Below are 131588 nucleotides of genomic sequence, written 5' to 3' on the forward strand. Positions count from 1 at the left end.
TATAATTATAATTTATATAATATTATATAAATATATAAAACATATATATGGGTCATGCCATAGATCGTGTTATGGCCCGTGGATCAAAATGGCCTGCTCAATTGTGCCCCGTACCGACCAACGGACCTAAAACCACAGACCCAACATGACCCACATGATTATACCAGACCTGGCACGACCTGTGAACTATTGTGTTGGGCCAGTCCAAATTCGTGCTAAGCCATGCCGGGCCGCGAAAGTCACGACCCGATTTACATCTATAATGGCGGTGGAGGAGAGATGGAAGTTGTAATGGCAAGTGGTGGAGAAAGAAGGATGGTGAAGCAGGAGTGGCAGTGGAAGACTTCGGTCGGTAAAAAAGAAAGAAAAATATGTATGATAGAAATATATTGAATAAAAATGGAATGTGATCGACCATGGACAGTTTGACATGAAAAATTGCCATCGGCGAAAATTTGGGGTGTGAATATAGTGTAGACCAGTCCCATTACAACCAATCGACCAACGTATTCACCCCGTCGCGTGGACCGAAACGGCATTAAGCGGAAAGATATATTTTTGAGGAAAACTAGCTTATGGTAGCAAAGCCACCGTCTAAGCAATACATTAATTTCAATCCAGAAAAGCTTCTTGTACCACTTATTGTTAAGTGATTTCACTTACAAATGACCATTACTGTCTTCTACAAACTACAGAACTAAATTAATTCATTTTCTCTTGATCTTATATCCTTTTTTTCTTTTTCTATTACTTCCATCCAAAGTTAAGAAGAAACGAAACCCCAAAATGAACAAGCACACATCATTGGAGACATCTGAGAATGCAAGAAGTCTAAATAACAGAGACTCTCTATGGTCCTTTTTCTTTCAGGGAAATTGAACTGATTCAACTGAACCTGCTAGGCAAAATCTCTTGAAAAGCAAAGTTCCTTCTCTGAAGTGAGATCCAGAAGCCCTTCTTTACTTGTGCCGTCTTTTGGCAATGGCGCATGCACTGATGACTTCTGAGCAACCATCAACATCGTCCTCTCAGTTGACGCCAGTTTCTAGAATAATCTGCCGCGTGTAAGTACTTCCGCCCTCAATTTCCTTTTCATTGCTTTTATGTATTGTCTTGTTCACCATTAAATGGGTTTGTGCTAATAGTTGAGATGAGTCACGGAGTGTTTTTTCTTTTTTTTTTTTTTGTAGCAGTTCTTTTGCAGTAACAGCGTTCGCCTTCTATGTATAGGTCTCCCCCCTTGCATCCACCAAATAGTGGTTATCCAGTATTGGTCCTATTTCGGTTTTCAGTAATTATGTTTGATGCCCTCCTGAATCCATCGAACAGAGAATACCCAGTATCGATGGTGGTATTTCTCTGTTTGATTTTCTTTCCCTTTGATAATTTTCTCTGTTTGGTTAATTTGTACTGGGTTATTCCCAGACCCCAGTATTTACTTCAAAGTGGATGGTTGTAACTATCTAACTATGATTTTGTGCCTCAAACTTTCTACTACATTTTCCTCTTTTATCTTTTCAAATATTTTTTTTATACTTTAGCTGTAACTTAACTTTAGCCAAGAGCACTCTATCCAGTCTCTGCAGCCACTATTCTTCTATGTTTTGGGTTCCATCTAAGGTTGCTAATAGTAAGGAACGAATCCAAAGAGTTTTTTTATGGAAGGGGGTGGAAGGATGATAATAAAATCCATCTAGTCGATTGGACAAGCATTTGATCTCCTAAGCAGAAGGGTGGTTTGGGATGATTTGAGTTCCATGCTAATTGAGTTCAAATTTCAGGGTAAGTTCGATTAGTTTTTCGAAATTGAATTCAACCAATAAAATGTTTTGCTTGAAAGCTTGTGAGACTAGCTTGATCTCAAATGTGAAAAAGCAGGGTTGATATGCCAAATTTAGGCTCAAATTCGAGTTTGTGGGTTTCAAACTTGCAAGCTTGAATAGTTTTTTGAATTTTTGAGCCGAACTTGAACTTATAGAATATTTTGTCAACCTGAGCTTGAATAGAAAACAGAGTTGAATCAAACTCAAACTTGAATTCAAATGTAGGAGTATTTTAGTCAAACTGAGCCAAAACATGCTGAAGTTTGGCTCAGCTCGGTTTGATTGCACCCCTAGCTTGGGAATCTATTGAGTTAGAGATATGAACACAGCTCTATTGTGCAATGGCATTGAAGATTAAATGCTGAAAAAATAGTTGGTGGAGTTGGCTGATAGCAAGCAAGTATGGCCTTAAAAATGGAGATTGGGACACAAATCAAGCTACCAGCACTACTAGCAGAGCAGTTTGGAAGAAATTTCCAAACACGCAAGCTCATTTCCTCGGAAGGCATTGCTAATAAATTAGGCAATGGAACCCACTAAGATTTTGGCTTGATTCTTGGTGCAGAGACAGGACTCTGGTCGATGTATACCTAAACCTATTCAATGCTGCCACTAATAAAGAGCCACAGTTGTAGAAGTGTTTTTTTTTTTTTTTTTTTATAGAGGGCCCTACTGGTTTTTGGACACTTCCCTTTAGATGGAAATCTTTTTGTCTGGGAAATTGATGATCTGGAAGGATTATTGCACCACCTGCAACAGTATCAGAGGAATGCCTCAGAAGAAAGCAGTAGAATTTGGAGATGGGACAGTAAAGGTCATTCTCGATCAAGTCTATGATGCAGCATCTCAGTCTGGCTGCTTCCCCTTTTCCTCATAAAGTAGTTTTGGCTCAAAAGGTACCCTTAAAGGTTGCTTTTTTGGTCTGGACAGCAGCCATGGAAAATGCCTAACAAAAGATAAACTAGGCAGAAGAGGCATACTTTTTTTTTTTTTTTAAGAAAGGGTGGTATATATTAATAATATAAAGAAAAAGATAAGCTGTTGAGGGAGAGATTTTCTCAAACAACAATACAGAGAATAGCCAAAAGGCTACTTCTAAAATACATAATTTTCAATTTATCCCATATTATCGAGTTCCATTGTTCTACAACGACCTTAAAGTTGCATCCCTTTAATAGGCTGTTGATGGAAACCCATTTCATCAAAGTTTTCTCCACCATTGCACATACTTTGTCAGGGGGATTGGCCCTATCTTCAAAAATGCGGTTGTTTCTTTCTTTCCATAGACACCAGCTAACCACCAATGGTAATGCTTTCCATAACACTTTTCCTTTTTTAGAAAAGCCCTGAGTTTGCCAATGAGTCATAATGAAAGCTAGATCCGGAGGTGTAACCCAATTCAGGCCAAACAACTTTAGAACATGGGTCCAAATTTTGTGAGAGAAGCTGCAAAGAATTAGCAAGTGGTTCACAGTTTCCTCATCCGCTTCCCACAAACAGCAGCGGTTCACCAAAACCATGCCCTTTGTACTCAGAACATCCAATTTGGGGATTTTTTCTTTTATAGCCACCCACATAAAAAACTGCACTTTTTTGTGGAGTTGAAGTTTTCCACATCCATATCGAAAAGATTTTAGGTTCTTCAGTTGACAGTGAAGTTTCCAGCATTGACTTCACAGCGAAGGTCCCTGAATTTTTTTTCTTCCTTATTTTGTCTGACTCCAATGGATTTGCCTTGGCTTTATCCAATATATTCAACAGGCCTAGTAGGGATTCCATCTCCCAATCATTCACTTCCCTCATAAGCCTTACTACCCAGATCGGATGGTTATTAGAATATTCAATATCGTCACACACCCTTGCTCCTTTGTTGACTACCAACTCAAAGATAAAGGGAAATTCCAAACTAAGGGGGTTACTGCTACACCAGCTGTTCTTCCAGAAACAAATTCTTTCACCTGACCCAGGTTCAAAGGATATGTGTTTGGGTGGAAAGAAACTGCAGAATTTTGAAAGCAAATCCACCCAAAGTGATGTCTTGATCCACAATGAGCTAAATCTAGGAATTTCCTATTTATTTATGTATTTATGGATAGTAGGGCTATTGTATTAAGTTTTCAATAGCTATTTTCTGATTGGTAGTCATTAACAGTTTTCTTAGTTGGTGAGGAAGGTAAATAGTTGTGAAGAGAATACCTGTTGGCAAATGGAGTTTGCACCAGCAAGGAGATGGAGGTGAGTTCTGAAGATTGAGGCAAAAGCGTTTGTTTTGGAAGAATTTTGGACATGGGAGCTAAAAGAACCTTACGAGCAAGAGAATGTGGGAGTGTATTCTCATGGAAGAAGGAAGAAGCTACTCTGCTGAAAGAAAAGAGAACAGAAAAGGAAGATATTGTTTGCATCTACAAACTTTATGGAGAGGGTCTGGTGCAGTTCACATGTTTCCCTGAAGGAAGAGCAGCTTCAGGTTGGGATAAAATAACACAAGCAATGCAAGATTTCCTGGTGTTAGTGAACGAAAGAAAGAGTTTTCTATTCAGAAAGGAAGAGAGTCAGAATATCTCTGAAGAGAAGATGGAAGAAACAGAATGGGAGGAAGCAGAAAAAAAAGGATGCCAATACAGATAGGGTTATTCAGATTGATGCAAGATTAGGGTCGATGAGGCTGTGGATCAATGAATCCAGAAAACAGAGAACAAATTAGTAATCTCAATGAATAAGGAAGTTACAGATTGGAAAACCCTGGGAGAAGAGATTCAACAAGTATTGAAGATCTCAGAACTACTGCAGATTATCCCTATCGATGGGCAGAACTGCAAAAGGCTGTGGTATCTATTCGAAACCCCTGGCTAGGCTTTGAAGCTGTGTCAGTAGTAACAAAGCAAGGACTGGCGGTGGTAGGAAGATGGTCCCCAAGCTGCAATGAGAAAATTGTAGAACCAATGAGTTGTATTGAGATGAGAATTCTGGGGTTGCCTTTTCATCTATGTTCGGATGAGATATCTAACAGAATTGCAAAGTTGTCTGGTTGGGAACTCTTGTTCGTGGATGCTTTAGACCTTTGAGCAACACCTATTGAGGTGAATGGAGCAAAGCCAGAACTAATCCCACAATCTGTAGAAGTTGTCTCAGATGGCCTGATGTTCAAAGCTTGGATTGCTACCTCTGTGGAAGCACGGTGGTGGAAGGAAGGAAGGGCTAGAGAAGATGAAGTTGAGTCAGTTGATGTGGCCAAGAGTTGGTCTCAAGGCATTCTTGGAGATAGAGGAGAACAGAGGAAGTTAGAAAGTTTCATGAATAAGGAAGCTGAAAAGGCTGAGAATCGGAAAGGTGTAATTCAAGTTACTTCTCAGTTTGGCAATTCGAAGCAACAAGTCAAAGGATCAATAGTTATATTTAAAACCTTTGCTTAGACATTAACGTGTTCAAAAGTTGAAGGCATGGCAGGTTTAAATTCACACAATTGTTTTGGGGTGGGGACAAATAGGAGCAAAGGAGAGGTAAAACTTGGTGGGCTTTTGAATGGCTTAGCCCAGTCATGCGGTATGAACACATGACTTCAGAAGAGAGTGGGGGTATTGTTGGGCCTGAAAGGCCTGGCCCATTAGGTTCACACCTGAAGACATCGGAACCTAAGGTGAAGCCATGCAATCACTTAAGTGCTTACGTGACTGTGGCAGGATCACGATGGGATCTAGTTTGGGGCTTGCTTGGGTGCTGAGACTGGTTTCCTACTCTATCAGTCTAGAGAAGCCAAACCCAAGGTACAATTGAAAGAAAAACAAGGACGAAACATTAGATTCAGGTTGGATAAGCTCGGAGGAGGAGATTATGAAAGGAGAGGAGAGCTTTGAAGGTTTTAGCTCTGGTAGTGTTCAAAGTAAGTGCCAATCATGGCTCGGGGAAGAAGCAAAAGATGGTTTGAGGTTAGTGTTCGATGACAAACTCTCTGCCACACATCCTAGGCTCTTGGTCTAGTCTAGGAAAGAAGACGGAAGATTAGGCTCCACTTCAGGGAAAGTGAAATCCAATGATTAAAGTATCGGTATTGGGTGTCGTATCGGACCACTTGGATACGGATACACTTTGGAAATGCATGGATACGGACGAAAAATATGGACACACCAAAAATGCATATAAATGCCATAAATACATTATTAACATTATATTTATGATCAAAATAGCCATAATTAATATATAAATACATAGAAAATGTATATTTTAAAGGTATATGTGGAGAAATATACCACAATTAATATAGCAGGATGCATAGAAATCATAAACTTTTATTGGTAATGTATCAATTAAGAATCCTGGAACCTATTATATATATTTACAAATTAATACATGCATAAAGCTATTATTATATTATTTTTGCTGAATTTCAAGGCACAAAACATATGCAACTTTTACATGTGTATTATTATACCGATTATTTTCTATTTTACTATTTTTAATTTTTAATATTAACCAAAAGGTCAACTAAAAATTAATTCTTAAATGTTTAGTTAACAATATTTTTGTTTTTTGTAAACAATAAACATGCTATTATGAAATGTAATTAAAATATCAATTAAAAATTTGTAAAAATATATATTATTAACTTAAAATATATCAAATACATTAAATTTCTAAGATATACATCATATGCAAATTCTTAATTTTTAACTACTAAAATAATTATTCCATTAATATTTTTATTTCCATAAATTTTCTGACATAAAAAATAAATTTTTGATATAAATGTAGATTAATGGATTTGAAAAATTGAATTTATATTATATTCTCAAGTATTTTGTAAACAATATTTTATTTTTTTTAAATAATAAATATGTTGTTATTTAATGCAAATTAAAATATTAATTAATAATTTATAAAAAATTTAATTCTATTATTAATATTTTTATTTGTATAAACAGCTTGAGATTAAAAACTACTTTTTGATATAGATGTGGATTTGAGAACTTATCTATTCCATTAGTTTACAAAACACTAATTTTGAATATTAATTTTTTAGTCTTTAATTGAAATTATTGAAGAAAAATATACACTATTTGTTTAGATTACATTTACTTTAAGTTAAAAGGTATTTCATTTCACTTATTATCATTAATTTGGTATTGGCTTATTGGTTTATTGTTGCACTTAAGGTTTAGACATTCAGTGATTTGGGTTCTAATCACACAAGCTTCATTTTTTAAGTATGGAGATGAAACTCGGAGTGCCGAGTGCAAAGTGCAAAACGTCTTTGTATTGGTCCGTATTGGTGTGCATCAATCGATACAACATGATATAGGCAAATACAAATGCATATTGCTTTGACACGCACGATTCAGTGGATACAAATTTAGTCGTAGTGTATCCTGTATTCCCTCTGTCTGATATCGATAAGAAACTCCTCATAACAGATGTATTGTGTTGATATTTAAATCCTTGGTGAAATCTAAGACAGAGAATAGAGGAGAACTGTGTTCAAAGCAAGGCCATGCACAAGGTGTTAGTAGGGCTTGTGAAGGCAACCTAGAATTTTTTGGTAGAACTACAAATTGCCTCTTTTCTACGGCTAACCATAGTGACACCTTCGGCTTAAGCCCAATGGTCGGGGATTAGGTATCACCAAATCCTCCGATAAATCCTTCCTTTATACAAAATTCTTCTTTGAACCGCGGTTTTTGTTACTACTTACTACTAGTGTTCCTTCCAGTCCTATGTGCTGTGCCTATAGGGGAGACTAGCCCAACCTCGCAATCTGCCGATCAGGGTGATCAAGTGCAGATGATTGGTGATCTATTGTTGCATAATATGGGAGCTTATTATGGAACTATTTAGAATTCGAGTGGAGGAAGAGATGTCTGAGCAGAATGAAAGGAATGAGAAAGGGTGACACTCCGAGTCCTTGGTTTGAGAAGGAAGTTAGGGGTGATGGAAGGACAAAAGCTGGTTCAAAGGTGAGTGGGAGTTGTCTTTTCAAGGTGTGCTTTTCTTTTGGTGTCATGAAGTTGATAATTTGGAATTAAGAGGGTTAGGAAGCTCAAGAAAAAGAGGAGTCGTTAGGGGTTTGTTTAGGAGAGAAAAACCAGGCATGGTTTTGATTGAGTTAGATAGGAAATGGGTGAGAAGTATTTGGTTAGCTAGAGACATAAGCTAGGCATATGCAAAATCTTGGGGAGCCTGAGGGGGAATTATAACTTTTTTGGAAAAATGCAGAGTTGGAGTGTGCTAAGGAGTTAATTGGGAAGTACTCGGTGTCCATAAAGCTGAGGAGGAAGGTGGATGGTTGGGAATGGTTTTAACTAATGTGTATGGACCCACCTCTTATAAGGAAAGGGAGGGACTTTGGGAGGGTTAGAAGCAGTGAAAGGTTTATGGTATGGTCCTGGTGTTTGGGGGAAGATTTTCGAGTGAATTAGACAACCCAAGCTACCGGATTACTTCAAGTACGACAAAGTTTAACCTCTTTGTAGAAACCTTTGAGTTATGAGATTTACCTATTCAAAAGGTAGATTATACCTGGTTAAATTTTCAAGAGGTCCCTACTTGCTGCAAGTTAGACAAATTCCTCTTTACAATTGACTGGGAAGTGGAATGGCGGGGATTAGTAGTCACAACATTGCCGAGACATGTTTTAGACCATTGCCCAATCAGTTTGGCGCAACAGAGGGTGGGGGGTAGCCCTTTGTCCTTTCAGATTTGAAAATATGTTGCTACTACACCCTGATTTCCTACCAAAGGTGGAGTGGTGGGAGGAGGATTAGGTGGAGTTTAGATAAAGGGTTACAGATTTTATAAGAAACTTCAGATGTTAAAAGCAAGAATCAAGGTTTGTAATAATAGCCTTGTTCTCGGGATCTGTGGGTAGGAGTGAGCATTATTTGGTTAAAACTGAAAAACTGATCCGAAAATTTTGGTTTCAATTTGGTTATTTTGGTTTTTGGTTAATTTGGTTTGGTTTTTTCGGTTTTTAAATATTTTGGTTTCAGTTTTGGTTTTTAGAATTAGAAATTTGGTTAACCAAAAAAGCCGGATTAACCAAACTTTGCTATATAGCATGTAATATATAATATAATAAAATTTGATTTCATAATATATATTTATATATTATATGTTATGATATAATATATAATATAGTATATATATTTTTGAAATTCGGTTTTAACCAAAATAACCAAAAATCAAACCGAAATTCCAGTTTTGGTTATTTTGGTTTTCCTCTAATTTGGTTTCAGTTCGGTTTTCATTTTTTTTGATAGGAAACAGTAACTTTCATTAGATAATTGAAAAGATTACAGGCTTACCATCCACAAAATGGATGGAAAAAGAAAATAAAAAACTTACAAACAGGCCCAAAACAAAGCCTCATTAGTAACTCCTTGCTTAGCTAAAGTATCAGCCATTCCATTTGCTGACCTTCTTACCCAATTATAGTGCACCCCAATCTGTGGGAGGTGGAAATTCCGTTTTTAAAATTAAAGTGCACCTGCACCCCAATCTTTCGGTTCGGTTTTCATTTTTCTAATTCGGATTTTAAAATTTTGGTTTATTCGGTTCAGTTTTTGACTGAATAAACCGGATGCTCACCCATCTGTGGGAAGTGGAAATTCTAACAGGGCTGAATTACCAGCAGCTTTACAAGGGGTTAAACTAGGAAGTTAACTTGGTGTGGAGAATTTAATAATTGAAGGTGACTCTAAGGTGGTTGTGGGGTGGTTTCTGTATCGGGATTCGGTTGTTTGGTGTTTTAGAGATCTTATAAAGGAAGTCTGATGGCTAACAAGGCACATGAATGTGAGTTGCCAATTTGTGTGAAGGTCGGCAAACAGTTTGGCTGATTCACTTGCCAAACAAGGGGTTAAGAGGGATAATTTGTTGTGGGCTGTTTTGTAATTGTCTGATTCTGTTTTCTTTTCTTTCTGGCTGTTTTATAGCCTTTGTTTAAAGTGAGGCTGCTTCTCACACCTTCCTTTTGGATGCTTGTGAGAGTCCTATCCTTTGATTAAAGAATTAACTTCAATTATCCGAAAAAGAAAAAAATTCTGGTTATATCCATCCAAGAGCTCATCTAACACTTTAATGGTCAAGTATGATAAGTATATGTCTGTTGGAATAATGTTAAAATAACTTAGTTGCAGTTGTTAGGGCCTGTTTGTCTAATTAAAGTGTTTTTTATTTCGTTTTTTTTTTATTTCTGTTATGTCTGTTGTTGTACTCGGGGGCACAAGGGTCTTTTCCCTTGTTATTTGTCGCCCTATATATAGTAAAATAAACACTGGCGCCGCCAGTACTGTTACATTGCAAACCTTCTCTCTTCTCTTCTCTTCTCTCCTCTTCCACCTATCTCTGGCCGGCTACACTGTCAAGATGGTATCAGAGCGGGAATGCTGATTAAAAGAGAGCAGATCGATCAACCCTACTCTGTCAAGAGAAGATCGATCGACCCAAAGAATAGATCGAACAGACTAGCAGAAAGGAAATCTGATTTTGGACTACAGAATAGCTACGACTGGTATAGTTCTCCCTATTTTTTCTCTTCTTCACTCTCCTTGGTCATAGGCCGAGTGAAAACCCTATGAATCTGGGGCGGCTGAATGCTGTCGAACCTGTGTAACCCTAGTTTTCTTGGATCGTGTGATCCTGTTCATGTGTTAAGACAACTGTAGGTCAATGCTGACCTGTCTTCTCAATGGTTTGAGTTGACTATAAGCAAGAAGGATCTCTCCTGCTGATTAGTGGCTGTTAGCCATTCTGGAATTCTGGTAGGTGGGGATTGATAAAACTATACAAGTCTGAAACTGCCGAATATTACCTCAATTTTGTCCAGAATTTGGTACTGTTTGTGCTCAATCTGGTTGGTAAACTCGAGTGTGTGGGTCTGAACTGAGTGCAACATTGCTTTGTGGAGTAAGGAGGGGTTCTAAGTCCGGTGTGTGGTACTGATTAACTGCTTGACCATGTTGACTGAGAATTCTGCTACTTCAGAAATCTCAGGGAGCCACAATGGAGTGAGTGGGGGAATGGATATGAGCTTTCCCATGGCTGTCATTCCCTTTGATGGTCTGAATTACCTTGAGTGGTCTAGGGGGATAAAACTCTACATCACTGCTAGGGGGCGAATAGGATACATCAATGGGAGAGTAAAGGAACCGAAGTATGGAAGTGCTGAGCATGATAGGTGGAACCAAGAGAACAGTATGGTGATGTCTTGGCTCTTGGTTTCAATGCTGCCACAAGTAAGGAAAACCTTTATGTGGGCTGAAACTGCTTGTGAGATATGGGAACAAGCGAAGTCCACTTATTCAGAACAGAGACATTATGCCAAGATATATCAACTACAAGCTGAATCTTCTACTTGCAAGCAAGGGGAGAGGAGTCTCTCGATGTACTATTCTGATTTGACATCAATATGGAAAGAACTTGATCACTATCAGAATTTGAATTGGAAGTGTGATAAAGATGCAAAGGCCTATAAGTCACTTGTACCACAGCAACGCGTGTTCGCCTTTCTCCTAGGGCTGAATCAGTCATATGAGTCCATCAGGGTACAGATCTTGGGTAGTAAAGACTTGCCATCAGTCCAGGAGGTGTATGCCTTGGTGCAGTCAGAAGAAAGCAGAAGAAGTGTGATGAATGGTGTAGAAGGGGAGTCAGTTGCCCTAGCGGTCCGGGGAAATTCAGATACAAATGTCGGAGGTGGCTTTAAAAGGGGCGACACTCAGAAAAAAACAGAAGATAAAAGCAAGCTTTGGTGCACTCACTGCCAGAAGACACGACACACTAAAGATACATGCTGGGATCTCCATGGAAAACCTAAATGGGCACAAGATTTGGGTAAGAAGTCAGCACCGGATCAGGGCAAGAAACCAGGCCAGCAGAATAAAAAAAGGTATAACTCAGCTAATCTGGCATCGACAGAGACTAGTCATTTCGTAACTCAGGAGAGACATCCCGGTTTTGACCCTAAGGAAGATATTATCAACTCCTTCCGTGAACATTTGGAATTGTATGGTAGGACTCTCCGCCAGGTGGATTCTGGGCCTACTCCTTCTACCTCATTTGCGTCTACATCAGGTAATGCCACAGCCTTCCATGTGTCATCTTATACTACTGATTCACCTTGGATTATTGACTCCGGAGCCTCAAATCACATGACCGGTAAGTCAAATTTGTTCCAGACATATAACCTTCTCTCTGGGAGAGATAAGGTAAGACTGGCTGATGGTTCTTTTTCTACCATAGCTGGCCGAGGCACCATATCTCTCCCACTTGGCCTTACTCTTCCTAATGTCCTGCATGTTCCGAAATTACCTATTCATTTGTTGTCCATTAGTAGTATTACTCACTCTTTGAACTGCTCAGTCACCTTTTTTCCGTCTTCATGTGTGTTTCAGGATTTGACATCGGGGAAGACGATTGGTAGAGGAAGCATGGTGGATGGTCTTTACGTGTTGGAGAATAATGCTGGTCTAGTGGCGAATGAGTCCACAAGTTTGTCGAGTGAGAGTCAGGCCTATTTATGGCATAGTCGTTTAGGTCATCTTTCTTTTGAGTCGTTAAAAGTTATGTTCCCAAAGTTGTTTGAGTCCTTGTCAGTGAGTCAGTTACAATGTCAAACTTGTCAGTTGAGTAAGCATTGTAGAAGTTCTTTACCTTTAAGAAATAAAAGATCTGAATTTCCATTTCATATTGTTTATTCTGATGTTTGGGGCCCTGTTACTCTACCTACTGCGGCTGGCTATAAGTATTTTGTTACTTTGATTGATGATTATTCTCGATACACTTGGGTTTACCCTATGCGATCTGGAGATGAAGTGCCACAAATTGTGAAAGATTTTTAACGCATGGTGTTCACTCAGTTCCAAACGGAAATTCATATTTTCCAGTCGGACAATGCAAAGGAATATTTCCATAGTGATCTCACGAAGTTCTTTGCTTCGAGTGGGTCACTTCAGTGAAGCTCTTGTGCCAAGACACCCCAACAAAATGGTGTGGCTGAACGAAAAAATCGTCACTTTCTCGAAGTTGCTCGTGGCTTGCTGATTCATATGAATGTACCAAAACAGTTTTGGATGGATGTAGTATTGTGTGCAACATATATCATCAATCGCATACCCTCTCGGCTACTAGAGTATAAGGCCCCACATCAGCTCTTGTTCCCTACAACCCCGCTGTCTACCATTTCGATGCGTGTTTTTGGGTGTCGTTGTTTTGTGCACAACCTATCACCTACTCGTGGTAAACTTGACCCTCGGGCTATTCCTTGTGTTTTTCTTGGTTACCCCTCATCTCAAAAGGGGTATCGTTGCTATGATCCCATTGCCCGCAAGTACTATGTTTCCATTGATGTCTTGTTCTTTGAGAGTCAAATGTTCTTTTCGGTTTCTCCTCAGGGGGAGAGTAGGGTTGAGGAGAAACAGGCGACTACTTAGATTCAACTACCTCCTTTACCCGATCCTCCTCCATTCCGGGTTTTCCATCGTCACCATAAGAGCCAGCAGAGTTCAAGAGCCGTGGAGTCGGACACTATGCAGCCAACATCATCGGATTCACCCGAGGAAGATTCGTCTCATCAGCCAGGTACACTTGCTCCCATTGCTCCTTTAAATGTTGATTCACATGTCCCCAATGATCTTAATATTCATATTGCTAAGAGAAAGGGTGTTAGATCTTGTACCACTAATCATCCTATCTCTAACTTTGTGTCCTATGAGCATGTTTCACCTTCGTACTGTGCCTTCCTCTCCTCTGTGGATAGTGTTCCCATCCCTAAGACCGTGGCAGAAGCTTTGTCAAAACCTGAATGGACAGATGCAATGCAGGAAGAAATTGATGCCTTACACAAAAATGATACATGGGAGTTGGTAAATCTTCCTGAGGGGAAGGAACCAGTGGGGTGCAAGTGGGTGTTCACAGTGAAACACAAAGCTGATGGAACTGTTGAAAGGTACAAGGCTAGACTGGTAGCAAGAGGCTTCACACAAGTATATGGAGTGGACTATGCAGAGACTTTTGCTCCTGTAGCGAAGATGAACTCCATCCGGATTCTCCTTTCCTTGGCAGCAAATCTTGATTGGGATCTTCACCAATTGGACATCAAGAATGCCTTCTTGAATGGTGACTTGGAAGAGGTGTACATGACCCAACCCCCAGGGTTCTGTGCCAAAGGCAGTAAACAAAAGGTGTGCAGGTTGAAAAAGTCCCTATATGGGTTGAGACAATCACCTCGGGCTTGGTTTAGTAAGTTCCATGTAGCAGTCTAACAAATGGGATTCAAACAATGCCAATCAAATCATACCTTGTTTGTAAAAAGAGGTGAAGGTAAAATTGCAGCTCTTATTGTGTATGTGGATGACATAGTGATCACAGGAGATTGGGAGGCTGAAATCCAGAGACTAAAAAAATTCTTAGCCACTAAATTTGAGGTGAAGGATCTAGGCCCCTTACGATACTTCCTTGGAATTGAAGTTGCCCGCTCTCACAAGGGCATTTTTATTTCCCAACGGAAGTATGTACTAGATCTACTAGAAGATACAGGCAAGTTGGGGGTAAAACCATCTGATTCACCTATTGAACCTAATCACCATCTGGGAGACAGTCAGGGAGAGTTTTTGAAAGATGTAAAGATGTTCTAGAGACTCGTGGGGAGACTTCTGTATTTGTCTATGACCAGGCCTGATATTGCCTATGCAGTGGGTGTCCTTAGTCAATTCATGCACAGCCCGATGACAACTCACTTTGAGGCTGCAGAGAGGATCTTGAGATATCACAAGAAGTTTCCTGGAGCTGGTTTGTTGTTCCAGAAACACAGTCACTTAAAAGTGGAAGTATATACTGATGTAGATTGGGCAAGAGCAGTCAATGACCGAAAGTCTACCGGTGGTTATTGTGCCTTTGTAGGAGGAAACCTTGTCACATGGAGAAGCAAAAAACAAAGTGTGGTGGCTAGATCCAGTGCTAAAGCAGAGTATAGAGCGATGGCTCATGGGGTTGCGGAAATCATGTGGATAAGAAATCTGTTAGGTGAACTGGGTTTCACAGTAAGCAATCCTATGTCACTCTACTGTGGCAATAAAGCAGCCATCAATATTGCTGCTAATCCAGTTCTGCATGATAGGACAAAACACATTGAAGCGACAAGCATTTTATCAGAGAGAAATTTGAAAGTGGAGAAGTGTGCACACCATATGTCAACTCGGAAGAGCAACTTGCAGATATCTTCACCAAAGGTCTTCATCATGTGCGGCACAAAGATTTGTGTGACAAGTTGGGCATGATTGACATCTATGCTCCAACTTGAGGGGGAGTGTTGGAATAATGTTAAAATAACTTAGTTGCAGTTGTTAGGGCCTGTTTGTCTAATTAAAGTGTTTTTTATTTCGTTTTTTTTAATTTCTGTTGTCTGTTATTGTACTCAGGGGCACAAGGGTCTTTTCCCTTGTTATTTCTATCGCCCTATATATAGTAAAATAAACACTGGCGCCGCCAGTACTGTTACATTGCAAACCTTCTCTCTTCTCTCCTCTCTTCTCTTCTCTTCTCTTCTCTTCTCTCCTCTTCCACCTATCTCTAGCCGACTACACTGTCAAGAATGTCCTAGAAACAGCTCAAGGTGCTTAAGCCAAAAGTTGTCCCTCCTTCCTCTAGTTGTCTATTGAGCTCCTATTTAGGCTGTTGTTTATTGGCATATGTATCTGCTTTCAATAAAATGTAGTCTGATTTTTGCCATTGAGGTTCTTAGATGTTTGGTTGGTTTGCATATTGTTATGTTTTTTATTCCCATGGGCCTTTGAGCTGATTCAGAATTTCTGAAGCTACAAAAGTTTATATTAGGCATTTCTCGAATATACATATACTACAAGAAAATATGTGCTTTGATTTTATTTCATCTTTTTTTTATTTTTTGTAGATGCCAAAAACAATTTTCACAGTATACTTGCCCTAGGTGCAATTCTCGGTATTGTTCACTTCCATGTTACAAGGTAGGTAGGAAATCTCCAATTATGTGGATTCTTGGGGTTTGCTTCTTCAGGATTTTATGCTGTTCATTCATTCCTACTATATTGGTCCATTCTCATCCAATTTGAAATGTCTATATATTTTACTTGTTGACTTCTTGGTAATTTGTAGAATTTGATAAGATTAATCTTCTTTTATCACATTTATCTAGCTATGATAGGTAAATAACCATTAGAATTTGAAGGCCTAGAAAGTATTGCTAAGATTTAACCCTTTTGGGGATTTATTTTCAGTTTGTACAGCTATATCAAATTACTACTTATCTGATGGAATGTTTTGCTGCTTTTTGTATATATTGTCGTTTTTACAATGTAATACCAATGCATGCTTGGCCTCATGTCTAGACAACCACTTCAAAATTTTAGTGTACTTATTTTTCTCTTGCTGTCCTCTCATCTCTCCTCATGGGCATTTGCATGTGCCTCACTGCTACTCAATTAGTTTAGTCGCAAATCAAACCAGCAATTAGTTTGATTCTTAATCAATGAAAGTGTGAAAGATGGAAGAAGAAGAATAAAACCAAAAGAGAGGAAAAGAGAATGGAAGAAGGGAAAGAGAAGAGAGCTGCATGGTCCTGTCAGTCCCCCAATTGTATTATATTAGAACTAATTGTAATTTCAGGTACAATTACAAGAGTGCCCTTAGTATTTGGTAGCTAACTATATAACATGAAGAATAGACACTAACAGGTCCATAGAAAGGAAGGCCACTAACCCAGCTTGCTTACATAGTGCTATAGCTTTGCCTTAGGAACTCCCTTGGTCAAAACATTTGCTAACTGTTCCTCTAAAGCAATGAATGATGGGAACACTTCTCTGAACAAGCATCACTATGAATCATTTAAAAGAACATCATAATGTGTAGTAGAAACTGGAAAAAGGCAAGATATGATGTTTACTTAAATGAAACACGTGACTGGGGTTTCGACTATGATAGACATCGGTTACGGTCTATCATCGTCCCCAACCGCGAGCCAAAAGGGGGAATGCGCGTAGCGCCGGAAACCATAAAAGAAGAGGGCGTTACAGTGGGTCTCCCGACGAAGTTTGAAGGAGCTTAGCCCCGTGCGAGGCTTCTCAGAGAGGCCGATGCCAAGTTTCACTAGGGGAAGAACTGAAGAGAAGAAAGAGAAGTTTGAAGGTTGGGTGCAGTGCGGTGAAGGCGATGATGAATCGGAAGACCTTTCTGTTGATGGCTCTAGCGTGGGTAGTGTAAATGATGAAGGCAGCTGTGCTGGAGGTGATTTGGAAGGGTGGAATGTTGCAAGATTATTCCAGGGTGAAGACTGCAATCGGCTTATCTCACTCCCAAGACCATAGAGTGCGCATGGTTTATCAGAAGGGGAAAATCGAGAGAACCGGAAGCAGAGCAGGAATACGCCATCTAGGGGTGACCCAGGGGTAGAGTGGAAAGATCACCAGGTTGACCAAAGGACAGAAGTACTTCCCAACCAACTCAGGAAGATAATTGTTTACCAACCTCCGAAACAAGAGAAGGAGGCCGAGAGCAGTCCTATTCTAGCTTGTCCATCAGTCCCAGGTAACCATGTGATTTCGGTTTGTGCTACTAATGTGTCTCTTGTGTCTTTGGTTCCAGATTCCGTTCCTGTACCATCTCCTGTAGCCCTTGAATATGTAGCCGAGCTAGTAGGCGGGCTCTCTGAGGAGGGGGAGAGGGGAAGGAAGGATTGTGGGAAGGTGCGGGAAGAAAGGTATAGGAGTGGAAAAGTGTGGGAAATCATTGAAAGAGTGTTTAATGATGTGGAAGGGAAGCTGATTTGGAGGAGGGAAGGGGAGGAAGGAAGAGAGGAGGGGTTAGTGGAGAGGAGGGAAAGGAATGAGGGTAGAGATGGAGAGGATTACGGGGAGAAAGCAGGGAAGTAGGGAAGTAACATTAAGGGGAGGAAGGTTGGGGAGGAAAGAATTGAGGTGGGACTAGAGGAGAGGAAGGAAAGGTAGGTGGACAGAGATGAAGGGGATTCTGTAGGAAGGGTAGAGGTGGTGGAATCGGGGAGAGAAGACACGATAGCAGAATTTGTAGGGAAGTTGGGCTGTAGGCTGGAAGATTTGAACGAGTTGAAATAAAGTTTACAGAAGAGGAAGATGCAGATCATAATAAAGAAGAGGAGGTTGAGTGAAGTAGAGAGATTAAAGAGAGATGTAGAAGGAGACAAGAACCTCGAGGTAAAAGGAGATAGAAGGAAAGGGGGAAAGTAGTGGGTAGGTCCTGAAGATGCTGTCTTCTCAAATTCAAGAGCAAACAACCATCTGAGTCTATGCCCCTTCCTCTTCACTATCCCAGTGCGTAGGTCCTGAATCAAACAACCATCACATGAGAACGATACAATATTTCCATCCTCAACAGGTTGTCCACATAGATTAAATTGGTACTAAGTTTAGGAACAAGAAGGGTTTTGGGGAGATGAAATTGGGAAGAGGTTGAAGCATGTAAGGACAGATCACTACAACCATGATTTCTAATTTTTCTCCATTTGCTGTAATAATATGTTTATTAAGAGATTGGGGTTTAGGATAATGACCAGAATGTGCCCCTATCATGTGATTAGAGGTACCAGAGTCTATTATCCAAAGGAGATTAGGTGAAGAAAAATAAAGAGAAGGCTCACCAGACAGCCCAATGGATGAAAACACAAAGAAATAGTTGTAGATACCAACTACCCCACCTCCTCAGTAATAACAATAGAAGACTCACCCTTGGTTGAAGACATAATGGTGGAATAGGGAACTACAACACCACCATCTGAATTTTCAACACTTGTTTGATAGGCTTTATGCTGACCTTTCTTGTAACCAGGTGTACCTCCCTTCGGTGGATGTGTAGGATATTCTGTTATGATGTGTCCCTGCTGTTTACAGTAGGTGCAAGCATTCTTCCTTTTTCAATGAGAAGCTACATGACTGATAAGTTTGGGGGTAGCCTTTACAAAATAATGGGAAAAGTCCTTTTAGGTAGATTGAAGAAGGTACTGCAAATAGTGATCTCACAATTTCAAGGTGCTTTTGTTGAGGGTAGATAATTTATTGACCAAATTTTAGTAGCAAATGAGTGTGTAGCAAAAAAGAGTAAAAGAGGGGAGAATGGATTCATTTGCAAGTTGGGCCTAGAGAAGGCTTATGACCCGGTGGGTTGATCTTTCTTGCTTGAGGGTGTTGAAGAAGGTTGGGTTGGGGGAAAAGTGGAGATCATGGATTAAGGGGTTCTTGAGCTCAGTGCAATACTCAATGTTGGTAAATGGATCTGCTGGGGACTTCTTCCCAGCTAAAAGAGGGTTGAGACAAGGAGACCCTCTTTCCCTTTGATCAATAATAGAATCAATTTCATTAAGATGAAGAATTTTAGTACAATAAGATAGGGGAGGGATAAACACTCTTAGCCCTCCCCACTAGAGAAATTACAAAACAGCCCAAAATAAATTATTTCTTTCTGGCCCTTGTTTAGCAAGTGTATCAGCAATGACATTTGCATCTCATCTGACCCAATTACAAGTCATCTCTACCCCCTGTAGCAATTTGATAGCTTTTTTCTTCTTGTATTTTTAGCACCACCATCCATCTTCCTCTTCTTTTTGGAGCCAACTGATTACAAGCTTCGAATCACCTTCAATTGACAACTTCTTGATATTCAGCTTTTTAGCCTTTTGAATCCCTTCCATAACAGCCATAATCTCAGATCTTAATGAGTCTCCAACCCCAGTTTGACCTGAGTAGAGTGCAATTATATTTCCTTCCTCATTCTTGAAGACTCCTATACCAAATGGACCTGAATTGACGTCACTGCTACCATCAAAATTGAGCTTAATAAATCCACCAGAGGGTGGGGACCAAAAGGCCTAACTTATTGGGAGCAAAATCAGCTACCTCTCTCCACTTTCTCATCACCTCAATGCTAGGAACATCTTTAATGATATCAAATGACTTCACCTAGTGAACCACCATGATGGTAATAGCTTCAATGATGGCTTCTTTTTCAAGGAATGTTCTTTGATTCCTCTCCTCCCAAATTGTCCAACACACCACTGCCCTTGTGCATCTCCATAGTAGTCTTCCCCTCTTCCTTGACCAGCTTCTTTTTCCTCCTTTCTTTCACATTGATAATTGAGGTACTGAGTAGAATGATTATCAAAGCTGATTTGGACAACTCAATCAGAGGTTGGAGGATGGGAAGGGATGAGTGGTGGTTACCCACTTGCAATTGGCAGGCGATATAATCCTTTTTCGTGAGGAGGACAACAATGACTCCCTCAAAAATTTAAAGGAGCTAATTAGCTCCTTTGAGAAGTCATCCAATCTAAGTGTTAACTTGGGGAAAAGTTGTGTTGTGGGCTTAAATATGCAAGAGGAGGAAATCCTTAGAATAACAGAGGCCTTGAGGTGTGAAGTAAAAAATTGGCCCTTAGAGCACTTAAGACTCTTGTTGGGTGAAAATCCAAGATTAGAAAGTTTTTTGAGACATGCAGTGGAAAGATTCACTAAAAAGCTGGCACTATGGGAAAGGAACTAAATTTCCTTGGGAGGGAGGATGATCGTGATTAAAGCAACCTTGGCTAATCTTCCTATTTATTTTCTCTTTACCTTCCATATCCCTGTTGAAATAGTTAGGCAGCTAGAAAAGGTTATGGGGGACTTCTTATGGGAACCATGGGATGAGAAGTGAGACCACTTGGTAAAATGGGAGCAGGTTAGTAGGTCTAAAGAGAAGGGTGGTCTTGGCTTAGGAAACTTAATCCAAAAGAATCTAGCCCTCCTAGGAAAATGGTTATGGAGATTTCCTCTAGAAAGAGAGGCTCTGGCATAGGGTAATTGAAAGCACACATGGATGGTCAAACAACAACTGGGATGCAAAGGTAGCCCCAAGTGCAACTTCCACCTCTCCTTGGAAAGCTATACATGAGGTATATCCCTTGTTTCTCAATTACACTCGCAAATGGATTAAGGGTTTTGTTTTGGGAGACCTATGTATAGGTGAATACTCACTGAAGGTCCAATTCCCTCTACTTTATGCACTTTCCAACTACATTGCCCTGTTCAGCAGGCCCAGAGTATAAGGCTGTAATGTTTCCTTCCTCATCCCTAATTACCCCCTATGCCTGAGGGCCTGGGCTACCCAAACAACTCCCATCAAAATTCAGTTTCTTCCGGATGCATAATGGGGGTGACCACATTTCAACAAGTTTCTGTCTTGTAGAAGAGGAAGCAGCATGAACACCCTAGGCCCTAAAGAAGTTTTCAACCTTAAAGTCTAAAAATAGTTTCAAACTTTTTTCCCATTGTGCCACTCTTAAAGGTTATGGTTTTTACCAAGGATTCCTTGCTCCTTTCTCTTTCTTCAAATGTTCTTGAATTTCTTTCCTCCCAAACTGTCCATAGTACCGATGCTCTCGTACATCTCCCGAAGATCCTGCCCCTCCTCTTGGTACAGCTAAAACAGAAAGGCTAAACAATCATTCCAATCTGTCAGGAGGAGACCAAATGCATCCAAAGAGGGAAGAAAACCAATTCCAAATAAAGCTAACAAGAGGACAATAGATTAAGAGATGAAACGCAGTTTCACCACTTAAGTTGCACAGATTGCACCTGCTGGAGGATAAACACCAAGTTGTTTCTTTGAAGCAAGTCAAGGTATTAATACAGTCATGAAACATTTCCCAACAGAAAGCACTGATTTTAGAGGACTGGGAAAGCACCAACTTCCTTAACTGGGAAAGAAGGAGAGGATGAAGTGGCTACCAAAGAATTGAAGAAAGATTTGTAAGAGAACAGACCATCAGAATTAAGGCCCCAAACCCTGGAATACAAACCCCCTTCACCCCAAACACACTGAATTTAGCAAGCCAAGTAAGGTAAGTTTCAGGTTTGCCGATCTGAAATAGGGATCAAAACCCTTCTAGAAACAATCCAGATTCCAAAGAAATTAGATGGGAAGATAAAATACCCTAGGGCGACACAGGATCTAGAGCCCCAAGCCATTTGGTTCAACCAATTGAGAGAAAAAGGTGAAAACCTAACCTGAATGGCATCTTGCTTGAGAAAACATATGAAACTTGTACTGATCAAAACAACCTTCAAAAGGGACCCAAACAGGTGTCCAACAGCAGATCTGAATGCTCTTGAAAAACCTTTTTGCTGGTTCTGAGGTTCAGTCAGATGGGAGGAATGCGAACCTGCTTTGATACCATGTTAGAGACATGTTTTGGAGAGAAAACAAAGGAATGGGTGTCTAAAGTCACCACACGCCCAAAGAGAGTTGTATATACTGTTAAAGTACAAAAGGTAGGAAAGGATAATTGTGTCCTCCACAAGTATAGGAAAGAATAAAAGAGAATAAAACAATTATAATGTACATAAGTACAATAAAATGGTGCTTCCAACAAGAGATGATCCCAAAGAGTCTCTACAATAACAAGTATAACCAAAGAGACATAACGGAATACAGAAAAGTTGAGTCGGGGAAAAGAACATTGAAAGGACTAAGGAGATTTAAAGCCCAAGACCCTAGAAAGCCTATGGTTAGTAAGTGGCTTTGATAACTGTGTTCCCCAAAATTTTACTTGGACATGAGAAGAAAAGAGCACACACTCTTGGCAACATTAACAATGTGGTGGTTCTTTCTTTCTGCCGCACTATTCTGCTGTGGAGTGCGAGTATAACAACTTTGATGAACAACCTCAAACCGCTCAAATATGAAGTGAAACTCTTCTCAAAACATTCCTTAGCATTATGTAAGTGGAATATTTTGATACGAATATCAAATTGGGTAAGAATAAATTCATAGAGTTGTTTAACAAGTTTTGGGACCTCATCACGGGAATGCATCAAGTAAATTCAGGTGTATAGGAAGATATCATCTATAAACAAAATGAAGTGCTTAATAGCCACCCATACAAAGTAAATAATAAGGAACCCCACATCAGAGTGCACAATATTAAAAGGAATTATGTTCTTTTATTACTCAAAATATAAGAATTTCTACAATGTTTAGAAAGATTGCAAGACTCATAATGAAGATTGTGCTGACTTATTCCTTTAAATTATTCTAGGAACTAAAGACTCAAGGAAGAAAACGATAAAGGACACAAATGATAGTGATGTAACATGACATGACTCATAGAATCTGACACAATGGATCCAGAAGTTGCTTTCTGAGGAGGTACCGAGCTTTGCTTAGGCATATCTAACAAGTATACTCGTTCACCTCACAACCACTCCCAATCGCCTTCTAAGACTTCATGCTCGAAAAAACACAATAAATGGGAAAGAAAGTTACACAACAATTTCATGATTTTGTCAAGCTACTCACATAAAGTAGATTATTATTTCCTTACTAGAGATGGGGGCAAGGGATCTATCAGCAAGGGATATTTTATCTTGGCCAGAAAGAAGGTTATTAGTGTAAAATAAATAAGAAATGCCAGTCATGTGATTAGAAGCATTAGAGTCTATGATCCAAGGAATCCTATGGTTACTTGAGACAATGGCATGATTTGTAGTGGCACGGATACCTGAGTGAGCAAATGCAAATGATGAGGTATTGCTTGAAGCAGGAGGTGCTACACGCAAATCCTTCCATACTTCTCAAACTTTGCCTTTGCAACTGCAAGCTGTTCTGTAGTAGACTTCTCATCATGAAACCCCTTCTCACACCTTTTGAAGTAGTAGCTACATTTGCATTGCCACATTTCACATTCCCATTCTTTTTGTTACTGTTATCTGTGTGGGTATCAGATGTGGGTGCAACTCCCAACATGTTTCTTTAGTGTGCTTGGGCTTTGCAATGCTCACAAACTATATCCTTCTTCTCATCACCAGCCAGCCTTAGGCTTAATCCCAGCATATGTAAAGTGATCAGCTGTAGTCTCTAGGATCTGAACCTGTCTTCTACTCTCTTCACTGTTGACCATAGCATAGGCTTGAAATAGATATACAACATCTTTTTCTAATGTATTTTGTCTAGTGATATACTCAGGGTTAAGCCCAATGACAAACTCAAACACCTTGTTCCTCTCCACCAACTTTTAGTAGGTCTCAGCATCCTTGGTAATCTTCTAGAGCCTATTAACTTCTTTTTTAGTTGGCTAGGGTTTTGGGCTGTATCTCAAAGAAGCTTCTAGGGCAACCAAAGTTTATTTGAACCTCTCCAAATAGGGGGAGAAACCTATATCGGCTTATTTCTCCACCCTGAAATTTTTATGGCATGAGATTGATCATTTGGAGACGATCAAGTGGGAGAGCCAGAAAGATGTTGCAACATACAAGAAGTTAGTTGAAACAAGCAGGGTGTTTGAATTCCTTGTTGGACTAAATCATGATTATGACATTTTTTTTATAAGAAAATAACAAGAACTTTATTAAAAGAAAAGAAGTTACAAAAAGAAGGTGATAAGACAACACCCAAGAACAAAGAAAACCAAACAAAACAAAAGAGCCATCTAACAAACTAGATAACAAGCTCTGCATTACATATTTGATATCCCAAGACCTCTCCTAACCCACTCCCTAAATCCTCCTTTTTTAATTGACCGAATTCAGGGAGAATCAACACCCATTCTACCACTGATTTTCCCATATGTCACGGGGCTAGCCGCTGAGGCCCGTTCGACACTCGAATGTGACGAGTAAACCTATGTAAGAAGCAACAACACAAGAAAAGGCAACAAGTTGGCACATGAATTAGTCAAAAAGGCTACTTGTATTGCATTAATGGATTACAAGCACAAGCACACAGTTCAATGTCGAGGGGATCTCGTGCTTAACCTTTACATGCTTATGACTCACTCGACTACCATGAACACACTTGGACACTGGAGTGGTGGCTGTAGGCACGACGGATGGCACTTGATGGCGCGGCGAAGAGAACACTTGTGACAGTCTCCCCCACTCAATTCAGTCTTCGTCCTCGAAGACTGGCTTCTGCTCGAGGCTCAGATATGCTGTTAATGAAGGAGAGTTCTTCAGCTGCTTTACGAACTTTGTTTCTTCCAAATGCCCTTGGCTCTAATCAAATTGATGTACATTATGACATTTATTGTAAATGAATAAAGTACATACTTGGTTCATGTTATAGTGGTGTGTTTCTATGTAATACCCTTAAACTGGACACTTATGAGACTTGTGTTAGTTTAGAATGTTCACAGCCGTTGGATAAGTCTGGGGCGATTTATCCTGCTAAGGCTGACACTGATGTGCCGCCAAGTGTTGGGGTGGCCTGTCTCAGCTGCCAGGGTGAGACCCGAGGTACATGTAGTGTAGGTTTACTTGAAACCCTGAACCAGACCAGACTTCCAGTATTGCCCTGGACCTTGGAGATTAGTGGGCAAAACTTGAAAGTTACACCTGACCCCTAGACTCGATTATGATACTACACTAGGTGTCGGGTTAGGCTGTCTTTGATATGCCAATCAGTGAGATCCTTAGCGGGGGTCAAAACCTGGGTATGTTGGGACAATCTGAGAATTCATCTAAGTGGGTGATCATAGTGACAGGATCAACCCCTTTGTCGGACAAAGGTAATGATCGGGGATGCACTCTCTTTGATGGAAACCAAGACTGCCAGCAATCATTTCAATCGTTGAAATTTGTTTTGCAAAATATATTTATATGCGGATATACATATATATATATATATATATATATATATTTTGGTTTCAAAATGTTTGCAAAAGGTTTTAATTCCCGGGATCCATGTGAGTAGAGAGTGCAACGCTGTTTCTTGCAGCCGAGGGAGATGTCCTCTCTTGTAGGGCAGTGTGTGATCATTATGGGCTGAGAGGTTAAGTGTAAGACCATTGAGGGTAATACTTGATGGGCTAATCTTGCATTTGCCCACAATCCCTGGGTTTTTATAAGGTGGATTGGCCCAGGGACCACTTAGTGTAAGTGTTGAGCCCATTAGGAGTCCATGTGATGGGCTTCAGGGGGTTCATTGTCTTTTCAGTGAATTCGGCTAGGCCTTGTAACAAAGGTTGGGCTGAACCCATGTGGCTGATGTGTAGATCAATGTTTGGGTCCCACGCCATACAAAGAAGCCCAACTGGGCAGTAGGTTGGAAGCAGTTTGAGTACTTGGACTTATTGGGCTTAAAGCCCATTTCGAACTGGCCTAGTTTGACTAGTTAAATAAAGGGGCGGATCTGGGATTAAATCAGCAGATAGGATAGGGTAGACCCTATCCACTCGGAGAGTCCAGATCTGAATTCAGATATGGAAACCTCCTAATGAGATTAGGAGAGAGCTGATCTAATCTGCAGATAAGAGAAGGGCTTATCCTTATCTCTTAAAGAAAACTCCTTATCCAAATACAAATTTGGATTAGGAAACTCCTAATGAGATTAGGAGCTCTCTTTAAGGCTATAAAAGGAGGAGGGGGTGAACCATTCAGTTCATCCTCAACATCCCAAGCTTCTCAGAGATCAGATCTCAGAGCACCCAGAGAGAAGACAACAATGTGACTGCGCCATCTTCTCCCTGCGTTTCCTCCAGTTGCCGCCATACTGCCAGTTCGACCTCCTTTCTTTGTAGGAGCGATCAAGAAGTGTCTTGATATCAGCCTTTGGAGAAAGGCTGATCAGAAGTCTTGCTCACTGCCTCCATCGAATTCTTGCTGAAGAATTCGGTTCATTGGACGGACCCTGCTGATTCTACTCCACCAGTCACTGTGTCATCTTCAGTGGGAGCAGTCTTTGGAGTCTTTCTTTGGGCATGAACACCTTCGTTGGGAGATATTGCATCTTCGTATCAGGTATATCCCTCTCCTACTATTTTGGTTCAGATTTGGTTCGGTTCTTGGTTCAAGATTGATCATTGAAAAATGCAGTTTTTCTAAAACAGGGAATGCGATTCCCACATGGGAGAGAGAGAAATTTTTGAAATTTCTCCCTACCTTCCTGCAGGGTTTGGCCATCCATATGCTGGATCTCTCATCCCTTCAGGGCATGTTGATGGGTGGAAGTCTTTAGGGTGTTCTTGATGGTGGGAAAACCTATGGCTAGTCTTTACGTTAAGTCCTTGCCTGGCTGCTGCAAGGTAGGATTTTGGATGTTCTACTTTGGTGTTAGGAAGCTTTGTGGCCAGGGCTAGGTCAAAATGAAGGTTTGGATTTTTCGGGTATTGTTCCCCTTGATGATTTTTTTTCCCAAGGGTTGCTCCTCACAAGGCTCCTATGAGGGTTGGTTTGATCATTGTGGTGGCGGACAGGGTACCTAAGTGGATTTGGTGGTACTCGCTCTCCCCGATGATGGTCATAGTGGAACTGGTTGTGGTTGGAGACGACCTTGGGTCTTCCAGGAGTCTTCTGTGTTGTCGGATCATGGCGCTAACGTTGGTGCCGTTGTTGATATTGATGTTGGTGCTGGTGCTGGTGCTGACATTGGTACTAGCACTGGTGCTGATGTCGATGCTGGCGCTGATGTTGGAACGGCTTTGGGGGAGACTTCCCAACCCGTCCCAGTGCTGATGTGAGATGATTGAGATGGGGTCTTCCTTGTAGGCACGTCGTTGGCTTCGTGGGTTTCTGCTTCCTGATAGTATTGCAGGGCCGAAAGTTGCTTCCCATGTACCTTCAAGTCTGTTGTCACTAGAACCATGCAAGGAGAACACTCGTCCAAGATGAGCAGACTGTCTATGTGTGGCGTGAGAGATGCTTCCGCCTGTGCGAGAAACTCCATTCCCAAGACAACCTGAAAATCATCCAAAGGTACTACAGATAGATTGATGGGTCCTTTCCATGACCCAACTTGGAGATCTACCCCACGAGCCATGCCTTCTACTACTTTGGCCCCTGAGTTGACAACCTTGATCCACCTTGCCTATTTGGTGGTGGTCAAGCCGAGTCGCTTTGCCTCCGCAAGCGAGATGAAGTTATGGGTGGCACCAGTGTCCACTAAGGCTTGGGTCGGCCTCCCGCCGAGGGTGATGTCTACATATTTCAGCCCCTTGTGGGCTTTGGTGGGCCGCTTGGATGTGGCCTCTTTCTTAACCATGGCGTTGATGAGTTGGAGGGCGCCTACTCTTGGCACCGTCGTGGGTTTCTTCTCATCGCTCTCTTCACTGTTGCTGACTTTGGCGATGAGGGCAGTGAGTTTCTTCCATGTTGGATAGTCACTCGTCCAATGATTCCCATTGCAAAGGTAACGAGGCGCAGGAGGAGTAGTTGGTCTCCTAGTGAGCCGGTGGCCCTGATAGCTTGTGGCTCCTTGTGGCTTCTTCCCTTGTTGGTAATTGTTGGGCTTGTTAGTGGGCACTGGTTTCTCCTGTGTAGAGGTTGATTTCCGATCTCCCCCACTCAAGCTATTGGTACATGGGCTATGTGGTTGGTGGTCTTCCTCTTCTGACTTCCTTAGATCAACTAGTTGCTCGGCCACTGCCATGGTTGTTGCTAAGTCCTTCACCCCACGCCGTTGTAGTTCGAGTTCCGCCCATGGTTTGAGACCATCCATGAAGTTGAACAAAAGGTCTTTGTTAGACATGTCGAAGATCTCAAGGGTCAGGGCTGAGAACTCTTCGACATAGTCATGCAATGAGTCTTGGTGCTTCAAATTCTTCAACTTTCTTTGTGCCAAGTACTCAACATTTTCGGGGAAGAACTGTCGCTTGATCTCTCTCTTGAAATCGGCCCAGGTGTTGAGGGTCGAGTGCCACATTCAATGTCCTTGCAACATCTACGCCACCATAACATTGCAATATCATTTAAATACATGGCGGTTGTACGTACTTGAGTTTGGTCATCATGGATGCCAGTTGTGGAGAAGTACTGATCAAGTTGCCACAAGAAGTTTTCAAGCTCCCGAGCATCACGAGCACCAGAGTATGGAGTTGGTTGGCGCACCTTGATGTGGGTGGATGGAGCAGATGAAGGGTCGGTGGAATTGGCCATAGCTCTTTTCATGATTGTCAGCTCGGCCCTCATCTCATCCAATTGTGCTTGGAAGCTGTCCATCATGCCTTGAAGGCTGCTTTGGGAAGTGCTGGCTTGTGACTGCTGCAAGGTGTTCTGGACGTCTCGGAGGGCTCCGTTAAAGCGGCTCTCCAGCTCCACCACAACATTCTCTACCGTCTCCATGTTGAGATGGAGTTCGTCGACCCAATCTCAAGTCTCACCTACTGTTGCCTCGCAGCGTAGGATGCGCATGTCCATGCTAGCTAGTTGGTCGACAGATTTGTCACACTTGCTAGCTTTAGTTGTGTGGCCCTTTGGGGCTTGTGTCTTGGCAGGATCGTCGAGTGGAGCCTCATTGGTTTCGTGGGTTTGGTGCAGCCCGTGTAGTGTGTCATCGGCATTGTCATGGTTGCTCTTCATTGTGCTGAAGTAAGGGCAAAGATAGGGTCCAATGTGTGTGTTGGAGCTCCTGCTCTGATACCGTCATGGGGCTAGTCGCCGGGGCCCCGTGCGACACTCGAATGTGACGAGTAAGCCTATGTAAGAAGCAACAATACAAGAAAAGGCAACAAGATGGCACACGAATTAGTCAAAAAGGCTACTTGTATTGCATTAATGGATGGCAAGCATAAGCACGCAGTTCAGTGTCGAGGGGATCTCGTGCTTAACCTTTACACGCTTATGACTCACTCAACTACCTACCTCCCCTCAAAGAGTACGTTAAGCTTTTGGGGGAGTGACATAAAGATACATCAAAAGGATGAAAAATCATACTAGGTAATTACAAGAATGCCATTGGCAATCCCCCATACAAAAATACTTACATAGCCCACCCATGACACACACTTGGACACTGGAGTGGCGGCTGTAGGCACGATGGATGGCACTTGATGGCGCGGTGAAGAGAGCACTTGTTACACTTAGCCGCAACCATCTTCTCCATGCTACAAACCTTGTCTTTGAAAATCCTCCTATTTCTTTCCTTCCATATATTACACAATACCACCATACCCCCTGGCAGACCCATTGCATCCACCTCAGCCCATTCTCCTCTATCTGACCCCCATATCTCAATTTTCAACCTTAAATCAAAAGATTCCATTTTTCAACCTCCTCTTCCCATCTCTTAGACCCCTTACATTCCAAGATAGAAGCTTCATTTCTGCAGCTCTCCTCTCCCCCTCTATCTGTCCTTCTATTCCTCTTCCGTCAGACCTGCGTGTCGCCCTTCCCCTTCTTCCCCTCCTTCAGTAGTTTCCCCGTTATATTTTCCTTCTTGAATCTCCCTTCCAGACCTCTTGTACTGATCAATAGCTTTTCTCACCATTTCTTCTTCCCCCTAGAAAAAAAACTGATCCAACGCTTTACCTACCTCTATCTGTCTTTTTGCTAGCTCTTCGATACCCACCTTCCTCACTACCACCTTCTCTCTTTCTTCCTGATTGTTTTTTACCTTGTCCCTCAGCTCCTCCATTCCAGCTCCCTCCTTCCCCTACTTCCTCTCCCCAAGCTTCTTTTTTTTTTCTTCCTATTATAGACTATATGTTTCCTTCACCCCCCTTTTTCTTTTTGTACCAAACTTCCTACCCCCACACAGATACAATCTTCCCTATCCCATCGAAAGCAACCCAGTATTACTCCAAAACAGAGGTGGGGCAAAGACGGAAGATGCTCCAGGGGGAGAAGAACGACGAGGGAAAGGGGCGGGGAATAGGCCTTCCTTGTTGAGCTCACTCACCTCCTGCTGACTAAAAACATCTTCAAATATGCCTAGAACTGCCTCGATCCCTACCAGAGGGGAGCTTTGTTGTTTGAAGTTGCGACCGCCTCCACTTCATCCTCTTTGCCTTCGTTTATTGTTTCCACTCTTACTTCTTCCTCCCTTACTCCAAAAAACAGTTGTAACCTTTGTTACGATTGTCTCTGGAGCATGATTGTCATTCACTAGAGACTTCTTTCTTTTTAGTGCTGTTGAGATCTCTCCCTCTTCACTCTCGTTTGTGTTTTGTTCGAAGGAGCTTTGGTTTCCCTCCATTCAAACCCCAATCTTCTCATCTCCTTTGTGTCTTGTAACGACCCAGATCCAACCTTCACTGTTGGACAGTTTCCACTTCCTGCTCCGAGAGTTTGTTGAAGCTTGTTCTCCCTTCCACAAAGACGAAAAGTTGGCTCCCATAAGACCCCTAAAATTATTGTCTTTTTTGCCCTTTCTTCTTTTACACTCCACCAACAACCTGCTAAAGCGGTTGTCCCTTCTCCTTCTTCCTTGGTTGACACAACTGGCTGTAACCGATTCCTCTTTCTCCTTCTTCCTTGGCCCCACTTGAGATTCCCATTCAATAGTCGGGTCCACCTTCATCTCGTCCACTTGTCCCCCTTCTTCGTCCTTTTTGGCTGCCCCTTCGCCCATGTGTATCTTCCTATTTGAGCTTGAATCTGACTCAGCATCAACCTTGAGCTTCCGAGCACCCTATCTCTCCCTCCAGCCTCCCCTTCTCTTCGTACTTTCAGTGTGTTCTCTCCTCTTTACGAAAAGACTCATCAACCCCTTCTACCAATAGTCTCAGTTCATACTCCTCTCTTGCAAACTCCAAAGTCAGCTTCCTAGGAACCTCTGTCGGATTCTCAACCTCGACCAGAATCCTAGCTAAGTCCATCTTTTCCCACGTTCTATTATGGCCATTGAACTTAAGGAATCTATTGCATGCTGCACCCACTTCTTCAAAGGTAACTATGCTCCATGCATGGAGGGGTATCCCTGCAATTGCAATCAAAGTCGCGTAGCACACTCTTCCTTTCTTTAGCTCTCCAACCGCCGGGAACCACCAACCTAACTGAGGTCTATGGCCCTCTCTTTTTCCTGCTCCCCTTTCAAAACCTCTTCTGCGGTTTCCTTGGACTGAAACATGAATAACCATAGTTCTACGCTCAATCTCCGCACGCCCAAGACCTTCTCTCTTCCCCACTCTAGCTTCGTCCAGGCATCAAACTCCCTTTCATCCATCTCCTTCCCTACCACTCTTCCTACCAGTCTCACGTGTAGAACCGACATCCGCTCCTCCATCTTCCCAATCCTCTCGACATTCACCGCAACTCTCCTCATCTTCCATAACTACCACTCTCCTCACTAGAGACATTGCGACAATCTTTCATCATCATATAAATCCTTTTTAGCCTCTATTGCTGCTATACCCATTCCATAGTTTTTCCCGTTAATGTTCCTACATTCCAAGTGGCTAACCAAAGCCGTATTTCTTGGACTAGCTTCTTTACCCGCCCCTATCCAAAGTGATGTGGGAACCCTTGCCTATTTGACACCACATATGGGCGTCATGGTCGCTTATAGGGACAATCATAATTAATCCTTGCCCATTTAACACTACCTTCGGGTTTGGGTGCAGCAAATCGTTTCTGGAGAACACCCTAGCATGAGCATGAAAAGACAAATTAGGGTCCATATTCATGAGGGTATGACATGAGTTTTAGTGCCGACTGCCAACTTGACGCAATCCTCCTTTATCCGGGCTTGGGACCTATAGCGTAAGATAAGCTTACACTAGAAGAGTTTCCCCCGGCAATGCATCCAATCTCCCTTAAAGCTTGTCTGTGAGTCTACACTTTTTGATTTCTTCTTTGCAATCAATAAATTACCAGTTTTGAGTCCCCTTCTCCTTCCACCTATCTAGCTGCATAATTAGCCTCATAGCCATAATTTATGTATTTATGGAATCTCCAGTCCCTATTAGTCCCAAGAACAAAGTCATAATTGAGCCACTACCATCCCTAATTAAACTTGTGATACCGGAATGGATTGGATTACCTTGAGAGCTTCTGTCTAAGGTCAATTACACCCTATTATAATTTGGGGCCTCTCTTTATGTACTTGATTGCACACTGATAAAGAAGCCTTTTTTTTTTTCTTTTATCTTTTCAATCCCTAATTGAACATGCTTATTTATTACTATAAAACAAGAGTAAACAGAGGAAGAAGAAGAATTTGTTATATGTATTCATCAATCTCGTATGTATATATACAAGTTACAAATTCTATGTCAGGAAAGAAGATTAATTAAATTCCTACAAATCAGTCCTACAATCAAGGTAAATCATATCTCCTACAAATCAGTCCTATAATCAAGGTAAATCATATCTCCTACAAATCAGTCCTACAATCAAGGTAAATCTTATCTCCCTAGTATTTACTTCCTATTCTGTAACACTCCCCCTCAAGCTGGAGCATAGATATTAATCATGCCCAGCTTGTTACAAAGATAATCAACCCGGACCCCATTAAGAGCCTTCGTGAAGATATCTCCTAGTTGTTCTCCTGTTTTCACATAACCTGTGGAATTCAAACCTTGCTGAATCTTTTCACGAACGAAATGGCAATCAATCTCAATATGCTTACTTCGTTCATGAAAAACAGGATTAGATGCAATGTGAAGAGCAGCTTGGTTATCACACCATAACTTGGCTGGTACTGAAGTTTTAAGACCTACTTCAGTCAGAAGCTGATATATCCACATTATTTCACACAAACTTGGCCATAGCTCTATATTCTGATTCTGCACTCGAACGTGAGACAACGTTTTGCTTCTTGCTTTTCCATGAAACTAAATTCCCTCCAACAAATACACAATAGCCTGAAGTAGACCTTTGATCTTCCTTGGATCCTGCCTAGTCAGCATTTGAAAAACATTCAATTCTAGTATGACCATGATTGCCATACAAAATTCCTCGCCCAGGTGCTCCTTTTAAGTAGCACAAAATTTGTTCTACAACTGTCCAATGAGATGACATGTACTAACTCACCACACTAACTGAATACGCAATATCTGAACGAGTTACAGTAAGATAATTCAACTTTCCAACCAATCTTCTATATCTCTCAGGATCTTCAAATAATTCACCATCTTTTGTGAGCTACAAGTTAGGAACCATTGGAGTGCTACATGGCTTAGCTCCCAACTTTCCCGTCTCAGACAACAAGTCAAGTACATATTTCCTTTGAGATAAGAATATTCCATTCTTGCTTCTTGTTACTTCAACACCCAAGAAGTATTTCAACATTCCCAAATCTTTGGTATGAAATTGAGTGTGGAGAAAGGATTTAAGGGACGAAATCCCTGTAGTATCACTCCCAGTAATGACAATATCATCCACATACACAACTAACAAAATGATGCTGGTAACAGAGTGCTTGAAGAAAACAGAATGATCAGACTTACTTTTCTTCATACCAAAATTCTCGACTGCCTGACTAAACTTTCCAAACCAGGCGCGAGGACTCTGCTCCAATTATAAGTAGCTGCCATAGAAATAAACAACCTGACAGAAGTAAGTTTAGCAACAGGAGAAAAGGTATCAGAATAATCCACTCCATAAGTCTGAGCATATCTTTTAGCAACAAGACGGGCTTTCAATCGGGCAATGGACCCATCAGGATTGACTTTAACTGTAAGCACCCATTTACACCCAATAGCCTTCTTATTTGCAGGTAAATTTACCAAGGTCCAAGTAACATTGTCCTCTAAAGCATTCATCTCCTCAATCATAGCATTACGACATCCAGGGTGAGAAAGGGCTTCTTTAACAGTCTTAGGAACAAAGATAGAATCAAGAGATGCAATAAAAGAACAAGAAGAGGACGACACATGATTATAAGACACAAATGAAGATACTGGATAAGTACACTTACGCTTACCTTTACGAAGAGAAATAGGAAGATCATCATTAGAGACTGGTTCTGATGACGAAGGAACATGATTAGTTGAGACTGGATCTGTCGACGGAGGAGCTGGTGCAGGACATGGATCCGGAGGGGTTGGTTGCCGAGAATAAACCTGTACTGTAGGTGGCTTAGGCCTGGCAGGAGTAGATTCAATAGGATGTGAAACAGATGATGTGACAGTATAGATAACAAATCATCATCCTCCCCCTGACTTGAATGAGGAGTAGATGGAAAGAAAGGTGTATCTTCTAGAAAATTAACATCAGCTGACACAAGATATCTGTGAAGAGTAGGACAATAACATCTATACCCTTTTTGAACACGAGAATACCCAAGAAAAACACACTTCAAAGATTTTGGATCTAGTTTGGTAACCTGAGGGCGAACATCCCGAACAAAGCATGTACATCCAAATACCCTAGGCTCAATAGGAAACAGTGTTTTATTTGGAAGCAGAACATGATAAAGAGTCTTACCCTGAAGGACAGACGAAGACATACGGTTAATCAAAAAACATGCTGTGGAAACTGCATCAGCCCAGAAAGGTTTAGGAACCTTCATTTGAAATAACAAAGCTCTTGCAGTTTCAAAAAGGTGTTTATTTTTTCCGTTCAACAACCCCATTTTGAGATGGTGTATCTACACAAGAAGTTTGATGAAGAATGCCATGTTGAAGCATGTAAGTTTGAAAGGATTCTGACAAGTACTCCTTAGCATTATCACTTCTCAATATTTGTACAAAAACATTAAATTGAGTTTTAACTTCAGCACAGAAAGCAGGAAAATGAGAAAACACCTCAGAATGATTTTTTATTAAATTTAACCATGTCATACGAGAGTAATCATCAACAAAAGTAGCAAAATACTTAAACCTAGTTTTGGACTCAACTGGACACGGACCCCAAACATCTGAATGGACTAACTCAAAAGGAGCACTAGCTCATTTATTGACTCTAGGACTCGAACTAAGACGATGGTGTTTAGCAAATTGATAAGACTCACAATTTAATTACGACAAACTCTGAAATTGAGGACAAATTTGCTTTAACACATGGAGAGAGGGGTGGCCCAACCGACAATGTGCTTCAAAAGGGGTTACAAATCCAGAATAGACTATGGATCTTGGAACTTGTGTATCAAGGATGTAGAGACCTCCAAACTTATGTCCCTTACCAATAATCTTCATCGTTGTAAGATCCTTAAATAAACAATAATCAGGAAAAAATGAGACACAACAATTAAGGGTACGAGTGAGTTTGCTAACATAAATTAAATTAAATGATAACTGAGGTAAACTAAGAACAGATGACAAAGGAAGTGATGGTGTTGGACTAATTGTGCCAGACCCAATAACACAAGATGTTGACCCATTTGCTAAAGTTACAGGAGAGGTAGATTTATGTGACTGAAAGGTAGAAAACAAACTTGAATTACCTGTCATATGATCTGTAGCTCCAGAATCAATGACCCATTTTGAAGAGGAGGAAACAAGACATGTATTGGGTTTACCTGACTCGACGATGGCAGTAACAGGAGTAGATTGAGGTTTCAATAATTCTTGGTACTGAGCAAATTTGGCATATTCATCTGCAGATATCATAACAGACTTCTCAGAAGTATCCATGGTGGATGCAATATGGGCAGATTGAGTTTTCTTATTCTGCAATTTCCTGCAATCCCGCTTCATATGTCCTGGCTTATGACAGTAATGACACACTATCTCTCCTGACTCCTGTCCACGAGTATTAGTATTCCTATCATAGTTACTTGATCTGTCATAATTGTTGGATCCTCTACCACTACCACTCCTATATTGTTGTCTCCCTGATTCAGATGTATTATTGTGCCTGACAAGGGCACTACTAGGCTGAACAGGTGGAGAACTTTCTGTACGAAGGACCCTACTTAAAGCATCTTGTAGAGAATAGATCTCTAAACTGGAAAGAATCTGAGATTTTGCAGTCTCAAATTCAAAAGGTATGCCAGCTAAAAAACTCATAACAACCATCTTTTCTCGCTGAGCTTGTTGAACAGTCACATCAGTACTAAACAGAAGCAACATATTAAGTTCTTCATATGTTTTCTTGAAATCCATGAAATAGCTTGTAAGAGATCTGTCACCTTTGTCCACCCTGTAAAAGGCTTTGCACACATCATAAATGCAGGAAATATTCCCCTTTCCGGAGTACAAGAACTCTAGATAGTTCATTAATTCCTTAACAAATCCACAGTGAGTGAGTAAACCAACCACCTCACTTTCAATGGAGTTGCGTATCTGCAAGAACAAACGAGCATCCTCCCTCAACCAAGACTTTCTCGAGTCATCATTAGGAGGGTCATCAGTCAAATGGTTATCCATAGCAGTACTCAACAAATAGAGTTGAATAGTTTTACTCCAATCCAGATAATTAGAGCCATTAAGCTTATGCTTAGTTATTTTTGACATCATTAGAACAACATCCGACATAACTATTGATTTCTTGTCTACCATAATCTCAAAATTCAAATAAACTGAATATTTTGAACACCGAAAATCAATGGAGCACACCTGTTGAAAACACTGGAATGGATATGCACGTAACAAAGCACAAATATGTGCTATACAGGACAAGGCGAGCCAAAAGACAATGACCGAAAAATTTTCTGGCGATAGACGCACCTCCACGCGCTGGCGCGTGTGACTGTGGCAGAATCTTCAGGCGGTGTGTGAAACACACGCGTAGGGCTGCTGACTGCCGGACTTTGCAGAACCTTCGATCGGCGGGTGACGCTTCTTCCTGGATGGGCGGTGAGAGTAAAAAAAAACTGCTCCAAGGAGGTGACCCGAAACACCCAAAAATTTTCCTCTACCTACTGTTTACTTAGGAAAAAAAAACGAAAGGGAAGGTAGAGACTAGATGATCTGATACCATGTAAAACAAGAGTAAACAGAGGAAGAAGAATTTGTTATATGTATTCAATCAATCTCGTATGTATATATACAAGTTACAAATTCTATGTTAGGAAAGAAGACTAATTAAATTCCTACAAATCAGTCCTGCAATCAAGGTATAAAGCATATCTCCTACAAATCAGTCCTATAATCAAGGTAAATCATATCTCCTACAAATCAGTCCTACAATCAAGGTAAATCATATCTCCCTAGTATTTACTTCCTATTCTGTAACAATTACCAAGCGCTTTTGGGTGCAGTTTACTTTTCCATGGATGAAACAACTTACCTCATTTTAGTTAAAATACAATTTGAGGCCCATTTCCTGTTAGGCATGGGCTGCTTTGATTGAACTACCCATCTATTTCCGTGGGTATGAATCTGCTGCTACCAAATGGACAATGCCAAATGATTAAGAATTACCCTTTAGGAATCTGGTTTTATACAACTGGTTAGAATTGGATTTATGGTTGAGGACATTTTCCAAAAGGATCCATTAACCTATTTTTTGGCCAAATAGAAGTTGGGTGTGGTAGTTGTTCCTTGTATCTGTTCTTGCATTCATTGTAGTCCTGTACTTGGATAATACTATGAGTTTATTGCATGGATAGGGATAGATGTGTTTGGATGTTGCCATACAGTTAGAATGACAAGAAAATATATCAATTGTCCATAAGCAATATACAAATATATCTAGTGAACAACTGAGTATTATTATCAACGGTGCAAGACATAATATTTGATTATTACTTTCGTTGATTATTTCCACCAGACACATAGTCTTCGTTGCACGGAGTCTTTCATGAGAGAAAATGTTATGGAGGAGCTTCGGCAAATGCAATCTGATGAGGCAACAAAACGGAAGATGATGGACATACTCAAACGTTTCCATTCAGAAGAGATGAAGAGAATGAACGAGGATGGTTCGTTACTTGAACTCCTATTTGCGTTATGTTGTGTTGTGTTATAGTTTCTACTTGTATATAAAGCTCAATACAATCTATATGGGTCTGAGTCATCCGCTACAGTGTCTTAACCTTATTGCCTGATCCCCTAAGGCTGTGTTTGTTTCGAAAGAAAAGGTAGGGAAACCTGGTAAAAGAAGATACTCAACCTGAATCGATCTACTTTATCCAGTCCTACTAGTTCTCGTTTTTTTTTTTGTTAGCCTATTAGGCATGGACGACTCTAATTTAATGCTAAAAGGAAGCTTATGGTGTCAAAACTTGAACTAGAACCATCTTGGACATAAAACAACTAGCTAATAACCACGTACTTTTTATCATTTTCAGTATTTTGAGAAAAAGTCAACTATGTATTATATCGTGTGACAAAACACTGCATACATCAGAGATGCATATGAGCTTTAACAAACAGCTAGACAATGCATAAAGACTACTCTAGCGGAAAAAAATATAATTTCAGTTCTCAATGGCCTTTAAGCTACCTAGGTTTACCCTTAGGAGCCAACCTGAAGGAGTCAAGCTTTTGGAATCCAGTTGTAGAAAAGGTGACAAAGAAACTGACATGTTGGGAAAAGGGCTACATTTCCCTAGGAGGTAGGATAACCCTAATAAAGTCGACCCTAGCAAACCTCCCTGTGTACTATATGTCAGTCTTCAAAATGCCGGTAGGAGTAAGCAAGGACATTGAGAAATTAATAAGGGACTTCTTATGGGAGCCAGGAGAAGAGAAAAGAGATCACAAGGTGTGCTGGGAGATAGTCAGTAGAGATAAAAAGTATGGGAGTCTTGGAATAGGAAATATGCAAAAAAGAAATTCATCTCTACTAGGGAAGTGGCTATGGAGTTTGCCAAGAGAAAGAAACTATGGGCAAGGGTGGTGGTGAGCATACACGGGCTATTGGACAATGGATGAGACGCTGGATCACTGCAACGGGCTACCAGAGCTTCACCTCGGAAGGCCATACAAGCAATTTGACCTTGGTTCTTGCCTCTTGTAAGGTATGGACTCAATTCTGGCAACTTAATCAAATTCTGGGATCAAATCTGGTATGGGAACTCCCCTTTGAAAGACTTATACCCCTCTTTGTATTCTTTATCATGTTTCAAGAGTGAGCCCATTTCAACTTTCTTAGTCCCTTCAAACTCAATCAATAGTTTTGATTGGAACTTTGGCTTTAGAAGGGGATTAAGGGATTCAGAAATTGATAGTGTACTCTCTTTAATCAAAACCTTGAAGGAACTTTCCTTGATCCTGATAAGTCTGATGAAAGAATTTGGACACCTTCCTCTTCGGGTCTGTTTTCCTGTAACTCCTTCAAAGTGTTAACCTAACCTCCCCTTAGTTCCCCCTCAATCTTTTCCTGTTAAGGAGGTATGGTGCAAGCCTATCCCACCTAGGATTGCGGCTTTTTGTTGGGAAGTTGTACACAAAAGAATAAACACTTTTGACCGGTTACAAAGGAAGAGGAAAAAGTAGTGCCTTTTCCCACACTGGTGTGTTCAGTGTAAGGCTAATAGTGAGACTTGCTTTCATTTGTTTATTACTTTGTTGCTGGTATTTGGGAATGGCTTTTTTCCTTATTTGAATGCAGGTGGACACCTCCGGCTGACATCAAAAGTCTCTTTGATCCAACTTCCTGTCCATGGCCGAAGAAGATCGGTAACATCATGTGGAAGAGTGCTAGGGTGGCAATAATCTGGGTAGTGTGGGAAGAAAGAAATGCAAGAATTTTTAGAGAAAAGGAGATAACAAAGAGGCCTTGATTGAATCAATACTGATTAGAGTGGCTCAATGGCTGAAATCCTTAGGAAACTTCTCATCTATATCCATTGATGGTATCATTAGAAACTGGAAGATAGTGGCAGACTCAAATGTCAATAAGCAGCCTGTTATTCCTATCTGGACCCCTCCTGAAAGAGGATTTATAAAGCTTAACTTTGACGGCAGTAGCATGGGAAACCCAGGAAGGTCAGGAATTGGAGGTGTATTCAGGGATGAGGAGGGTAAAGTGTGTGCATTATTCTCAGGCCCAGCAGGTGAAGGAGATTCACTAAGAGTGGAAGTAATGGCAATTATGGAAGGGGTGCAAAGGGCTAGAACCATAAATGCTAGAAAGCTAATCATTGAAGGGGATTCCAAACTAATAGTGGCTTGGCTACTGGATGAGGAAAGTAGGATGTGGAAATACAATAATGAGAAGAAAAAATTCAGATGGATCACAAAGGACATGGAACTGAGAATACAGTGGGTGAAAAGAACAGCTAATTCAATGGCCGATGCTTTAGCCAAGCAAGGGGTTGGGAGAATTCAAACATTTTGGGCTCAAATGTAGTTGTCATTATAACTAAAATTAAAGGGGAGAGATAAGAGAGCTTGTCTCTCTCTCACTTTCTCTTGTACACTTTCCTTTAAATTCAATGAAGTAATCAGTTATTCATCAAAAAAAATTTGGCTAGAGTATCTGCATTCAAGTTCATCACACTTTGGCACAATTTAATTACATTAGCTGAGCCACATTCTATTACAGGGGAGGGCATTTGTGCTTGCTTGCTAAAAGACCCAAGCACATACTGACACGGACATGGATTACTAGAAATAGAGATTTAACTCTCCATTTCCTAAAATTCTGGACATGGATATGGGGTATGGGTATCCCATATGTTTTTTTTTCTTCTTTTTTTTTTTCTCTGAGAAAGTATGGCATATTCATTGGAGGGGTGAGAAAAACTGAAACCCCTAACAAGCCATACACTGAGGGACTGCACAATAATAACAAGGTGTGTTCTCTGGAATGAAATACAAAAGGCAAGACTATATTTTTTTGATAAGCAACAATAACAATTTTATAATCAGAAATTAAATTTTACAAGCTGGAATTAGAGAGGTTGGGAAGAACAGCTCAACAAGACATCAAAATGTACTCCCTTCACCCCAAAAAAGATTCCTCCTTTCCACCCATTGTTTTGCTAACCCATCAGCCATACCATTAGCAGGTCTGTACACCTAATTCAGACTAATTACCCTGTCTCTTTTTAATTCTTTTATCTCCTTCAGTACATTCTTGTACACCCAAGGACATCTTTCCTCACTTTGTACCCATCCCTCCACCACCTTGGGATCTCCCTCAATGATTATGTTGGTATGGTTTCTGCATTTTGCCAGTCTATTCAAATTACATTGCCATAACCTGCTGGTCCTGAGTAGATAGTGAAAATGTCCCACATACAATTTCTGAATACTCCAAAGCCTGAAAAACCTGAATTATCCTTACTACAGCCGTCAAAATGAAGTTTGATATATTGAACTAGAGGAGGTTCCCATTGAGGATGTACCACAAGGTCCACAACCCTCATAATAGATGAGTTTACAATTATCTGCTGACATCTTAGAATGCCATCAGAAGAGAAAGGGTTGAACAAACACATTGCTTTCACCCAAGAATATTTCTTCACATTCTAGCTCACTGGGCCATTTAAAGACAAACACTCCTTAAGTCCTGAGATGGTTTGACTCCATCACACTTCTTAAGGCCTCATTAGCTTGAGATGGTTTGGTATAGAAAATTCTGCAGTTTCTCTCTCTCTCCACAAAGTCCAGATGACAACCCATGAAGTGGAGTGTATAAGGTCAAAGTGTTGCTTCCTTCAAACACATTATTGGATATGAAGGAGTGGGAGAAAATATGAACAAACAAGAAAAGTAGTAAAAAAAGGTTGGGCACAGTTATCATTCATCCAATGGATGCTTCTACATGCAGCTGGATACCCCACTGAAGGTGAAGGTGTGACCTAAAATACATGGCTTGAAGATGAAGGTGAAGAGTATCAAAGAATGAAGAGGTCGGTGTGGTCCAGGTTGATGTGAGACAAGAAGAAAACTTGAACGAGAAGCTGAAGGTTTTGGAGGCATGTCTTGTTGGTAGGTTTTTGGGCTTCGAGTTGGAGAAGAAAACAGTTGAAGCTTGGGCGAAGCTTGAATGGGGTAATGAAAGAGTTGTGGGTGTTAGAAATTTGGCTGGGGGCTTGCTTCTATTTATGTTTTAGAGGAGAGAGGTTGTGGCTTGGGTTCTAGAGTCAGAGAGGGAGAAGAGGAGGAATCGGACTTAAGGTTAGGTTGGTGATTTCCAACAGCAAGAGGGATTCTTAATGGAAGGATAAAAAGAACAGTGTGGATTGGAGTGGTGGGAATTCCCTTGTGTGCTTGGGGATCATTGGCTTTAAAAAAATTGGAGACATTTGTGGAAGGTTCTTAATCAGTGTTTTAAAAGTGCAAGGTGCAAGGTGAGGCGTGCGCCTTTTTGAAGCAAGGCGCAAAAATAAAAATAAGCTAAAAAATAAAAAATGTCAACAAATTAAAAAAAATGCTAAAATTTTAAAAAAGTGAAAAAAGGCAAAAAATATTAAACATAATATTAATAAAAAATATGAATGTAAGTTTTAAAATAAATGTTTTAAAAAACCTATTATCTAAAATTAAAATACATAAACATAACTTGTAAAGCATATTCAAATGAGAATTTAAAAATAAAATCAAACATATAAAACATTTTCAAGCATGTAAAACCCATAATCTCTTTTGTTTCTCAATCACATTACTTCAAGTAGCTAATGTGATGTAAAACATATTACATTCCTGATTCTACGAGCTGCTTTTGTGCCACGCCCCTCGAGGCAAGCCAAAACAAGTCTATGTTAGGGTCTTAAATTCTTAGTCTCACACAAAAATATTGATTTTATAAATTTAATTGTTTTTTAAGAAGATATTTTATTAGGATGGATGAATGGACAACGTTACCAAATAGGGGGTTTTTGGAGCTTTGGTGAGCGAGTGAAGTGAGTGAACATGGACTTGTTTGGGCTTTGCCTTGAGGGGCTTTGCATGGGGGTCTACCCCCGGACCTAGCTGCTAGGTTAAAAAAGAGCAAAAAAGCGTCAAGTTTTCAAAGGCCCATGCCTGGGTTGAGGCGCGAGGCACATCAGGTGCACGCCTAGGCACACCAAGCGTGTGCCTTTTGAAAAGGCTGCGCCTAGGACCTAGGTGAGGCACGTACCCTAAAATGTGCCTTGCCTGTGTGCCTAGGTGCGCCTCATGCGTGCCTTTTAAATCATTGGCTTTGATGATGGAAATTGGAGTTGGGAAAAGATGGATTTTGCGAGAATCCTTGTGGAAGTTGAAGACTTGGCTGAAATTTGTTGTGGAGTTACATTTTGCAATGCAGGGAAAATTTATAATTTGCGATTGTTTTGGAAGGGGAAAACTTAAGCAGATCTGGAATAATTATCAACTGAAGGAAGAAGAAAAGATCAAAGGTGGGAAGGTTGATATCGGATATAGAACAAAATTTGGAGTTCAACGGAAGAGGGGAGAGAAGGAAAGCCTCCAAGTAGGGCCTGATCTTAGAAGGGGATGCTGAATCTTTTATCTCCATGAAAATCATCAGTTTGAATGTAAAGGGGTTGGGGAGTGCTAGGAAAAGAAGGCTAATTAAAGACCTCCTTAGAAGGGAAAGGCCAGATATAGTGATGTTACAAGAGGCCAAATTAGCTGATATTGATAGAAGTTGGGCAAGAAGTATCTGGAAATCTAGAGGACTGTTAGAATGCTCGAGTCAGGGGTATTTTGGTAATTCTGGTGTATCTTCATGAAAGTGAAAGGTCTATTGTATCTGAGTTTAAGTTATGTGTCCCATCTTCTATAAGGGACAAAATTGTCTTTCTTGTAACTCTAACTTTTATGAATAAAATTCAAGTGGGTCGGCTAGGAGAGTGATTTTTTCACATTCTCTCTTCTAGTTTGGCAGAACACTCTTCTCTCCTTCTTCTTCCTCTTTCTCTTTTCTTTCTTCTTTCTTCTTCTCTACTTTGACCTAGAATCAACTAGGGTTTATTCACATGGTATCAGAGCAATAAGGTCTCGTGTTTTCTTGCTGTTGTCTTCTTCCTGGGTTCGCCGCCAGCTTCACAGTAGGTTTCATCATCCTACAGCTGACCTGATTGAAGACTCTATAAAGGGCTGAAAAGGAGTTGCCATTTTGAGGGCCTGGAGGTGAGAATGCCTCTGGCCGGTGCTGTGGTTGTTGTTGAAGTGGTATACTAGACCCTCTATTCAGTGTACGAAGAGGGCTGGACGTATACAGGTATGGACACTGTTGTCGTGTGTTTAGAAATGGACTGTGAATGCTAATTTTTGTGCTTCAAAAGTTAATTGTTGTGGTGCTGGGTGAAACTGATACACATATCAGTCATGTTCCTTTGTTTTCTTGCTTGCATGTGTGCTGAAAGAAGAGTAGTAGACTGCTGATGTCCACGACAGTAGTGGTGTGCTGATGGTTGTGTTGTGGTGGCTGACATATCTGTGATTCTAAATGCTTGAAAGTGAACCCCTAGACCTTGTGTGTAATCAGTTATGCAGTATGAAGAACAAGTGTTTGATGAAATGACTGAGTAATTTCGGCCGTGGTGTGTTGATGGTAAATGGTTATGCGGTGTGCAGTCCAAGTGTTTGATGTGTTGACTGAATGATTTCAGTTTTAGAGTGTAGTGTGTAATGTGCAGTTGAAGAAGGTGAAGTTGGTGGTATCATAAGTGAGACAAGTCTTGTGAAGAGTGTGAGATTGTGGTGTATATTCAAAGGTGAAATAATTGAGATGGCTTCATCTGTAGATGGGAATGACAACAAAACCGGCATCATGCTTTCTCCAGATTATCTAAGTGTTCAAATGACATCCATCAAGTTGAATGGTGAGAACTATGTACCATGGGCAAAATCTGTGGAGGTGTTCTTGAAGGCCAAGAGGACAGTAAAACATGTGAGGGAGGAGAAACTTCTCTCTGATTCCCCTGTGTTCAGTGATTGGGAACAAGATGATGCACAGATAATGACATGGCTTTGGAACAGCATGGAATCAAAGATTAGTGTGAACTTCATGTTCCTAGATGCAACCAAAGAGATCTGGGATCATGCTAAAAAGTTGTACTCTGGACAAGACAACACAACTAGGGTATATCAGTTATACCAAGAGTACTTCAATTTGAAGCAAGGAAGTCAAAGCTTAGAAGAGTATTATGCAAGTTTGAGGAACATCCGCAATGAGCTAAATGTGTATCACCCTCTAACATCAGATGTCCAGATCCAATAACAACAACGTGAATAGCTTGATATGACTAGGTTTCTTGTGGGCTTGAAGGCTGAGTATGAGCCAGTCAGAGCACAGATATTGGGGGGATCAACTCTCCCCTCACTTGAAGAAGTTTTTGCCCGTCTTAAGAGGACATCCATGGATCCGGTGGAACATTCTTCCTTCTCTAGTAGATCTGGTTTGGTAGTGACTAAAGGGAGTGGCCGTGGAAGTAGAATTGGTGGTGGCAACAGTGGCCCTCCAAGCAATTGTGGTGGACACATGTTTAACAGGGCTAGTGGCCGGACCAGAGGCCGAGAGTCAGGGGGAGGCCGTGGAAAAGGAATGAGTAATGCTCAGAGAAAATGTACACATTGTGGCTTAGTGGGGCACACAATTAATTTCTGCTATGATTTGCGTGGTCCACCCAACACTTGGGCTAACCATGCTACATCTAAGAGTAGTAGCACAATTACTGAAAGCTAGCAAACTGCCCCAACCCCCTCCACACCCACTTGTGCATCCGGGCAGGAAATGGTGAGTGTACCACGGGCAATATATGAGCAGTTCCTTCAAACATCTCATCAGAACACAATTACACTTGCCCATTCAGGTATGACTTGCTTAGCTTCCAAAGCCTCACCTTGGATCATTGATTCCGGAGCCTCGGACCATATGTCTGGGACTCTTGATGTATTTTCTTCCCTTTCTCGCTCCTCCACATCTCAAACAGTTACACTTGCTAATGGTTCTACATCTCCTATTTGTGGTGTTGGTGATGTTGATCTCTCCTCCTTGTCTTTAGCATCTGTTTTATATGTTCCCAAGTTCCCTTTTAACCTTATGTCTGTTAGCAGATTAACCAAGTCCCTTAATTGTTCTGTAACCTTCTATCCTTCTTCTTGTGTGTTTCAGGATCTCAAGACTGGGAAGAAGATTGGTGGAGGGCATGAAGCAGGTGGTTTGTATTACCTTGATGGTGGTAGCCTCCTAATGGCTTTTCAGTCGTCTCTTACTCCTTTCCAATGGCACTGCAGACTTGGCCATCCCTCTCTCAAGGCTTTGAAGCTGTTAGTTCCTTTCTTGAGTCATCTTTCATCATTAGATTGTGAGTCATGTCAATTGGGAAAACATCATCGAGTCTCATTTAGTCCAAGAATTGATAGTCGTGTCTCAAGTCCTTTTGCTTTAGTTCATTCTGATGTATGGGGTCCAGTTAAAGTGGTGTCATACAATGGGTTTAAGTATTTTGTAATCTTTGTTGATGACTTTTCAAGGATGACATGGATCTATCTTATGAAAGACCATAGTGAATTGTTCTCTATTTTTCAGAAATTTCATGCTGAAATACACACTCAATTTGGTGTTCATATGAAAATACTTCGCTCTGATAATGCCAAAGAATACATCTCCTCACCATTTCAGCAATACCTAGAACATAATGGTATAATTCATCAAACTTCTTGTGCCTACACCCCACAACAAAACGGTGTAGCTAAACGGAAAAATAGACATCTTCTTGAAACTGCTCCTTGATGATCAATATGCATGTCCCAAAGCATTTTTGGAGTGATGCTGTTCTTACATCCTGTTTTCTGATAAATCGGATGCCCATTGTCAATCCTTGGAAGTCAATCCCCTTTCTCCGTGTTGTTTCCCACTTTGTCTCCATTTCCTCTCACCCCAAGAGTCTTTGGCTGTGTTTGTTTTGTTCAACACTTGGGGCCTGGAGTAGACAAGCTAGATGCTCGAGCTACGAAGTGTATTTTTCTTGGCTACTCGAGGACTCAGAAAGCGTATAAGTGTTATAACCCAAAATTTCATAAATCATTTGTGTGCTCTGATGTCACCTTCTTTGAATCAGTTCCATTTTTCTCAGATGTCGGGGTCTCTTCTTCTCCCTCTGTGGTTCCTCTTCCTGTACCGGTTGTGGATCCTCTTCCCGTAGCTCCTATTGCTACTACAGATGCACATCATATGCCTGTTACTACAGAGAGGCCGCCAATTACTCAGGTCTATACCCGCAGAAGTGCTTCGGCCCCTCCACTTCAGCACCTGTCGACAGATCCTGCTACTGCTCCTTCTCCTTCTCCCTCAGATCTTGATCTCCCTATTGCTTTGCGGAAAGGTAAACGTACTTGTACTTCTCATCCCATTTCAGGCTATGTTTCCACTACTCACTTTTCTGCTTCTCATTGCAAATTTATATCATTACTCTCATCGGTTCCCATTCCCAAGACTGTACAGGAAGCCCTTACCTCCCCAGGGTGGCGGCAAACCATGGAAGAAGAACTCTCTGCTCTACAACATAATCACACGTGGGAACTCACCCCCTTCCTCCTGGTAAGCACACTTTTGGGTGTAAATGGGTCTATACAGTGAAGCATCTTCCTGATGACAGTGTGGAACGATTGAAGGCACGGTTAGTGGCCAAGGGCTATTCTCAGTTATATGGTGTGGACTATATGGAGACATTCTCTCCTATGGCTAAAATTGGTTCAGTTCGGGTGTTGATCTCATTAGCTGCTATGTATGATTGGCCTCTCGTACAACTTGACATCAAAAATGCCTTCCGACATGGTGATCTTGTTGAGGAGGTGTATATGGAGCAACCACCAGGGTTTGTTGCTCAGGGGGAGGCTGGTAAGGTGTGCAAGCTCAAAAAGGCAATCTATGGACTGAAACAATCTCCACGTGCATGGTTTGGCAGGTTTAGTGAAGTGGTGAAGGCCTTTGGGATGAAGTAGTGTCAGGTTGATCATTCTGTGTTCAGCTATAACTCAAAGGATGGGAAAATCTTGCTAGTCGTGTATGTGGATGATATTGTCATAACTGAAAGTGATAGCAATGGAATTGACAGGCTGAAAAGGTTCTTTCAGGACCACTTCAATACGAAAGATCTGGGGAAGCTAAAGTATTTCCTAGGAATAGAGGTTGCGTGGTCAAAACAGGGGATCAACCTATGTTAGAGAAAATATGTTCTTGATCTACTTGAAGAAACAGGGTTGTTAGGTGCTAAACCAGTAGAGACTCCTATGGAACTCAATGCCAAGTTAAGTGTGGATGCAAGTGAAGAGTTTGATGATCCTGGAAGATACAAAAGGTTGGTGGGAAAGTTGAACCATCTGACCATTACTTGACTAGATATATCATTTGTTGTGAGTGTGGTGAGTCAGTTTATGCAACATCCCCGGGTTCCTCATTGGGAAGCTGTTCTGAGAATTGTTAGGTACCTAAAGGGTGCTCCAGGTCGTGGTTTGTTATACCAAAAGGGAGGAACTCTTGAGATAGTAGGGTACACAGATGCTGACTGGGCTGGCTCTATATCAGACAGGAGGTCAACCACAGGGTATTGTACCTTCCTGGGTGGCAATCTTGGAACTTGGAAGAGCAAGAAGCAAACAATGGTGGCAAGAAGTAGTGCAAAAGCAGAGTACATGGCTATGGCCCATACTACATGTGAACTAGTATGGCTGAAGAACTTATTACAGGAGATGGGTTTCTCAATTGACAAACCCATGAAACTATATTGTGATAACCAAGCTATTGTTCACATCTCATCCAATCCCGTCTTCCATGAAAGAACTAAACATATTGAGGTGGATTGTCACTTTGTGAGAGAGAAAGTGATAAGTGGGGTAATAACTACATCTCATGTGAGCTCAAGAAATCAGTGGGCAGATCTCTTCACAAAAGGATTGTCTCGGGGAAGAATAGATTACATTTGTAACAAGCTGGGACTATATGATATATACTCTCCAGCTTGAGGGGGAGTGTTAGAATGCTCGAGTCAGGGGTATTTTGGTCTTTCTGGTGTATCTTCTTGAAAGTGAAAGGTCTATTGTATCTGAATTTAAGTTATGTGTCCCATCTTCTATGAGGAACAAAATTGTCTTTCTTGTAACTCTAAGTTTTATGAATAAAATTCAAGTGGGTCGGCTAGGAGAGTGATTTTTTCACATTCTCTCTTCTAGTCTGGCTGAACACTCTTCTCTCCTTCGTCTTCCTCTTTCTCTTTTCTTTCTTCTTTCTTCTTCTCTACTTTGACGAAGAATCAACTAGGGTTTATTCACAAGGAATAAACTAGGTTTCAGCACCTTCTTGGGGGGCTTCAAGGAGAATTGTTACTTTTTGGAGAGAGGATGTTGTGGAGGTGTTGGAGGAGCTTGTAGGAAATTTTTTAGTGTCGTTAAAATTCAGGATAGTAGATGATGGATTTACATGGGCACTAATTAATATGTATGGACCAAGCTATTACAGAGAAAGGAATGGATTTTGGGAAGAACTTTTTGGGATACAAGGGCTTTGGGATGGTCCGTGGTGCTTGGAGGGAGATTGCAATGTAATTTGATTTACAAATGACTCAAATAATCCCCAATAGGTCATTACAACCAACATGCAGAGATTCAATAATTTTATTAATAATTGTGTATTAAAGGAACTCCCACTGTTGCAAGCCCTCTATACTTGGTCCAACTTTCAGGAGACACCAACCTACTCCAAATTAGATAGATTCATTTTCTATGAAAACTGGGAAATTAAGTGGGCGGACTTGATAACTAGGGCTCTACCGAGAGTCACTCTGATCATTGCCCCATTGGCCTAGGGTAGGATCCTTTTAGGCAAGGACCCCGACCCTTTAGGTTTGAGAACATGTGGCTAACTCACCCGGATTTCGTGAAGAAGGTTGAGGAATGGTGGAGAGAAGACCTAAGGGAGGTGAAGTGGAAAGGGGTAAGATTTTACAAAAAGCTTAAAAGATTGCGAGCACATGGGAAGGATTGGAATAGGGAGCATTTTGGGAGAAAAGAAGAAACGAAATCATCTCTGTTGACCCAAATATAGGAATTGGATGCGAAGGAATCCCAAAGAACCATAAGCCCTCAAGAGAGAGATCGGAGATGGGAACTAAAAAGAGAATTAGATGAAGTTGTTTTGAGAGAAGAAATTTCTTGGAGGCAGAAGTCTAGATGTAAGTGGATTAAGGAAGGAGATGGGAACACTAAATTCTTTCATAACCTAGCCAATGGAAGGAGAAGGAAAAACCTAGTGTCCAAATTTGAAGTGGATGGAATAGTCTTTGATACTCAAGAGAGGATAGCCAATTGTTTTGTTGACCACTTCAAATCCATTTTGAGGAGACCCCTAAGACCTAGTGTGGTAGAGGCCTCCAGAAGAGAGCAGAAGTTGGTTGGAAAGGAATTTTGAGGAGGAAGAAATTAGAAAAGCTGTTTTTTCCATGGACAGGTCTAAAGCACCAGGACCAGATGGGTTTACAATGGCTTTCTTTCAAGATTGTTGGGACATAGTCAAAGAAGATTTAATCAAGGTCTTTAAGGAATTTGAGGATAATCCAGTGATGAGTCGTGGAATTAATGCTACTTTTTTAGCCTTAATTCCCAAGAAGAAAGAGGCCAAGCATCCAAAGGATTTTAGACCTATTAGTTTGGTGACTAGTGTATACAAGATTGTGGCTAAGGTCTTATCTTTGAGGATAAAAAATGTGCTTCCTTGTCTTATTAGCCAAGCGCAAGGAGCTTTTGTTCAAGGGAGACAAATTGTAGATCAGATTCTAATAGCAAATGAATGTGTGGAGGAGATGAGGAGATCAGGGCATCAAGGTTATGTTTGTAAACTTGATCTTGAAAAGGCCTATGACTTGGTGGATTGGGGATTCTTACTACTCGTGCTATGGAAGTGTGGGTTTGGGGATAAATGGTGCAAATGGATAATTGGTTGCCTTTCCAATTTCCATTATTCCATCCTAGTTAACGGGGTAGTTAATGATTTTTTCCCAGCTAGTAGGGGTCTGAGACAAGGTGATCCCATGTCACCTATCCTTTTCACTTTAGTTGCCGATGCTTTTAGTAGACTCCTCTCAGAAGTAGATAGAGCCATATCTCTAAGAGGGTGGAGAATAGGTAGAGACAGAGTTTCAGTAACCCATCTCCAATTCGCAGATGACATAATAATATTTTGTGAAGGTTGTGATTTGATGGAGGTAAGGAATATGAAAGATTTAATAATTCACTTTGAGAGGGCGGCCTCAAATTTGAAGGTAAATTTTGAGAAGAGTTGTGTTGTGGGAGTTCATTTGAATAGAGAGGAGATGGAGTCTATAGCAGCCTTGCTAGAATGCACCTGCTCTCAATGGCCTCTATCCTACCTAGGACTTCCATTAGGTGCAAATCCAAAGGAAAGTAGGTTCTGGAACCTAGTGGTGGAAAAATTCGGAAAAAGATTGGCAGCTTGGAAGAGAAACTATATTTCCAAGGGGGGTAGAGTGACTTTGATTAAAGCAACGCTAGCCAACTAGCCTTTATACTTCTTGTTAGTCTTTAGAATTCCTAAAAGGGAGGCAAAGAGGTTGGAAAAACTGATGAGGGATTTCTTATGGGAACCTGGTGAAGAGAAAAAAGATCACTTGATTAGGTGGGAGGTGGTGTGTTGGAGCAAAGAAGAAGGAGGCCTAGGATTAGGGAATGTGATGAGTAAGAAAGAGTCTTTTAGGTAAGTGTCTTTGGAGGTGGCCCCTAGAGAGGGAGAGGTTGTGGCATGAAGTAGTGAAAAGTATCCATGGCTGTTTTGAATCTGGTTGGGATGCGGGGGTATCCTGAAGGGCTTTGCTCACAACACCTTGGAAGGTTATCTCTGGCATTCTCCTTAAATTCCTCAGCTTTGTAAGGTACGATGCTTGCTCTGGAAACTCCATTTTTTTCTGGGAAGATACTTGGGTGAGCACTCAACCCCCAAAAGACCTTTTCTCTTCTCTCTATTCAATTTCCCTCTTTAAAAAGAAACCCATTTCATGGTTCCTTTCCCCCACGGTTTGCCCTTTGGCTTTAAATTGGGAATTTGGGTTTCGAAGAGGGTTAAGGGATGAAGAATTTCTTTGCGTTTCAGAGTGTTGTTGCTTCTAGATTCGGTGTGTTTGGACCCCCCTAACCCGGATAAAGGAGTCTGGTCCCTAACCCCGGTTGGCTCATTCACTTGTGCTTCATTCTTTAAAGCTCTTTGCTCCAACCCCTCCTCTCAGGTCTTCCCCGTTAAAGATGTTTCGTCAAGGCCAATTCCCCCCAAAATAGCAGTGTTCTGTTGGGAAGCCTATTATGGTAAGATCAATACTGTGGATAACTTGCAAAAGAAGAAACCTTTTATGTGTTTGTCCCCTAATTGGTGCTTTCTGTGTAAAGTGAAGGGGGAGAACTGTAACCATTTGTTGATATCATGCTCCTTTGCTGCCAATATTTGGAACTGGGTTGTTTCATTATTTGCATGCAGGTGGAATTTGCCCTCTGAAGTAAAGCTGCTGTTCACTCTGGCCGCTTTTGGGAGATTGACAAAAAGAGGGAAGCTAATGTGGAAATGTATCAGAGCTGCTACGTTGTGGATCGTATGGGAGGAGAGAAATGCTAGAATATTTCAAGAACAAGAAGGAAGTTTTGCTGAAATCAAGGAATGCATATTGACAAGGACTATCTCATGGCTAAAATCTTCACATTTGTTGGCAGATTACTCCTTTGATGATTTAAGGAGAAATTGGGCTGCAGTGGCTGCTATAGTCTCCACCAAGATCAATTCACATGTTGAATGGAATCCCCCACCAGATGGTGTGGTAAAATTGAATTTTGATGGGAGCTGCCAAGGTAACCCAGGGCCATCCGGAATTGGTGGGATTCTGAGAGACAAAGACAGCAATATGTTGTCTCTATTTTCAGGACCAGTGGGTGAAGGTGATTCAGTAAGGGCAGAGCTACTAGCAGCGGTAAAAGGTATACAGATGGCTAGTCAAATTGGAGTGAACAATCTCTTAGTAGAAGGGGATTCCAAGGTAGTAGTAGGCTGGATGATTAGCCCAGAAACAGCTTGTTGGGGCTACAGGGATCTGGTAGAGAAAGTTAAGTGGATGACAAGGAACACGACTGTCAGGTTTCAGTGGGTTATGGCTGATTCTCTGGCCAAGCAAGGGCTGTGAAGGGGAGATCTATTTTGGGCTACTTTGTAATTGTGTCTCAGGCTTGGGCAGGTTTAGTGTATATGGTTCAGTCCTTGGGGGGGGGGGTAACATCTTGTGCCTCCTCGTAGGCTGATTGTATTTTCATTATTTGAATTAATAAAGCTACTCTCATTTATCAAAAAAAAAAAAACTGGAGGGCAGTGAGGAGTTAGTCATTCAGTTTTGTGAATAGGAAGAAGGAAGAGGTTCTTCCTGTTAGTGCGGTTTCAGATGGGAAGATGAAGGGTCATCCAGGGGTTGAAGATGATGAGCATGAAAGGTTGGGGGTAAAATGGTAATTTTGGTAGGGGGGGTGAGGTTTTATTTAATGATGGACACATGGTTGAAGGCTTTGAGAATAGGGAAGAAGTTGAAGAGGCTAAAGGGGATCATTTGAGATAGGAAGGTGAAAAGTTTTTCCCGGTTTTCGAAGGAGTTAAAAGATTGAGTGGGGACCACCTTATTAAAGAGAAATCCTTAGTTTCCAGTTGTGATATTCGAGTGGCTGAGTTAAGGGTTTCTCAGAAAAATGATCTTGGTGTTAAGTTTTCTTTTCTGGTTTTAAGAAGAAAAAAGGAGGTTTAAGGGAAAAGATGCGCATCATGCTCAAAAGAGAAGGATTGAGAAATAGATTTGGGCGGTTTCAAAATACTTGAGCTCTAGTCAAAGGAATGGTGTTTCGAAGGCTGCCAATGATCCCGGTAAGGTTTTTTTCATGTTCGATCTCCTGATTTTGGGCAGTCAGTGGTGAGTTTCGTTGGGCTTCCTGCCTTGCTACTACTCCTGGTCTGTCAATTTAGTAGAATAGGGATGAAACTGTTGGTTGCCCTCAGGGGACGGAGAAGGGGGCTGTGGATAGTTCTATAAATGGGGTGGTCACGGTTGTGGAGGTGGATGAGAGGGATAAGAAGGGTAAGGCAGAGGAAGACAAGGTGGAAGGGGCTGATGAGAAGTAGATAGAAGTTAAGGGTTTTCCTTTGGATTCTGTTCATGTTGAGCTTTTCTCTGGATAAGGCTATGTTTATGAAAACTGCCACAAGTCTTTGGTAGCTGAAGTGGAAGTTGGAAAGTCGAGTGTAGATTTGGGACGTAGGAGAATGGAATTCAATAACCCCGAGTTTGTTGCTTAATTGGTCGATCTGAAGAAATCAAGAGCTTCAAATAAAACCCATATTGTGCATGTTACTAAAGTTTTTTTTTTTCATCTGAAAATGGGATCGTTGGGTCAGGTCTGACCAATAAATTCTAAAAATTGTACAAAAGAAAAGGGGTTAAATCTGGAGGTCCAATTTTTGATGTTCCGGTTCGGGAATGTTAGGATTTCTAGGTTCGAAAGAAGTTTGGATATTCTGTTGACTAATCCTGGGGGAAGTCAAAACAAAGTGGAGATTTGGAGGATAAGAGGAAAGAAGAAAGGATGATGGAGGGGGAGGTGGTGAGGCTTTTTCCAGAAGAGCTTTTGAGGAGTATGAGAAGAGGAGGGAGGAGATTCTTATGAAGCCCAGAGTTGGGGAAGGGGGAGAAATTTAGAATGAGAAAGGAGGAAAGGAAGATTATTTTGATGATGAGGTCTGAGCTTCTTTGCTTAGGAGATTTCTCTGGGGGCGATCTTAGGTCTGAGCTTCTTGTTTTTTGATAGGAGTCTGTTTGTGATGGGTGGTTGAGGCAATCTTAGCATCGGATGTGGTTGCATTCAGTTTCCTTTTTTTTAATAAAAATTTTCCTTTTACTATAAAAAAAACTCCAGATGATTGTTGTCAGATTTGCCCTCCAAATAATCTTGTCCTTCTTGTTCAGACAAGCTGGATGCTACCCCTCTGCAGTTTCCTTCACATATTTAAGGAAAACCCATTTCACTACCATGTCATTAAGGAAGAATACCCGGATTCTTGAGCCTTTCTTCTAGACATTGTGGATTGTATGGATATCCCATATGATATGCTTATATTATGCTTTTATATCTAGTTTTTAAAGTTCAAGTATCATTTCTCAAGAAATGTCTTGCTGTATTTAATTAATTTTCTATTATATAAATATTTTTGTCTTATATGTTAAAATTTATTAAAATTTTATATATTTTGAAAATGTTTATCCTATTAAGTATTTGTAGAAGTGTCAATGTAGCATCCAATGTTGTATTGTGCCTGTATCATGCCTGATACTGGTACAGTATCTAGGTATCATAACTTGATTTGCGATATGCCCCATGTGGAGTGCTCTCACCTCCATTTTGGATGCATCTTTGTTTCCAGTTCCAGTTGGTCCCAAGGCTGATCTAGAGCTCTTCTATAAAATCTGAGAAGTGTTTTCTCTGTGGATTTGAGAGGATGGGCTTTATGTCATGTAGGCCCCCCGGAAAAGATTGATGGATCTGTAGGAGATTTCACTTCATATCATTCATGGTATTTTTGAATTTGAACTCCTTAGTAGCAAGCATAAAGGGCTAAGGAGAAAAATAATTCGGTCTCTTAAGTCCTCAAAGAAACACCTTCTCATGTTTCTTCTTGGATTCCTCAGGTAACTAAGTGATGGATTTCTTGTATATTCTACCTCTTGCTCCAAGATTGCCCCTTCCCCTAGTGAATCATGTCTGCAAAATCTCCCTGAAATCACCCACTGCAGGCCTAGTACAAAAAAGCATTCCTATCTTGTCATTGTGCAATGGTTTAAGAGATGAGTGGAGGACTCCCCTCCTTGGAAACAGTCTAGGGACTCCCAAAAAGGCCCTTAGGCAGGGACAAGGTTGAGCAATGCATTACATTCTCCCTCACCTAAGGCCGCAATGCCCTTGTTGATGTCCCCTGCAAGTAGTGCTAGATCTTCTCCTTGAACTGCTAAAGGGTGTCGGCCCTACTGTCAGGCAAGTGTCTTTTAGCCTTTTTTATTCTTGCGCCTTGCCTAAAAAGGCGCGCGCCCCTGCACCTTTTTTGTGCCTTGCACTTTTAAAACACTGGTTCTTACAAAATTTTTCAGCTGCATTACATCTTGATTATCGGATTTAATGCTAAAATGGCTATTTGATTATCCTTCAAGTCATGGTTTTTTAGGTCCTCTTGCTGAACTTTGTTCTTTAAGGTCTCTTCATTCGTCCAATTATCTTTCCATAACATAATAATTTTCTTTTCATCTCCCACAGCCCATCTGAGACCTTTTTTTTATTAAATCTTGGGCTTCTCCATGCTAGCTTGGCCATGTAGCTAAGTTAATACCTATAGGTTTTCTAATACCAAGGTCACTAAGGTGAGGTGGCCTACAAATGCTGTTCCAATTTGTCCAGGCTGTGGCTCTTCAACTTTTCCTCCCATAGGAATTTTTTGAGCTTTATCTACGCTCTTTAGGGTACTTTCGGGAGGGGGAAACATGACATAATGATACGGGATTGTGCTTGTTATAGACTTAATAAGAGTTAGCCTTCCAGCCTTTGAAAGAGTGTTTAATCTCCATCAAGCTTTGTTTTGATCTTTTCTAGCATGTCCTTTATGTATTTTCTTTGACTAATCATTGCTATTGGGATGCCAAGCCTTTTGGATATTAGCTTTTGGTTTCTGGTTGGGACATTTTTTGACAAGAAAAATGGGTCCCGTATGAGAGATTTTGCGTAAATCATGCAATCATTTGTGAACTGGAGAATGAGAATCTTTGGAGCAGTACGAGAGATTTTGACCCCTAGAACACTATTTTGGTTTTCCATTTGAGCAGAAACTTTACTTGCTAGGGTTACGGGGATAGGGGGTCTCCTTGCTTGATTCCCCTAGAAGCTCAAACTTTGGGCCCAAAAGAAGCACATTAATGACTAGTCGGAACAAAGCCATAGTTATACATTGCATCAGCCATTGAATCCATTTTTCACTAAATCCCAGTTTCTTCTGACAGTCCTCTATAAAATTACAGTCTAACACATCGTATGCTTTTTCCAATTCATCCATCCCTTGACACCTTTTTTCTTTCTCATAGAATTAAATAACTCATGGGCTATCAGTATATTGTTCGAAATTTGCCTTTTTGGGAAAAAATGCTTTGGAAGGGAGAAATTAACTTGTTGAGGGCTGGCCACAGTTTGTTTACCATTATTCTCACAATGCTTTTGTATGTTCCATTGCCCAAACTTATTGGTTGGAAACGATCCGGTTTCTTCGGGTTGTTGACTTTTGGGATGAGGGTAATCAATATTTGGTTTAACTCTTTCATTAGTTTTCCACTGTGAAAGAAATATTTGACCATTCTGGTTACACTCTCTCCTACTTAACTCCAAATTTTCTCAAAAGAAAATTGCATGTAGGCCATCGGGGTCCATAGCTTTGAGGTCCAGAATGTGCAAAAGAGCTTCCCAAATCTTGGAATCAGTGATCTGCCCTGTGAGTGCTTCATTGTCCGAGTCACCAACAATTAGGTTTGTACTTTCAAGGAACTCAAGGTGATTTATTGTTTGACTAGCTTGAAGCTAGTTCCTAAAGCTGCCCGTTATGCCTTATACGAGGGTTTCTATATGGAAGTATTTGTTATTTCCGTCCCCTAGAGCTAACCAATTTTTCCTTGCCTTCTGGGCCCAGTGCATCTCTTCACGAGAGATGAGAAGGTTAAATCTTTTGAGAAGCATCTTTTCCTTATTTGCCCATTGGGGAGCTTCGGGATTGCTTACTAGCTTTTTCTGGGTATCCTCTAAGTATGCCAGTGCTAAATGATTCTTATTGCAATTTTCAACAACTTTGAATGCTTTACATTTGAGAGCCAATTGCTTTCCACTCGAGCATCTTGAGTGTGATTCCCAAGCATGGGCTACAATGTCCTATAAGGTTGGGTTGGTGAGCCTCGTGGCTTCAAAACAGAAGTCTCAACCCTTGGGGGGGGGCTTTACATGTGCTAAGATGGCTTAAAAACAGAATGGGGCAGTGGTCCAATTCTGCATTCAGGAAAAGGCACCTCTATTCCCCATTCACAATGGCCCTGGCCCCATATATAGTTGGCATTAAGGCTTGGATGATAATGATGGCGATCCTGAATAGATGATGAGTCCATTTTGGTCATGTTGGAGGCGACACTTAACAGATTCTTAAGGACACTTCTACATAGTTTATCCTTTTTATCTCCTAGTTTGTTTGACATGATGAACAGCTAATGTACAAGATAATGCCATTTCAAAATGTCAGTTGGTAACAAAGGCAACATTTTATATCTTTTTGTAGGCATCTAATATTAGAGTTCAAAAAATATGAACCGTCTTAAATGGTATCTACTTTTCCATAGATGTGTCCCAGAGTCCTTTTCTTATCTTGTCAAGTCAGGATTCTTGGATATGCATTAGATTCCGACTCCCATGTCTGTTAACATGCAACACTGATGAAGTTGCAGTATTGTTGCCAAAGTCAACTTTCTTCATGCATGTATAATCACATTGGAGAAGTGCAGAAATGCACTATTTTAGATATCTGAGTTGTTACTGTTGAAGTTTGGCCTGCCCTAGAAGTCTGTTTGTCTGTTAGCAGTCAAGTAAAGTAAGCAAGCAAGAAGAAGGAAGAAAGAGAAAGAAAGAGAGAAAAGGTCTGGTTCAAATTAGGGAAAAAATTCAACCCTACTTTCGGCCAGACCTGTTATTATATTATTAATGTGATAGGAAAAGACATCAGTGCCCTTATTTAAGTAAGAGGCACTTGAACTAACATAATAGAACAACTCAGCAATCTCAACAGGTACAAAGACCGAAATACCCCATCACTAACACTCCCCCTAAAGCTGATAAGTATACATCATATAATCCCAGCTTGTTACATATGTAGTCCACTCTCCCCCGACTCAAACCTTTTGTAAACAAGTCTGCCCACTGGTTTCCCGTATTAACATATGCAGTCTCTATCACTCCATTCAACAACTTCTCTCACAAAATGACAATCAACATCAATGTGCTTGGTTCTTTCATGAAACACCGGATTAGAAGAGATATTAACTGCAGCCCAATTGTCACAATAGAGCTTCATTGGAGTACTATTGTCATACCGTATTTCCTGTAGAAGGTTCCTTAGCCACACTAATTCACAAGCAGTATGTGCCATAGCCCTATATTCTGCTTCTGCACTGCTTCTTGCCACAACTGTTTCCTTCTTACTTTTCCACGTCACCAGGTTACCCCTCAGAAAAGTGCAATAGCCTGTGGTAGACCACCTATCAGACATAGAACCGGCCCAGTCAACATCGGTGTATCCCTCTATTTCCAGTTTTCCGCCACTTTTGTATCGCAAACCACGGCCAGGAGATCCTTTCAAATGCCTCACAATCCTTAGCACTGCATTCCAATGAGGGACCAAAGGTTTCTGCATGAACTGACTCACCACACTAACCGCAAAAGAAATATCTGGCCGAGTAATGGTTAGATAGTTTAGTTTGCCTACAAGTCGTTAGTATTTTCCAGGGTCTTCAAATACTTCACCCATATCATTGCTTAGCCTCGTATTTGTTTCCATAGGTGTCTCAGTTGGTTTCGTACCTAACAAACTTGTTTCTTCTAGCAAATCAAGCACATATTTCCTCTAACACAGATTAATACAGTAGAAGTTCAGGACTGTTATCAGTCTTGAACCCTAATGGATTTCAGGATCGAAAATAAGAAGGTAAGAGGAAAGAAGAGGAAGAGGGAGGAGAAGCAGTAGAACACAAGAGTTGAAAGGAGGAGCAGAAGCTTAATGTTCTACCGCCACCACTTTAATTAATATTTATAGGTTATGCTCATTACATGGAAAGGACAGATCTGCCCTTAGTCTTTACATAACAAATAGAGCAAAAAATAAGACTGAAAAAATAACAACTGAAACAACTAAATGACCAATAGCTAACCCTAAACAGACTAGAACATCTTCTACCCTACGAACACAGTGGGACCACAGCTGTGGGGCCCACATCAGTGTTCTCTACACTCCCCCTCAAGTTGGGAATAAATGTTTATCATTCCCAACTTGGATAGATCTTCCTCTAGCTTCTTCTGTGGTACAACTTTGGTGAGGATATCTGCCAGCTGCATGTTGGAGGTGATGTATGGGAGACACTTCTTGTGATGAGACCCTCTCTCGTACAAAGTGTCGATCAACTTCAATATGTTTAGTCCTGTCATGCTGCACTGGGTTGTGTGCTATATTAATAGCCGCTTGATTATCACAATACAGCATCGGGGGCTTCTCATACTCAATACCCAACTCCTCAAGTAGTGATCTCAGCCAAAGAATTTCAGCCGCTCCATTATCCATTGTCCTGTACTCAGCTTCAGCACTGGATCGGGAGACAACACTCTGTTTCTTACTCCTCCAAGAGACTAGGTTACCTCCCACAAGAGCACAATATCCAGAGGTAGACCTTCTGTCATCAACACTCCTCGCCCAATCGGCATCTGTATAGACTTCCACCTTCATGTGGTCATTGTTCTTGAACAATATACCTCTACCCGGACATCTCTTCAAGTATGCTAGTATTCTTTCTGCTGCTAGAAGGTGCGTGGTTCTAGGAGAATGCATGTACTGACTGACAACACTAACGGCATAATTGATATCTGGCCGGGTGAGGCATAGAAATAGGAGCTTTCCCACTAACCGCTGGAACATGACTTTGTCTTCAAGCAGCTCCCCACTCTCTGCACTAATCATGTGGTTCTGTTCAATGGGTGTATCTGCAGGTTTGACACCCAGCTTTCCAGTTTCAGCCAAGAGATCTAAAACATATTTCCTCTGAGAGACAAAGATCCCCTGTTTAGATCTAGCAACCTCAATACCCAAAAAATACCATAGTGTACCCAGATCTTTCACCTCAAACTCTTGATGAAGGAGCTGTTTGAGGGACTCAATCTCATGGTTGTCATTTCCTGTCACCACAATATCATCGACATATACTGCAAGTAGTGTCAGTGACGACTCCACCCTCTTGATGAACAGTGTATGATCTGACTGGGCCTGTACATAACCGAACTTCCCAAGGCCTAGTCTGAATCTGTCGAACCAAGCTCTAGGTGACTGCTTCAAACCATACAGTGCCTTATTGAGCCGGCAAACCTTCTTACCTGCCTCTGTATCATAGAATCCAGGAGGCAATTGCATGTAAATCTCTTTTTGCAAGTCCCCATTTAGGAAGGCATTCTTAACATCCATTTGGTACAAAGGCCAAGTGTAGCTTTCTGCAAGAGATAATAGAACCCGAATGATAGTCAAGCTTTGTACCTCTCAATGGAACCATCCGCATTGTGCTTCACAGTAAATACCCACCTGCATCCAACTGGTTTCTTTCCTTTGGGCAAGTCAACTAGCTCCCAGGTATTATTTTTCAACAGAGCATCCATTTCAACTTGCATTGCACCTCTCCACTCTGGGACTGATAGGGCTTCTTGCACTGTTCTCGGAATAGGGACATCAGCAACGGAGGTGAGATAGTGAAAGAATGGTAGGATCCATCTAATGGACGCCATGAAGGGTGCGGAATGGGTGGGCGAATTTCAAAAATTTTCCTACCTTCCAACTGGGAATCATATTCCCTAAATTTAAAATACAATATTCAAGGATTCTACTTGAACCATAATCAAACCAGATCTGAACCAAAAGGAAACAGGAAGGATTATACCTAATCCAGAGAAACAATATCTCCCAAAGTTGGTGTTCACGCCCAAAGAAGAAACCAAGATCCGCTCCTGCTGAAGATGACACAGCTGTGGATGGAACAGAACCAGCAGGGTGTGTCCTACACACTGGATCCTTCGCAAGAATCCTCTGAAAACTTTGAACACCGAATCTTTTTGGTCTTTCTTGCAAGATTGTTGTCAAGAACTGATTTCTTGACTTCCTATTGCTGCAAAGATCCAATCTTGCAATAGGGAATGGCGGCTGCTGGAGGAGAAATCCAGGGACGAAGAGGGCTGAACTGTGTCTCTTCTCTCTGGAGATCAAATCTCAATTCGCAGGAGGTATCTCTTGCATACCAACCCTAATTCGAAATCTGATCTTTCTATTAGGGTTTCTCCTCTTTCTTATTGATTAAGAAACCTCCTAATTTTTGGGAGTTATCCCAATCCAAATCAGTATTTGGATAGGGGATAATCTTAATTCTATCTGCAGATTAAGTTAGCTGACTCCTGATCTTATCAGGAGGTTACCATATTCAAATCTAATTTGAATTTGGTCTCTTAGAGTGGATAAGGTTAAAGATTCAATCCTTTTACTAACATTAATCTCAGATTCGCCCCATGAATAGGTGATCATATCAGCCCAGTTCGAGATGGGCCTTTGGCCCATTAAGTGTTCAGTGCTCAACTAGTTTCCAATCTGCTGCCCAGTTGGGCTTCTTTGTATGGCGTGGGACCCAAGCATTGATCTACACACCAGCCACATGGGTTCGGCCCAGCCGAATTCACTGAAAAAATCAGTGACCCCCTTGAGCCCATCATATGGACCCTATGGGCCCAACACTTACATTAAGTGGTCCCTGGGCCAAGCCATCTTATAAAAACCCAGGGACTGTGGGCAGGTGCAAGATTAGCCCATCAGGTATTATCCTAAATGGTCTTACACTTAACCTCTCAGCCCATAATGATCAAGCACTGCTCGACAAGAGAAGACGTCTCCCTCGGCTGCAAGGAACAGTGCCGCACTCTCTACTCACATGGATCCCGGGAATTAAAATCTTTTGCAAATCTTTTGAAACCGTACATATACATACATATATATATTAATTTTGCAAAACAAAATTCCAACGATTGAAATCAACTGCCGGAAGTTTGGTTTCCATCAGAGATAGTGCATTACCGATCATTACCATTGTCCGACAAAGGGGCTGATCTTGTCACTATGATCACTCACTCAGATGAATTCTCAGACTGCCCCAACATGTCCAGGTTTTGACCCCACTAAGGATCTCACTGATTGACACATCAAAGATAGCCCGATCCGACACCTAGTGATGTGTCATAATCGAGTCCAGGGGTCAGGTGTAACTTTCCAGTTTTGCCCATCTGTCTCCAAGGTCTAGGGCAATACTGGAAATCTGGTCCGGTTCAAGGGTTCAAGCAATCCCATACTGCATGTGCCTTGGGTCTTACCCTGATGGCCGAAACACGCCATCCCAACACTTGGTGGCACATCAATATCAGCCTTGGCAGGATAAATCTCCCCAGACTTATCCAATGGCTGTGAACATTTAAAACTAACACAAGTTTCTATAAGTGTCCAGTTTTAGGGTCTTACACAGAATTATACCAAACAACATGAATCAAACATGTACTTTATTTATTTACGCTAAATGTCAAAATTACATCAAAATGGATTGAAGCTAAGGGCATACAAAACTGTCTAAGGCAGGTGTAAGCGGCTGAGGTTGCATCATGACTTTCCTCCTGGTCTCTTCATTGTGCACTAAGGAGTACGCCTGAGAGAGGGTCACACTATCTCTGGTCAAAATCTGCTGCCTCACAATATCATATTCTGAATTCAGTCCTGCCAGGAACTCAAACACTCTGTTTGTCTCGATGTGCTTTCTATGTATCTGAGCATCTTTGGGACTCTCCCACTCAAGAGTCTCTAAGTGATCAATCTCATGCCATAGGGACTTCAAGGTAGAGAAGTAAACCGACACCGGTTTCTCTCCTTGTTTAAGGGAATTCACCTCACATTTCAATTCATATGCTCTGGCAACATTAAGGGGTTGGGAGTAAGTCTCTTTCATCACATTCCATATCTCCTTGGCTGTCTTTGCCCATAAGTAATTTCGGCTGATATGGGGCTGCATAGAATTACAGAGCCATGTCATAACCAAGTAGTTTTCTTGGACCCACTTGGTATACATAGGGTCTCCCTTGGAAGGTTCTGCCACATCTCCCAAGAGATACCCTACTTTGCCCCTTCCCCAATAGCCATCATGGCTGATTGGGCCCATTCCAAATAGTTTGATCCATCAAACTTTACGGTTGTAATCTGAAAACCTGTCTCAGAACCACCACCATAACTGCTGTTCCCAAAACTGCCTTTTGCCTGATTCTTAAACTCCATTTCGGTCAAGAACTAGAAGTCTCAAAATTAGGGTTACTACAGTCAAAACCAGCACTAGGACTACCAACCACAATCACAAAATCAATATAGAACCAATCTGTACTCACAGTAGATGTGCATGAAACATGTATAAAACTGATCTGAAATCAATAACCACACACAACAGCAACAGTCCGAACTGTTTTCACCCCTTTAGAAGTGTTCGAAATCCCAAAAGAAAATTGAAAAACAGTTTGAAGAACAATCTGATATGCTGAAGCCAATTTGAGGTTTTAATCAGTCCTAAAAGCCGTATACTCCTGACAGTACCATACGGATAAGGTTTGTATTAGGATTAATATGAAACCCTAAAACTGATCAATGTTGAGGAGAACTATTAGGGTTTGCCGCAGGAATAAGATCACAAGGTTCAGTCCAATACTAGGGTTTGCTACAGGGATAAGACAAAACCCTAGAGAATAGAAAGATAAAACCCTAGAGTGGTTCGGCCACCCTTGCTAGATAGGTCCAACCTATCTTCTCTGATATTACTTCTCTCAGAAAATAAAAGGCTTACAATAGGATGCAATTCGCTACCTACCAAGGTTACCCGAACCCTAGCCTTCTCTGATTCTTCCTGATCACCAACTCATTGCAATTGTGGCACTTCTTCAAACAGCTGCTAATCCTCTGGAGATCTCCAAGAACCAGTCAACGAACTCTACTTTCTCAGCTTCCAGCCTTAGATGGTTCTCATGTGGTTGGCTGGACTAGATTCACATGAGAAACCCTAGCTCTAATACAAAGTAGAAGTTTAGGACTGTTATCAGTCTTGAACCCTAATGGATTTTAGGATCGAAAATAAGAAGAAAGGTAAGAGGAAAGAAGAGGAAGAGGGAGGAGAAGCAGTAGAACACAAGACTTGAAAGGAGGAGCAGAAGCTTAATGTTCTGCCGCCGCCACTTTAATTAATATTTATAGGTTATGCTCATTACATGGAAAGGACAGATCTGCCCTTAGTCTTTACATAACAAATAGAGCAAAAAATAAGATTGAAATAAATAACAATTGAAACAACTAAATGACCAATAGCTAACCCTAGGCAGACTAGAACATCTTCTACCCTACAAACACAGTGGGACCATAGCTGTGGGGCCCACATCAGTGTTCTCTACAAATACCATGCTTAGATCTTGCTACCTTATGCCCAAGAAGTACTTCAAAGGTCCTTTGTTTGAAAGTGTTCCTGTAGAAAGGCCTTCAACCTGTCAATGCTCATTTTATCATTCCCAGTAACAATGATATCATCTACATACACCACCAGTAGTATTTTTCCTGCCGGAGTGTCAAGACTGAAGACAGAATGATCAACTTGGCACTGTTTCATACCAAACTTCTTGACCTCCTCACTGAACCTACCAAACCATGCTCGAGGGGACTGTTTAAGTCCATAATAACCTTCTTAAGTCTGCATACCTTACCATCCTCCCCCTGAGCAACAAACCCTGGTGGTTGCTCCATGTAGACCTCCTCGAGCAAATCACCATGCAAAAATGCATTTTTGATATCCAGTTGATATAGGGCCAATCATACATAGTTGCAAGAGAGATGATAACACGAACTGACCCTATCTTAGCAACCGGGGAGAAGGTCTCTGTGTAGTCAATACCATAGGTTTGGGAGTACCCTTTTGCTACCAATCGCGCCTTCAGGCGCTCAACACGACCATCAGGCAAGTACTTAACGGTATAAACCCACTTACAACCGACAGCCTGTTTCCTAGGAGGAAGAGCGGTGAGGTCCCAAGTGTGATTATGATGGAGAGTAGAGAGCTCTTCTTCCATAGCATGGCACCACTCTGGAGAAGTAAGGGCTTCCTGGACATCCTTAGGGACAACCACTGAGGATAACAAAGAGATGAACTGGCGATGGTAGGTAGAAAGGTGAGTAAGTGAAACATAATTAGAAATAGGATGAAGGGTACAAGTGCATTTACCTTTCCGTAAGGCAATAGGAAGATCAAGGTCGGAGGCTGGTGGCGGGTTTGGAGCTGGATCTGTCGACGGTGATGAAGCCAGAGGAGTCGCAGCCGGTACACGTGGGCGATGTGTATACACGTGACGGATAGGTGGATGGTCAACAGATGGTGGCACTGGAGGCAAGGACATAGGCGCATCTAGAACAAGAGGAAGAGGATCAGCCATAGGAAGGGGAAGAGGAGGAGGTGATGTGGAGGAAGAAGCATCACCGGACCCCACAAAGAACAGAGTAGACTCAAAGAAGGTAACATCAACACATACCAAGGAACGACGAGAACTGGGATGGTAATACTTGTACGCTTTCTGAGTCTGGGAATAGCCAAAGGATTATGCACTTAAGGGATCGAGCATCTAACTTGTCGTTCCCGGGACCCAGATTATGGACGAAGCAGACACACCCAAATACCCGAGGAGAAAGCGGAAACAGAGACATGGTGGGAAACAAGACATTAAATGGAGAACGACGATCAAGGATAGAAGTGGGCATCCGATTAATTAAGAAATAAGAGGTGAGCATCGCATCACTCCAAAAGGGTTTGGGAACATTCATGTGGTGCATGAGGGAGCGTGCCGTTTCTAAAAGATGTCGGTTCTTTCTCTCAGCCACCCCATTTTGTTGTAGGGTGTAAGTACATGAAGTTTGGTGTATAATGCCATGTTGGCCCAAGTATTTTTGAAAAGATGATGACAAATATTCACGGCCATTATCAGAATGGAAAATTTTAATGTGAACGCCAAATTGTTGCGAATCTCAGCATAAAATTTCTAGAAGATGGTAAATAATTCACTTCTTTCCTTCATTAAATAGAGCCACGCCATCCTTGAAAAGTCATCAACAAAAATAACAAAATATCTGTATCCATTATATGACATCACTTTATAAGGACCCCAAACATCTGAGTGAATTAAAGAAAAAGGACTCAATGCACGATTATCAACCCTAGAGCTAAAGGGAACACGGTGGTGTTTCCCAAATTGACACGACTCACAATCTAGAACAGAAAGTTGACTCAACGAAGGAACCAAAGACTTTAACACTTTCAGCGAAGGATGGCCAAATCTACAATGCCACTGGAGAGGAGAGATAGATGACTGAAGGGCTGTTGACATTCTTCCACCACCATCAAGATAATACAGTCCACCGGCTTCATGCCCTCCACCAATCTTCATCTCCGTCTTGAGATCCTGAAAAACACACAAAGAGGGGTAAAATGTAATGGAACAATTAAGTGACTTGGTCAGCTTACTAACATACATAAGATTAAATGGAAGCTTAGGTACTGTTAGAATGCTCGAGTCAAGGGTATTTTGGTCATTCTGGATTATCTGCTTGAGAGTGAAAGGTCTATTGTATCTGAGTTTAAGTTATGTGTCCCATCTTCTATGAGGGACAAAATGGTCTTTCCTGTAACTCTATGTTTTTTGAATAAATACAAGTGGGTCAGCTAGGGGAGAGGGATTTTGACTCTCTTCTAGTCTGGCCGAACCTTTCTTTCTTCTTCTTCTTCTTCTTCTTCTTCTTCTTCTTTCTCTTTTCTTTCTTCTTCTCTACTTCAACCTAGAATCTGGTAGAGTTTACTAACATGGTATCAGAGCTGTAAGGTCGTATCCTCATTTCTTTCTTGCTGCTGTTCTCCTTCTGGGTTCGCCGCCAACTTTCACAGTCATCTTCTTCCTTTTTCAACTGACCTGAGTGGAGGTTCGATAAGGGGCTGAAAAGGAGCTGTCGTTTTGTGGGCCTGGAGGTGAGGATGCCTCCTGTCGTTGCTGTGGTGGTCGTTGGAGTGGTATACTAAACCCTCTATTCAGTATCGAAGAGGGCTGAATGTGGACAGTGTGACTGATATGCATCTCAGTCGTGTTCCTCTGCATTTCCCTTCGTATGTATGTTGAAAGAAGAGTTGTCGACTGCTGAAGTTCACAACAGCAGTAGATTGGTGGTGGTTGTGTCGTGGTGATTGGTGTATCTATGTTTCAAAAATATTTAAAAGTGATCTCCTATACCTTGTGTGTAATCAGTTCTGCAGTGTGCAGCCCAAGTGTTTGATGTGAGGACTGAGTGATTTCAGTCTTAGTGTGTTGATGGTGAATGGTTCTGCAGTGTGCAGCCCAGGTGTTTGATGTGAAGACTGAGTGATTTCAGTCTTAGTGTGTTGATGGTGAATGGTTTGCAGTGTGCAGCCCAGGTGTTTGATGTGAAGACTGAGTGATTTCAGCCTTAGTGTGTGGTGTGTAATGTGTATTTAAAGAAGCTGGAATTGGTGGTGTTATAAGTGAGATAAGTCTTGTGAAAGAGTGGGAGGTTGTGTTGTATATTTGAAGGTAAAATAATTAAGATGGCTTCAATTGAAAATGGGAATGATAACAAAACAGGTGTAATGCTTTCTCCAGACTATCTAAGTGTTCAAATGACATCCATCAAGTTGAATGGTGAGAATTATGTACCATGGGCAAAATCTGTGGAGGTGTTCTTGAAGGCCAAGAGAAAGGTAAAACATGTAAGAGAGGAGAAGCCTCCCTCTAATTCCCCTGGGATCAGTGACTGGGAACAAGTAGATGCACAAATAATGACATGGCTCTGGAACAGCATGGAACCAAAGATTAGTGTGAACTTCATGTTCCTAGATACAGCTAGGGAAATCTGGGATCATGCTAAGAAGTTGTACTCTGGACAAGACAATACAACTAGGGTGTATCAGTTGTACCAAGAGTATTTCAATTTGAAGCAAGGGAGTCAAAGCTTAGAAGAGTACTATGCAAGTTTGAGGAACATACGTAATGAGCTTAATGTGTATCATCCTCTAACATCAGATGTTTAGATCCAACAACAGCAACGTGAGCAGCTTGATGTGACAAGGTTTCTTGTGGGGTTGAAGGCTGAGTATGAGCCAGTCAGAGCACAAATATTGGGAGGATCTGCTCTTCCCTCACTTGAAGAAGTTTTCGCTCGTCTTAAGAGAACATCCATTGAGTCGGTAGAACATTCTTCTCTCTCTAACAGATCTGGTTTGGTAGTGACTAAAGGGGGTGGTCGTGGAAATAGAAGTGGTGGTGTCAGGAGTGGACTCCCAAGCAACCGTGGTGGTCACATGTTTAGCAGGGCCAGTGGTCGGACTGGAGGTCGAGACTCAGGGGGAGGTCGGGGAAGAGGAAGGAGTTATACTCAGAGAAAGTGTACACATTGTGGTTTAGAGGGGCACACAGTTAATTTCTGCTATGATTTGCGTGGTACACCCAACACTTGGGCTAACCATGCTAGGACTAAGGGTAGTGACACAATTACTGAAAGTCAGCAAATTGACCCAATCCCCTCCACATCTACTTGTGCTTCTGAGAAGGAAATGGTGAGTGTACCACGTGCAGTATATGAGCAGTTCATTCAAACATCTCAGCAAACACCGCTACACTTGCCCATTCAGGTATGGCTTGCTTAGCTTCCAAAGACTCACACTGGATCATTGACTCCGGGGCCTCGGACCATATGTCTGGGACTCATGATGTATTTTCTTCCCTTTCCCACTCCTCCACACCTCAAACAGTTACACTTGCTAATGGTTCTACATCTCCTATCTGTGGTGTTGGTGATGTTAATCACCCCTCATTGCCTTTATCATCTGTTTTATATGTTCCTAAGTTTCCTTTTAACCTTATGTCTGTTAGCAGATTAACCAAGTCTCTTAATTGTTCTGTAACCTTCTACCCTTCTTCTTGTGTGTTTCAGGATCTCAAGACGGGGAGGAAGATTGGTGGAGGGCATGAAGCAGGTGGATTATATTACCTTGATGGTGGTGGTCCTCCAGTAGCTTTTCAGTCATCTCTTACTCCTCTTCAGTGGCACTGCAGACTTGGTCATCCTTCTCTCAAGGCCTTGAAGTTACTAGTTCCTTCCTTGAGTCATCTTTCATCATTAGATTGTGAGTCATGTCAATTGGGTAAACATCATAGAGTCTCATTTAGTCAAAGAGTTGATAGTCGTGTCTCAAGTCCTTTCTCTTTAGTTCATTCCGATGTATGGGGTCCAATTAAAGTGGTGTCATACAATGGGTATAAGTATTTTGTAATCTTTGTTGATGACTTTTCAAGGATGACATGGATTTATCTTATGAAAGATCGTAGTGAGTTGTTCCCTATTTTTCAAAAATTTTATGCTGAAATACGCACTCAATTTGGTGTTCATATTAAAATCCTTCGCTCCGATAATGCCAAAGAATACAACTCCTCACCATTTCAGCAATACCTAGAACATCATGGGATCATTCATCAAACTTCTTGTGCCTACACCCCACAACAGAACGTGTAGCTGAACGAAAAAATCGACATCTTCTTGAAACTGCTCGATCCTTGATGATTAATATGAATGTCCCAAAACATTTTTGGAGTGATGCTGTTCTTACATCCTGTTTTCTTATCAATCGGATGCCCATGTCAATCCTTGGAAGTCAATCACCTTTCTCTGTGTTGTTTCCCACTTTAACTCCATTTCCTCTTACCCCAAGAATCTTTGGCTGTGTTTGTTTTGTTCAACACTTGGGGCCTGGGTTAGACAAGCTAGATGCTCGAGCTACTAAGTTTATCTTTCTTGGCTACTCAAGGACTCAGAAAGGGTATAAGTGTTATAACCCAAAATCCCATAAATCGTTTGTGTGCTCTGATGTCACCTTCTTTGAGTCAGTTCCGTTCTTCTCAGATGCTGGGGTCTCTTCCTCTCCCTCTGTGGTTCCCCTTCCTATACCTGTTGTGGACATCCTTCCAGTAGCTCCTATTTCTACTGCAGATGCACATCCTATGCCTGTTACTACTGGGAAGCTGCCGATCACTCAAGTGTATACCCGTAGAAGTGCATCGGGCCCTCCTCCACTTCAGCCCCTGTCGACAGATCCTGCTACTGCTCCTCCTTCAGATCCTGATCTTCCTATTGCTCTGCGAAAAGGTAAACGTACTTGTACTTCTCACCCCATTTCACACTATGTTTCTACTGCTCACCTTTCTGCTTCTCATTGCAAATTTATATCATTACTCTCATCTGTTCCCATTCCCAAGACTGTCCAGGAAGCTCTTGCCTCTCCAGGGTGGCGGCAAGCCATGGAAGAAGAACTCTCTGCTCTACAACATAATCACACATGGGAACTCACCGCTCTTCCTTCCGGTAAGCACACAGTTGGATGTAAATGGGTCTACACAGTGAAGTATCTTCCTGATGGCAGTATGGAGCGATTGAAAGCGAGGTTGGTGGCCAAGGGTTATTCTCAGATGTATGGTGTGGACTATATGGAGACATTTTCTCCTGTGGCTAAGATTGGTTCAGTTCGGGTGCTGATTTCATTAGCTGCTATGTATGATTGGCCTCTTGTACAACTTGACATAAAAAATGCCTTCCTGCATGGTGATCTAGTTGAGGAGGTGTATATGGAGCAACCACCAGGGTTTGTTGCTCAGGGGGAGTCTGGCAAAGTGTGTAGGCTCAAAAAGGCAATTTATGGACTGAAACAATCTCCACGTGCTTGGTTTGGCAGGTTCAGTGAAGTGATGAAAGCCTTTGGGATGAAACAATGTTAGGTTGATCATTCTGTGTTCAGCTATAACTCAAAGGATGGGAAAATCTTGCTAGTCGTGTACGTGGATGATATTGTCATAACTGGGAGTGATAGCAATGGAATCAACAGGTTGAAGAAATTCTTACAGGATCACTTCAATACGAAAGATCTGGGGAAGCTGAAATATTTCCTGGGAATAGAGGTTGCGAGGTCAAAACATGGGATCAACCTATGTCAGAGAAAATATGTTCTTGATCTACTTGAAGAAACAGGGTTGTTAGGTGCTAAACCAACAGAAACTCCTATGGAACTCAATGCTAAGCTGAGTGTTGATGCGGGTAAAGAGTTTGATGATCCTGGAAGATACAGAAGGTTGGTGGGCAAATTGAACTACCTGACCATTACCCGACCAGATATATCATTTGCTGTGAGTGTGGTGAGCCAGTTTATGCAACATCCTCGGGTTCCTCACTGGGAAGCTGTTCTGAGAATTGTTAGGTACCTAAAAGGTGCTCCAGGTCGTGGTTTGTTATACCAAAGTGGAGGAACTCTTGAGATAGTAGGGTACACAGATGCTGACTGGGCTGGTTCTATATCAGACAGGAGATCAACTACAGGGTATTGTACCTTCCTTGGTGGCAATCTTGTAACTTGGAAGAGCAAGAAACAAACAGTGGTGGCAAGAAGTAGTGCAGAAGCAGAGTACAAGGCTATGGCCCATACCACATGTGAGTTAGTATGGCTAAAGAACTTGCTTCAAGAGATGGGATTCTCAATTGACAAACCCATGAAATTATACTGTGATAACCAAGCTGCTGTTCACATCTCTTCCAATCACGTCTTTCATGAGAGAACTAAGCATATCGAGGTTGATTGTCACTTTGTAAGAGATAAAGTAATAAGTGGGGTGATAACCACATCTCATGTGAGCTCAGGAAATCAGTGGGCAGATCTCCTCACAAAGGGATTGTCTCGGGGAAGAATAGATTACATTTGTAACAAGCTGGGACTATATGATATATACTCTCCAGCTTGAGGGGGAGTGTTAGAATGCTCGAGTCAAGGGTATTTTGGTCATTCTGGATTATCTGCTTGAGAGTGAAAGGTCTATTGTATCTGAGTTTAAGTTATGTGTCCCATCTTCTATGAGGGACAAAATGGTCTTTCCTGTAACTCTATGTTTTTTGAATAAATACAAGTGGGTCAGCTAGGGGAGAGGGATTTTGACTCTCTTCTAGTCTGGCCGAACCTTTCTTTCTTCTTCTTCTTCTTCTTCTTCTTCTTCTTCTTCTTCTTCTTTCTCTTTTCTTTCTTCTTCTCTACTTCAACCTAGAATCTGGTAGAGTTTACTAACATTACCAAACTGAGGATAGGGATACAGGGTCCAGGTCAACATTACCAACACCACAAATAGATGATGTGGAGCCATTAGCAAGTGTAACAGATTGTGATGTTGAGCAACGAGTGAGAGATGAAAACACACCTGGAGTTCCAGTCATGTGATCGGAGGCTCCAGAGTCAATAATCCAGGGGTTGGGTGTGGATGTCCAACAAGCCATACCTGAGTGTGCAAAAGTAAATGTGTTCTGTTGCGACGTGGATTGAACAAACCTTTCATACTCATCACGAGGAACACTCACCATCTCCTTGCATGGACCATCTGAAGAGGTAGGAGGCATCTGATAAGCTAAACGGTTCTCCTGTCTAAAACTGGAATTGGTGTCACTAGTCATGGCATGATTGGCCCAGGTCGAGGGTGGACCATGCAAGTCATAGCAATAATTAATAGTATGTCCATCCAAACCACAATGAATACACCTTCGTGGACCCGAGCCACATCCTCTACCACGAGCTCCCCCTGAATCTCTGCCTCCAGTACGACCACCACCACGAGTATGTGTAGATCCACCACTACCACTCCGGCCATATACTAGGCCACTACTGCCACCACGGCCAGACTGGGTTCCTCGAGCCCCACTTCTAACACCTCGACCTCTCGACACTGCAAATGCTGATCTATATGAGACATTAGGGTTTTCCATAGATCCAATGGAAGTCCTCCGAAGTCGAGCAAACACCTCCTCTAAAGATGGAAGGGCTGATCTTCCTAGTATCTGGGCTCGTACTGGTTCATACTCGGATTTCAGCCCCACCAGAAACCGAGTCACATCAAGCTGCTTCCTCTGTTGTTGTTGAATCTTGACATCAGGAGTGAGAGGGTGATAGACATTCAACTCATTACGGATGTTTCTCATACTGGCATAGTACTCCTTAAGACTCTGATTGCCCTGTTGCAGATTGAAGTATTCCTAATACAATTGATATACCCTGGTTGTATTGTCCTGACCAGAATACAATTTCTTAGCATGATCCCACACCTCTTTGGCCGTGTCAAGAAACATGAAGTTCACACTAATTCCGGGTTCCATACTGTTCCATAACCACGTGATGATCTGTGCATCTTCTTGTTCCCAGTCTTCGCACTCATGACAATCAGTGGGGGGTTTCTCCTCTCCTATGTGCTTCACCTTCTTCTTTGCCTTCAGAAAAACCTCTACAGACTTAGCCCAAGGGACATAATTCTCCCCATTCAGTTTAATGGAGGTCATTTGGACATTCAGGTAGTCACTAGATATCATCACATTAGGTTTACTATCACTGTTATCTCCCATTGCTGAATTCTTTTATTACCGAATTCTGCACACTACACTGCACACTGCACACAGACACTTCACCGAATTCTGCACACTGATTTCAACAATAATAAGTGCTGAAAGTTGCACTTGTAACACCACAGATCCTACTCTACAGCTACCTGAAGTTTCACCACTACGTGAACACCACTTCCCTTCGAGTCACACGCAAACCAGCATAAACCCTAGCACACTACAATCTGAAACCCCTCCATACGATCTGTACCATACCTCTTATGTGCTTCATAACGGAAATTATGCATAAAGGAAACTCCTTACCTCATTGCCTGAAAGACAACCACACGAAGAAAGAAAACAACCACTGCATCACACATACCAGCCCTACATTGATTAGGGGAGGGCTTAGAAAACACAGCAACCGACCACACACGACACAACCGGAGGCATAGACACCTCCAAGGGAAGAGGGCGATCACTCCTTTTCAGCCCTTTTCCCAATCTCCAATCGACGGCTGAGAAATCAAAGAAAAAAAACCTAGGTCGAATGCACAGAAGACAGAATTCTAGGCAAGTCCGATTTGTTTAATTTGGCTCTGATACCATGTTGAAGTTCGGCCTGCCCTAGAAGTCTGTCTGTCTGTTAGCAGTCAAGTAAAGCAAGCAAGCAAGAAGAAGGAAGAAAGAGAAAGAAAGAGAGAAAAGGTCTGATTCGAATTAGGGAAAAAATTCTACCCTACTTTCGGCCAGACCTGTTATTATATTATTAATGTGATAGGAAAAGACATCAGTGCCCTTATTTAAGTAAGAGGCACTCGAACTAACATAATAGAACAACTCAGCAATCTCAACAGGTACAAAGACCAAAATACCCCTTCACTAACAGTTACTAATGTTGAATTGATCTTTCTTGGTGCTAGTGGTATGAATTAGTTATTGAGTGTACATGGATGACTTAAAGCAATTTTATGCATTAATGGTTTCAGTTGTAGTGTACTCTTTTGGTTGGAGAGTTATTTCTAATTGCGTTCCTAGTATCTCTCTCTGCTCTTGAGAGCAATGTGAAGGGAAGAAAAAGTCTTTATAAGTTTGAAGCATATCTTTGCTCTCTTTGTAGGTCTTTAAATTACAATAAAGGCTCAGTTTTGGAAGAGTACAAATACAGATATGTACAGTGGAAAAGCTTTATATTTTGTATTCCTAAATCTTGTATTTGCACTGTACATATTTGTATTTGTACTCTTACGGTCTTACCAAACTGAGCCAAAGGTTCTGTTCATGAGGAGGAAAAAGAAAAAAAGAGTTAATAAAGAAATGCTTCATTTTTCAATGCACTTTTGCATGTTTGAATATTAAGAGAGATGCTACTGACTTCTTTCTCTTTTTGGGCAGATTCTTCACTGTCAGAAGAGACAATTCAGAAGATTTTATCTGGTGATCTCATCTCTTGTTGTCTGAGTCTAACGATATTCTTAAGCTAACCTGTATCATTTTGGTTTTACCCCTCAGGAAATCAAGTCAGGTTGGATGACCTCACACTGGAGGAAATGAAGCAATTCCAAAGAGCACTTGCATCTGGGGAACTAAGCAAGATGATTGAGCCATGGACTCCATGGTGGTTGAAGCACTCTGCTAGAACAATCTCTCTCAGTCATAAAGGAACTAAGCTTGTCCAGCCAGTTGAACTACAGTGCATATACACGGAAGGTGGTGAGGAAAAATTTCAAGTGAGTGAGATCCCGCCTGGGCCTGAAACTCCGCTACCTCCAGTTAGCAAGCTGAGTTCAGCAGAGCCATCCCCTCTTTTGGTAGTTCACCTGGTGGACATTATATATTGCTACTGCTTCACTCTTCGGCTTTACAATGGGGATTGGCAATCCGATGCCCTTGGTTCTGCCATGGTAGTGCTGAGTTTGTCCTCTGTCTTGGGGCAAGGGGGTCAACCAGAGACGGTGTCTGAAGCTGTATCTCATTGCGTGGAGCAAACATGCTCACCAGCTTATAAGCATGTGGGTGGCTTGAGGTTTGGGTTAGGTCTTCTTGATGATATACTTGTCCTCCTCTCTCTGGGGGGAGCTGCTCTAGTATGTTTACTTTGCGATTTGCAAAGGATAATTCAGACTGGAGAGAGGGAGCTGAAGTCGGAGAAACAAAGAAAATTGAAAAGAACGGAGATGAGGAATAACCTGAAGCATGCTGAAAGGAAGATTTATTTTTTGATGTGTTGGGTTCATGAGCAGCCAAGAGAAGTCTGGTCCTCATTGGAAGCCATTGTTAGGGTGGAAAAGGGTTCTATTGAAGCCATTGAAAATGGAGATAGTACCAAGTCTGTAGACATGGGAGTGAGGGGTGAATCCAAAGGGAGGGCTCTGATTGAGGAGATTCAGTGAATAATTTTCGAACTGTGTTACGGTTATATGTGTGTGTGTGTGTGTTTAAAATAACAATTCTATCTAGCCCTGAAATCCATTCTAGCTGCTGCAAGAGGGACAAATCAAGGTTAATTATCAATACGTGCGAAGAAGAACATAGATACTTTTTTTGAGGGTTAGCCGGTTAGGTTAGGATATGCGATATTTTGAACCTTGGTTGGAAGCATCTTTCACAGTTTCGATATTTTGGGGTTGGACTTGCATGAAGGGAGACTTTTGTAAAGGTATTACAGGGAGGTTTTTAGCATTTGGCAGAAAACATGGAAGGTTCAAGTAAGTTTCCCTGTTAATAACAATGGAACTGAAGCAACAAGCAAGTCTACCTATCAAACTTGTACTTCGCAGAGATGAATGACGAAAGAAATTGAAAACCGTGTCTAGAATTGGGACCAAGGTTTCCCATGTAGAAAATTTCAGATTTTCTGTTTAGTATATAAAACAAAATTTTCCAAATTTCAGAAATTGCAGCAAACTACTTCATGAAGTCTCGAACTTGTGGATGTTAACCTGACCTGCAGCTGTAGGATGTTGACATTTTAGGTTGCATAGCAGAATTTACTATTTAGAAGTACCTGGTAACATGAATTGTAATAAAGTGCTGATCGAGGCTTTGTTTTTGTAGAATGTGCTTATCAAGGTTTGAAGTATTTATATGAATTGATCGAGCTCCCGATTTTTTAATGCAATTTCTGATGCAGCGTAAACGCTTGACTCAATTGCTGCTATCACTTAAGCCAGTTCGGATTCAGTGCGTTTGGACTGGAAGGGATATTTTCTTCGAGTCCAATATTTTGACACGTCATTCAGTGTTTAATTGACCATCAATTACAACCGATTGAAAACTTATTACTAATAAAAATATTTTTAAATAAAAGTTGATAAGTTAAGGTAATGCTGAGAGAAAATTCCAATGCCCTTGTTTTCAGACGGAAACAGAGGTTAAGATGCCTATCATGGCGGAAAATAGAGTGACCGATGTAGGCGAAGTAATCAGGATTAACACTGCCGGCACATACGAGGTCATAGAGGATGATGTGGTAGTGCTGAGAAAAATAGGGTAGTATGCACTGCCAAGCTGATTGATCGGTGCCAAAGCCGTAGGCGAGGACGAAGATCTTGTCACTAGTACCGGCAACCCTGACATCGAGGGCTTCTAAGAGAGTGTTTTTGTTGAACAGGACCCTCTATGGCTACGATTCTACGAGAAGCACTCCAGAGTTGGCCTCTTCTTCTTCCCCTTCTCCCTCTCTACGGCGCTCTTCCTCTTCCAAGTTAGCCTTCTCCCCCTCTTCTCTTCCGAGTTAGGCTCCTCTCTCTCTCTCTCTCTCTCTCTCTCTCCCAGAGAAGACAATGAAGAGAAGTCTCTCTCTCTCTGGTGAATGATTTCTCCAGTTTATTGAATGGAAAAATATTAATTAATCGCACGATCTTCTGATTCTGCTTATCAGAAAGGAGAGAAACCTTTCTCCTTTCAACAAAGATTGCCCGCCGGAGTGAAAAAAGAAGAATTCTTGCTTCTTTCTTATTTAATCCCTCTTCGGTTTTTTTTTTTTGTTTAATGGCATAGAGTTATGGAAGAGGGAATTCACCGTGCCAACCGGTTCCCCTTCTCTTACTTTTGATGTGTCATGAAATGGTTGGAATCGAAGGGAAAATCCCTTCGAGCCCAAACGCACCGAATCTGAACTGCCCTTAAGCCAAGTCTTTAGGTGTTTTGGTAATGCAGCCTAGACTGGCCTCAGAAGCTCAGACTTGTGCTTGTAATTCTGTTTCTATTCCTGGTTTATAGATTTTATTTTATCTATCGAAAAAAGTTGTTAGTAGGGGTGGCAATTCGTGTTCTCATGTCATATTCGTGTCTGTGTTAATATAGGAATATTCGGATATATAGGTTGATGTGAATGCGAAAGGATTAATTAATCATGTCAAAATATCAAACATGAATATGACCTATTTATTATATATTTACACCAGAACCTGTGTTACACAAATTAATATGATTAACCTATTTGTATAACATGAACAAAGTTCAAAGTATCGACATGTATCGGTCGATACATATTGTATCAGGAGAATCCCGATACACCCCTATAGAGGGTGTATCGGGGTTTCTATCGATTCAGGGGGTGGACAGACCTTAAACCGGCCCCTCTGAACCAAATTTGAAAAAAAAAAACTAAAAAACAAAAAAAGCTATTGATATTGCCTGATACACCTCTATCGGTGTATCGGGGGTATCGGTATTTTGAGCCTTGAACCTGAATTAACACAAAATCAACACGGTTAATATATTTAAATTAAACAATAAATAGATAATAAATAGATAGAAATGATAAAATAAACATTTAATAATTCATTACTTAAAAAAAGTCATAAAAACCATTCATGGCCATACTTATCTACCATAATATTATTTCATCCAAATGTACATAGATGACCTAATACTTGAAACTATTTTTGAGTTAAATGAGTCAATTTAAAATTGATACATTTATTAACAATGTCAAATGGGTTAATACAGTTTTGACACAAAAACGATTAAGGTAACCCAAACCCGTGTTTAAGTTATGTTCATGTGTTATGTCAAATATTGGTATCCCTAGTTGCTAATATCCCTCATACTCTCTAGTAGGTTTTTATGTCTTCTCCTTCCTTATTCATGTCTATCTCCTACATTCTCCTCTCCTATCATTGTTCTCCACCTTTTTCCCTTCTTTATTCCTCCTCCAATCATTACTATGACGAAAGATGAATTGTTGAAGGATCTCCGATCTTTGTTCCATAATCAGTCAAATCTATAAAAACCAATAAAAAAATTGCATTACCAAGTGAAACTTGGCAATTCGTTTGGTGTTTAAGGTGCTAATGGATAAAAATGTCAAGTCGAGAAGGCTCAAAGAAATGATACATCAGGCATGGAGGATAGACCAAGCTTCGATATTGGATTTCACTCTAGGAAATCCAATGGGATCAAATCCTAGAAAAAGGCCCATGGCTTTTTGACAAAGATATCATACTAATTGATAAGGATTAACCTAACAAATGGTGAAGTTGCATACTTTCTAATGCAGATTTGTGGATCAATCTTTTAGGTTTACTATTGGAATACCTGAGCGCCAATGCAGTTTGGGGAATAGCATCCAAAATTTGAAGACCTTATGAACCTTCATTGAAAGATGTGTGTGTGGAGTCAATTTTCTCAAGTAAAGGTTACTATGAGTCCAAGAATTTGTTCTTTTTGTGTGTGCATTGTGTTAGAAATGCATGCCCTTAGGTCCAATACGATGATGTGCACTAAAATTTGTTATAAATAAATTTAGTTGCTTTTATTTCCTTGTGTTGTTTGTGTTGTTTGGTATATTTCTATATAATACCCCTTAGCTGCACATTTATAAAGCTTATGCGAGTTTAGATGTTTTTATTTGATGGTTTAACATGGGTAGTATATCATGTGTAAGGTTCACACTCTTGTACTATTGAACTGGTGGAGCAATCTATTTTAAGTATTCATGATGAATCTAAGGTATAAGTAATGGGTGTTTGAGAAACACTAAAAAAGACCATTTCTAATTTAGTCCTAGACCTTAGAGACTGGTGGACAAATTTGGAAAGTTGCATATTATTTCTTGACTCGAGATAATGCACCAAGTATCACACTATTCTATTTCTGATATGCCAATTAGTAAAATCCTTTTAGGGCCAAACAACTAGGTATGCTTGAGTAGATTGGAAAGAAATTTGAGTGAGTGATCATTGTGATAGAATCAACTACTTTGTTGTATAAGAAGAATATCTTGGTTTACACTCTCCTTTATGGAAATCCAAAATGTCAGTAGTAGATTTAAATTTGTTTTAAAATAAAATTTACAAAAATAATTATATTAATAAATAGTTTATTTTATAAAAGGATTTAAAATTGATTTTAATCCCGGGATCCATTTGAATAGAGAGTGAGGAATTGCATTTTGTAGTTGGGGAAGAGATCCTTCCTATTGCTAGTGTATTGATATTATTATCTAAGAGATTCTATAAAAATGTCTATTTAAGCCTAAACCTAATGAATATTTTTCAGTTCAGATAAATGGACTTGGTCTCATAGGAAGGCTAAATACCCAAATGACTAATGTAAGACATTCATGAGCCGAATTAAAGCTTAACTCACATGTGAACAATTCAATATAGTGAATTCGTCCGAGACGGGATCTGCTCCTTACACATGGGCGTCTCACATGCACATCCACTGTGCATTGGGAACATCTCCCATGAATAACAACATATAAGTATGGGAGATATTCCCAATGCATGGTAGGATGTGCGTGTGAGATCGGTGTGGAGCACCCTGTGTGAGGAGCAGATCCGGTCCATAGTGGATCCTATGGCTTTAAGAGTTGAGGAAATTATTTATATTTAATTTGAGATAAGATCTTGTGTGTCCCACAACATAATAAGATCCTACTCCTTGTCTTAATCCAATTTAAATTTAATTGCCTAAGTTGGCCACACTCTATTAGAAAGACTTCTAATTAGATAGATTTGGACTCGATTAGTTTGATTAGTTAACATCCTAATTAACTGAGTTGGTAATTCCAATTAGATTGAGTGTTTCCTAAATCTTTTAACAGACAAACTAAGAAAGGGTTTTTGGACTCTACGAGGTTTAAAACCCCTTGGAACATGCAGCCCTAGCACCTTTACATACTACACTGTAGAGTGGAGTTTGTGAGAAACAATTCAGCAAGAGATAGAGAGAAAACCCAAGTTTGGTCTAACCGTTTCTACCTTTAACTTGAGTGTGTTTTGAAGTTGATTTTATTGGGAATATTTCAACATTCTATCGCGGAGGATGTAATATGTTGTAGGACCCAAAACTACTTGGAACTCCTGATTTGTGAAGAAGGGTCCAATGTTGAGAGGTAAAATGGTTGAGCCTTTAGTGGCTAAGATGTTGTCATTGAAGTATGACACCTCCATGGGAAAGCCAATAATCATTAAATCATTTATCGAACCCATCAATTACAAAGTACAGATGGAAATAAGGTTTATAGAAATGGCTGAACATTTGGCGTATGTCAAAACCCTTAACCCTAGCTGCAATGTATAGCGGCCTGTAGTGGTCTAGGTCTATTGCTAACATGTCATTGGGGAAGAATTCTATGTACCTTTGTTGGTATTTCTATGATGCCATGTTGGGTCTCTAAACACTTCTACTAGTGCTTTAACCACGAACGTTTTGAACAGAAGCATATGTGGAATCAGCGTTGGATGCCATAGTGTTTTGGCTTATCTGATACCAAATTAAAGAAATAGCAATGCAACAAGGGATTGTAGAATGGTTCGATGATGAGGAGATCGAACCTTGGTGTACTTATAATGATCAAATGAGCTACACACAGTTTGATTATGATACAAACACCGAAGCAATTGAGTTAGAATAAAATACAACCAAATACTAGAGATAAGTGAAAGAATGGTAGGATCCATCTAATGGATGTCAAAAAGATTGTGGAATGAGTGGGCGAATTTCAAAAATTTTCCTACCTCCTTCCAATTGGGAATCGTATTCCCTAAATTAGAATACAATATTCAATGATCTTACTCGAACCATAATCGAATCAAATTTGAACCAAAAAGAAAATTGAGGATTATACCTGATCCGGAGAAGCAGTATCTCCCAAAGTTGGTGTTCACGCCCAAAGAGAACACCAAGATCCGCTCCTGCTGAAGATGACAGTTGTATGTGGAACGGAACTAGCAGAGTGAGTCCTACACACTAGATCCTTCTCAAGAATCCTCTGGAGACTCTGAGCACCAAATCTTTTTCAGTCTTTTCTGCAAGACTGATGTCAAGAATTGATTTCTTGATTTCTTTTTTCTACAAAGATCAAATCTTGCCAGAAGGAATGGCAGCGGCTGGAGGAGAACTCCTAGGATGAAGATGGCTGAATTGCTTCTCTTCTCTCTGGAGTGTGTATGAGATCTAATCTCAGTTCGCAGGATCTTTCTTGCTTGAACCCTTGGTTTGAAAATATCTTTTCTCTCTTAGGGTTTCTCCTCCTTTCTTCTTGATTAAGAAACCTCCTAAATTATGAGTTATCCCAATCCAAATCAGTATTTGAATATGGGATTATCTTAATCCTATCTGCAGATTAAGTTAGCTTACTCATGATCTTATCAAGAGGTTACCATATTCAAATCTGATTTGAATTTGGTCTCTCAGAGTGGATAAGGTTAAAAGTCCCAATCCTTTTGCTAACATTAATCTCAGATCCGCCCCATAGATGGGTGATCATATCAGCCCAGCTCGAAATGGGCTTTTGGCCCATTTAGTGTTCAGTGCTTAACTAGTTTCCAATCTACTGCCCAGTTGGGCTTCTTTGTATGGCGTGGGGACCCAAGCATTGATCTACACACCAGCCACATAGGTTCGGCCCAGCCTTTATTACAAGGCCCAGCCGAATTCACTGAAAAGCTCAGTGAATCCCTAAGCACATCACATGGACCCTATGGGCCCAACACTTACATTAAGTGGTCCCTGGGCCAAGCCATCTTATAAAAACCCAGGGACTATGGGCAGGTGCAAGATTAGCCCATCAGGTACTATCCTAAATGGTCTTACACTTAACCTCTCAGCCCTTAATGATCAAGCACTTCCCAACAAGAGAGGACCTCTCCCTCGGCAAGAACAGTGCCACACTCTCCACTCACATGGATCCCGGGAATTAAAACCATTTGCAAACATTTTGAAACCGTATATAAATATATCATATATAAATTTTGCAAAACAAAAGTCAAACGATTGAAATCAACTGCCGACAGTTTGGTTTCCATCAGAGAGAGTGCATTCTCGATCATTACCATTGTCCGACAAAGGGGTTGATCTTGTCACTATGATCACCCACTCAGATGAATTCTCAGACTGTCCCAACATACCCAGGTTTTGATCCCCGCTAAGGATCTCACTAATTGGCATATCAAAGACAGCCCGATCCGACACCTAGTGAAGTGTCATAATCGAGTCTAGGGGTCAGGTGTAACCTTTCAGTTTTGCCCATCTGTCTCCAAAGTCCAGGGCAATATTGGAAATCTAGTCCGGTTCAAGGATTTGAGTAACCCCATACTACATGTGCCTTGGGCCTTACCCTGGTGGCCGAGACAGGCCATCCCAACACTTGGTGGCACACCAGTATCAGCCTTGGCAGGATAAATCTCCCCAAACTTATCCAATGGCTGTGAACATTTAAAACTAACACGAGTCTCTATAAGTGTCCAGTTTTAGGGTCTTACACAGAATTAAACCAAACAACATGAATCAAACATGCACTTTATTTATTTACACTAAATATCAAAAGTACATCAAATCGGATTGAATCTAAGGGCATACAAAACTGTCTAACAATAAGAATAAGAGAGATAAGGTTTTAGATAAAGATAGAGAAGATCAGATCTGAACAGGACTCTATCGAACAAGCTCTAATAATGCAACTCCACCCAGCTGACGCGTGACGGGCATTTGCAAAGGACCATCGGCTTTGTCTACCTCAGCCAGTTATGGTTGTGCTAGAGCAGTAGTGTGGATGGTATTCCAATAATATAGAATAGATGGATATGAAGGGTTCCGACATCTAGAAAGATAAATCATCAGGTGTCTCCAGTGTGAAGGCTTGAGGAGATGATGTAGATCTGGTCTGGGGTCACGGCTAGGTCTAAGATAGTAGCTAGACCACTGGCTAGCATTGAGACTAAGACTATGGATGTAGCTATATATGTCTGAGAATGTTGGAGCATTTGCTAAAGCATCTCCTTGATTTCCTCCTACTATTGTTCCAAGTGGTCCATCTGTTCAAGCGACTCTCAACTCCAACTATTGCTCGGTGGTCCTCAACTGACTCTTTAGGGATGAGAGTGAGGTTGATCTCAGCGATCTTTGACTTTCTTGATGCCACCTCCTTGATTAAAGAAATAATTAGAGTTTGGAAGGAGTATAAATGCAAATATGTATAGTGCAAAACCTTATATTTTGTATGTATTTACGCCGTACATATTTACATTTATACTCCTTCCAAACTCAGCCTAAGAGGCTAAGAATGAGAAAGAATAAGGAGGATGACGTCTCAAACTGGCAGAGCTCACGTAGGTCCTAAGGTAGACTTCCCTTGTGAGTATTCTTAGAGACCCCTTATTTATAGAGATTGCTTGAGAGAAAGGAGGGAAACTTTCTCAATTTGAAAAGGTGTTTTTGAGTTCATTGGGTAAGAGGGCTGGATTTCACCACGTGTCCATGCGGTTACAACGGTACTAAAGTTTCCACTTCTTCCCAAAGTTCATGTGTGAGTAGAAGTGCAGCTACTCCCCTTCTAGAAGTTTGACGATGTGTAATAAGAGAAATCCCCCTAAAAATGTTTTAAGTATGATTAATGTGGTGAAGGATGTAAGATCAATATGTAAATGCAAGGCAAGGTCACGGGGCATGCCTGTGGGACAGTGTCAAGTGTATTCATGGGAAACGACTGCATTAGGAACTCATCTTAGGATCCGTTTGGTTCGTAGTTGGAATTAGAATCAGAATTAAAATTTTTTCGAATCAGAATCAGAATGTTCTATTCCCATAGTTTGTTTGGTTTAGATAGAAATGGAAATAGGAATTAAAATCAGCTGGAATGAAATTTCATTCCCAAGAGAGGGGCAGAGAATGATCATTCTTTCAAATGGAGGGAATGTGATTCTGATTCCACCCAATCAAACAATCGGAATCGGAATTCCGATTCCGATTCCAGACCCCTATTCCTGCAAACCAAATGAACCTTAATGTTTTATCGCACTATTACTCCCATGTGTTCGTTGCTCATATAAACTCACTGTAGGTCACTTCATCACAAGTGGTGTGATGCCCAATTTCATGTATTTACAGATAGAAATCAATATATTTAGCCCATATGTCAAAATCAACCTGCTACAACTTCAATTATTAAAGGAAAAAGAAAAGGCAAAATCTATTAATATGGTGATAGACATATACCGGAGAATTTATCTGCTTGACGAATGATCGTGGACTTGTTGATGTTGGTTTTCCTGGACCTGCTTACAATCGGACAAACAAACCTTCAGCCCATCTGCTAGTTAGAGAGCGTGTAGATAGATTGTTAGTACACCACTCTTGGTTCTCTATGTATATGTTTGGCATCAATGCTGCAGATGCAGTACTGTTTTCTGGGTTGGAAAAGAGTGTTGTTGATGTGTTGGTTGAAAGCAGAAAACAGTGCCTTTATTTTGTTTGGAATCGTTGCTGTCAGGTAAAACTTTTCTTATAGAAACAGCAACTTTTTCAGTTTAGTACCAATATTCTAGGAAAAGTTTTTTGCAATTCTACCCATTATCCACTGTCACATCACTGCCCTGTTGGCAGCAAAGAGCTGCAGCTTCAAGAAACGCCAAATTTGGCATTGTTCCAAGCCATACCTTCCCGATTTCTAATATGTGGTTTAGAACACCGTTTTCTATGGAAAAACAGTTCCGAACAAATAGTTATTTCCTTAAACACCATTTTTTCCTACATAATGCTAATGTAGCGCCGTTTTCTGGAACATCACCAACGATGCCAAACAGATGCTATATTTCCCAAAACGATGGATAAACATCTAACGATCACAATAAATTCACAATCCCATCCTGTGCAACCTATTAGGTTTTCAACATCGCTTTAAGTCCATTTGAATAGTTGAAGCTGTTTGGATAGCCATTGAATATTTTTTAGAAACTTTTCTTCTACTTGGAATAGTCAGACTGGCTCTTTTCAAGAGAAGTGTGTGAAAGTGGCAAGAACTCTCTAGAAGCACCATCATTTAAAGCTTCAATTCCCACAAAAAAAATTAAAGAAATAAAGCAATGAATTGAAGGTATCCAATGTGGTGATATGACAACCTTTTTTTATCATTGAAGAAATCTCTCTAAAAGCTGAACTGTAAAGTAGTATAGTAGTATGATATCAAAGAACTCTATTGGTGCCAAAGTTCAAAATGTTATTGAATGAGGAATGGTGATAGAAATCAATATTTTAAAAATCAATCCAGAAATGAAATCGTTCTGGCCACTGGTTTTCGAGTCAGCAGTTTGACCGATTGGGTCAAATGGTTCAGACGATTTGAGTGTTTTAACAGTGATATGTCATCTTATCCATTGGATTGGAATATTAGCGTAAGATGCATATAAATATAAAGAGAAAATAAATATGGAATGAGAGACATTTGAGAAGTTTCGACTGGAAGAGTTTAGAAGAAGAAGGAGGAGGAGGAGGAGGAGGAGGAGGAAGAAGAGGAGGAAAAAGAAGAGGAGGGCTTGAAGGCTGCAACGACGACGGTAATGGTGGCAACAGCAGCGGCGATGGTGAAAAATTGGAGTAGATCTGAGATTTTTCAGTCAGATCTCATTCTCTCTCTCGCAGATCTGTCATCTAGAGTCTAAAGTCTAAACTTCTCTCCCAAATCTCTAAATGTGAGATCTCTCTCACTCTCTCACACATATATCTCAGAGACTTAGTAGATCTCAGATTTGAGCTTCCCTTTTGACAAGTTAATAAACCACAAATTGTTCTCTGGGTCGAACGGTTCAATGGTCAAATCGTCCGGGTCAACGGTTCGTTGACTAATTCAATGGTTTTTTACCAAAGACCGGGTTTGGGGTAAAACGGAACCAGTCGCCTGAACGGTTTTCGATCCGAACAGTCCGACTGTCTGGGTCAACAACAGTTCATAAACATTGATAGAAATACTTATTTTTTCCATACCACTACAACTAAGGTTATTTTTGCTTTGAAGGAAAATGCATAGAAAGGAAGGGAAGGGTAGGAAAACCTTTACAAACTTTGTATAGGTTTCTCTATCTTTCTCTTCCTTTCCCTACCTTTTTTCTTCAAACCAAACATAGCCTAAGAGAAGGAAAAATGCAATTTATTGGCTCAAGGACAAAGAAGGGAATTGGACTTATGACCCCAAGGAGACTGAATGCAGCATCTGTTCTTATTTCAAGGAACTTGTTCTATGTTTGTCATCCTTATTTTATTAATATGCATGAGCACATGTAGGCCCCTTGCCAAAGCAACGAAGAAAATACAGCACTTCATTCCCCTCCATCTCACATTGAAATAAAGAAGGCTTTGTTCTGCATAGCGCCATTAAATGCCCTAGGATCAGATCGATCGCTTTCATGCCATGTTTTTTTCAGAAAGATGGGATATTATCTTTGGTTCTTTTTTTTTACCCCAAAATTTACTCCCAATGCAGGGTGGCCACCGAAAACTTTATTAAGTAAGAATAAGCAAATCTAAGAGAGGGGGACATAAAAGCCTTACTCAAGAAAAAAAAAAAAAAAAAACTAATTACAGCAAGATCCAACCTAACTATACTGTACTTACAATAGAAAGAACAAAACAGGATTGGATCTTGCACAAAATAAAAAGCGTAAAAAAGATATACCTGACCCATCATCTCTAGACTCTAGCTAACAAGTCTCTGTACCTCCGCTGGAAGCTCCTCAAAACAGTTATATATACCATGTGATAGAGATAGATTCATTGGTTCTCACCTTTGCCACTTTATCAAAACTCTCTTCACCAATTCAGAGCTCATTTCTTCTACTAATGGCACATCTATTGTTTTGATTCCAAAGAAGGATGAGATTCAGCTGCCTAGTGAATTTAGACCAATTGGCCTGGCCAACATCACATATAAAATTGTCTCAAAAGTGAGCTTGCAGACTTTGTCCTATACTTGAAAGAATTATCTCTCTATACCGAAACACACTCACACCTAAACAACAAATATTGTATAACATCATAATTGCTTGCAAGAGAATATTATGAGTATATTAGGTGTTGGCAAGATGCAGACCAATGATGCTTATTTAGGAAGCCTGCTCCTCAGCACCTCACAGCGCTCCACAGCACATCCCAACCATGTATTGAAAACATTTCCCCATGTGGGGTACCCCTTGTGGGGCACTGATATGAATTCAATATCTTATCTCACGTATCAAAATGTTTTTGTTAAGATGCTATATGGGAGCTCTACATGTATGTGCTTGCATGGCAAAATGCTCTCCCTACATTGAGCACATGTGTAAGCTTTGCCATAAAGAAAATGAAACTATGGACCATATTTTCTTTCATTGTCCAGTAGTGTAATCAATATGGTTTGGTTCTCAAATGTGTATTCATATGGAGTACTTCCAAAGGGTATTCTCTCAAACAATGGTTGTTTGTATGGCTAAGACTTGACAACCTTCCTAGTCAGACCTCTACAGTTTCTTTCTTCTTAGGGTTAAATACTTAAACAACCTTCTTATGGTTTAGTAAATGGGCACAAACCTATCTTACTGTTTAAGAAATTACTTAGTAATTTGGACATTTTTGACAATGGACAAAATCCTCCCCTACCATTAGTGTGCTGTTACAATCTATTTGCATGTGATGCCACATGACATATATACATTTTTTTAATTCCAAAAGTACCCTTTTATGATCAATTTTGCCCTTCATTGTTTTTTAAATTTTCATCTACCTGGGAATCAAATTGATCTGAAAATTTTATGATGGAGAGTGTTGGTTTTGGATGATGCGGTGGTAATGGTGGAGTTTGGCATTTTTAAAAGGGGAAAGCAGTGGTAAAGTGTACAGGGCGGACCCTAGAATGCTGGTTTCAGACAAAGGATTGAGGGAACGAGAGGTGTTTTGCATTGCTGCTTGTTTCTGTGTGAGGCTTCTGCCCTAAGGTTTCGGATCAAGAGGCTTGGGCATCTTAGGTATGGAGCTGCAAACCAGCCCCGGGTGTAAGGTTGTTTGACTGCACCAAGGCTTCTTTCATTTTCCCATCAAAAACCAATGCCCTGCTGCTTGCTCCAAGGTTTAGCCGTAATATTTACTTGGGCTATCCCCTATCTCTGCGTTGTTGGTCTCCGTTAGAAGATAAGCTTTGCTTTTTGGAGTCTTACAAACCTTGGTGGGTTAGATTTATCAGGCTTCCTTTGAACGCCTGGTGCTTAGCTGTTTTTCAGAGTGTTGATGATGCTCTTGCTGGGGTCATTGAAGCAGACCCGGGCAGAGAAGAAGCTCTGCCTGCATCAAGAAAAATTCAAGAGATATTATCTGGTTTTGGGACTTCAGATGTAGAGTTGTTAGACAAATTTGGGTGGAGAAGAAATGTTATATTTTAAAATTTTGAAGAAAAAATAAGGGTAAAATAGTCTTTTAAATCATTCTATTACCAATTCCTAACAATTGTCCATTGTCAGAAATGTCCAGGATACTTTAAGTAATTTCTTAAACAGTAGGGTATGTTTGTGTCCATTTACTAAACCATTAGGATAAGTATTTAACCCTTCTTATTGGAAACTATCACCTATGGTTTATCTGAAAGATGATGAAACAAGGTCATTTTCAAAGTGGCACCTTCTCTCACAGGTTCTCTCCTCTAATAGTGTTCATTTGTTGGATATCGATAGCCTTGAGCATACAATTATTGCTCATGATTCCAGCCCAAATAGAGCTCAACAAAACCTACCTCCACGGCTCCACCTAGGTGGTGTAAATTAGACCTGTTCACGGGTCAGTTTCAGGCCTGATTTACACTATGTGAGGCTCATGTTTTGGGCCGAGCCCCATTCAAATTTTGGCAAAAACTAAACTCGAACCCAGCCCATGAACAGGTCTAGTCTAGACCACCCTTAAATTTGATCAAGATTAACACCAAATGGTGCCTGGAATTTCTCTCTCTGCTATTGGAGTTGCCATAAGAAATCATGATGGTCATTTCATAGTTGAAGCGGCCTAATAGTAAACCGCATCTTCCTGATGAAATCAAAGGTTCGTGCCATTTTGGAGGCTCTACTCTTGGCCAAGACCATGAAGATGGACTGCATTACATTAGAGAGATGCGAAAGAGGTAGTGGAATCACTGTCTTCTGACTTGGAACCACACTGGAGGATTCTTGAATGCAGAAGCCTTCTGCTTGACTTTCAGTGCAAATTACTCATACATCTCGTTTTTGTAATAAACTAGCCCATGAGCTAGCTAAATATGCTCTTTGCATAATCTTTCCATGACCTGGCCAGTCATTCCAGATTTTGCTAAGTCATTGGTACTTGATGAGATGTAAATGTTGATTGTTGAATGAAATTGCCTTAGGACTTCAAGAGAGAGAGAGAACTGTAATGAGGGAGAAAAGAGCCTTCAAGCATTTGCTTGAATAGCTCTGTCAAAACTTTCTTCCGCAGCTGATGCACGTTTGACAAGCATATGGTCAGGATATGACAGCTTCAATTGGCTGCAGAAATGCACGAATAAAATTAAACATATCTTAGAAGAATTAACAAATTTTCCCTTGTAAGCATAAATAAAATAAAACAAAAAGATACATCATATGTAATTTTTTAAGCCAGATATCATATGTAGTTACTTCCTGGGAGAATGACGATTTAGCCCAGGGTCAGAATTTGTAGGCTCAAACTACATTTGGGGTAGGTGCCAGCTTGGAATTGATGCCAATTCACGGGCGGGTATGGGAGTATAGAGTGTGGGTTTTTGACCTTATGAATGTTTATAGCTCTGCAGTGGAAATCAGAAACCTGTATTGGGCCTGTCCGAACTTCTCCGTTACTTCTTTATCCATGTGTATCAAATTTATTGTGTTAGCTGCTCGCGCTAGTTAATGATCCCATGTAAGCCATGCAACATATTAAAAAGTAATAGGAGACCAGGAGATTAAATGGTAAATTGGCTTGCAAAAGAATATTTCAAACCTCTCAAAGTCCAGGTTTAATGACATACTATTGACGAACTAAGCAGAAAACAAAGAATTGGAATATGAGTGGTTTCCTTCACAATAAGCACCCTGTTCATGATACTTTGAGCTTTGGCAATAAGATGGGGAATTTGTATTAAATAGTAATGTTTCCACACCAAAGGAAATTAGAAAGTCTTCTAATTTTTCAATAAATAAATGTCATATTTTCTCCACACGCATGGATGCATGCTATTTAAATATAATTGTTTATTCTTCATATTGACCTATAGATCTTCAAGTGGATAAAGTGAGGATATGCTTCAAGAGGACGTCGCCAGCACATTGGTATTGAAACTGAAGCCTTTTTTTTCTCTCTGTTAATTGGAGACTCAAAACTTCTCTTATGAAAAATATAGGGCAGTAGAAAAGAATAATGTTACAACCTTCCAGACCGCTAATGGAAGGACTAAGAAACTGAAAAAAAAAATGAAAAATGAAAAAGAAAACCCAAGGGAAGGTTTCATAGGTTGGTTATTGTCGGAAGGAGCCAGCTAACTTGCTGGTAACGTCTATGGCTGGTCATGGCAAAGACTTGGGATCAAATCCCAACTCTTCACTAGAGTTGGGGTGTCTTGGAGTTTGGCGAGGGCTACGCCCGCCTATCAAAGAAAAAGGTTGGTTCTTGTTGGAATCATTGTTTTAAAAACTGACTCAGAACCAGAACCGTTTTGGCCACCAATTTCCAAGTCAGTGGTTTGACCGTCTTATCCAAATAGATCAGCCCATGACAATTTAAAAATAAAAAATAATATATATATATATAAGCCCAAAACCATTGTCCAGGTTGAATGGGTCGATGGTTTCACCACCCGGGACAGTGGGTTGCTGACCGACTCAATGGTTTTGGGCAAAATAGAGGTTTGGGGTCAAAATGGAACTTGTACCCTGACTGGGTCCCAGCCCGAACAATCCAATCGTCCAGATCAACAGCGGTTCAAAAAACCATGGTTGGAATACATGTTTTGGTTGTTGGTATAAAATCCCTATTTGATTCTAGGTTAAAGTAGAGAAGAAGAGAAAGAAGAAGAAGAGAAGAAGAAGGAGAAGAAGGGTTCAGCCAGATTAGGAAAAATCAGTCCACCTCTAGCCGACCCACTTGTATTTATCTCCAATAACATAGTTACAAGAAAGACCATATTGTCCCTCATAAGTGATGGGACACATAACTTAAACTTAAATAAAATAGACCTTTCACTCTCAAATAGATAACCCAAATGACCAAAATACCCCTGATTTGTGTATTCTAACACTCCCCCTCAAGTTGGAGAGTATATGTCATATAGTCCCAACTTGTCACAAATATAATCTACTCTGCCCCGAGACAATCCCTTTGTAAAGAGATTTGCCCACTGATTTCCTGAGCTCACATGAGATGTGGTTTTCACTCCACTTATCACTCTCTCTCACAAAGTGACAATCGACATCAATATGCTTGGTTCTCTCATGGAAGACTAGGGTGGAAGAGATGTGAACAGCAACTTGGTTATCACAGTAGTCTCATGGGTTTGTCAACCGAGAACCCCATCTCTTGTAGCAAGTTCTTCAACCATACTAGTTCACATGTGGTATGAGTCATAGCTCTGTACTCAGCTTCTGCACTACTCCTTGCCACTATTGTTTGTTTCTTGCTCTTCCAAGTTACAAGATTGCCACCAAGGAAGGTACAATACCCTATAGTTGATCTCCTGTCTGATATAGAACCAGCCCAATCAGCATTTGCATACCCTACTATTTCAATAGTCCCTCCACTTTGGTAAGCAAACCACGACTTGGAGCACCCTTCAGGTACCTAACAATCCTTAGAACTGCTTCCCAATGAGGAATCCAATGATGTTGCATAAACTGACTCACCATACTCACAGCAAATGATATATTTGGTCAGATAATTCAACTTTCCCACCAACCTCATGTATCTTCCAGGATCATCAAACTCTTCACTTGCATCAACACTCAACTTGACATTAAGTTCCATAGGAGTCTCTACTGGTTTAGCACCTAACAGTCTTGTTTCTTCAAGTAGGTTAAGAACATATTTTCTTTGGCATAATTTCATGCCTTGACCTTGCAACTTCTATTCCTAGGAAGTACTTCAACTTACCCAAATCTTTCATATTGAAGTGGTCCTGTAGGAATTTTTTCAACTTGTCAATCCCATTACTATCACTCTCAGTTATGACAATATCATCCACATACACCACTAGCAAGATTTTCCCATCTTTTGAGTCATGGTTGAACACAGAATGGTCTACCTGACACTATTTCATCCCAAAGTCTTTCACTACTTCACTGAACCTGCCAAACCATGCGCGTGGAGATTGTTTCAGTCCATAAATTGCATTTTTGAGTCTACAAACCTTAACATCCTTCCCCTGAGCAACAAACCCTGGCGGTTGCTCCATATACACTTCCTCAATGAGATCACCATGTAGGAAAGCATTTTTTATGTCAAGTTGCACAAGAAGCCAGTCATACATAGCAGCTAATGAAATCAACACCCGAACTGAACCAATTTTAGCCACAGGAGAAAATGTCTCCATATATTCCACACCATACAACTGAAAATAGCCCTTGACCACTAACCTGGCCTTCAATCGCTCCACACTACCATCTAGAAGATACTTCACTGTGTAGACCCACTTACACCCAACAGCATGCTTACCAGGAGGAAGAGCAGTGAATTCCCACGTGTGATTGTGTTATAGAGCAGAGAGTTCCTCTTCCATGGCTTGCCGCCACCCTGGGGAGGTAAGGGCTTCCTGGACAGTCTTGGGAATGGAAACAGATGATAGCAATGATATAAAGTTGCGATGAGAAGCAGAAAGGTGAGCAGCTGAAACATAGTATGAAATAGGATGAGAAGTACAAGTGCGTTTACCTTTCCACATGGCAATAGGAAGACCAAGATCTAAGGGAGAAGAAGCAATGACAAGATCTGTTGACGAGGGCTGAATTGGAGGAGGGGTCGGTGCTCTTCTGTGAGTATACACTTGTTTGATTGGTGGCCTCTCAGTAGTAATTGGCATGGGAGGTGAATCTACAACTGGAATGGGAACCACGGGAAGGGGATCCGCAATAGGGACGGGAAGAGGAACTATGGAGGAAGGAGAAGAAACCAGAGTATCTAAGAAAAAAGGAACTAATTCAAAGAAGGTGACATCGGAGCACACAAATGACTTATGGAAGTTAGGGTTATAACACTTATACCCTTTCTGAGTCATTGAGTAGCCAAGGAAGATACACTTAGTAGCTCGTGCATCTAACTTGTCTAAACCAGGCCCCGAGTTTTGAACAAAATAAACACATCCAAAGACTCTAGGGGTGAGAGCAAATGGAGACAAGGTGGGAAACAACACTGAGAAGGGGGATTGACTTCCAAGGATGGACATGGGCATCCGACTGATGAGAAAACAGGATGTGAGGACGGCATCACTCCAAAAATGCTTTGGGACATTCATATTAAGCATCAAAGACCAAGTTGTTTCAAGGAGATGTCGATTTTTCCGTTCAGCTACACCGTTCTGTTGTGGGGTGTAGGCACAAGAAGTTTGATGAATTATCCCATGGTGCTCTAAGTATTGTTGAAATGGTATTGAGGTGTACTCTTTGGCATTATCGGAGCGAAGAATTTTAATATGAACACCAAATTGGGTACGTATTTCAACATAAAATTTTTGAAAAATAGAAAACAATTCACTGCGATCTTTCATAAGATATATCCATGTCATCCTTGAAAAGTCATCAACAAAAAATACAAAATACTTATAGCCATTGTATGACATCACTTTGATCGGACCCCAGACATCAGAATGAACTAAAGAAAAATGACTCAAGACACGACTATCTACTCTTGGACTAAAAGAGACTCTATGATGTTTCCCAAGCTAACATGACTCACAATCCAAAGATGAAAGATGACTCAAGGAAGTAGCCAGCAACTTCAGAACCTTGAGAGAAGAATGACCAAGTCTGCAATGCCATTGAAGAGGAGTAAGAGATGACTGAAAAGCTACTGGAGGGCCACCACCATCAAGGTAATACAATCCACCTGCCTCATGCCCTCCACCAATCTTCATCCCCGTCTTGAGATCCTGAAACACACAAGAAGAGGGATAAAAGGTTACGGAACAATTAAGTGACTTGGTTAATCTACTAACAGACATAAGGTTAAAAGGGAACTTGATAACATATAAAACAAATGATAAAGACAAGGAGGAGAGATCAACATCACCAACACCATAGATGGGAGATGTAGAACCATTAGCAAGAGTAACTGTTTGAGATGTGGAGGACCGAGAAAGAGAAGAATACATTAGGAGTCCCAGACATATGGTCCGAGGCTCCAGAGTCAATGATCTAGTGTGAGGGCTTGGAAGCCAAGCAAGCCATACCTGAATGGGCAAGGGTAGTTGTGTTCTGCTGAGATGTCTGAAGGAACTGCTCGTATACTGCACGGGGTACACTCACCATCTCCTTCCTAGAAGCACCAGTAGATGTGGATGGGATCGGGTCAGTATGCTGATTATCAATAATTGTACCACTACTCTTAGTCACAGCATGGTTAGCCCAAATGTTGGGTGGACCATGTAAATCATAGCAGAAATTAACCGTGTGCCCCTCTAATCCACAGTGTGTACACTTCCTAGGGGCATTACTTCTTCCTTTACCACGACCTCCCCCTGAGTCCCGACCTCCACTCCGGCCGCCAGCACGGTTAAAATTGGGACCACCACGGTTACCTGGAAGTCCACCACCACCACCACCGCCTCTATTTCCATGGCCTCCCCCTCTAGTCACCACAAAACCAAATCTGTTTGAGAGAGAAGAATGCTCTATAGACTCAATAGATGTCCTCCTAAGACGGGTAAAAACTTATTCAAGTGAGGGAAGAGCATACCCCCCCTAGTATTTGTGCTCGGACAGGCTCATATTCAGCCTTCAAACCCACTAGAAACCTTGTCACATCAAGTTGCTCACGCTGTTGTTGCTGAATCTGAAAATCCTGTGTCAGAGGATGATACTCATTGAGCTCATTTCAGATATTCCTCAGACTTGCATAGTATTCCTCCAAGCTTTGACTGCCTTGCTTCAGATTAAAGTACTCTTGGTACAACTGATACACCCTAGTTGTATTGTCTTGTCTGGAATACAGTTTCTTAGCATGATCCCATATATCTTTAGCTGTATCTAGGAACATAAAGTTCACGCTAATTTTTTGTTCCATGCTATTCCACAGCCATGTCATTATTTGTGCATCTTCTTGTTCCCAGTCACTAAACCCCAGAGAATCAGAGGAGGGTTTCTCCTCTCTCACATGTTTTACTTTTTTCTTGGCCTTTAAAAACACCTCCACAGATTTTGCCCACAACACATAATTCTCACCATTCAACTTAATAGATGTCATTTGAACATTTAGGTAATCTGGAGAAATCATAACGCCTGTTTTATTGTCATTCCCATCTCCAATCAATGCCATCTTAACTAATTCACCTTCAAATATTCAGTACAACCTCACGCACTTCCACAAAACTTATCTCACTTTCAGCACCACCAACTTCTTCAAATACACATTGCACATCAAATACAAAAGCTGAAATCACTCAGTCATTAAATCGAACACAGAAATCAGTATAAACACCACCACACGACACAAGGTTTCACTTTCAACTATTCAGAAGCATCCACACACCATTCAACACAATACAACCACCACCACACCACTGCTGTCGTGAACTTCAGCAGTCGAAAAACCCTACTTTCAGCACACATATGAGGTAAAAACAGAGGAGAACAAGGCTGATATGCATACTAGTCACTTCAAACCTCCACAGAAAAATATTTTGAACCAAAACACAGCATTTACAGTCCACTATTTGGGCAAAAAACAGAACTGTTCATACCTGTCCACAAACAGCCCTCTTCGTATCACAGAATAGAGAGTATCTAGTACACAACCTCAACGACCACCACCACAGTAACTGGAAGCATACTCACCTCCAAAACCACAAAACAACTACTCCTTTTTGGCCTCTTGTCGAGCTTCCACTCAGGCTAGAAGAAAATCGAAGAAAGCTGAAATGGTTGGCGGCGAACCCAGGAAGAAGACAAACAGTGAGGAAAGAAGAAAAAAAAAAAGGGAAAAGAGAACTAGGTTTTATTGTTCTGATACCATGTAAAATCCCTATTCGATTCTAGGTTAAAGTAGAGAAGAAGAAGAGAAAGAAGAAGAGAAGAAGAAGGAGGAGAAGAAGGGTTCGGCCAAATTAGGAACAATTAGTCCACCTCTAGCCGACCCACTTGTGTTTATCTCCAAAAACATAGTTACAAGAAAGACCATATTATCCCTCATAAGTGATGGGACACATAAACTTAAATAAAATAGACCTTTCACTCTCAAATAGATAAACCCAAATAACCAAAATACCCCTGATTTGTGTATTCTAACAGTTGGGACACTCTCTATTTAATTAAGGGTATTACAGTAATTAAGGGCAAAATAGTTGTTGGCCCATGTTTGGGCCTGTTAATTTTCTTGATAAAAGTGATGGGGCTAATAGGGAGAGAATCCTTTCTCTCAACCAAATATACATTTTTCTTTCTCTTGTTCTCTTTTTGCTGCTTTGTTTTCTTTTCTTATTTGCTATTTAACAGATCAGAACAGATATAAAATAGGTCGTGCTTTACAGAACATTATGCTAAGGAATCAGCAAAAACAAAGTTGTAAAATGATGAACCAAAATAAGGATGTTAATGAGATGGTTAAACTAGGAGAGACAAAACTAAAAAGAAGAAAAGTAATGGATCGCAGGAGTAGCACAAGTTGGTTGACAGAGGAGAAAGTAGAGAAATAGTTTGGCCACGTAAATGAGGACTGTTGGTTAACCGGTTAAAGTATATGATATAGTGCAAACTATGATAACTAGATGCCACTGCATGCCTTGTGTTCCAGTGTCGGAAACAATACCAGATGCTGCATGGATACTGTTTTAATCAATAGAACAGTGGGCGAAGAGAAGAGAAGTGGAAGAGAGAAGAAGAGAAGAGAGAAAGAGAATGAGAGAGACTAAAGATGATGTTGGCGGCACCAGCCTTTTTTATTATATATACTAGGGCGACTAAAGTGCCCCTTGCAGCATACACCTAATATTACATCACTCCCCCTCAAGTTGGGGCATAGATGTCAATCATCCCTAATTTGTCACATAGATCATAATGCCGCAAGGAATTCAATCCCTTAGTAAAGACATCTCCAAGTTGTTCCTCTGAGCTGATGTAAGGGGTGCAAACTTCTCCTTTCTCAAGCTTCTCTCTGATAAAATGCTTGTCAACTTCAATATGTTTGGTTCTACAATGGAGAACTGGATTTGCAGCAATGTTAATAGCAGCTTTGTTATCATAATAGAGCGACATAGGATCTTCAGCTTGGAAACCCAATTCACTTAAAAGGTTCTTGATCCATAGTAGCTCTGCAACTCCATGTGACATAGCCCTATATTCCGCCTCTGCACTAGACCGAGCAACCACACTCTGCTTCTTATTCCTCCAAGTAACAAGATTTCCCCCCACAAAAGAACAACCACTGGTGGATTTCTTGTCATTTATAGAGCTAGCCCAATCAGTATCAGTGTAAACCTCAACTCTCATATGACCATGCTTCTTGAACAATAGGCATGTCCCTGGGAATTTCTTCAGATATCTCAGTACCCTATCTGCCGCTTCTAGGTGTGCTACCTTAGGAGCATGCATAAACTGGCTGAGAACCCCCACAGCATATGCTATGTCAAGCCTGGTCATGGATAAATAGAGCAGTCTTCCCACAAGTCTTTGGTACTGCTTTGGATCCTCCAAAAGCTCACCACCACAGTCCCCAAGTTTATGATTCACATCTATAGAAGTGTCAGCAGGTTTGGCCCCAAGTTTTCCTATATCTTTCAGGAGATCAAGGGTGTACTTCCCTTGAGAGATGAAGATTCCCTATTGGGAGCAAACCACTTCAATTCCAAGGAAGTAACGCAATGGACCTAGATCCTTCACCTCAAATTGTGTAGCTAGGAACCTTTTTAACCTTTGTATCTCTGAGACCCAATCACCGGTAATGAGAATATCATCAACATAAACAATCAGAGTTGTTGTTTCCCTTGTTCCTTCTTTACAAAGAGTGTGTGATCAAATTGGCATTGCCTAAACCCCATCTGTTGAACTGCCTAGTGAAATCTGCTAAACCAAGCCCTTGGTGATTGTTTTAGGCCGTATAAGGACTTCTTTAATATGCACACTTTCTACTCTTGACCCTTAGCACAAAAACCAGGAGGTTGAGTCATGTATACTTCCTCCTCCAAAGACCCATTCAAGAAGGCATTTTTAATGTCTAGTTGATGAAGCTACCAATCAAGGTTTGCTGCCAAAGAGATAAGAACCCGGATAGAATTCATTTTTTCCATTGGAGCAAAAGTCTCAGCATAGTCAACCCCATACACCTGTGTAAAGCCCTTTGCAACCAATCTATCCTTGTATCTCTCAATTGTGTCGTTTGCCCTATGTTTCACAGAGAACACCCATTTGCACCCTATAAGTTCCTTTCCGGCTTTCCCTCAAGAAGGTCCACCAATTCCCACGTGCCACTTTTGTGTAGGGCATTGATTTCTTCCTTCATAGGCTTTGTTCACTTAGGAGCAAGAAGAGCATCTGTGACACTTTTAGGAGCTGGGACATTATCAGTTTCAGACAGGAAAGCACAAAATGAGGATGAGACATTTTCGTAGGATAAGAATTGAACCATGGGGTGGTGTGTGGTGCATGATCCAACCCCCTTCCTTTTTGCAATAGGAAGGTCTAGATCACAATTTGAAGTGTCAATGTCAATGGGTTCAAGAGTTTCAACAGGGATAATAGTACCTAGTGAGGACATTGATTCAGCTCCCGGCAGTTCGATGGCATTGGTTGTGTAGTTTCAGGCTGTCCCTTGGCTATTGAACTCTACTGGCCTTGACTTCTATAACATTGTCTCCAAAAGACACGAAATGGAGGAGGGTTAGTTTCTGTTTCTCCTCACCAAGATTCTCCCCCTAAGGGGAAATAGAAAAATAGGGAACATTTTCGAAGAATGAGACATCCATAGAGACAAAATATTTCCTTGAAACCGGATCAAAACAACGATAACCCTTTCGAGAAAGGGGATATCCAAGAAAAACACACATAATAGCCTTAGGATCTATTAGAATGCTCGGTCAGGGGTATTTTGGTCATTCTGGTGTATCTTATTGAAAGTGAAATGTCTATTGTATCTGAGTTTAAGTTATGTGTCCCATCTTCTATGAGGGACAAAATTGCCTTTCTTGTAACTTAAGTTTTATGAATAAAAGTCAAGTGGGTCGGCTAGGAGAGTGACTTTTGAACATACTCTCTTCTAGTCTAGCTGAACACTCTTCTCCTCTCCTTCTTTCTCTTTTCTTTCTTCTTCTTTCTTCTTCTCTACTTTAACCTAGAAACAACTAGGGTTTATTCACATGGTATCAGAGCATTAAGATCTCGTGTTCTTTTTCTTGCTGCTGTCTTCTTCCTGGGTTCGCCGCCAGCTTCACAGTAGGTTTCATCATCCTACAGCTGATCTGATTGAAGACTCGATAAAGGGCTGAAAAGGAGTTGTCGTTTTGAGAGCCTAGAGGTGAGAATGCCTCTAGCCGGTGCTGTGGTGGTTGTTGAAGTGGTATACTAGACCCTCTATTCAGTATACGAAAAGGCTGGACGTATACGAGTATGGACACTGCTGTCGTGTGTTCAGAAATGGACTGTGAATGCTGATTTTTTTTGTGTGCTTCAAAAGTTAGTTGTTGTGGTGCTGGGTGAAACTGATACACATATCAGTCATAGTTTTTTTTTTGTGTTTTCTTGCTCGCATGTGTGCTGAAAGAAGATTAGTAGACTGTTGATGTCCACGACAGCAGTGGTGTGGTGTTGATTGTGTTGTGGTGGCTGACATATCTATGATTCTAAATGCTTAAAAGTGAACCCCTAGACCTTCTGTGTAATCAGTTTTGCAGTATGAATAACAAGTGTTCGATGAAATGATTGATTAATTTCAGTAGTGGTGTGTTGCTGGTAAATGGTCCTGCAGTGTGCAGTCCAAGTGTTTGATGTGTTGACTGAATGATTTCAGCTTTAAAGTGTAGTGTGTAATGTGCAGTTGAAGAAAGTGGGCTGGTGGTATCATAAGTGAGATAAGTCTTGTGACAAGTGTGAGATTGTGGTGTATATTCAAAGGTGAAATAATTGAGATGGCTTCAACTGTAGTTGGGAATGACAACAAAACAGGCATCATGCTTTCTTCAGATTATCTAAGTGTTCAAATGACATCTATCAAGTTGAATGGTGAGAACTATGTACCATGGGCAAAATCTATGGAGGTGTTCTTGAAGGCCAAGAGGAAAGTAAAACATGTGAGGGAGGAGAAACCTTCCTCTGATTCTCCTGGGTTCAATGATTGGGAACAAGATGATGCACAGATAATGACATGGCTTTGGAACAGGATGGAATCAAAGATTAGTGTGAACTTCATGTTCCTAGATACAGCCAAAGAGATCTAGGATCATGCTAAAAAGATGTACTCTGGACAAGACAACACAACTAGGGTATATCAGTTATACCAAGAGCACTTCAATTTGAAGCAAGGAAGTCAAAGCTTAGAAGAGTATAATGCAAGTTTGAGGAACATCCGCAATGAGTTAAATGTGTATCACCCTCTAACATCAGATGTCCAAATCCAACAACAGCAACGTGAACAACTTGATGTGACTAGGTTTCTTGTGGGATTGAAGGCTGAGTATGAGCCTGTCAGAGCACAAATATTGGGGGGATCAGCTCTCCCCTCACTTGAAGAAGTTTTTGCCCGTCTTAAGAGGACATCCATTGAGCCGGTGGAACACTCTTCCTTCTCTAGTAGATCTGGTTTGGTAGTGACTAAAGGGAGTGGTCGTGGAAGTAGAAGTGGTGGTGGCAGCGGTGGTCCTCGAAGCAACCGTGGTGGACACATGTTTAACCGGGCCAGTGGCCGGACTGGAGGCCGTGAGTCAGAGGGAGGCCATGGAAAAGGAAGGGGTAATGCTTAGAGAAAATGTACACATTGTGGCTTAGAGTGGCACACAGTTAATTTCTTCTATGATTTGCGTGGTCCACCCAACACTTGGGCTAACCATGTTACATCTAAGAGTAGTAGCACAATTACTGAAAGCCAGCAAACTGCCCCAACCCCCTCCACACCCACTTGTGCTTCTGAATCCTAATGAGACACAAAGTTGAATCCTTTGAAAAGTTCAAAGAGTTCAGACAAGAGGTCGAGAAACAGTTAGGGAGAGAAATTAAAACCTTCGATCAGATCAAGGTGGCGAGTATCTCTCTGACGAATTCAGGGACTACTTAAAGGACAATGGGATAGTATCACAGTTAGCTCCTCCTGCTACACCACAACTTAACGGTGTTTCAGAGAGGAGGAATAGGACCTTATTGGATATGGTCCGGTCACTTCTCATACACTCAGAGTTACCCACATCCTTTTGGGGTTACGCATTAGAGACTGCGATTTACGTGCTGAATCGGGCTCCAACCAAATCGTTTCCGAACACTCCATATGAACTTTGGACCGGAAAGAAACCAAGTGTCAGACACTTGAAGATTTGGGGTTGTCCAGCACATGTTAAAAGAACAAGTGCAAGCAAGTTGGAATCCAAGACCAGTTGTTGCCTATTTGTAGGCTACCCGAAAGGCTCTGTGAGTTACCTATTCTTGACCCAAGTGAGCAGAAAATGTTCTGCATCCGAAATGCACAATTCTTGGAAACCGACTACATCCTGGACACCCATCGTCAAGAAATAGTTCTTGATGAGGAGAGCTCAGGAGCAGTGGGAAATGTCCCACAAGTTCCAGGTAGTGACCAACCTAGAAGATCCACTCGGGTATCCAGGCCACCAGTCCGTTATGGTTATGACCAGGATAGTTACCTGGTGGAAACCTTGACTAGTGAGGAGGATCCCGTGACTTATGTGGAAGCTATGTTGGACATAGATTCCCAGAAGTGGGTGGAGGCCATGAGAGCAAAGATGGACTAAATGGAGACCAATGGAGTCTGGACTCTAGTAGATCTGCCCTCCGGGGTAAAAGCAATCGGTTGCAAATGGATTTACAAGAGGAAGAAGGGCCCCGATGGTAGGGTTGAGACCTTCAAAGCTCGTCTAGTGGCAAAAGAGTACACTCAGAAGAGGGCATCGATTATGAGGAAACATTTTCGCCTGTGGCCATGCTTAAATCCATTAGGATCCTGCTAACTGTAGCAGCATACCATGATTATGAGATTTGGCAGATGGATGTCAAAACTGCATTCCTGAATGGAGATCTTACTGAAGATATCTATATGCAGCAACCGCAAGGCTTCATTGCTGCAGGTCAGGAAAACATGGTATGTAAACTTAATAGATCCATTTATGGACTTAAGCAAGCTTCTAGAAGTTGGAACATCCGTTTTGACTCCGTTGTCAAATCGTTTGACTTCAAGCAGAATCCGGATGAACCCTGTGTCTACAGGAAGTACAGTGGAGATAAGGTTACCTTCTTGGTTCTGTATGTAGATGGCATTCTACTCATTGGAAATGATGTAGGAATGTTAACTACGGTGAAAGTATGGCTTTCACAGCAATTCTCCATGAAAGACCTTGGAGAAGCCTCCTATATACTAGGTCTCCGCCTCTATAGAGATAGATCAAAGCGGATAATAGAATTATCTCAATCTGCTTACATTGACAAAATAGTCAAAAGATACAGCATGGAGAACTCCAATAAAGGAAATGTTCCTTTCAGGCACGGAGTCACTCTCTCCAAGAAAATGTCTCCCAAGACTTCTGAGGAGATTGATGGCATGAAAGACGTTCCCTATGCCTCTGTCGTGGGGAGCATCATGTATGCCATGCTATGCACTCATCCTGACATTCCTCAGGCAGTGAGTGTAGTAAGCAGATTTCAGGCCAACCCAGGGCAAGAGCACTGGACTGCTGTGAAAAACATACTTAAATACCTTCGAAGGACAAAAGAGTTTTGTCTAGTATTCGACGGTAGCTCACTACAGATCCAAGGGTTTACAGATGCCGATTTTCAGTCGGATCCAGATGATAGAAAGTCTACATCTGGATATGTTTTCACGATAGGATCGTGTGTTGTTTGGTGGAAAAGTAGCAAACAGGGGTCCACTGCAGACTCCACGACTGAGGCCGAGTACATTGCCGCAAGTGAGGCTGCCAAAGAAGCCGTGTGGATGAAGAAGTTCGTTCACGAGTTGGAAGTAGATCCGTCCAGCACATCACTCATCCCATTGTTGTGTGACAACAATGGAGCCATTGCTCAGGCTAAGGAGCCACAAGCCCACTCGAAGTCGAAGCACATCGAGAGGAAGTACCACGTACTGCAGAAGATTGTTGGTAGAGGGGATGTCCTGATTCAGAAGGTAGCGTCAGCGGAAAATGTAGCAGACCCATTGACAAAGCCACTATCACAGAAAGTGTTTGAGAAACACGTGGAAAGCATGGGACTCCGGCTTGTACCTGATTGGACTTAAGTGCAAGTGGGAGTTGTTGGGCAGTTTTGTATGCCCTTAGCTTCAATCAGAATGATATACTTTATGAGTTTATTGTAAATGAATAAAAGTGCATATTTGATTCATGTTCCCTTGGTATGTTTCTGTGTAATACCCTTAAACTGAACACTTAATGAAACTCGTGTTAGTTTAGAATGTTCACAGCCAGTGGATCGGTCTGGGGAGACCTATCCTGATAAGGCTAACACTGTTGTGCCACCAAGTCGGTTGGGGTGGCCTGTCTCAGCTGCCAGGGTGAGACCCTAGGCACATACAATGTAGGATTAATTGAATCTTTGAACTGGACCAGATTTCCAGTATTGCCCTGGACCTTGGAGATTAATGGGCAAAACTGGAAAGTTACACCCGACCCCTAGACTCGATTATGATACTGCACTAGGTGTCGGATTGGGCTGTCCTTGATGTACCAATCAGTGAGATCCTCAGCGGGGGTCAAAACCTGGGTATGTTGGGACAGTCTGAGAATTCATCTGAGTGGGTGATCATAGTGATAGGATCAACCCTTTTGTCGGACAAAGGTAATAATCGGGGATGCACTCTCACTGATGGAAACCAAGACTACCGGCAGCCAATTTCAAATGTTGAGATTTGTTTTTCAAAATATATTTTATATGAAATATGAAAGTATATATATTATGGTTTCTAAAATGTTTGCAAAAGGTTTTAATTCCCGGGATCCATATAAGTAGAGAGTGCAACACTGTTCCTTGCAGCCGAGAGAAAGGTCCTCTCTTGTCGGGCAGTGTATGATCATTATGGGCTGAGAGGTTAAGTGTAAGACCATTGAGAATAATACCTGATGGGCTAATCTTGCATCTGCCCACAGTCCCTGGGTGTTACAAGGTGGCTTGGCCCAGGGACCATTTATGGTAAGTGTTGGGCCCATAGAGCCCATTTGATGGGTTTCAGTGGGTGCACTGTCCATAACAGTATATTCGGCCAGGCCTTGTAACAAAGGCTGGGCCGAACCCATGTGGCTGATGTGTAGATCAATGCTTGGGTCCCAAGCCATACAAGGAAGCCCAACTGGGCAGTAGTTAGGAAGGTTAAGTGAGCACATAAGCTTCATGGGCCTAAAGCCCATTTCAAACTGGACATATTTAATAAGTTAAATATGGGCGAATTCTGAGATGGATCAGCAGATAGGATAGGGTTTTAACCCTATCCACTCAGAGAGTCCAGATCTAAATATGATTCAGATCTAGAAACCTCCTAATGAGATTAGGAGAAGGATGATCTAATCTGCAGATAAGATAAGGGTTTATCCCTATCATCTAAAGAGATGTCTGATCCAAATATGATTTGGATAAGCAGCTCCTAATTGGATTAGGAGCTGATCCTTTGGGTTTACAAAAGAAGGAGGGGGCGGCAGCCTTTAGAATCATCAGATAATCAGATCCTCTTCAGTGCTGAAATTACAGAAGAAAGATTTCTGCAATCCCTGCAAAGATCTTTCTTTCCGCCTCCTTCCTGCAGCCGCCAGACATCCGGTTCGATCTCCAGTTGTGGGAGAAGTCAAGATTCGATCTTGACATCAGTTCTTTGAGAAAGAATTGATAGGAAGTTGTGCTCACGTGCCATCCTGTTGTTTCTTGCGAAGGACAGAATTCTTGAAGAAGAATACTGCTAATTTTGCTCCATCCTGCACTACGCCATCTTCAGTGGGAGCAGTCTTTGGATCCTTCATTGGGCGTGAACACTTCCGTTGGGAGATACTTTTTCTCCGTATCAGGTATAATCTTCTCCTACTCCTTTTGGTTCAGATCTGGTTCAGTTTATGGTTCAAGATCGATCTTTGAAAATATGATTTTCTAAATAGGGAATTCGATTCCCAGTTGAAAGGGAGAGATTTTTTTTGAAATTCGCCCACCTTATTCCGCAAAATTTGGGCGTCCATACGATGGATCTTCATCCCTTCAGTATTGTAACTTCCTGGGTGGCAATCTTGTAACTTGGAAGAGCAAGAAGCAAATAGCGGTGGCAAGAAGTAGTGCGGAAGCAGAGTACAGGGCTATGGCCCATACCACATGTGAACTAGTATGGCTGAAGAACTTACTACAGGAGATGAGTTTCTCAATTGACAAACCCATGAAACTATACTGTGATAACCAAGCTGTTGTTTACATCTCATCCAATCTTGTCTTCCATGAAAGAACTAAACATATTGAGGTGGATTGTCACTTTGTGAGAGAGAATGTGATAAGTGGAGTAATAACTACATCTCATGTGAGCTCAGAAAATCAGTGGGCAGATCTCTTCACAAAAGGGTTGTCTCGGGGAAGAATAGATTACATTTGTAACAAGCTAGGACTATATGATATATACTCTCCAGCTTGAGGGGGAGTGTTAGAATGCTCGACCAGGGGTATTTTGGTCATTCTGGTGTATCTTATTGAAAGTGAAATGTCTATTGTATCTGAGTTCAAGTTATGTGTCCCATCTTCTATGAGGGACAAAATTGTCTTTCTTGTAACTTAAGTTTTATGAATAAAAGTCAAGTGGGTCGGCTAGGAGAGTGACTTTTGAACATCCTCTCTTCTAGTCTGGCCGAACACTCTTCTCCTCTCCTTCTTCTTCTTTCTTCTTCTCTACTTTAACCTAGAAACAACTAGGGTTTATTCACAGGATCAAATTTACCTCGAGTAGGGGAGAGATCATGAACAAAGTACTAGCACCCAAAAACACGCATAGGTATGGGAAACATGCCTTGAGGAAGAGGAGTTGGTGAGGGGGCCTATATTCCAACAACCGAGAGGGCATCCTATTGACAATATATGTGGCAGTCATAACAACATCTAGCCAAAAGCTTTTTGGAACTAGCATCTGCAACAAATGTCCTTGAGCAACTTCTAAGATATGGCGGTTTTTTCTCTCTGCAACCCCATTTTGTTGGGGAGTTCTTGCACAGGAGCTCCTATGTATAGATCCGCAAGAAGTAAAGAAGTTGGAGAAGTCAGCATGAAAGTACTCCTTGGCATTGTCTGATTGGAAGACTTGAATCTCTGTCTGAAATTGGGTGTAGACTGTTGGAATGTTAACTTTATTTATTATGTTTGTATTCTGCTGAGTTAGGGTCCATTTGGACAAATTAAAGCAATTTTTCTTTTGTTTTTATGTTGTAACTTAAGTAGGGGCATAAGGGTCCTTTCCCTTCTAATTATGGTCGCCCTTTTAGAGATTAAATATTGAAGCGGTGAGAGAAATGTTTTAGTTTCGCTTCTTTTGAGATGTTAGGAAGAGGGTCGAGACTCAAGATCAATGCATCAATGTCTTCTCTATATTTTCATGATGATGGTCCGTCCTCTGTTAGAAAAGCAGGATTTAATTCAATTATTGAATTAGGCTCCTCCGTCTTTTCTCATATGGGTTCTACTCTAAAAGTATCATTTTTAACTCACTGTTTCTCGAGCGCCCAAATATCCAGTTGTCAAGCCCAAGGACTTTGATTATTTTATGAGGGTTCGCATTCACCCACGTTCTCATATGCAACATGTGGGCCCTAATTCCGTTGTATGGCGTCGCCAGCACTGTAGCGGCACTGTAGCAGACTCCAAATCTCTCTCTCCTCTTCTCTCCTCTCTTCCTCTTGTCTTCTCCTCTGTTCAGCTGTTAATATGGTATCAGAGTAGGCCTATGAGCAGATCGAACAAGCTTCGACCGGCTGTCTTCTTCAACTGAGGTCAAAAAAGTGCAGACCTACAACTGGTACAGTTTTTTTTAGTGTTTTTTTCCTTTTCCTTGGTCATGTACCAAGAAGAAACTATGACTCTAGACTGCTGAATGTTTTCTAAGAAGCTGTGAGGTTCGAACCTTTTTTTTCTATGGATCGTGTGATCCCATGTCTGAGAATTCAGATCTGTAGGTCGTGGATGACCTGATCTTTTAACCCTTGTGGTGTAACCATACTGGTTTATGACCCCTCCTAGCAGTCGATGTGTTTGGGGTGTCTGGAAGTTGGTGGAGTGTGACTGCTAGGTCAGATCAGCTCTAAGATCACCCTAAAATCTTGCCTTTTTTGGACAATCTAGGCTGGTTTGTGGTCAGATTGTGTCCAGATTTTAGTGTGTGCATGTGAGCTTCATCCTTGGTGTTTCTAGGACTGTTTGTTTGGTGATAGGAGGGATCGTAAGGTGTGTGTAAGGTCTGAAAGGTGTTTAAATCATGTCCTCTGAGAATTCTACAACTTCAGGAATTTCAGGAGGTCAAAATGGAATGAGTGGGAGGATGGATATGAGTTTCCCCATGGCTGTAATCCCCTTTGATGGACTGAACTATCTTGAATGGTCTAGGGGAATTAAACTTTATATTACTGCTAGAGGAAAAATTGGGTATATTAATGGTAAAATCAAGGAACCAAAGATTGGTAGTGCTGAACATGACAGATGGGACCAAGAAAATAGCATGATGATGTCATGGCTCTTGGTTTCCATGCTGCCACAAGTAAGGAAGACCTTTATGTGGGCTGAAACAGCTTGTGAAATATGGGAACAAGCAAAATCTACATATTCAAAACAGAGACACTATGCAAAGATATATCAATGACAAACAGAATCCTCCACTTGCAAGCAAGGGGAGAGGAGTCTCTCAATGTACTATTCAGACTTGACATCAATTTGGAAGGAACTGAATCATTATCAAAACGTGAATTGGAAGTGCGATAAGGATGCAAAGGCCTACAAATCACTTGTTTCCCCGCAACGGGTATTTGCCTTTCTTTTGGGGATGAATCCTACAAATGAATCCATGAGGGTACAAATCTTAGGAAGTAAGAACCTACCTTCAGTCCAAGAAGTTTATACCCTAGTTTAGTCTGAAGAGAGCAGAAAGTGTAATGAATTGTACAGAAGGGGAACCGATTGCACTAGCTGTCCGAGGGGGTACAAGTTCAAATGTTGGAGGTTCTTTTAAAAAGGGAGATTCACAGAAGAGAGTGAATGACAAAGACAAACTTTGGTGCACTCACTGTCAAATGTCCAGGCACACTAAAGACACATGTTGGGATCTTCATGGCAAGCCGAAATGGGCTCAAGAATTGACTAAGAATTCTGATCTGAGTAAGAAGCCAACCCAGCAAAGTCAAAAGAAATATAACTCAGCAAATGTGGCATCTCAATAGACTAGTCCCATGGTACCCCAAGAGTGACACTCTGGTTCTGACCGCAAGGAAGAGATCAACTCCTTTCGTGACCACTTGGAATTATATGGTAAGACACTTTGCCAAATGGATTCTGGCCCTACTCCTTCTACCTCCTTTGCGTCTACATCAAGTAACAATGCCACTGCCTTCCATGTGTCATCATTTGATTCCCCTTGGATAATTGACTCTGGAACCTCAAACCACATGACTGGTAAGTCAAATTTATTTCAGGCATATAACCTCCTCTCTAGGAGAGATAAGGTGAGACTAGCTATGGGTCTTACTCCACCATAGCCGATCAAGGAACCATCTCCCTTCCTCTTGGTCTTACCCTCTCTAATGTGTTGCATGTTCCTAAGTTAACTATCAATTTACTCTCCATTAGCAGTATTACTCATTCCTTGAATTGTTCAGTGACCTTCTTTCCATTTTTGTGTGTGTTTCAGGATTTGACCTTGGAGAAGACGGCTGGTAGAGGAAGCATGGTGGATGGCCTCTACATGTTGGAGAATAAAGTTGGTCTTGTGGCTACAAAGTCTTTAAGTTCTTCTAGTGAGAGTCATGCCTACTTATGGCATAATTGTCTTGGTCACCTTTCGTTTGAGTCTTTAAAACTTATGTTTCCTGAGTTGTTTAAGTCTTTGTTAGTTAGTAAATTGCAGTGTCATGCATGCCTATTGAGCAAACATTATAGAAATTCCTTTCCTTTAAGGAATAAAAGATCTGAATTTCCTTTTCATACTGTCTATTCTGATGTTTGGGGCCCTATTTCTCTACCTACTGAGACTGGATATAAATATTTCATTACTTTGATCGATGACTACTCTAGATATACTTGGGTGTATCCTATGCGATCCAGAGATGAAGTGCCAAAGATTGTGAAAAACTTTCAACGAATGGTTTTCACTCAATTTCAAACTGAAATTCACATTTTCCAGTCGGACAATGCAAAAGAGTACTTCCATAGTGATCTCATAGAGTTCTTCGCTTCGTGTGGATCTCTTCATCGAAGCTCTTGTGATAGGACACCTCAACAAAACGGTGTTGCTGAAAGGAAAACGTCATCTACTTGAGGTAGATCGTGGTTTATTACTTCATATGAATGTTCCGAAACGTTTTTGGATGGATGTTGTTATGTGTGCTGCATATATCATCAACTGTATGCCATCTCGGTTACTAGAGTATAAGGCCCCACATCAACTCTTGTTTCCTACAACTCCGTTGTCCCCCATTCCAATGCGTATCTTTGGGTGTCGTTGCTTCGTTCATGACTTGTCTCCTACTCGCAGTAAACTCGATCTCCGTACCACTCCTTGTGTTTTTCTTGGTTATCCGTTATCTCAAAAGGGTTACCGCTGCTATGATCTTGCTTCACGCAAGTACTATGTCTTATAGATGTATCGTTCTTTAAGAGTCAACCCTTCTTCTTGGTTTCTCTTTAGGGGGAGTGTAGGGTTGAGGAGAAACACACTCAGGTTCAACTACCTCCTCTTCCCGACCCTTCTCCATTTCGGGTCTTTCTTCGCCGCCATAAGAGCCAGCAGAGTTCAAGAGCCGTGGAACCTGAAATATGCAACCAATACCATCGAACTCTCCAGAGGTTGATCCTCCTCATCAGCCAAGTATACTTGTTCCCATTGATATGCCTGAATCTCTTTAACATTGATCCTCCTGTTGTTAATGATCTTGATGTTCCTATTGCTAAGAGAAAGGGTGTTAGGTCTTGTACTACTAATCATCCTATCTCTCATTTTGTGTCCTATGATCATATTTCACCTTCATACCATACATTCCTTTCCTCTATTGACAGTGTCTCTGTTCTTAAGAACGTGGCAGAAGCTTTATCCAAATCTGAATGAACAGATGCAATGAAGGAAGAAATTAATGCCTTACACAAAAATGGCACTTGGGAGTTAGTGGATCTTCCTGAAGGGAAGGAACCAGTGGGTTGCAAGTGGGTATTCACAGTAAAGCATAGAGCTAATGGTTCAATAGAAAGATACAAAGCTAGATTGGTGGCCAAAGGGTTTACACAAGTGTATGGAGTAGACGATGCAAAGACCTTTGCTCCAGTAGCCAAGATGAATTCAATCAGAATCCTCCTCTCACTGGCAGCTAACCTTGATTGGGAACTTCATCAGTTGGATATCAAGAATACAATCTTGAATGGTGACCTAGAGGAAGATGTTTACATGACTCAACATCCAGGTTTCTGTGCCAAAGGTAGTGAGCAGAAGGTGTGCAAGTTAAAAAAATCTTTATATGGGTTGAAGCAATCACCCCGGGCCTGGTTTAGTAGGTTTCATTTAGTAGTGCAACAGACAATGCCAATTAGATCATACTTTATTTTTGAAAAAAGGTGAAGGGAAAATTGCAGCTTTAATTGTCTATGTTGATGACATAGTAATCACAGAAGACTGGAAGACTGAAATACAGAAGCTGAAGAAATTCCTAGCCATCAATTTGAGGTGAAAGATCTAGGCCCCTTACGTTATTTTCTTGGAATTGAAGTTGCCCGCTCAAAAAGGGGCATCTTTATTTCCCAAAGAAAATATGTACTAGATCTATCAGAGGATACAGGCAAGTTGGGAGTGAAACCAATTGATTCACCCATTGAACCCAACCATCAGCTAGGAGACAGTCAGAGGGAGTGTTTGAAAGATATAAAGAAGTTCTAGAGACTTGTAGGGAGACTCTTATATTTGTCTATGACCAGACCTGATATTGCCTATACAGTGGGTGTTCTTAGTCAGTTCATGCATAATCCTAAGACAACTCACTTTGAAGCTGCAGAAAGAATCCTTAGATACCTCAAGAAGTTCCCAGGAGATGGTTTGATTTTCCAAAAACATGGGCATTTGAAAGTGGAGGTGTATACAGATGTTGATTGGGCAGGGGCAATCGATGACAGAAAATCTACCAGTGGGTATTGTACCTTTGTGGGAGGAAACCTAGTCACCTGGAGAAGTAAGAAGCAAAGTGTGGTGGCTAGATCCAGTGCTGAGGCAGAATACAGAGCCATGTCTCATGGAATTGCTGAAATGATGTGGATAAAAAATTTGTTAGGAGAGTTGGGTTTTGCAGTTAACAAACCTATGTCACTCTATTGTGACAACAAGGCTGCTATCGACATTGTTGCTAATCCAGTCCTCCATGATAAAACAAAACATATTGAAGTGGACAAGCATTTTATTAGAAAAAAACTTGTGAGCGGAGAAGTGTGCACTCCTTATGTTAGTTCAGGGGAACAACTTGCAGACATCTTTTTATTTTTTTATGAATAACTTGCAGACATCTTCACCAAGGGCCTTCAACACGTACGACATAATAATTTGTGTGACAAGTTGGGCATGATTGACATCCATGTCCCAACTTGAGGGGGAGTGTCGGAATGTTAACTTTATTTATTATGTTTGTATTCTGCTGAGTTAGGATCCATTTGGACAAATTAAAGCAGTTTTTTCTTTTGTTTTTTATGTTGTAACTTACGTAGGGGCATAAGGGTCCTTTCCTTTCTAATTATGGTCGCCCTATATATATTAATATAAGTTGGCGCCGTCAGCACTGTAGCGGCACTTAGCAGACTCCAAATCTCTCTCTTCTCTTCTCTTCTCCTACCTCTCTTCTCCTCTATTCAGTTGTTAATACCATCCGTTGAAAAACTTTCACAAGCTTAGGAACTTCTTCTCGTGAGTGCATAGGGTTCACCCAAGTGAATCGAGAAAAATCATCAATAAAAGAGAGAATATTTGTAGCCATTCTCAATTGGAATATTCACAGGTCCCTAAACATCAGAGTACACAATGTGGAAAGGAAAATCCGATATTTTATTATGTAAAGGAAATGAAGTTCTACGATGCTTGCTTAGTTGACACACTTGACACTGAAAATCATTGACAGTAACAAACTTAAATAAATCTAGAAATAAGTACTTCAAAAACTTAAAAGACATATGACCCAAACGATGGTGCCACAAAAAAACTTGACTATTACTAGACTCACTCGAAGACTGTAAGACTGCAAGACCAAGTTTATTCTCTAGCACATAGAGGCCATCAACCATGTTCCCTCTACCAATCGTCCTCCCAAAAGCCAAATCTTAAAAAACACAAGAATCGAGAAGGAAAGTTACTGAGCAGTTCAAGGCATGTGTAATACTACTAATGGATAACAAATTAATGGGAATTTTTGGGACCTGCAAAACATTTGATAATGAGAGACCAAAAGGTAAAGATATAGATCCTCGACCAAAAATGGAGAAGGATCCAACAGCTAACCTCACTTTATATTTTCCAAAGAGAATGATTGAAACAAAGTTGACTTACCAGTCATATGGTTGGAGGCACTAGAGTCAATAATCCATGGGACTCCAGGGTATCAGTAGACACATGAAAAGCAGAGGCTAAGTTACCTGAGGAAGAGGCAAAGGAGGTAGAAAGTGTGGATTTGGAATTTGCTTGTCTGATAGTCCTACCATACTGCTCCAAATGGTCACAGAAGGAGCTGATAATATCCTCCTTGGGATCAAACTAGAGGGACAATCCTAAGACTCATGCGAGGCAAGGTTGATTGAGGTGAACTTCTGGGTTGGCTTCTTGTTCTGTTCTTGAGCTGATTTCTTGCTGAGTTCCTGTGCCCATTTTGGTTTTCCATGCAGTTCCCAACATGTCTCATGTGTGTGTCAAGACTTATGGCGGTGAGTACACCACAATTTATCCTTATCATCCACCTTTTTCTGATTTTCCCCATTTCTTGTTGAATTGGTGTTACTTCGTACGGTTAAAGCTATGGTCTCCCCCTCAGGAGGATTCATAGCAGACCTCCTACTTTCCTCAGGCTGAACTAAAGCATACACCTCTTGGACAGACAGGAGATCTTTGCTGCCCAAAATTTGTACCCAGATAGGCTCATACATGGAGTAAAGGCCAAGAAGGATAGCAAACACCCGTTGCTGGGAGACCAACTATTTGTAGGCCTTGGCATCTTTCTCACTCTCCCATTCAATGGTTTGGTAGTAGTCCAATTCCTTCCAGAAGATGTGAGCGCATAGTAGGCTGATAAACTCCTCTCACCCTGCTTGCATATGGAAGATTCTGCCTGTAGCTGATAAATCCTTGCATAGTGTCTCTTTTCTGAGTATGTTGCCTTGGCTTGATCCCAAATTTCCTTTGCTGTCTCAGCCCACATGAAATTTCGCTTGAAAGATGGCAGCATTGAGGTCAAAATCCAAGACATTATCATGCAATTTTCCTGGTCCCACTTATCATAATCAGCAATACCAGCCTTAGGTTCCTTTGTCTTCTCAGTTATATATCCAGCCTTACCCCTGGCAGTAATGTACAGTCGCATCTCCTTGGACCAAGCTAAATAATTTCTGCCGTCCAAGGGGGTAATGGTCATAAAAAAGTTTAGGGTTTCATAACCACCAGATATCCCTCCTTGATGTGAGGTGGTTTCCGAAGTTGCAGAACCTTCAGAATTCATGGAAGCCGAATGTAGGCAGCACACACAAGCTTATTACAGTCCTTACCCAACTAGGCTAACACAAAAAACTGCTAAATCAGAGCACAGACCTTGCTGTCACAGATATTCACAGATCTGATAGGTCCCTTCTTAAGGCAATACGAACTACAGAACACATTTAAAAAAGGTTGCTGCACTCTGTCAATCGAACCAGGTCACTTATGACCTACCGAGGTTCCTCAAACATGAAGATTGTTGGGTCTTCACACCCACAAAGAGGGACAAACTCCCTTTATACCATTCAGTCGAGCAGAACAACTTAACCAGTTCTTGGTTTCAACACCAAGAACTAAAAAAAAAGTGATTTTAACTTCTGTCCATACTCAGTCCAGGGGTCTATAGTTTCCAACTCGGGAACAAACAAAAAACCACAGAAAGAGAACACCGACCTCTTAAGTAGACTCAATCAGCCATCCACTGATCTCTGGGTGCCATATGAATCAGTTGCAGTCCAAGAAACAGGGGCAGGAACTGGAACGAACAGTCTTTAGATGGAGCTCACACTTGTCTCTCCCATTCTCAGTCCAGAGGAGCAAGGAAGAGTTTTGAATAGTAGGAGAGGATTTACAGAGCACTGTCCTGCTCTGATACCATGTTTTAATCAATAGAACAGTGGGTGAAGAGAAGAGAAGTGGAAGAGAGAAGAAGAGAAGAGAGAAAGAGAATGAGAGAGACTCAAGATGGTGCTGGCAGCGCCAGCCTTTTTTATTATATATACTAGGGCAACCGTACAACTTTAAAGAAAGGAGAAAAGACTAAAGTGCCCCTTGTGGCATACACCTAATATTACATCAGATACTTATAGATATATAACTCTTAAAACATCTTAAAAGATTGGCATTTTTTAACAAGTTATATCACAAAAAGATCTACACGTGTTAGAGATTTAATTAAATATGGCAAAAATAAGCCTTGGGAAATGACATTTAGCTTTAAAAGCTAGATACAAATGTATCATATAAATATATTAAATGGGACACCTACAACTTGTATTTGTGCCCAAGATTTTTGGAAATGACGAGGCATATGCTTGCTTTTTTGCTTGGTAAGCATATCCTTGTTTCAGGGCTGCAAAGGTATCCAATTGTCCATATTCGAATTTGAATTCAATCCCATTGAAGGTGATCTAAATTCGACCTATTTATAATTGGATCAAATATGGATCCACCCCTACCCAATCTGACATAATCTGATTTAATTTGACTAAAATACATATGCTCATATATACTTACAATTTATATCATATCTATTAGTAAAGTTGACTTGAATGTTTTTACTAAATTGTTATAGGTTCAAGTTTCACACAAGTAATTTTCAATTCATTTTATTCGTGAAATACAATATCAAGGTCATTTCTAGTTCATTTTAATAATAATGTATAATATTTTGATCAGTTTTAATTTAATTTATTTATACCATTCAATATCTGATTGCAATCCAAATTCAATTTGATTCTGGTATACATCTGATGGATGAGATTCAATTCATATTTGAAAGACAAATCAAATTTGAATTTACCTATATCAGATTCTGTTTGCCTCCCTTATCCATATTTAGGCATCATAGAGTGCAATAAGGCTGTATAATGATGATGATGATGATGATGATGATGCCATAGCCGACCCCATGTAGTTGGGATAAGGCTTAGATGGTAATAATGATGGTGATGAGAAGGCTAATAAAATGCTCTAAAAGGATTAGGAGGAGGCGAAAAAGAACCTAGGTTCAAGTAGTGACAAAAAAATTAAATAGATCATTCTTCAACAGAAAAAAGTGGAATTAAATATGGCTTAATGGAGGAACATGAACTATTCTACAAACCCTACTTTAGGTTGGATAAGGCAAATGACGATGGTTATGATTTATCATGGTAATATTTGTATCTTGAATATTGGGAAGCCAAATATCATTTCTCTGGACTCCCCCAGGAGGAACGTCAGGGACAAGAACCCCAGCCATGATTATGGCTATATCATGTTTCTCATAATGTAGAATATCTTGGCAAGTTTTAACAAAAAGAACACCACAGTGAAGAACTATGAAGTAGTTGAGCGAATGTAAGTGATATTTACCTGAGGTAACGAGATGATGATTTGCCAAGGTGAAGACTGCATACTATCAGATTGGCCAAGGTTTCAGCATCCTTTGCATCCTGAAAGGGGAAAAAGGATAACAAAAAACCATAAATTTATCCTCCTTACAATTTACAAGTTAACAAGCAAAGAAGACAAATCTCTTGCCAACTTTTATGTATAAAAGAATCAGAGAAGAAGAAAACTTGATAGATAAGGAAAAAACAAAAAAAACTTGCTTTGTTTAGTGCTTCAAGCAATAGAGACTCAGCTTCATCAAAACGCCCCATGTGCATGCAACAGATAGCCTTCCCATTCAAGATCATCCCTGTCATTGGAAATTTCTCAGAGAAATCTTGGAATATGAGATATGCTTCCTGTATCTTCGAACCACCCTGATGCCATGGAACAATATATAATCAAGAAGATGCCAGTTTCTCAGTTCCAAGGATACCATGTCAAAAGTAACTTTACCACTGCTAAATTTAGCCATGCATTTGCTAGTTGAGTCAGAGTATGGTCCTCATCAATTTGTAGCATGATCTTTAGCTGTTTCTCTGCATAATCAGATCTATGCATCTTAAGGTATATTTGAACATTCAGCGCATGCCTGTATATAATAAAATAGCTTGTATCAAGAATTAAGAAACCAACAAGATCAAACGGTATTTTGTATGACCTTCATTTGATGCAATTATTGGGATTTGGAAGCATTACGGTAGCACAGATAAAGTAATTAATATACAAGTAAACCTAAAAAAGATACATATTTTATCAACAATTTGTACTTCAGAGTTCTCAGAAGACATCCACGTGACCTCATTTCAAGCAGGGACCAAGAGAATTATTTGCATAGGAACTAAAGTTGGTCATAAGTCACAAAATCATTAAGTATTTGGCTAAGCATATTTTAGGTTTACTTTCAAAAGCTCATCTAGACAACTAAATGAGAGGGCTTTACAGTTATGTTATGGAAAAGCAACTATTTACTCTGAACAGAGAACAACCCTTGTAGTATCCCTGTGGAAAAAAAAAACATCTATTTTTCCAGTACAGCATCAGAAAGAATAAAAGAAATCTCAAAGTAGTTGAAGAAAAGGTGAACAGTGCTTGTTTATCCCAGCTAATAAAGTCAGTGGCTGTAGTTCCTGCTGACCCTATGTGTTTTAATGATAACAAACTCATTGAGAGTACTGATGGTGTGACTAAGTAGGCAGCTATCTTGTGAAAGCTTTTATAAGCCTAAACTGAATAAGTATGCTAACAAAGATGAAAAAGTGGAAGCTTTGCTGAGTCAATTGCCTGAGCCTCATGATTTTATCACCATCACCAAATCTCTCCAACCGAGGAAGTTCCAACAAATCAAGCATGACAAGGCTACCAAAGAACTCAAAGAATTAGAGTTGCTCTAATTGGTTATCTGCTAAAACAACTCACTAAGGAGGAAGACTATATCAAGTTGTGCAAAATTGCGTTAGTGTGGTTTATAGTCCTGACCACAAGGGATTTCTTTGTTATGATCCCAAAGCCCATCGTATTAGGATTTCTCACAATGTCATCTTTCTTGAGCACATGTCTTTCTTTGAGCACATTGTTAAATTTCTTGCTCCTTCTGTTTCTTTGTTGAACAACTTTGACTCTACAAATCCTCCAAATGCTCCGACGTCACCCGTGCAGCAACTTCAGACCTACTCCAGTAAACAATGGTCTACATCAACTCCTATGCCCCTTCCATCTTCTCTGACATCAGATCAAGGTTCAAAATTTCGTCACTTATTGGCCCATATTGGCCGATATGTATTGTATCAGGAGCACCCCGATACGCCCCTACAAAGGGTGTACCGGGGTTTTGACCGGTTCAGGGGTGGAGGAACCTTAAACCGGCCCCCTGAACCGGATTTGAAAAAAAATAACAAAAAAGTAAAAAAAAAAGGTCTAATACTGCCCGATACGCCCTTACCGGCATATCAAGCATATCGATATTTAAAACCTTGCATCAGATGTTGATCCAATTACCTCCAAGCTCTTCTACATGACATACTACAAGAGTCACCACCATCGGTTCTTCTCGTTGCAGACAATGTCAATGCAATCAAAATTGCTTCTAATCCTGTCTCCCATGAGCGCACAAAGCACAATGAAGTTGATTGCCACTTCATTCGCGATCTTCTTCAAGATGGCACTATTTCTCTTCCCCACGTGTCCTCTGGCCTCCAATTTGCTGATCTTCTGACAAAGGCGATGACTCTGGCATGACATCTATTCCTTATGGACAAACTGATGCTCATTCCTTGGCATCAGTTTGAGGGGGAGTGTAGAGATAAAGAGAGTTAGCCGAGGAGGATATTTTTGTAACTTTACTTCTTGATGTATTTTATTTTTCTTGTGCACTATTCCTTTTGTACAATAAGGACTTTTTGGTCCTTTTACAGATTAATATAAATATCTTTTCTTAGGGTGTTGATCAGTCTATTTGACACCCACAAATCTGTGGTTGTCTCTTTCTTCCTCTGGTTTTACAGACTCAGATCAGACTCTGGCATTGGCTTCCATATCCCATTTCTTTGATTCTTGGATAAGAACCACCTCTGGTTTTTCCCTTCTCAGAACATCCTGAACCATTCTTATTTATCAAGAAAAATATCCTTAACCATTCTTCTTTTCCTTGCACCTCCTAAGCCCCTAATATTCCAACAAACTATTTCATTTATAAACCCTTTCTCTCCCTTGCTTCTCTTCTATGCTGTTCTGTTCTGTTCTGATCATCTTCCTTCTCCCTTCCTATTCCTTCCACTATAAACCTTATCAAAATTTATATCACACTTAAATCTTTCAACTTCAGTCCTCTTACTCCTGCCTTTTCCTTTCATTTCTCCTTTCTTTCTAGTACAGACCATGGCCTCCTTATTTTCATTTCCAACCCCAAACTTTCAAAAAAAAAAATCCTTCACCATATCTCCTATCTCAATTTCATTAAGCTGCTCCGTTGGGCCTATACCTTGGTTCTCAGTTTCCATCCTTGGTTGAGAAGTGTTAACCTCCTTAACCAAGTCACCTTCCTCCCAGCTATTAAGTTTTATTTTATCAATTGCCAAATTAACTACCCCAATTGTCCATCTTCATCCTTTCTATGTTACTTAGAGACAGCCTCCCTGTATGTGCAGAGGTAAGACTGCGTACATCTATCCCTCCCCAGACCCTGCATTGGCAGGAACCTCATGCACTGGGCTGCACTTTTTATCCTTTCTGTGTTAAGCTATTACATTTTATTTTATCAATTCCACATTAACTTCCCCAATTTTCCATCTTCATCCTTTCTACTCACAGACTCTCCTTTCCTTTCACTATCATAGCCCATGGTGGCTTTATGTGGTGGTAGGTTCCGGATTATCTGCAATGCAAACATCAGAAGGAGAAAAATCATACACAAAAATTAAGTGCTCATTACCTCAGGACTCGTGATACAGGCAGATAGGGAAAACAATAATGGTGTTCACTAGCTGGTCACCCACTTGCATTGCTGCCCAAAACAAAAAGGGAAGCACCAATAGACATGGCCCATGCAGGTTTTCAGAGATGAATATGTTAGATGCTCATTCTACATGGTTGTCAAGACATCTCCCAGGCAACAAGGTACAATAGGTTGGCACCTTGCCCAAATTTCGTGGCTTGTTTATAAAAGCCAATGACATAGGTGACAAAAATCATAGGCACCTTATTGTAATATTATTACTATAGCTACATATTAGTATTATGTTTGTTAATAAATTCTATAAGACTTTACCATTGAAACATAAGAGATCCAAGGGTTTTAAGAAGAGATTAATAAAAAAAAAAAAAAGAGAAGGATAAAGAGTTTTCTTCTTTTTTTTCTACAATTTCTCTCTCTTACATTAAATGGAAAAGGACTTTGCTATTTTTATTTCCCTTTCTGTTTACTCTCTCATTAAGCTTTTTTATTATGATCAAATTATAGCCTTTTTTAGTTCCTGTTAATTTTTTAGCATGAAATTGCTCTATTAAATACTTATTATTTTATAGTGTTGTGTTTAAAATATTAAATTTGATTGATTTAAAATGCAATTGTCTTCCCAAGAAATACAAGGTTTACAAGAGAAGGGGTAGCAGTCTTACAAAGAGGACGGTCGATGATGCTGCTGGTAAGGATTCCTGGGTTGATTCTAATCCGGATAAGCAATCGGGGACTCGATAGCAGGAGGAAGCAATAAAGAACTTTTCTGATTCCACTGTAAGAGATTGCGATAAAAACATTGAGAGGAAGGTGGAGGATTCAGGAAGTATCTCCATTCAGGAAGCGGCTAAAAAAAGATGTAGAGATTGGCAAAAGTCTGGATCTGTTTTTCTTGGATGGCAAGGAATTTGCTAGAAAAGCCTTTGAAGAGTTTGAGAGGAAGAAGATAGAAGAAACTCTGAAGAAAAAGGACAAGGGAGGTGAGAAGTGGGATGAAGATGACGACGGTCAGGAGAGGTTTGAAGAGGAAGATTAGGGCCCTGGTCCCACTAGGATTGCTGTTGCTCGTATCACAGTCAGATCAGTAGTGAAAGCTGTCCAGTTTGATTTCTAGAGGTGTTGTCCTTTTTTTATTTTTGAGTCTTGTAGTTGGTGGAGGTTCTAAGTCAGCAGTCATGTTTTCTCTCAGGTGATTTCTTATCACCCTCCTTATGTATTCTTCTTTTTATTTTAATGAAATTTTTATTTTACTTTTCAAAAAAAAAATGCTATTGTCTTCTAGAAAAAATGATTTGCTATATCTTGAGAGGAATATCAATGTTATTAGAAAGGAATACTTATATTTTTTTCAATTTAAATGCATGCTTATTGGTATAAAAAATGAAGGAACCAATGTAGAATTTAGTTACTGTTTGTAAAATTCTATCATTTAGGCAACTAGGTGCACCACCATTGCTTACAATATTTTGAATGCCTTGACAACCATGATAAGGCCCTTATGATAGTTAAGCCTACAACTCTACATTTTAAGTCCCAAAACAATGTATGTCAATCTGCAGCATTGGTTTAATTTGGGAAAAAAAATCCAGTACGTAAAAATTTACAATAAAACAAAAAAAAACTAAAAAAATACAAAGAACTCATTAAACCCATGAATCTTATAGAAGTAACCATAATCACCATATTTGATGAAGCCAATCTTACTCTAGCAGCATATATGAAGACCTAAAATAACATATCATAAAAACAGGGCCTGAAGGGTGGGCAAAAAGATTGATCAGTGATAGGGAAAGAAAATAAAACAGTGTACATGTTTGGGAATATCAAGGGTGAAGAGGGAACAACAAAAAGACAATATTGAGGGTGACCATACATAAAAAGAAACAATCTCATCATAAGCTTGAGATGTCACAGTAGAATAATTCACATGCACTAACAATGAATAGAAGATAAAAAAAGAAAAAAATAATGAATCCTAGTAAAAGCCATCTGAAGCCTTAGGCAGTATGCAGTAGGCACTACATCAAATAGGTCTGATCATTGGCTTCCAAATAGAAAACCTCATTTATATGGTTCCCTCATCAGACAACTGCTAACAGGCTTTGCCAAGGGAAGCATTTTGAGTATAGACTACTGACTTGTATTCAAAAGGTTGGAGCTACCTTGCCAGGTTTTGTATTCATGATGCATTTTGTGCAATCTCCATTTGATTCTTTCAGTCTCTTTTGAATTGTTGTTCTGTCAGATCATTGTAGGGATTGAAGTTTCTAAATCCTCTTCTATGTGACCTTATTGGAGAGAGTTGATAATCACGAAACTGCCTTTACATCATGTAGAATTTAAACAACCATCGCTACCAATAGTAGATATATTTGATGGCTCCATATGCCCTTATCATCTTAGCTCTACAATTACTGACATTATCATCTGAGCCTCAATGGTTTGAATTACTATTATTGTTCTTCTATGTTCCAACCAGTGCTCACAAGACATAAAATTTTCATAGACAGGAAGATACAATAATAGGGAAGATAGAATGTCTCACCATAAACCATGTCTTGCTAACAAGAATCACACTTACTACCACCAGGGAAATTAAATAAATGAACAGTTTTAAAGAATAAAGCAACGGAAAATAAGACAGAAAATAAAATTTTAGTCCCATTTCTGTTCAAATTCTTCCAAAACATCATTCTAAAAAATACCAAGAAAAATAGCAACAATTCATGTGGTCATGGTCATGCATGGAGAAATTGCCCGTGTTAGAAAAATCACAGCAGTAAGCGGCATAAATAAGGCTAAATAAGACTAACAGTTCCATAGTTCCTCCAGCGTTAGTATGTTTCAGAGCTTCATTGTAGTCCTGCTCATGCATATATATAATTCCTGCAATTAGCCGTAAGGTAGGGTTGCTTCCAATGGCGGCATCTTTTAACAGCTCTTGAAGCCTCAAAATTGTATTTTCCTGCTCAATTCGTAACGAATATTCACTATCTAGTAATCCGTTTCAAATGCCATAGTCCATTTGTAATAAGAATAAGTGATATTGATCAAAATTGTAAAGCCAAAGTTCTACTCAGTAAAAAATATTAAAAAGATGCATTAAAGAAGAGAGAGAGAGAGAGAGAGAGAGAAAAAAGAGAGAGAGAGATCACAAGTCCATTGATAGATACAGTGAAAAACACGAGTTTCCATGATTTGAACAATTATTAATTGGGATCAACTTTCAGGCCAAATTGCATTACAAAAATGTTTCAAAATCTCTAGTTCTTAATATGTGTGATGGATTGGATGAAGGAACCGACCTTGTTTTCGGAACCAGAGAGATACAAAGCGAGCAATTTGACCACCTGCAGAGGCGTTGGCGCAGATGAACCGATCTCATTGATCACGAGCTACACACAGATTCAAACATACAAGTGGAAAAACACTGACACATTGAAAGCCAAAATTGCTCAAATTTTCAAGTAACTGCAATAGTTTGGAGACAGAGGAGAGAAATAACCTGATAACTTCCAAGAGCAATGTAAGACCTGTAAACGAGGCAGTCTCTCTCGACAGCGTCACCTGAAGGGAGATGGGGAATATCACTGTTATTAATGGTAGCCTGGTAGGCTCCCAAATAGAAGTTGTTTCGGAGTGCAAAGAGATGGTCTGGAGCGGCCATGGCTGATGTGCTTTCTTCTTTGGCAGATCAGAAATCTTAACCAACAGAGAGGTAGAGATTTGCTGGAGTTACAGTTGGCTGGGCATTGCGAATTTGTAATTCGTGTGCGAGAGATGGTGGTAAGTTACAATGCTTATGCGTACATCCTCGAAGATACGCACTAGCAGTCAGTACCAATCCTGAACCGTTGGATGTAGTTCCATGGTGGGGCAGTGGAATTGAATAATGAGATGAAAAATCGTTCGACCGAATGACCTGATTCCTGAATGGTCAGGGTTTAGGGATGGCAATTTTTTTCATTTTCTCTGATTTCTGTGGAGATCCGTCTCGAATGGGGAAATGATGGGGATGATATTTGTTCTGCGGGAACGGGGATAGCACTTCCCACGAAGTGGGATCTCCACTAATATATATGTATCTATAGGTTATATATGTAAATATATAAACATACATCTATATTATGGTTGAATATGTTTTAATATGTAAATGATAATTATTTTATTTTTGTTTTTTAAAATAAAATTAAAAACAAAAAATAAAATGGTTAGCATTATAAAGAATTAGGGGGAATGGGGATCCCCACAAGGATAGGGATCCCTAAGGGGATGGGGATGGAGGTAACCTTGTCCCCGTTAGCGGGGACAAGGACGGGGATGGGAATTTTCGTAGGGACTAGGATGGGGAGAGGCTCCCCGTTGCCATTCCTACTAGGGTTGCAACTTGGCTAGGTTGGTTAGGCAGAATTAAATCTGACCGGTTAATCCAACCGTGATATATTGAACCGTCATCCTAAACCTTAAACCAACCAGAGGACTTCTTTATACTTTTTTTGACAGATAAAAACACTACATTAACTGGGAGGAATATATATATAATTTGTTTCATCTGGAATTCCTGGAGGATAATTATCAAATATAAAAGGGAAATTGTCAAAAACTCATCATGAGTTTTGAACATTTCTCTTAAACTCACCACACCTTTTCAAAACATCTAAAACTCAACATGTCAGTAAGTTTTTATTTTCCAAAACTCACATTCCGTTAGTGCACTGTCAATGTTTCTTAACAAAGGTGTCCATGTCAGCATAAAAAAAAAATTATGACTAAATCACCCTTAAATGGCAAGTTAGAGGAAAAGGGTCTTTTTCATTTTTCATTTTTCTTTACATTTTTCTATTTTCTACCATCTATAAAATCTCCTGTATTTTTTGTTATTTATTTGCAATTTCTGTGTTTTTTCTACAATTTTTATTTTCTGATTTTGTTTTTCAATTTCTATAGTTTTTATAATTTGAAAATAATTTTTTATTTTGTGTGCAATTTCTATAATTTTTTAATATTTTTTGTAATTTATGTATTTTATATTTGAAAATATTTTTTTAAACTTTTTCCTTTTTTTTCATGTCTAAATATTAAAATATATGTATATATTTCATATTTTTCTATGAAGGTTAAAATGGTAATATACTAACAGTCGTTAGTCTCTTTAACGTCAAGTTAATGACAATGTGAGTTTTAAACATTTTAAAAAACTGTGGTGAGTTTAAGAGAAATGCTAAAAACTCATGGTTAGTTTTTGACAATTTCCCAACATAAAATGATATTGCCTATGATTCTTGTTTTGTTGTGCTACTTTATGTGCAGGAATATTAAAGTTGGTCGCCATCAAAAGCCTAAGGCACGACAATGGAGATAAGTTCGGTCCTGAATAGCATGAATCACTAGTTGTGAGTCCGAGAAAATTAGCATATTATATGTGGACATTGGAGAGTTTGGTGCATAGCAAAAAGTTCAGCCTCTTCTATTGAGTAAGCTTCTCTCTTCTTACTACAATACATAGACAATCTAGATTTGGCGATAACACAATATAGCCAAAACTAAATGTAGTTTGATTCATTTTACCAACATTTGTAAATATGATACAGTTTGTACTCAAATTTAGAGTAAGAGGAAGTTTTGGAGGAAGGGTCTGAGTTGTATTTGGTTAATCTTGATAAAAGCATAGGTTGTCAAAAATATTGTTAATTTTCCTAAGAATCCAATGATTAGTCAATATCCTTTCTTGAAAGCATTTTTCATTTATGGAAAACCAAATATAGTAAATAGCCACAAGATACCAACTTAGAATTTGTGTTAACATAACTTTATCATGAAAAATATTTGCTAATGCATTCATGCAATTAATCCAAGAGGAGTGAAAAATAGTATTCACATTGAATTATTGCATGATTCAAATGATTTTAGTTTCTTATGCTTACCATTATGATCGGTAAGTTTCTTTAGTCATGCTCTTGTCAATTTTGTTTAGTCTCAAGTTTTTTAGCTCTTTCCTGGTCCCCTTGGGTGTAGGTTGGAGTGTGAGTTATCCTCTCTGTAGAGTGGTTTTTTTTCCCTCTACGGGATTCTTTAGGGTCTGTTTGATTGCTAAGAAAATTTTATTGAGAAAGGATGGGATCAGAAAAGGAAATTTTATTTTCTCAGTTAAATATAATGTGTTCGTTTGCCGAGAAAATTTTTGTGAGAAAATTCACTTTCTAGTGTTTGTTTTGCAAGAAAATTTTTTGAGCTGATTGTCGCCAGCAATCAGAGACAGAACTTCGGATCGTCGCCAGCAAGATTGGATCCATAAATCCAAAATTGCTAGAGATTTCAACTGTCCTGAGATGGCCGACAACCATTAAGACACGAAATTAACCGTCGTGAGGTAGAGATCATTGGCTTCGTCATCGGCGTCGTCGTAGGATATCCCCGAAATGGTTTTTCAACGCCAATGGACTACCTAGAGACAGAACAGGAAAAAAATAAAAAGCCAAATGGAATGATGGAATCAATTGACATGTACAAAGGGGAAAAATCATGTGATGTTGTAGCAGCCTAGCAGGATAGGCATATGTCTAATTTCAAATTATGAGAAATAGAGATGAAAAAGAAAGAAATGTTGACTAAATGTTTCTTTCAAGGAGAAGATCAGCTAGTTGCATCATATACTATCCTAGAGTACCAACGGTAAATGAAATTCAGGAGAACTTTGTCAAAAAGCAAGCAATCCACCACAAAGTAAATGTGTATAATAGTCCAGGTTTTACAAATCAAAATGAATCAATTATATAATCCAATATTACAAATACCAAGTAGGAAAAAGTGAAAAAAAATTACATACTCTGTTCCTTAAAAAATCCTTCTTGTTCTTTTTTCTTTTGCTTACTCTTCATTGAAAATAGAGAAAAGTTAGAGTTAAATCAAATTTCACAAGGAAAAGTAAAAAGAACAAAGTAGAATGATTTTTTAAGCCATCATCACCTACAACATTAATGAAAAACAAGAATAACAGATTAATGAATCTGAGAACTGAGTTCCGATATTTTCACGAAAGAAATAAAATTTTCAAAAAGAACTTTACTATGAAAAAATTATAGATGAACTAAATTGATGAAAACTTATCATCATTAGGCACATTGCAGCATTGCAAACAAATGGCTAGTCTTGATATCAATTGGGAGAGGACCAGCATAATAATAAAATAAAATTTCCTACTTACATGCATTTTAAACCACATACAGATAAATATCCTTAAATGAAAGTAAATAAACAGAACATACTCCTGATTTGTTAATGTTGAAAATCAAATAACCTTTTGACAATGAGGATTATTAACTCTAAATGAGAAGGAAGTAATTAATTCTTCAAAGTTAATAATGAGAAAGCAATACGCTATTTGCAACAGAACAAACATAAGATAACAGATCGCCAACAGTAAGGAGAGAATGCTTGAAGAACATAAACAGCATCAGCAACATTTTAGCCTTTTCTTTATGGTAGAACAATGACCTGAACCAACTGTGGACCAGCTAACTTCAAAAATGTAGCATTTGTCTGTGCCGCACATGCACGAGTCAATTAAGTATGACAATGTAGATCCATGAAGCTCAAGTAAATGGCATATGAAATTTCAAGAAAAATATCAACATAACTGAAAGCAAATCCTATTATAAATACAAGAACCCAACAAAATAAATGCTAGAACCATCTTTCCAAAAAAGCCAAGACCCATACATTTGACCCACAATGTCATGAAATAGCAAACTATAATTCCTATTCCCAGGAACTTCAGTCTAAAGACTATGAGAATATGTATTTTTGACAAAGTAACGACATTGGCATCATAAAGGGACTGATAGTTTGATGATAGAACTGATATACAACCATAGATGTTAGATCCTATACCTTATGTTATTTTTAAGGATTTTACCATGTATTTGCATTGGAGTGTTGGGATATATTTATCTGGATATTAGTGCGAACTGCCCCCCATTGAGTTGGGATGTATTTATTTGGATACTATTGCGAACTGGCCCCATTTTCATGTATTAACAGGGAATTTACCATATTCTTTTTATTTGATTCACTAGATCAAATTAGCGGTTTCTGATTGTTTAATGAGTCCGTTTAATACAATTTGTATTGCTACCAATTTTCCTCAATCCAGTTGCGGGTTCTTCATTCATTTTAAAACTTTTAGCAAGATGAAGTGAAAGTGTGACTCAAGGTTTCCGTTTACCCAATTATCAAATCATAGGTCAATATGAAAATCTTAAATAGAGATAGAAAGTCACCTCAACAATGTTACCGACTAGGTAGGGGAGTTGTTTGTTGAGTTTGATCTTCTACTGGTTCTCTTTGATCTTCTCCTTCACAGATTCTAACTCCACATTGGTTCTCTGCAACTCTTCCTTCGGTAATCAAAGAACATAAAGATAAAATCAGCAAGGAAAAAAACCCTTAAATCCCTGGAAACCAAAACCAGGAGGTAATCAGAAAACTTCCCCACTTTGAGGACTCGAATTTCGTTGTCAAAAAGACGAGATGCCCTAACGATCGTCCAACGACATGGAAGCTAGTTGGTCATCTTCAAAACCGCTGTCTTCGACCATTGCGGCAGCCATTGAGAAAATAGACGATAGAAGGGAGGCCTCGGGGTTGCAGAGAGAAAGAGAGGAGTCCAAACTTCCAAAGAGTCGAAGTGCTGATAACAGGAGTGGGGGTTCAATACAGATGCGGCACTTCCGGTGGCGACGCTCAGCAGCAGCCTCCTCTGCTAAGGAGTAGGCGAATGAGCGAACAGAGATGAGGTTATGGTTGGGATGCTGGAGGAGGATGTGGTAATGATCAGCGGTGGTGGAAGTGCTGATAACAGGAACAAATGATTAGTGGTGGAGAGAGAGAGGAGATTATCAACTTTTGCTCTAACAAAGCCCAAGTAATTTTCTTAGCGTTTGCTTTTCTCACTGCGACCCCGCTCACTTAATTTTGGGATCCCGCGTCCATCTTCTTTCTCATCCCAAAACACTGTTTACAGTAAACAAACACAAAAAAGAAAGAATAATTCGAGAATATTCCCTTTTCTCATTCCTTTCTTAACAATCAAACAGACCCTTAGGTGAGGCTCTCCTTTTGAGTGGGTCTAGAGTTTTTGTTCTTAGTGGAAGGCAAGGGTCGTCTTTCTGGTTCTAGGACCATGTAATTAGGAGGGTTCTTGGCTTTTGTACACTTTTCTCTCACTAGTCTCTTTCATTCTCTTATTGTCGCTTTAGCCTTAGTACTATTTACGTATGTTGCTGCTTCTTGTCCTTGACAAATAGAGAATCTTTACGAACTACAGCAAGCTGTTATAGAAGGGGTTGACCTAGCAGTTGATGTCCTAGACATTTGGGGATGTCCTTCTCTAGCCCAGTTTGAAGAATGACAGTTTTGTGTTATCAAGTGTCTTTTACCAATGACCGTGTTCCAGTTTCAAGATGTGAAACAAGCTCTTATGGCAGCGTGGAAGATTAACGAAGAACATCTAAGAATTCTTCCGTTCAAAGGAGACACTTTAGGGCACTATTTAAGGAAATGAGTGTGTAGTGAGAACGGGACGAATGGGCCCTAGTGATCTTTATTTCTTTTAAGTAGTGTTTAAAAGTTATATTTCCTAGTTATGGACCTTATGGGCCTTCTTTTATTTATCTCTGTAATGCTAGGCACCCCATTAAGGGCATCAAAGCAATTGTACTCAAACTTAGAATTATTAATAAAAGTGATGAAAAGGGGCTAGAGAGAGAGGTTCGAATTCTTCTATTCTCTCTTCACTTCTTTTCTTCTTCCATG

At 40.5% G+C, this 131588-nt stretch overlaps 2 protein-coding genes across 9 annotated transcripts; one reads left to right on the plus strand and one right to left on the minus strand.

Moving 5' to 3' along the window:
- The first annotated feature begins 422 nt into the window (after positions 1 to 422).
- Positions 423 to 77763, plus strand: LOC148862219 (HIT-type Zinc finger family protein). 7 transcript variants are annotated; one of them, XM_088986688.1, is made up of 6 exons: positions 423 to 644; positions 871 to 1064; positions 15724 to 15796; positions 38159 to 38309; positions 76067 to 76108; positions 76184 to 77763. In XM_088986688.1, exons 2-6 carry the CDS (start codon positions 982 to 984, stop codon positions 77062 to 77064), a joined length of 1230 nt encoding a protein of 409 aa, XP_088842814.1. In that variant the 5' UTR covers positions 423 to 644; positions 871 to 981; the 3' UTR covers positions 77065 to 77763. The 7 variants fall into 7 exon arrangements, with proteins under 7 accessions (XP_088842814.1, XP_088842815.1, XP_088842813.1 ...); XM_088986689.1 differs by having other exon boundaries at positions 428 to 578; XM_088986690.1 differs by lacking the exon at positions 423 to 644 and adding an exon at positions 1194 to 1230 and having other exon boundaries at positions 796 to 1064.
- A 13317-nt stretch (positions 77764 to 91080) lies between these two features.
- Positions 91081 to 125852, minus strand: LOC148862220 (coatomer subunit epsilon-1-like). 2 transcript variants are annotated; one of them, XM_088984696.1, is made up of 7 exons: positions 125281 to 125852; positions 125081 to 125170; positions 124589 to 124740; positions 118778 to 118913; positions 118543 to 118698; positions 118304 to 118383; positions 91081 to 91419 (listed from the first exon to the last, which is right to left on the minus strand). In XM_088984696.1, the coding sequence occupies exons 1-7, from the start codon at positions 125440 to 125442 to the stop codon at positions 91326 to 91328; spliced, it is 870 nt and encodes a 289-aa protein (XP_088840822.1). In that variant the 5' UTR covers positions 125443 to 125852; the 3' UTR covers positions 91081 to 91325. The 2 variants fall into 2 exon arrangements, with proteins under 2 accessions (XP_088840822.1, XP_088840823.1); XM_088984697.1 differs by lacking the exon at positions 91081 to 91419 and adding an exon at positions 95607 to 96026 and having other exon boundaries at positions 125281 to 125844.
- Between the last annotated feature and the right edge of the window lie 5736 nt (positions 125853 to 131588).

The sequence above is a fragment of the Nelumbo lutea genome, chromosome 4 (assembly GCF_056320005.1).
Source record: "Nelumbo lutea isolate HS-2025 chromosome 4, American lotus-T2T, whole genome shotgun sequence".
Taxonomy (NCBI): domain Eukaryota; kingdom Viridiplantae; phylum Streptophyta; class Magnoliopsida; order Proteales; family Nelumbonaceae; genus Nelumbo; species Nelumbo lutea.

Coding starts and splice junctions, on each gene's coding strand:
- LOC148862219 (XM_088986688.1), top strand. CDS start 982: ATGGCGCATGCACTGATGACTTCTGAGCAACCATCAACATCGTCCTCT. Junction 15,797..38,158: donor GTTCACTTCCATGTTACAAG/GTAGGTAGGAAA, acceptor TATTTCCACCAG/ACACATAGTCTTCGTTGCAC. Junction 38,310..76,066: donor GAAGAGAATGAACGAGGATG/GTTCGTTACTTG, acceptor CTTTTTGGGCAG/ATTCTTCACTGTCAGAAGAG.
- LOC148862220 (XM_088984696.1), bottom strand. CDS start 125,442: ATGGCCGCTCCAGACCATCTCTTTGCACTCCGAAACAACTTCTATTTG. Junction 124,741..125,080: donor TCTCTGGTTCCGAAAACAAG/GTCGGTTCCTTC, acceptor CGAATTGAGCAG/GAAAATACAATTTTGAGGCT. Junction 118,384..118,542: donor TGCTTGAAGCACTAAACAAA/GCAAGTTTTTTT, acceptor TTCCCCTTTCAG/GATGCAAAGGATGCTGAAAC.